The 144,179-nt window shown below is 43.0% G+C and overlaps 1 protein-coding gene across 1 annotated transcript; it reads right to left on the bottom strand.

Moving 5' to 3' along the window:
• Nucleotides 1-60,096: 60,096 nt before the first annotated feature.
• On the bottom strand, nucleotides 60,097-138,491 carry WNT9A (Wnt family member 9A). The gene is made up of 4 exons (XM_012543444.3): nucleotides 138,265-138,491; nucleotides 82,193-82,452; nucleotides 72,976-73,238; nucleotides 60,097-63,531 (listed from the first exon to the last, which is right to left on the bottom strand). The coding sequence occupies exons 1-4, from the start codon at nucleotides 138,360-138,362 to the stop codon at nucleotides 63,046-63,048; spliced, it is 1,107 nt and encodes a 368-aa protein (XP_012398898.1). The 5' UTR covers nucleotides 138,363-138,491; the 3' UTR covers nucleotides 60,097-63,045.
• Between the last annotated feature and the right edge of the window lie 5,688 nt (nucleotides 138,492-144,179).

The raw sequence follows: 144,179 nt of genomic DNA, 5'->3' as shown, positions 1-144,179 counted from the left end.
ATCACCTATGTTTTATTGTATTTTTATTCATTTTGTTAAATATTTCCCAATTACATTTTAATCTGGTTTGGCCCATCCTTGGGAGAATTGTGGGCTGCACATGTCCTATGGCCCATGTGTTTGTTCTCTCTGCTATACAGGAAAGCAGAAACAGGAGGAGGAGAACCCCAGAATCCCAGAATCTCAGTAATGATTTCAGAGGACTCATGATAAAACATTCTTCCCTCCTTTCGGAGAGAAGTGGTGGACCAGAGGTGTGAAGTGAGGCATGTAACTATACCTCTTTGCAACAAGATATCCAGGGATACATTGTTCCCACTATTAGAGATTTATGTATCTATGTATCCTGTCTCACTCACTAGCTGTGTGAGCTTAGACAAGACACTTCTCCTTGATCAGCTTCAATTTCCTCATCTATAAAATTGATATAATTGTGAGACGGGATTGAAACTTAGTCCTCCTGATTACAGGTACAACACTATCCACTGCTCTCCCCACTGCTTCCAATGTGGACCCAGAGAAAATAAATGACTTGCTTAGGGTCACCTAATATGGTTGCATACATTCAAATTTACACTATTTGAAGTGATAATGGTGTAAAATATGTTAACTGCTTCCAGTCCCAAAGAAAGGTGCTGTGCAAATTATGTGATCATTGTTCACACTAAGTGGGGACTATCTGTATGTATCATATAATGTTTTATATAAGTATGAATATATGTATATATGTGTATATATATGTATATTTATGTAATTACATACATAGATCTCAATTAGTGTGAACAATTTATTTCTGGAGTATGTGTATAAATATGTGTGTTTGTGTATATGTAAATATGTTTGTATACACATGTGTGTATTTATATATGTGTGTGCATGTTGTTTATAAATATATTTGCATGTATGCATGTGCATGCCTTTACCTGTATATTAATATGGATGTATTACTATGTGTGTACATGTATGCATGTTTATTGTGTGTTTGCAGGGGTGTGTATACATGTATATATGGTTTATGTATGTGTATATGTGTGTATAGATATATACTATATAATATTTATATATATATGTATATTATATATTTATGTATATATGTATTCATGATGCATATAAATATATATATATATGTGTGTGTGTGTATGTATATGTGTGTATATGGATTGTATACCTGTCTATGTGCATACACATGCATGTGTATATATGCATCCAGTCTCAATCTCACAATATCCAGAGATGGCAGGGAACTCACTACCTCCATGGATATCTGATTCCTCTAAGTGTTTAAAAAATAACCTAAAATCTGCCACTCTGCAACCTTGTGCCTTCTATTGCCAAGCAAAACAAGGCTAATCTCTTTTCCATGATACAGCCCTTCAAATATCTAATGAAAGCTATGATTTTCAATAGGCTAAATATCAGTAAAGGTTCCTTCCACTGATTTTCTGATGGCATGGTCTCCAGTCCCCTCACCAGCCTGATTCCCTTCCTCTGGATTATACTTGGCTTCTAAATCTGGTTCCACTACTGATTCCATGTGATTGTAATTATATCAATTTCTCCGGACTTAAGAATCTCTGTGTGTGGAATAGGATTGGAAATCCTGAGTCTCTGGGGCTTTAGGTCAGGGAGAAGGAGCTTTGAGAAAAGATCAAGATTGAAGAAAGACGCAGATGAGCCTGCTAATTAGATTTAAGGCAGCTTCGAGGGCTAACCCCATTGGGCATTTAATGTGCTCCAAGATGCCCTTTTGAGTATTCATTAGAGAGAGGAGGTAAAGTGGGGAAGGCTGTGAGTTATCCAGAGTAACTGAAATGGGTGAGTCTAAGGAACCTTAGAATGATAGCTGGGAGGGCCTCAGCTCATAAAATGTCAAGGTCCAATAACTGGGGGCCAATTGCCTCATATGATAAATCAGGAAACCCAGGATTACATCGAGGAAGGAGCTTCTCGAGGGTCCTAGGATGCGCCAGCCACTGGCCTGCTGATCAGAGCCCACGATCTCCTCGCTTCTCGTACACATCCTCCATGTTCAGGGAGAACGAGGCCATCCTGCCCATTCCTTTTGGTGAAATTCCTCTCTCTCGCCGACCCCATCTGGGCAGGATTTTGGACATCCAGTGCAACTGGAGGGAGATATCTGGGCGATTAGGTAACACCGATCGCTGGTGTTTAGGTAACGTCTCGGAAGGGCCAGAGGCTGGAACTCATTTCCTCCATGCTGCCCTTTCCAGAGTTGACTTCAGAACGTGAGCATGGGGGCTGGAGTGGGCCCATTTGAGGGGGAAAGGATGGAAAAAATGAGGGGAAAAAAGAGAGAAGAATGGAAAGGCACAAAGAAAACTTGAATTTGGTAGAAACCTGTGTTTAAACTGTGAATCTGTAAGCCAGGGATGACTGGGAGCCCGAGACAGAGGATGTTTATTCCAGATGAGGACTCTGGGGTCAACAACACTGGGAGGTCATTTCATGTTTCCCCATGCCTTGAGGCACCTCCAGCCTCAAGCTGTTCTTCTTCTCAGAAAAGTATGAGACTAGAAGACTTCAAAGGAGGACCATGGTGGCCACAATCCCTTTCCACTCTCCCTACCTTTACATTTTTAAATCCTTTTGTATGTTTTTCACCCTGGCCCTACCCTAGAATAATAGGATGTTCCAGATCATCTCTTCCCATCCTTTCATTTTATAGGTGAGGGAATTGAGGCCCTAAATAGGGGTAGAGTCAGGATTCAAGTCACACAGATAAGAATTGGTTGAATTTGTATTTGAACTTCTGATTCTCAAAATCAGTGCTCATTTGAGGGAGGCAGGACCAAGATTATGCTTTATCATTCTAGAGATGAGGCTTCTGAGATCCAAAGAAGGGACTAGAGCATCTCTAATGTCAGAGCATGTCTCTTCAGGCCAACTGAACAACTTCCTGACTGTCCTCAGAATCAAGACACCCCATACCCCCTTCTCCCCTCACTGAGTGAAGAAGTGGATTTAAAATCCCAGTTCCAGAGCTGACTTCAGCGTCCATCTAGTACGATCATGCATTTTATAGATTAGGAAGTTTAACTGAGCCCAGGGGAGACAGAGTGGTTTGCCAGTTATAGACTTTCCCTTTCTCTTCTCTATGTTATCTCCCAATAAGTGTATTTGAGCTCAGGCCCCCCAACTTTAGACCCAGTACTCTTTCCCTTGTACCTTGCAGCCTCCTTGAGAGATGCTTGGCAATCTTGCTTTATTCCTTCAGCTTTCACACAGTAATTTCAGGAGACAAGAAAACAGCTTGTCTAATTCTTGGGGGGCTGGGAAGGAAAAGGAGGTGGCTGAGCCTCAGACGTGTTGAAAGCCCAGAGAGTCACTTTCTCCTTGCCAGGGAGGTGCTGGATCCAGCTTCCCTGGGCAGGAGCCTCTTCCTTCTTGGATGGGTGACTCCCCCAGAGAGTTGTGAGCTCCAGCAAACAGGACAGGCTGGAGAAGGGCTGGTAGGAAGTGGTGGGTGGGGGGCACTGAACCTCTGAGCTCACCCCCCAGCTATGATGCTGCCCATCATCTTATCTGACCCTGTGCCTTATTTTTCCAAACTTATTTCAGAGGAAAAGTGATAGGAGGCAAGTGGAAAAGGAGCAGAGGAGAGAAGCCTGTGGACTTTGTCCTCCTTCCCTTTCCCTTTCTCTCCTGTTCTTCTTGCTCTGCCCCAGTCCTGAGCCTGGCCAATGAGGTTCTCCCTGACTCTTAGAGCCCTGTCAGGTGAGGATCAGGGTTGGGGCTGAGGGTGGGAGGGTGGCAATACAGCCAGGCCAGGGAGGGCCCTCAAGAATGTTGGGCCATAAGACTGGGAACACCCTCCCTGGAGAATCCTGTTCCTTTACAACCAGCTCCGGGCCTCTTATCTCTCTAGCTGAGATTAAATGGGCCTCCCCATTAATAGCTGCTTTCTGGGATAACCCTCTCTCTAAAGCTCTCATCTCCCAGGTGTTGAAGGATGTTTGCCAATATTATCTTGCCTTTCCCTTTGTAAACCTAAATGCAGATTATCGTTACCTTCCTCCTCCTCCTCCTCCTCCTCCTCCTCCTTCTCTTCAACATTTCCCACTTTAATCTTTCTGGGGAAAAAGTTTGACAGGTGGAGGAGGGATGAGGAGAAAGAAGAGGTGATAGAGTGAACAAAGGTCATAGGACAAAACAGAGAAGGGATGTTGACCCTCAGCCCAGACTTACAGGAGACTGAAGGTGTGTAGGTATATGAACCTCAGTGGCCATGTGTATTTAGGTCCCAGTTTTCACCTCCCCCTCAAATCCATCCTAAACATGACTTCCAGATAAGAACTCTTGGTGTCCTGCTGTGGACACATCTCACAGAAAGACAGACAGATAGACAGAGAGAGAGATAGAGAAACAGAGACAGAAAGAGAGACAAAGAGAGACAGAGAGACAGAAACAGAGAGAGAAAGACAGAGGGAGGGAGGGAGAAAGGAGAGGAAGAGAGAGAGATCTACTCAAATAGCCCTCAAAAATCCCCTAAGCCAACTGCTTTATTACTGAGAGATGGAAATTGACTTTCCCAAGATGGCACAGTAAGTGACTTGAACTATGTCCTTATGAATCTAAGTTCCACAATCATTCAGCAGTATCCAAGTTCTCTCCTTATTCTCCTCATTTAGTGTGACCTTCAAGTCTTCTCCAATCTTTCCATTCTTAGCTCCTGCTTGTATATTTTCTCCAGAAGTGTTTTCTTAAGGCCACAACTGAACCTGAACTAGACTTAAAAAGTAATTGGGAAATGTTTAATAAAATAAATAAAAATGCAACATAAATAATGTTAATTTGAGGTTTTTTAAGTCAATATGTATTCACAATGGTCCATTCCCTTTGCCTTTGACAATCTATATTTAAGCTGGGACAGCTAAGTGATATAATGCATGGAGTGCTGAACCTGAAATCAGATTCATCTTGGTGATCAAAGATCAAATCTGGCATTAGACACTAGTTGTATGAACCTGGACAATTCACTTGATTCCATTTGCCTCAGTTTCCTCTTCTGTAAAATGAGCTGGAGAATGTATCTTTGCCAAGAAAACCCCAAATAGGGTCACAAGAAGTCAGACACAACTGAATGACATCTCAAGTTAAATGGTCCATTCTCTACCATCCCCGCCAATCCAACTCTATCCTTCATTGGACCTTTGTTTTCTTGGTCTTCTCTACCCCAAATGCCAAAACTTATGACTGATTTCCAATTCTTTGAGGCCCGATTCAGCTGCTCTCAAAGGTTTTCTTGATGTCTTCCTCTCCATGATTGCCATTATTATCATTTTCAGTAAGATTGCCCTATATCTCCCAGAAAGACTGTATGACAAGATCAGAGGACTTAAGAATTGGGAGAACCTTCAATACTATTTTCTCCAGGCCTCTCATTTCACCGAAGAGAATTCTGGGGCCCAAAGAGAGGAAATGGCTTTCCCAGGGTCAGAAAGTTGCAGATCTGAGACCTGAAACCATGTCCTCAAATCCAGTGTTCTTCATCAGGCCAGATTTCCTCCCTTCATCATCCCCAATTCTATCCCCACTACAATCATACTTTTGTCTTCCCTAACACTAACACTGCCAAAACAAGAGATTCACCAAAGACAGGAGCCAAGTTTCCCCCTCAGACCATAGCCTTCCCTTCCCACTTCAAATTAGCACTCCCAAAAGTGCTCTATCCTCCGCTAGAACAGTTCCATCTTTCTCATGTCTCCTTGCTCTAAATCTCACCCAGCTGTAGTTGGGGAATCAGTCTGGGGTTTGGGATAATTCACTTTCCAAAAGAGTGCTCCTAAGCTTATTCCTCCTTGATATTCATAGTCCTTTTATCTGCAGTTCCAGGAAAGCTTAGCAAGATCTGTCATGGCCTTGCTTCTCCATCCTAATCTCTCTACCACACTTAGAATACCCTAGGTCTTTTCATAGAAAAGCAACTGGTACCCATGGCATGGGGTTCAAACTCCCAGTGAACCTTATGGCTCATGGATAGTGATGGCCTGTGCTCATAAATGATCTCATCAGTGTCCTTTCCCCTCCAATTCAAAGCAGGAATGACTGATGAAGAGCCCTGAATTTGGAGCAAATGACCAAAGTCAGAGAGGATCATCAATCTAAAGTTGGAAAGGCCAATATTAGAAGCTGCCTCATCCAACTCAGTCAATTTTACAAATGAGGAAATCGAGACCCAAAGAGAGTGGGTGACTTGGCTAAGATCACACAATAAGGAGGAGAACCCAGGTCCTCTGGCTCCAAATCCAAAATTGTTCCATTGCACACACATCCATGCATTTCACCAACTATGAATGAACCCTCAGGTTTTCTCATTGAAAAATGGAGATAATACTAGTCACTTCCATTCAGATTCATTCCTCAAATATTTAATAACTGTTTACTATATGCAAGATATTGGAGAGATGAAGATGGACATGAAGTGATCCCTGCCCTCAAAGAGCTTATGCTCTACTGAGCACTTACTTAGCATAGTTCCTGACACATAGTAGGTACTAAACACACTTTTCTTGACTGACTGACTCCCCAGGTGATAGCAGAGACAGAGTTCAAGAAGAGGAATGGCATATCATACACACATATGTACCTAAAGGCAAAGGGGAGACACAGACTAAGTGTTCTGAGAATACTTGGGGAGGGAAGAGAATACCTGGGATGGGAAAGAGGAAGGGAATCAGTGAAATCTTCAGAGAGATGGTAGCACTTGAGCAAAGTCTTGGGAAAAGATAATGATTCTAAGAGTAGGGAATAAACAGACATTCCAGATATCCGATATGACTTTCTGTAAATACGGGAGTTAGGAGATAGAATATTGCATTCAGGGAACTGCTAGCAGACCCAATTTGGCTGGAACATAAGGTGCATGAAATAAGAGTCTCGTGAAATAGTCTAGAGGGGTAGGTTGGAACCATATTGTTTTAAGCTTTAATTGCCAGATTGAGGAGAATGTTTTGTTTTATCCTAGAGGCAATAGGGAGACACTGGAGGCATATGAGCAAGAGAGTAACACAGACCTATGTCTGAGAGAGATTATTTTGTTAGCTGTTTGGAAAATGGATTTGGCAGGAAAGAGACTGAAGGCCAAGAAACTATTATAACAGTCCAGGTGGAAGATATTAAGAGCCAGAACTAGCTTGTGATCTTGTGAATACAAAGTGGGAGATAGACTCAAGAGATGCCATAGAGGCAGAATCAACAGAATTTGGCAATTGATTGGATTTGAGGGGTGAAGATCAAGAATGAAAAAGAAAGATTAATTAATTAATTAAGGTTTCAAATGTGGGTAATCGAGATGGTAGAAATGAGGAGGTTTAGAGGGAGAGTTACTTGGAGATGGTAGAAGGGACTCAAGCTCAGTTTGGGGCAAGAATAAATTTGAGATGCTGTCAGGCCTTTCAAGGAGAAATAAAAGAAAATAGTGTCTTTGTTGCTGTTTGGACCATGACATAAGGGAGGCGAGCCATGGCATGAAGGTGAATTGAAGTGAGGGAGGGCTGTGCATAGTCACCAGCCTCATTTTCTCTTCTGGGTTCAGTGGCAAGACATAGAACAGGATGACTAGAGATGACCTTGGATGCAGAGATTTTGGCTTTTGTAAGCTAAGGTCTTTACAAGATCTTAGTTTGACAGTCAAGAGGATTAGAACTTAGAAGATACCATAAGATTCATCAGTTCAGAGATTATTGATCTATTAGTCTAATGATTGGATTGGAAGCCAAGTTATAGTGGTGGTGATGGTGATGATGATGATGATGATGATGATGATGACGACGACTTCTATCTGAACTCCATTGAATAAGACAAAAATGAGATGATATTAACAGAGGCAGTTAGGTAATATAGTATTGGACCTGAACACAGAGAGACTTGAGGGTGAATCTTGCTTTACTTACTAGCTCTATGATTCAGAGCAAGTCACTTAGCCTCTGTTTCACTTGGTTTTCTTATTGAAAATGAAGATAATAGTACATACTTCTCAGGTTATGAGGAGCAAATGAGGTAATTTTTGTAAAGCCCTTTGCAAATTTCAAATCCCTATATAAATATAATAGTAATAACAATTTCCTCAATGTCCATTCTTATTATCTATGCTATAGGGGGATGAAGTGTATGGCAAAGGAAAAGAATGCTAGAAAAGTCAGTGTACAATGGGAACACTCTATTCCTGAGATCCTTACAGCAGCCATGAAGGCAGGAATCCTAAAGTGCCTGCCATTTGTGTTCTGAATGTACCCCACACTGAGTTAGCACCCTGACTGTGTAATGTAACAGCAATTGAAAACCTAAGAAATCACTGGAGTATCAGGCTGGTCCTCCTTAGAGCTGCATGATGGTCAATGTGAAATGAATTGAGAGGTGCTTTTTTGAATTCTGATGCCACAAGAAGGCAAAATGCACCAAAACCAGTCAGAAATACCAATTTCCCATGTGTTGGAAATGCTTCAATGTAGAGGGCTCTGTCTATGAAAGCTGGCAAACAACAAGCAAGCAGAAAATTGATAGAGGACATCCAAATCTTTGTTATGTACCAGGACCACCCACAGCAAGACTGGAAAAAGATCTTACTAACTGCAATCCAAGACTTCCAACTGCCTTTGGTCCACTATCTCCTCAGCTCCAAGACACACAACATATCCTAGATCAATGAAGGATAATTGTCATGAATAATGTTATTCGTAAAATCAGACTAAGTGAAATAAGAGCAGAACTTGAGGTAGAAAGAGCTGAAGGAAGAGCTGAAGAACCTGAAAACACTTGAAAATCTACATTTGATCCAAACTCCAGAAATACTATGTAATAATGGCAAAAATAATGTTGACATCTTGAATGATTTTTAAAAGGACATAGGCGTACTTAGAATGGAATTTTGAAAAACTCCTCTTGAGTTTGACAGCAAGAATCCAACTAATAGACCGACTATACCAAAACAAAATAATTTTTAAAAGCTGTAACCATCATGAATAAATGTCTACCTACAATATTTGACAGAAAGTGTAAAAATATTTCTGGACTCCACACAAATAGTACATACCACCAGTGGGAGGGGGGAAGGAATAAATATTTCATAAGTGTCTATTATGTATTAGAAGTATCTTAAGCGCTCTACAAATATTATTTCATTTGATCCTCATATCAGCTTTGAAAGGCAGGGCTATTATTATCATTCCCATTTTACAGATAAGGAAACTCAAGTCAAATGATTTGCTTAAGGTCACATAGCTAGGATACATCTGAGATGTTTTCTGATTTTCTGATTACAGGTCTTGCACTCTATTCACTGTGATATCAAATTGCTTGTTAAGAATTACAAGTAGTCCTATCCAGCAATATTCCTGAAGAGAAGCATCAAATCACACCAAGGGCAAAGCAGCTCGAGAAAATGATCAAAGATGTTCAGAAATGCATGTGAAGATTACATCAATCTCTAGCCAGCACACATGGCAGGAAACCTGGATACCATATTGCTTGATTAAAGGCAACAAAATGAGAAGCATAGAATGAAATCCCAAAAGCAAAATATATCAGAAATCCTTGATTCCCTTAATCAAGGATTGGAAGCTGAGGTGAGGTAAGAAATCAAGGCAATGCAAAAACCAAAAAGAAAAATAATTCCCTCTCAAAGACTAAGAGGTTTCAGAAGCAAAAAAATTAGAGAAGAAAGAAAACTTTTGAAGAAAAAAAGACATGGAAATATTCAAATGGTCAATATAGTTGGAAAAATTCCCATACAACAAAAACACTAGTTAAATTAAACAAGAAACGAAAAGCCTTTGTACCATTAATCTAATGAAAGACAGAACAATCATACCCAGGGAGATGATTGAAACTCTAGCTTCCCTACAAACGTGAAAAGCAGGAGATCCAGATAAATTCCATTATTTCTGGATCAAATACTTCATAGTAATACATAAATTATTGGCAAAGCATCTCTCATATAAACCTAATTCCATCTTCCTTTATAGAGGTGCCACATATTTATCCAAAAAAAGTTAAGAATACTTATGGCCCCTCCAAATATAGGCCAATTTCATCTTTGTATTTGGAACAAAGAAATCCCATTCCATGAAGCAAGGGGAAAGACTAACATGCACTCCATTAACTGTGTCAAATGTCAGAAATGAAAAACATGTAAAAATAGGACAAGGTATACATCATCCCTGTTGTCCTGTCTACTACTGGAGACAACCCAAAGAGACTTTCAGTGAGTCTATAAAAAATGAGTTTCCATCCCAACACTTTGATCCAATTAAAAAATAGACATTTTATCTATCTCCCTAACAGTCCAGGAACATTAAATATAAAAGAATTTTAGAAGGATGGCCACCTATTTCTGAATCATTTCCATCTTAAAGTCATCAAAAAAAGTTAAGAACAAGACAAGGGAATGGATAGTACTGCAAGGGCAGTGATGATAATGATGATGATAATGATTTTGATGATGATTATGATAAAGCATATGATAGGGCATAATGGGTGGAAAGCTGACTGTGGAATAAGGAAAACTGTAGTTCAAGTTCTACTCATGCCACAGTGACTATGAAAATCTAGGCAAGTGGCTTAACTTCCCAGGGAGCCAAAAATTCTCCACGCCTATAAGTTACAAAGAAGATTCTGACTTGTGTTGGTAGAGGAATTTCCTCACTAGAAACTCCCTCCAAAAATGAAATCATAAGTTCAGCCAAACACTAATTGATTGCCTGGGCAACATTAATCAATCAACTGATCAGTTGATTAATAAGGCAATAGGTAGTATTATGGATAGAGTACCAAGTCTAGAATCAAGAAGATTCATCTTTCTAAATTCTAAATTTCTAAATTCAAAACCAGTCTCAGACTCTTATGAGCTATATGGCCCTGGGCAAATCACTTAACCATGTTTGCCTCAGTTTCCTTATCTGTGAAATAAGCTGGAGAAGAAAATGGCAAACCACTCTAGTATCTGCCAAGAAAACTACAAATGAGATCACAAAGAGTCAAAAATGACTGAAAATAAATGAATATTAGTAAAGGTTATAATAAAAAGAGAATGAATGAGTTGATCAGAACCATTTCTTTTTCTTAATACCTTTTTTTTATTTTTTAAAGTACATGCAAAGATAGCTTTCAACATTCCCTTTTGTAAAATCTTGTGTTCTAAATTTTCCCCCTCCCTTCCCTAGGCAGCAGTTAATATAAAATAGGTTAAACATGTGCAATTCTTCTAAATATATTTCCACATTTATTGTGCTACATAAGAAAAATAAGATCAAAAAGGGAAAAAATAGAAAGAAAACAAAATGCAAGCAAACAATAAAAAAGTGAAAATACTATGTTATGATCCACATTCAATCCCCATAGTTCTTTCTCTGGAGGCTGATGGTTCTCACAAGTTTATTGGATTTGGCTGTCATTGTTGAAAAGAGCCAGGATGTGACTGAATCAACAAGGTGATTCAAACCAGTTCCAATAGTCTTGTGATGAAGACCTTTTTTGTTATTTGCTTGCTTTTTACTTTCTCATTTTTTCTCTTTTTGATCTCTTGTGTGTGTGTGTGTGTTTGTCTGCAGCATAATAAATGTGGAAATATATTTAGAAGAATTGGCACATGTTTAACATATTGGATTACTTGCCATTTACGGGAGGGAGTGAGGAGAAGGGAAAGAAAAAATTGGAAAACAATGTTTTGCAAAGATGAATGTTGAAAATTATCTATGAATATGTTTTGAAAATAAAAAGTTTTAGTCAAAAAAAAAAAAAGAAAAGAAAAGAGCCATGCCCATCACTGTTGATCATCACGATCTTCTTGTTGCTATGTACAATGTTCTCTTGGTTCCATTCACTTCATTTAGCATCAGTTCATGTAAGTCTCTCCAGGTCTCTCTGAAATCATCCTGCTGATCATTTCTTATAGAACAATACTATTCCATAACATTCATATACCCCAACTTATTCAGCCGTTCTCCACTGATGAGTATTCGCTTAGTTTCTAGTTTCTTGCCACTACAAAAAGGATTACTAAAAACATTTTTTCACTTGTAGGTAACCAGAACCATTTATATATGAACATCATCCAAAAAAGATGAGAAGAAAGAAATTATAATAAGTAACATGTTTATAGGCTGTTTTAAGTTTTTGAAGAGCCTCACATAGGTTCTCTTATTTGATTCTTATTTCCACAAGGTAATAATATTTATTTATTAGGAACATACTATGTGCCCAGCTCTATGCTAAGTACTTTACAAATAACATATTATTTGAACCTCCCAATAATCCTGGGAGGTAAGGGCAATTATTATTTCTGTTTGACAATTGAGAAAACAAAGGCAAACAGGCAAAGTGATCAGTCTGAGGTCATTCAGCTAAGAAGTGACAGAGGCTAGATTTAAACTCAGGTCCAGTGTCCTATCCATTGAGCTACTTAGCTATAGGGTTACAATGGGTTGAGAAATGAACAAGTGATAAAGTGGAGTCATTAAATGTATTACAAGCTCTTTTCTGATAATCTGATAATGAAAGAGAGACTAGCAATAACTTGAGAGTAAAATGAAAGTTGGAGCTGGCCCTAAAACCAGGCACTTCTGCCCCTCTCGGTCTCCTCTGCTCAAGGCTTGTCTTTTCCATCTTTCTTGAGGGCCCATGGATTTGTTCTCCCAGGGTCAACCTCTCTAAGTGCAGGGAACTTCCCTTACATAGTCATTAAGAGAGTCAATTAGATGCTATCTGCTTGCCTTCCCTCTATCCAAAGCAGGCTTCCTCCTGTCTCTCAGTCCAGCACAGAGCAGAAGGGAGAAGGGCTGGCTTGGTATGGAGAAGACCCAAGTTTGGATACTAACCCTGTTCCATAATGGTATGGCTTTGGGCAAGTAATGGAACAACTCCAAGGTTTCAATTTCCTTATGCATTAGATGAGGGAGTTAGACAGGATGACCCATAAGGGGTTTTCTAACTTTAAATTTATGATCCTATGATTGTCTAAATTTTCAAATGTCATATAAAGCAAACCAGTTGAGAGGTCTGCCCTTTAGAGCTTGTCTAGTCCAAAAGTCCTTAACCCTTTTTAGTCTAAACCTTAACAGACCCAGTCCCTTAAGGCCCCTTTAGAACATGCCAAAATAATAGGGACCACAAAGGAAATCAATTATATTGAAATGTAGTTCTCACATTATTTAAAAAGAACAAAGATTTTTAAACACAAAGTTAATAATCATTGGTGGACCATGGGAGTTTAACCTGTCCCTTATTTATATAAAAGGGAAACTGAGAATTGGAAGAGCGAATTTCAGGTAAGTTAATGAGCCTAGTAGCAAGATTTAAGAACCTGGAAAGTCTGATTTAAATCAAAGAGACAAATTAAGGGATTAAGGGAAAAAAGATGCCCCCTCACTCAAGAAGGGTAAACACTGAAGGATGAAGATTCAGGATAAAGTGAAGTGAAGGCTAAATGTTACAGAGGTTTAAGGAAGGATAGAAAGGAATGAGGGAAGGAGCAGAAGGGGAGAAGGACAGAGAAGTGGAGGAAGGAAAGAGGTATGGAAGGAGAAGGAAGGAAAGAAGGAAGGAAGGAAGGAAGAAGGAAGGAAGGAAGGAAGAGGAAGGAGGAAGAAGGGAGGAGGGAGGGAGGAAGGAAGGGAGGAAGGAAGCAGGAAGGAAGGAAGAAGAAAAGGAGGAAGGAAGGAGGAAGGGAGGAAGGAAGGAAGGAAGGAAGGAGGGAGGGAGGGAGAGGGAGAAGGAAGAAGGAAGGGAGGGAGGAAGAGGAGGGAGGGAAGGAGGAAGAAGAGAAAGAGAAGGAAGGAAGAAGGAAGGAAGGAAGCAGAAGAAGAAGGAAGGACAGGGAGGACAGGATTAGAGATAGGAGAAGGAGAAGAGGAAAGGAAGAGGGATGTAGAAGGTGAGGGAGTGAAAAGGAAGAGGATAGGAAGAGGAGAAGAGTGGATGAGAAGAAAGGAAAGAGAAGTGAGTGGAGGAAGAGGAGGGAGTGGAGGAGGAAGAAGCAGGAGGGAGGAAAGAAGGAGTGGATCAGGAAGGGAAGGTTAAGGAAGTAGGAGGAAGGATATGGAGAAGGAATGGAAGGAGGAAGGAAAGAAGAAGGACAGGTGAGTGACAGGAGGCTAGAGGGAGAAAGGAGAAGAAGGGAGGAAGGAGAGGGAGAGAAGAAGGAGTGAATATGTGAAGGAGGTAAGGAAGGAAGGAGAAGGAAGTGAGGAAGGAAGGGAGGAAGAGGGAGGGAGGGAGAAGGAGGAAGGGAGGGAAGTGAAAGGAAGGAAGGGAGGAGAGGAAGGAAGGAAAGAAGGAGGGAGGGAGAGGAGGAAAGGAAGAGAAGGAAGGGATGGAAGGAAGGGAAGGGAAGGAAGGAAGGGAGGGTAGAAGGAAGGAAGGAAGGAAGGAAGAAGGGAGTGAAGAAGGAAGGAAAGGAAGGAAGGAGGAGAGGGAGGAAGGGAGAGGAAGAAGGGAGAGGAGAGGAGGAGAGGAGGAAAGGAAGAGGAGGGAGGAAAGAAGGAGAGGAAGAGAAGAAGGAGGAAGGGAGGGAGGAAGGAGAGGGAGGTGAGGAGGAAGGGAAGGGAAGGAGGAAAGGAAGGGAGAGGAGGGAAGGAAGGAGGGAGGGAGGAGAGAAGAGGAAAGGAAGGGAAGGGAGGAGGAGGGAAGGAAGGAGGGAGGTGAGGAAGGGAGAGGAGGGAGGAAGAAGGAGGAAGGAAGAAGAAAGGAGAAAGGAAAGAGGAGGAAGGAAGGAAGGAAAGGAAGGGAAGAAAGAAGGGAGGAAGGAAGGGAGAGGAAGGAAGGAGGGGGAAAGGAAGGGAGGGAGGAAGAGAGAAGGAGGGAGGATGAAAAGTGGGAAGGAAGCGAAGGAAGGAAGGTGCAAGGAGAGCGGAGGAGGAAGAGGGAGGAAGGAAGGGAGTGAAGGAGAGGAAAAGGGAGGAAGGAAGGGGAGTGAAGGGCGAGTGAAAGGAAAGGGAAGAAGGAAGGAGGAAGTGGACGTGAAGGAGGTGAAACAGGCTGCAAAGGAAGGGAGGAGGGAGGAAGGAAGGGAGGGAGGGAGGAGTGGAGGGAGGATAGGGAAGGGAAGAAAGAAAAGAAGGAAGGATAGGAAGGAAGGAGGGGTGAGTGGAGGACGGAGTGAGTGGCAGGGCAGTGCAAAGGAGGCGTGGGAGGGAGGCGAGGCAAGAGAGGGAGGGGGCAAAGGCGAGGGGGGCGGCAGGGGGGCGGGAAAGGAAGGAGGTGAGGGAGGAAGGCGGAACGGAAAGTGAGGAGAGAGTGGATGGGAGGGGGAAGGATGTGAGTGGACGTGCAAGGGAAGGGTGAGGGAGGTGAGTGGATGGGGTGAGGGAGGGAGGAAGTGGCAAGGAAGTGAAGTGGGAGGGGAATGTGAAGGGGGAGAAGGGAGGAAGGAGGGGTGAGGAGGAAGTGAAGGGGAGGGAGGGAGGGAGGGAGGGAGGAAAGGAAAGAGGGAGGGAGGGAGGGAGGGAGGAAGGGAGGAGGGAGGAAGGAAGGAGGGAGGGGAAGGAAGGGAGGGAGGGAGGAAGGAAGGGAGGGAGGGAGGAAGGGAAGGAGAAGGAAGGAAGGAAGGAAGGGAGGGAGGGAGGGAGGGAGGAGGGAAGGGGAAGGGAGGGAGGGAGGGAGGAATGAAGGGAGGGAGGGAGGAAGGAAGGGAGGGAGGGAGGGAGGGAGGAGGAAGGAAGGAAGGAAGGAAGGAAGGAAGGGAGGAAGGAGAGAGGGAGGGGAGAGAAGGAATGGAGGGAGAGAAGGAGGGAGGAAGGAAGGAAGGAAATGGATGGTCCAAGAAAATTAACCAATGAAAGAAGGGGGGGAAGAGTTCATAGAGCTATATTCCACAGTGATCAATCTGTGTGGTAATAGACAATCAAGGAAGCTCCAAAAATGAGAACAATAGAGTCATGATTTTAAAGTTCAGCAGACAAAGAACAGGCCTGGAAGTTGGTCTGGACCCTTCACCATAAAGAGGCTCGCCAATGGAAAAGGAGGCCAGACCTTACAATTCACAAAGAACCCAGACTAATTCCTGAAACAAAGACCCATCCCTGAGTTCATCGAAGAAAATTCCTTTTTGAGCCCCCAAGTGCTGGAGGATGTCAGCTACCAGGACTATAGACTTTTGAGCTGCAAGGAGGCTTGGGGTCATTCAGTGTAAGCCCTCATTTTCCAGAGGAGAAAGCTGAGGCCCAGGGAGAAGCCATCCTTCTCAAGGAAGGAGTTAAGCTGGTTTTCCACTCCAAGTCCTTAGACTTCAGAGCATCCCCTGCTGCACCAGCTGCCTCCTCCTCTCACTGCCGCCTGGGCCAGATGTGACCGCAGGAAAGGTCATCCAATCGGTGGGATGCTTTGGAAGGTGCTGCTTAGTCCTGACATAAAGATCTCACTTATGCCCAAACAAAATCACAAAGGCAAAACTGAAGGCCAAGCAGTCACTCAGATTCTTCCTCCAAAATACAACCAAGATGGCCAACTTTCTGAGTCATCTTAGTCAACCATCCAAACCTCTCTGGGACTTAATTTCCTTTATTTTTCCTTTATTTTTAATTTCTTTTTTTTTTATTTTCTGGATCATCTCCACTAGGGAGAAGGTGAGGTGAGAGGAGACAAAAGGAAGAAAGAACAATCACAAATCCAAATTCTCCCTTTCTCTCTACAGGTAATTCTCTGTTGTCACACCAACTTAAGGAGGGGCAGAGAAAATCTTGGATACACAAAACCATCAATAATCCAATCATCATCTCTATTTTCTTTTCCTTTCTTCTTTCCTCCCTCCCTTACTTCTTTCCTTCCTTCCTTTCCTTTCTTTCTTCCTTTCTCCTTTCCTCCCTTCCTTCTTTTTTCTCTTCCTTCCTCCTCTTCCTCCCTTCCTTTCCCTTCCTTTCCTTTCCTTTCCTTTCCTTTTGTATCTTTTCCTTCCTTATCTTTTCCTTCCCTTCCTTTCTTTTCCTTTCCTTTCCATTCTCTTCCTTCCCTCCTTCCTTCCTTTTCTTTCCTTTCTTCCCTTCTCATTCCCTTCCTTTCTCCCTCTCCCTTCCTTCTTTCCTTCTTTCCTTCCTTCCTTCCTTCCCTCCCTCCCTCCTTTCCTTCCTTTTTCCTTTCTCCCTCCCTTCCTCCCTACCTCCCCTTCCTTCCTTCTTTCTCTTCCTTCCTCCTTCCCGCTCTACTTTCCTTCCTTTCTCCCTCCCTCCCTTTCTTCCTTCCTTCTTTTCTTTCCTTTCCTTCCTTTTTTTCCTTATAGTATTCTCTCTTTTCCACCCTTAGTACATTACTCCCCTCCTCACACTAACCAAACTATCTTCTTCCTGCCTTCCTGCCTGTACCTTAGACAGAACATTCCATCTCCTCTCTCCAGCCTTTGTCCTGGCCACCCTCATGCTTACTATACAGCTCCCTCCTCATCTCCACCTTTGAGAAACCCTAGCTTCTTTCCAGTCTGAGCCCAAACTCACCTTGGACATAAAGCCATTCCTGGGGCTCTCACTAAGCCTTCTCTCCCAGTAATTTGCATCTAGGTAAATATGGACATATAGTCTCCCCTCATTATACTGTAAACTCCTTACCCAGTTCCTGCTGGGTTACATAGAGCTTAATAAATGCTTGCTTTATAGATTGACATCAAAGACACATAGAGGCAGGCTCACAGAGACTGAAACTAAGAGACAGTCAAAGAGAAAGAGAGACAGAGGGAGAGAGGGGGAGAGAGGAGCGGAGGAGAGGAGATATGGGGTTCCTGTCCTGGCCAACAAGGTCCAGCAGATGGGGATAGTGGCCAGGGAAGGCCGGAGGCTCAGACACCAAATAATTCTATAGGAAGGAAACCAGGGTGGTCATCAATAAAGAAAATGCCTCTCCACTATAGGCTCACTCAACCATGTCAATTTTTTGGGTTCCTCTAGATCAATCAAGCAGACTTTTGTCCTGTGCGGCAGGTATTCCTCCAGTATTTGCTAAAAACTGTTTTCTAAGCCTTGCTTTGAGGTCTCAAACCCCTGACCTTTCTGGCTCCTAAGCCTTCTTGGCTTCCGGTTCCAGAAATTTATTGTACCTGTTCCCAAATTATTTCGGCCCCTGTTACGGTCATTATAACTGAAAGCCTGAATCCATCTCCTCTTTCCTGCCTTATGCCCCAGACTACAAAAAAAAAAAAAAAAAAAAAAAAAAAAAAAAAAAAAAAAAAGTATTTTCTGAGATTTATTCACAGGAAAAAAGAGAAAATGCAGAATCATAAATGATCTATTGCAGTAATGATAATATGTTAAAGATTCAGGGGGAAACTCCCTCTATCAAAGCAGATCAGTAATCCAGCTCTACCTTGGTAGGTCGTCCTAGAGAGAGGAAATAAAGTGAGTTAATGAGCAAGGAAAGCCTGGGGTCAAATCCTGGTGCTTCTGCCTCTGGCTGTGTAGTATAGTCACTTAATCTCTCAGTATCCCTAGATAATTCTCTAAATTACAGAGTAATTTAGAATAATTTGTTTTCACAAAGCAATCTGGAGTTAACTAACTTGCCCAAGGTCACACAGCTACCAAGTATCAAGTCACAGTTCAGATTTGAATTCAGGTCCTCCTGACCCCAAGGCTGGTTTTCTATCCTTTGTGCCACCTAGTTGCCGCCAGAACAATTGTTGATTGAAAAAATAAATTTCTGCAGGACAAGTTTTATACACAATTAAAATTACAGATCCAGATTAAAAACAAACAAATAAATAAACACATCTGTCAGAAATGAGGTTTAAACTAATATTTTACACCATGTATCTTAATAAACTCAAGTTGGATATGTGACAATTACTAAAAGTCATACTCCCTTTAAAAAAAATTAGAGAAGGGGCAGCTAAGTGGTGCAGTGGATAGAGCACCAGCCCTGAAGTCAGGAGGACCTGAGTTCAAATCTGATCTCAAACATTTAACATGTCCTAGCTCTGTGACCTTGGGCAAGTCACTTAATCCCAACTGCCTCAAGAAAAAAAAATTAGAGAAGAACTAAATGAGGTACCATCCACAGTGAATTTTTAAGCAAACAAGGGATAAAGGTGATCACAAAACATAAAAGAATTTCAATTTTGTGAATTTTTAAGGACTCTTGTATAAACAATATTAACAAAACCAGGATAATTAGGGAAGCAATGAAATGAGAAAAAAAAAAATTCTGATAGGGATCTGCTATCTAAGATATATAGATAAAAGAATATAAAATTGAAAGCCATTCCCCAGTATATGAATTGTCAGAGGACTTGAATAACCATCCATAGTACAACAAAGATCCCCTCTGGATTGACTACTACCTCAGGTTCTAGGGGGTAATCCTATGGCCAATACATCTATGGCTAGGGAGTACTCCCACTATGTTAGGTCACTTAATAGCACCATTATAGTTCATATTAATAATCAGCCAATACACTTAAATATTTTTAGCAAGGGCATTTACTAAAATTGGGCAGCTAAGTGGTGCAGTGGTTTGAGCACCAGGCCTGTTATCAAGAAGCCATGTCATCTTCCTGAGTTCAGATCTGACCCCACAGCACTTAACTAGCTATCTGACCTTGAATAAGTCACTTAACCTTGTTTGCCTCAGTTTCCTCACCTGTAAAATGAGCTTCACCATTTCCTTCTCCAGCTATATATCTTAGATATCAGATCCTTATCAGAAATTTTTTTTCTCATTTCATTGCTTCCCTAATTATCCTGGTTTTGTTAATATTGTTTATACAATATTGTATAATGACAAATTGAATAATGACAAATTCATTAAGATGGTATAGAAGGCTTGGTACAAAACATTCTTTTTTAAACATGGGGAATATTCTCCCACAAAAATATGCAGAGTCCATGAGAACCTGAAAGTCTATTCTCTCTTTGTATAGTTTTCACACAATTTCCCTTGGGTGTAGCATCTCTACTGGGTTGACAACTCCATTTGACTTCCAGGGTAAGTTCCTTTCTTGAGCCTGTACCTAATTTTTTTCCCTCCAATCTAAGGGTCTGCTCACTAAGCTGCATCTTCCCTGACTGTAATTTTGAATCTGTATCTGTCCCCAAGATTCAGCTCCAGGTGAGCCTCCTGGTCTGGTAGCTATAATGACATAGCTAATCTCTCTGGGTTTGGGGTGGGGGAAGAAGAGAAAGTCCCTCCCCCTTACTGCTCTGTAGTACAGGTGAGAGTATTGTTTGCCTAATTTTATAGTCTGGACTTGACAACTTTTGAATTATAGCTGCTGAAAATCATCCAGATGTATTTAAAGCCCCCAACGCTGTGACTAGATTGTTCAATCAACCAAACATATGGTTCCTTTCTTGATGCAAAGAACTTAGGCTCATTTTGTTTATACATTAAAACTGCATCATATGTGACTGCATCAGCTGTAGTGAAGGTAAATTTCCTCCTTTATACTAGTAATATGAGATTCACAGATCAAATAACCCAAGGTTTCACCACATAGCCACCAAATTGGCCCAGATGATAAAGAGTGAAGATAATTAATGTCGGAGGGATTAGGTGGAGTTGTAAATTAATTCAACAAACAATTCTCAAAAGAATTGCAAATTATTCATATCCCTGTGAATGATCGCCCTAAGTCACTATAAATAAGAGAAGTGCAAATGAAAATAACTCTGAGGTTTACATCATGTCCAGAAAAAGGCTAAAAATGATGAAAGATGAGAAAATGCAATGTGTGTATGGTTGTGGAAAGCAATGTGTCTTTGGTGAAGCTATAAAATGGTCCCCATTCTGAAAAAATAATTTAGAATTCTTCAATGAAAATGGCAAAATGACCATTCTCTTTTACCTAAAGATTCCACTGGTAAGAAGAAATCCCCATGGACATTATGGAGATTCATGATAAAAACAAAGCCATTATAAGCACCAAAATATTTGTACTAGAACTTTTTGAGGTAGAAAAGATATTGAAACAGAGTAGTTGCCCATTAACTGGACAACAGCTAAACAAGCTGTGGTACATAAATGTAATGAAATATTATGTACCATAAGAAATGTATGTGATGAATACAAAAAATCTTGGAAAGACCTACATGAACATCACCAAGTGAAATGAGCAGAACCAGAAAAACAACATATACGATGATGACAACATTGTAAATGGGAAGATTGATAAGCTCAAAATAACTGAACTTGAATGTTATGAAATTATAAAGAACAATCTTGGCCCCAGAGAAGAGGTATGAGAATGTACCTCCCCTACTGAGGGGGAGGTTTTATTGATTTATATAGGGAAGATTTATAGAAGTCAGGGACTATGGATGTGAAAGGCTACATCATATAATGCCAAACTTTTTTGATGTGTAAGTTAGTTTTGGTAAACCTTTTCTTCCCCCTTTTTTATTTCCTGCAACAGATGGCTCTCTAGGTGGGGTAAGAGAGAGAGAGAGGTACATTGAGAAATGTAAGTAATGTAAAAACAAAAGATGGCTATAAAATTATTTTTTTTAAATCAACACAATGGGTGGGTGACAGAAATCATTTGGAACAGTAAATAATATAAAATAGAAATTTTTAAAAAGTGAGTCTTAATAAATAAACAAACATGCTAGCTCCTAGGTGAAGTTTTCTAAGTATGTGCAAACTATAAATTTACTGAGTGTATATGCATGGGTTTAAATATAATATATAGTATACAGATATATTATAATTATAGAAACATATGTACAGATACATATATAACTAGCAAAAACACAAGACAATATGTGATGTGTCCAAAGTAGATATGATTTCATGGAAGAGAAATTTAAGTAGCACTATCAATAACACTCCAAAAAAGGAAAAACCCAATACTTGTAACAAATGAGCACTGTCCAGCTAAATAAACCCCCCAGATCGCTGCCTTGTCATGGCAGAGGGGATTGCATAGCTCAGTGAAACTATGAGTTATACCATAAAAAGTTACCCAAGACAAATGGGTCACAGTGGAGAGTTCTGACAAAACTGGAGAAGGAATAGCAAAATACTTCAGTATCTTTGCCAAGAAAACCCAAATCCTAAAGCTGAAGCTAACGTACTTTGGCCACATAATGAAAAGATGGACTTATTGGAAAATACCCTGATGTTGGGAAAGTTTGAAGGCAAAAGGAAATGGGGACCACAGAGAATTAGGTGGGTAGATAATGTCATGGAAACAATGCACATGAATTTGGACAGACTTTGAAGGTCCAAGGGTGTTACGGTTCATGGGATCACAAGTGAACAATAAATCTGAACAAATCCACATATTTTTCATGTTCAAAAATACATGCTTTATTCTATATATTGGGTCCATCATCCTGTTATCATTTCAGAATGATGAGGCAGGTAATTTCTAAGTCTTAAGGCAGAATGGGAATTATTATTATTAAAGAGACAGAGCCAGAGAATAGAAAAAGATTTTGAGGCAAAAAATATAGGAATAGGGTACTCGAGAAAGAGACACAGAAGAAGCACAGAAGGTTCAGAGCCTGGAAAAAAGAAATACTCAGAGAGAAAGGGGATGAGAGACGTGAAGACTAAGAGATAAAATGATAAAATAGAGACTAAGAGGCAGACATGGAGAGATAGATATTCTAAAGCAGAGACAGTGAGACTAAGATGCAGTGGGATCCTTCCCAGATCCCCATCACACACACACACACACACACACACACACACACACACACACACACACACACACACACACACAATGGCCCCTCCCTCCAATGTCCTTAGCCTTGTCCCCCAACCCCCATAAACCTTGGCCCAGCGTCTTCCCCTTGCCTTACAGAAGCACCCACGCCAGCCACTCACACAGGGATTGGTTTTCTTCCCCCTAGGTCTATGGTTTCAGCTCCTCACCTGAAAAGAATGGCTTCATTCAACTCCTGATGGGCAGCTGGGTCTGGCCCAGCACTGGGAGAATCAGACTTGCTTCTGGTTTCAAGGTGAGAGGGGGGCTTGGGGCCCAGAGAGCCTCTCTTCCACCTTTTTCCACCTACTTCCAACATGAGTAGGATTCCTGGGTCCCCATATCAAGGGAGACCATGGGAAAGTAGCCAGTGAGACTCAGCAGAAGCAGACTAGAAAAGAAATTAGGTCAAAGAGATTAGTATTTAAAAAAATACTTTAGGGGAAAAGAAGTCAAAAGAACTTAAAAGAAATTTGATGGCAGGACCAAGAAAAAGTATGTTGTCACTCTGGACCAGGAATCAGAGGTGGGCCTTTGCCCAAGTTCTGTCACCCATGGGATGTAGAGCCTTAGGTGAAGCACTTCAACTATCAGGGTCTCAGTTTCCCCAGATGTAAAATGAGAGGGCTGATCTAGAATATACCTTAGGCCATTTTCAGCTCTGACATTGTATGTTCCAAAAAAAATAAAATTGACTGCTACAAATACTCTTTCTCATCTCTCTTTCCATAGTTTCCCTTCTTGTGTTTCCATTCTTGGTCAGAAAATCATCTCAGATGGAAATACCATCCAGCTATATCTACTTCTCTGTTACAAAGAAGAGTGTGCTGGCAAAAGTTTAATAACCAACTTTTTTTAGAGGATGGTAGAGGGGTGCCTAGATGGTAGGTAATAAATAGATTGTAGGAAGGATACACTTTTAAATTTAATTTGCATTATTAATCTTTTCTCCATTACTTTTTAAAAAAGTACTTAAAAAAAAGACTTAAAGTCTAGACAGTCAACCAAGAATAATAAACCAAGCTCAATTGGTAGTGTGTAAATTTTCACACTGAAAATTCATTAATTGACTGAAATAGACCTTAAGAGTTGGCTTTTGTAAGCCACTAGCCCAAGACCTTTCCTCCCTTTTTTTTTCTTCCACTGAAACAAAAGTGGGTAAGTAAAGAATTGGTGGCTTGTCCCTTGAGTCTGGTATATCTTGACATACCAACCCCTAGTAGAAAGTAATCTTGAGGACGGATCTTGCTTAGTTCCTGGTAGGCAATTGGATTATTATTGTTCTATAAAAAAATGATAAAGTGATTTCAGAAAGGCCTGGAAAAATTTATACGAACTGATGCTGAGCGAAACAAACAGAACCAAGAATACATTGTACACAGGAACAGCAAGATTGTGAGATGATCAGCTATAAAAGACTTGGTTCTCAGTGATTCAATGATCCAAAGCAATTCCAGTAAACTTTAGATGGAAAACGCCATCTACATCCAGAAAAAGAACTATGGAGATTGAATGTAAATCAATATATGCTAAATTCACTTATTTTTTCTGTTTTTATTTTCTCTTGTGTTTTCCTTTTGTTCTGATTTTTTTCTCCTAACATGATTCATAAAGAAATGTGTACCTAAAAGTTACTATACATGTATAACAAAAAATTAATACAAAATAAATTACATAAAAGACTACATTGCCTCCCTTCATTACCAACTAGATACCCCAGTGGCATTAAGATTGACATCCCATTTCCTCATCTCACCTAATCCTCTTAGGGCTGAGAGGTTTTAACACAGAGTCTTTTGAGCTGAAAGGGACCTTTGAGTTCACTTAATCCAACAACCCTCCTGTTACAAAGTAAGCAATCAAGGATTTGATTTAGCTACTTATCACCTGTGGGACTGTGGACAAATTATTCTCTGTGGGACTCAGTTTACTCAAATGTTTTAAAAAATGCAATTCTTCCTTACTTTAAAGAAGTGTTGTGAGAGAAGTGCATTGTAAAATTTATAGTTTCTATAGAAATGGTGGCTATTATTTAACATATTTTACAACATTATTGCAATGGTCTGTTTCCACTCTTGCATGCTACCCAAATCAACTCCCTAAAGCACTTTTACTTACATAATTCCTCTGCTCAAGACCCTTCAGACACTTCCCTCTGAATCAAATGCAAACCCCCAAATCCTGGCAATTAATGCCTTCCATCATCTGGCACTGTTGATGAAACCTACTTGCCAGACCTTATTCCACTGTTGTTTGTCCTTCATTTTTCAAAGAAAATCAACGACCTCATGGATAATTCTGCCAGAAGTTTTCATGTGCTTGGGGCAGACATATCACTAACTCACCAACATAACCCTCGTTACTTTATCCCATCCCACTCCCTTGGAAGTATTCTAGGGTCCAGCCAAACTTGCCCTTTTCTAAGCGTAGCAATGGGTAGAACATGAGACCTGTGTCAGGTAGTCCCAAGTTCTCCCTCTCCTCCCCTCTCTCTCCTTCCCAAGATAGCAAGCAACCTAATATAGGTTCAACATGTGCAATTCTTCTAAACACATTTCCAGATTTGTCATGCTGCACCAGAAAAAAATCAGACAAAAGGGGAAAAAACACGAGAAAGTAAAATAAAATAAGCAAACAAACCAACCAAAAAAGTGAAAATATTATGTTGTGATCCACATTCAGTCTCCATAATCCTTTCTCTGGATGAGGATGGCTCTCTCCATCCCAAGTCCATTGCAACTTCCTTGAAGCACTTCATTGTTGAAAAGAGGCAAGTCCATCACAGATGATCATCACATAATCTTGTTACAATGTTCTCTTGGTTCTATGAACATATGTATTTATGTGTTATTTCCTATAAAAGAATATAAGATCAACAGAATGTGAATTCCCCCAGATTAGGGACTGTTTTTGCTTTTCTTTGCATCCTTAATACTTTAGCAAAATGCCTGATACATGGTAGGTACTTAAGCAGGAAAAACAAATGCTTCCTAACTGTTTTCAAAGGAACTTGAGAGCTCACCCATCCCAGCAGCTTCATTTTACAAGGAAGAAACTGAGAGCCAGAGTGAAGGAAGAGACTTGCTTAGGACCACTTAAATGAGAAGGGCAGAGGGAGATGAGAGCCCAGGGCTTCTCCAAATATGGTACTCTGAACTGGTTGGATTCAATTCAACAGAAGGGATAAAAGTTTGAACCAGAGGACAAAGACATTTCACTGAGGACGGCAAGGATTTGACTTCCTGGAAAAAAATTATTTTTCTTTCTCTTTTCGCCCCCTCCTAAACATTTTAGAAAGTTTTCCAAAAACCATTGCCTGCCACCAGAAATTTTCACCCAACAAAAATGTCTGAATTAGTTAATAAATAGCATGGTGCAATACAGTGGAGGGGGAAGAAAAATGCAGTTATTCATCCAAAGATTTAAGGTTAATAATGCTCTTTACATACATCAATCTCATTTAACCACCTCCCCCAACCACCCAGTAAAGTAGGTATGACAAAATCTGTTAGTCCCATTTTACAGATGAGGAGATGGAGGCTGAGAAAGATGATATCACTTAATGGGAGTCATATGAGTCAGGTTCAGTGGCAGAATCCACCCAAGGCTGTTCATGATTCCTTCCCGCTTTCTGCTACGCCAAATTGTTTCTCACCCAGCTGCCTCAAGATTGGAGGAGAGACATGAAAGACAAAGTGATGTTTGGAAGTCAGTTAAAGTCTTGGCTTGAACTAACTCTTTGTGCACGACCCTGAAGAAATCACTCCTCCTTGCTGAGCCTCTGTTTCCCTAGTTGTAAAATGAGGGAGTTGGATTAGATAATCTCTTAAAGTCTCTCTGCTAATTCTGACAGCCCATGTTTTATGTTCTAAGCTTCTTTCCAGCTCTAAAAATCCATATTCTAACAGCCCTTCTAATTTCTACATGTTATGGCTTTCAAGTCCATCACAGCTCTAACAATTGCTCATTTTCTATTTTTCCTGCATAGAGCTTGTTTGTGCAACCATGTCTTGTTTTATTGCACTTTGTAGATATCGCATTTTTACAGATTAAGGGTTTGTGGCAACCCTGCATGGAGCAGAGCCATTTTTCCAACAACATGTGCTCACATCATGTCTTTATGTCATATTTTTGTAATTCTCACATTATGTCAGACTTTCCATTATTCTTATTCTATCTGTTATGGTGATTCAATGATTATTCCTATTGTCATTGTTTAGTGCACCACAAACCACACCCCTATAAAATTGTGAACTTAATCAATAAGTGAGTGTGTGCTGATTGCTCCACTGGCGACTGGCCATTTCTGTCTCTCTGCCTTTCCTCTAGCTTCCCTCTTCGTTGACAACATTGAAATTAGGTCAATCTTTCAGTGGCCTCTGACTATTCAAATGGAAGAGTCAATCCATGGGACAAACTTCGTTGTAGTCTTATTTAAGTAATTTCCACAGTTACCCAGCCTTCAGCAGCCACCACATTGAGCAACAGCAGCTATCAATATGGAGGTAAGACTTTCCCGCAGCAAAAAGATACACTGTGAGCTCCTGGAGGGCAGGACTTAGCACAGTCCTGGGCACATTGCAGACACTGAAAAAATGCTGACTGACGAGGACGCTCCCAGACATGCTCTGGGCCCATCCCAACATGGAAAGTTGGTCCACCCTCCAAGGTCACACCATGGCTAGTGAGTGGTGGGTCCAGGATTCAAATCCCTCTCCCGGCATTAGATCATAAATGTAAAGTTGAAAGTCTGATTAAGTCTATGACTCACTTTGTAAAATTAGGATTTTAAGTGCATAAAATAAAATGAGAAATTAGAAGCAGGAGAAAAGTGAGGAAAAATAAAAGTATATTTTTGTCATTCAAGTTCCTGGACCCTCTGAATCTATTTGATGGACCCCAGTCTGTGGACTTCCTGACCTAATTCCACCCCTTCACCTTACAGATGAGGAACCTGAGGTTTGGCAGTTTGAAGTGACTTGCTCACTAATGGGTACAGAAGTGATCTAGGAACCAGTCTAGGCCGGGGCTTTTTTTGCTCTCCCCTAGCCGTCCCTAGGGCCGGGGGAAGCTGCATTCTGGCCTTGGAATGGGGAGATCATGGGAAGGGCAGTGAGAGGTGGGGTCTCTGGCAGCCAGACACTGGGCAGCTTGGAGGTGGGCGGCCTTGGATCTTTAGGGGCCAAATGGCCCAGCACCTGCTGAATTGGGACCTCAGGCTTTGCCCTGGACCATTTCTGAAAGCCTGGCCTTTGACAGACAAGCCAGACCCCCTTGTTTGGGTTTTCCTAACAGCTTAAGACAGCAGGGCCGGGCTTTATTATTGTAGCTGATCCGGCCCTCACAAACAAATTAAGTGCCTGGATTTGCTCCCTGAAAGGGAGAAAGGCCTGCCAGCCCTCTTACCTCCAGCCTCCCCCCCAGTCACAGCAGCTGTTGCAGGGTGCTGAGAATAGGGAAGGAGGACAAATGGCTAGCAGAGGACGCCCCAGACCATGAGCCCACGCTTTGGTGAGCTGGGGAAGGGGACTCTTCCCAGTTCTTTCCCAGGGATCCGAACATCTCTCCATTGGATCCCCTATGTGGGCTGACCCCGAGGCTCATAGCTGGCCACAGTGATTCAGCATGTCAACATTGCTGGGCATTTTCCCTGACTTTTCGAGCTAGTAAAAAAGAACATAGAACTAAGAGTCTGAAGAACTGAGTTCAAGTCTCTAAATCAACATCATAAAGAATAACAGCTAGCATTTAGATTGTTGTTTGGAGTTTTCTTGGCAAAGGCTCTGGAATGGTTTGCCATTTCCCTCTCTTTTCTTTACAGACGAGGAAACTGAGGCAAACAGTGCTAGGTGATTTGCCCAGGGTCACAGAGCTAGTTTTAAGGCTAGATTTGAATTCAGAGCTGGCCTGGCATTCTATCCACTGTACCACTTAGCTGCCCTAGCATTTAGATTGTTGTTGTTCAGTCCATTTCAGCCACATTATGATCCTTTTGGGGCTTTTGTTGGCAAAAATACTGGAGTGGTCTGCCATTTCCATTTCCAGATCATTTTACAGATGGGGAAACTGAGTCAAATGGGATTAGGTGATTTACCCAGGGTCATACAGCTAGTATGTGTCTGATCAAATCTGAACTCAGGAAGATGAGTCTTCTTGACTCCAGGCCTGGTGCTGTACCCCCTAGCTATCCCAACATTTGGATAGCATTTTGTAAATATTATTTCACTTTATTCTCACAGCCATCATGGGAGATAGATGCTATTATATTTCCACTTTACAGAGAAGATTGATGAACAGGGTCACACAGTTAATGAGTTCCTAAGGGTATATTTGATATATTGATATTCTTGTATCTTGTATATTGTATATTGATACTCTTGTATCAATTGTATATTGATACTCTTGTATCAATGCTCTGAATCTCAGTTTTACAATTTGCAAAATGAAAATATTAGCTCAGATGTTCTTTAAGGCTTCCCTCTTCCTTCTAGCTTGAAATTTTAAAGTTAGAAAGGACTTTGGTAGTCAGTGCAATCTGTTAGAGCTGAGAACACCTGATTTGGAGGGAAGATATTTGCCCCAAATGGTACAAATAATATGTAGTTAAGGCGACTACTCTGACCCCAAATCTAGTGCCCTTTCCCTCCACCTTATCCCTGACCTCTTAGACACTGGAGAAACAAAGAATAAGAACCAGACCCTCCCATGGAGTTCACTGACTAGCTAGAGAGACAGGGCACATTCCAGAAAATAGCTGACGGTTCAGGGCTGTTGTCATGAATACCAGTTATAGCTCCCATTGCCCCAAGACTTTAAGGTTAAAAACAGCTTTTCCTCTCCCCAGCTCTGGGAGGCAGGTAGTACAAGTAATATTATCTCCATTTCACAGATGAGAAAGATAAGACTAAAGCACTTGCCCAAGGGGGCACAAGCATAGCTCATCTCTTCCAGCAACAAATCTGGCATTCTTTCTACCCTGGGCCCCCAATCAGGAATACTAAAAAGTTTACTAAAAACTTTAGTTTCACAATAACCTGAGGAGATTAGTGTTATTATCCCTTTTTTACAGATTAGGAAACTGAGGCAGAAAGATGTTAAGTGATCTCCCCAGAATCACATAGCTAGTACATGTCAAAAGAGTACATTTAAACTCTGCTCCTTCTGATTCTGAGACCAGGCTGCCTCTGTATAATGATAATAATAACAATTTTTTTTTGTTTTAAAAAATGTATTTTATTTAAAAAACAGAATAGAAAAGGAATACCAAAACAAAATAAAACAAAATAGAAGAGAACATTGTCATGAGCCCAGAAGAACATCAGGAAGGATTCAAAATATATAACAACAAGTTGCCAATTCAAAAAAGTATATCTATTAATAGAAGAAATTATATTCATTAAATGTCCATCTTTTCTTTATTTATCCTTTGTTCTTTTCATTCTCTGCTGTACAACTTTTTTTTATACATGACCAAAACGTTATTTTGCTGTACAAAGAGAATCAGACTTTGAAATATTGTACAATTAGCTTGTGAAGGAAATCAGAAATGCAGGTGGGCATAAATATAGGGATTGGGAATTCAATGTAATGGTTCTTAGTCATCTCCCAGAGTTCTTTCTCTGGGCGTAGCTGGTTCAGTTCATTACTGCTCCATTGGAAATGATTTGGTTGATCTCGTTGCTGAGGATGGCCAGGTCCATCAGAACTGGTCATCATATAATATTGTTGTTGAAGTATATAATGATCTCCTGGTCCTGCTCATTTCACTTAGCATCAGTTCGTGTAAGTCTCTCCAGGCCTTTCTGAAATCATCCTGCTGGTCATTTCTTACAGAACAGTAATATTCCATAGTATTCATATACCACAATTTATTCAGCCATTCTCCAACTGATGGACATCCATTCAGTTTGCAGTTTCTAGCCACTACAAAAAGGGCTGCCACAAACATTCAGGCACATACAGGTCCCTTTCCCTTCTTTATAATCTCTTTGGGATATAAGCCCAATAGTAACACTGCTGGATCAAAGGGTATGCACAGTTTGATAACTTTTTGAGCATAGTTCCAAACTACTCTCCAAAATGGTTGGATTCGTTCACAACTCCACCAACAATGCATCAATGTCCTAGTTTTCCCACATCCCCTCCAACAATCATCATTATTTTTTCCTGTCATCTTAGCCAATCTGACAGGTGTGTAGTGGTATCTTAAGTTGTCTTAATTTGCATTTCTCTGATTAATAATGACTTGGAGCATCTTTTCATATGACTAGAAATAGTTTCAATTTCTTCATCTGAGAATTGTCTGTTCATATCCTTTGATCATTTTTCAATTGGAGAATGGCTTGATTTTTTATAAATTAGAGTTAATTCTCTATATATTTTGGAAATGAGGCCTTTATCAGAACCTTTGACTATAAAAATATTTTCCCAGTTTATTGCTTCCCTTCTAATCTTGTCTGCATTAGTTTTGTTTTATACAACTTTTTTAATGTATTCTTTTTTCCTTTTCATCTCCTCCACCACTCCCAAGCAAACTATAAATTTAAAAAGATATATTTATGTATACATACACATATATACAAATACATATCCTCACACATACACACAAATCTTTCTTATCCCTGCTGACTCTGCTTTAATTTTGCTCCTTAACTTGACTTGCTATTTCTTAGCCTTCCCTGACCCATGGATCCCTCCTTTGTTTTCTTCCCTCACCCTTTGCTTCTCCATCTCCCTACAATCCCCCCCTTATTTCTTTATGGATTTTGGAGGGTGCTATATCCTTCATGTTACATATGGAGTGTTGTCTATTTAGCCATTCCTGACGTGAGCAGGCTCTCCTCCCCCTTCTAATACCTTTGAGATTATTCTTCCCCTGCGCAATAATAATAATAAGCTTCTGCTGCATAGGACTCAGTGACTTACAAAGGGCTTTTACATTCATACTGTCATAGACTTGGGGTGCCAAAGCTGGGAAGGACCTCAGAGATCTCCTTTGAAGACAATAATCCCATGAGATAAATAGTTAAATCCCACGTCTTACTTGTGTGACACTGGCCAAGCTGTTTCCCCTTAGTTTCTTAACCTGAAGATCTCATTGATCTTAAAGGCCCTTCTAGCCTTCACTCCTATGATCCCATTCACCTTATTTTATGAGTAAACTCAGAATCAGAGAGAAGAAGTAACTTCTGTGTTCAGGAACCAAGGCAGTGAGCGGGTCTGAAGGAGAGAAATCGGTGTGAGTGAGTAGAACCTGGAACAACATCCCAGCAGACTTGGGAAAGGTCCAGTGATGCTGTTGACCTGCCTGGGTTGTGGATGGGGCTCGTAAGGAAAGAAAGGAAAGGGGGTTCTCATAAATTCCACAGCCAGGGCTTTAATTGAATAGGACCTAGCAGGGGCTGAGCTGAACCTGGAAGGACAGGTAGCCTTCAGCCAAAGGAAACAGGGAAGAAATTCCAGGGAGATAGAATCATGAGCTACGGTGAGGAGGCAGGAATGAGCCATCGGGGAATGTTGGCAGCTAAGACTGATGGTGCTGAGGAATGTCAGAGCTGGGAGGGGCTCTGAAGCCGAGAGCCCAGGTGGGAGAGCTCAGAGGGACTTCCTGTTTATTCTGGGTAATTAATCACTTTATTAATAAGCCCCAGCAGGTTATTAATAAAAGAATGGTCAGTTAGTTGTCTCTCTTGGCCCAAAGACCCGGGAGGGTCATCAGAACAAGGTCATTGCCGTACAGTGGAAAGACTCTGAAGTCGAGTTCCCTGTTTCGACTCCTGATTCTGATGAAGATCCATCCCTCAGTTTTCTCACATCAGAAGCCCTTTCCAGCTCATGATCTGTGCTCTTATGGCATGGAACAGCAGGGCTGGGAACTTTGCATTTCAAACAGGGAAAAACTCAGGTCCAGAGAAAGGGAGGGCCTGAGGTGGCTGCAGACTGGGAGTCAAGCCCCTGGCCCTGAGCAGCCCTCAGAAATGAGGTCTGGGAAGAGGAAGAGCATTCCAGGGACAGAATCCCTGAGCTGAGGTGTGATTCCCAAAGGTGGGGGCTCAGTCCTGGAGGCCCCGGGGAGCCCCTTCCCATTTTGTGAGCAGACATGCAATAAGGTCAGAGAAGGGCATTAGGAACCGCAGTGTGGCCAGCCTGGCTTATAGATAAGCCTCATGGGAGAGAAAACCCCAAGGAGGAGAGAGAGGTAGAATTCTTTAGTCCTTCCTAATCCTGTCCAGGGCTTTGTGACACACACCCTGACCTCTGACCTGAGCTTCGGGCAACCCAGTCAGCCATGAGGGAGTGGAACACCAAGTGGGGGCTCAGAGACCTGGAATCCAGTCCCAGCTGAGTACTCTCTCATCCTGCAGTCTTCGGAAGGTCTGCCAGAACTCTGGGTCTCAGGTCCACCAGTTATCACGGGGAGACAGTAATTCATGTCGTATCAACCCATCAGTTAGACAGCTGCATTTAGGAAGAACCTACTATGTGTCAGCATCAGAATGCTGGGAATATAAAGACAAATTGAAGTAGAACTTACCTGCAAGGTAGCTCATGCACACACACTTTCCCCTGGATTCTGTTTGTACCTGTGGGAGAATGTGCCATAGATGTGGCAAGGGATGTGCTCGATTTATTTGTTATTGTTCAGTTATTTCAGTTATACCTGACTTTCCGTGCCCCCATTTGGGGTTTCTTGGCCAAGTCACTGGAATGGTTTGCCATGTCCTGAAGACTTAGATTTGTGTCCAGACTTTCCTTTTACTTCTCATGTGACCATGAATAAGTCAGCCTTAGTTTCCTCTTCCATAAAATGAAAAAAAAATTCATCCACTTTCCTATCTCATAGTATTGCTGTGAGGAACTTATCAAATGCTGTGCTAAAGTCAGGCATTATTATGTGATCCTGTGACAATCAGCATGTTGGAGTAGAGAACTGCCTCAAAGCCCAGAAGATCTGTGTTCAAATCCCACTTCTGACACATACTGACTGTGTGACCTTGGACAATTAACTTAACAACTAACTCAGTGTTCTGAGCAAGGAACCATCTCTAAGATGGCAGCTGCAGATAAACCAATACTGATATAGGGAGTTTCCTCAACTGAGAATTCTCTATGCCATTTTTTCCTATGATTCTATAACTTTTAAGTCTCCCTACCCCATCACTAATAGGTACAACTTTATGAAGTGGAATCTCTTTCTATTGATTTAGATATACACATACTCTAGACTTAGAGACAGAAAAATCTGGCCTCAGTTTACTCATCTGTAAAATGAGGGAGAGAGCCTGGATAGTCTCTAAGGGCCCTTCTATGCTGGAATCCCACGATGCTCCAAATTCTATGATCCTAGGTGAGCCCAACTCTGCCATTCAGTAGCTGCTTGAAATCCCTTCTTCTCTGTGGGCCTCAGTTTTTTCCTCTGTAAAATGGCAGGCCAGACTCAGCACAGCTAGTATCCCGTCAGCCCTTTCCCACCTACAATCCCAGCTCACCCTCTCCCCTCTCCCCTGCATCCCACTCTCCAGATTCCCAACACATACACACACCAGGGTGAAATTCTCCAGCTCCACTTCCTGCCTGTCAACCTCAGGACCATCGACCTTGTCCGGTTCCATTCGCTGGGGTTCCTTGGCCGGCAGCTCCTCAGCCTTGGAGTTCTGTGCTGCTTCCCTTCCCCCATCTCCCCCAGTTCTTGGATAATTTGCCTGGGCTCAATGCTGCCTCCTCTCCCCCCCCCTTCACAGTTTGCTTCTCCAGTATTTCCAATCCCTCCTCATTCCCCCAATTTTTATCTCTATCTGCATTTAGGACCAAGAGATTATAATTCAGGTTTGGCCACTGGCTATTACCATGGTTCTCCATGTGTCTCAACCTCTCTGGATGTCATTTTTCTTCTCTGTGAAAAGAGAATGTACTAGATGATATCTAAGATGCCTTCGGATCATAGATTGAGAGATAAAAGGGACCTTGGAGGTCAACTAGTCCAACCCTCTTATTTTCCCAATGAGAAAACCAAGGTTCAAAGAATCTAACTCATTTGCCTGAGGGCACACAGTAAGTCGGGGAATTGGAATTTGCTCCCTGTTCCCCCACACTTTGGATAAGTCAGTTTCTTCCCCTCTTACTCTAATTCTTGGGATCCCTCCATTTAATTCCATCCTTCCTGGCACATTCCCTGTGCTCACCCTTCAGGGGTCCCTCCAGAACTAACTCCTTCTTCCCATCAGACCAAAGACCAGGCAAGTAGCTCCTCTGTCCCATCCCCTAAATCCCTCATCATAGAATTATAGCAGCTCAGAGCTCAAAGGGACCTCAAGTGCATCCAGTCCCACCTGCTCTTCTAAGGCAACGGAAACAGAGGCTCAGTGCCAGGGAGCTCCTTACCCATGTTGACACTTAAATATCATTAATAAAAAGAATTCTTGTCCAACTGGGACAATTCTCCAATGTCGTCTTCCCTGTGGGGCTGAGAGGACCCCATAAAATGTACTACATATCAGTACAGACTGCTGGTCTGGGACTCAGAATGTCTTCATAATATTCACTCTATGGGTTAATGGGAAGCTAGATAGTGTAATTGCTAAGAGACCTGAGTGCAAATCTAGTCTTGGACACTCACTAGCTATGTGAACCTGGTCAAGTCAATTAACTTCTTTCAGTCTCAGTTTCCTCATCTGTAAAAAAGAAATAATAATCCTTGCATTGTGATCTTGTTGAGTAAAGCATTTGAGGAATAATAAAAGTAGGACTCTTCTTTATGGAGATCTATAAATATAGATAAAAACATACACAAATACAGACGTAGGTAAAGATATTTTGGTCAAAATCTCATTTACCATTTAGAGATGGATCAGAGCCACTGTGCCCTCATCTTCTGGAGCTCTCCCTCTCCAATTATCACCCAGCATTTAAGCCCATACATATTTGCTTATATTTTTGTTGCATATGCTTATATACATATTTGTAGTCTACCTTATTAGATGTAAGGTCCTATAGGAATCATTTCATTCCTTACACTAGTATTCCCAGTGCAGTGTTTAGTATCTAACAAATATTTATGGATTATTGATTGACGGGACTTCGGAGATCATCAAGCGACGTTTTCTCATGACTCAAGGGTAAGTTAAGGCTCAGAGAAGGGATGGATGGAAAATTCTCTTTATATCTCCAGTATCCTTCACCTCATGACAGGAGTTGGTGAGAGTCAGAGAGAAGAGAGAACCTGGAATTCCGACTTCAGCCTTCAAGAAAGAAGGTCTCAGACACTCTTCACATCTTTGAAGGGAGAGAAGGAAGCCTCATGTCAGCTTCTGTGAGGAAAGTCAAGGGTTTTACGCACACAAAACAAAAGCACATTTTCCCTTGAACTCTGTATGTACTTGTAGGGGAACTCCAATGATTTCAGGGGGACATATTTTATACCAGCTATATACCACTGCCATAAATATTTATTTCTAAAAAGTTAATAAAGCTGACTAGTTGATAGCACTGATAATCAATGGAACTAAATACATCATTAAGGGCTTGTGAGCTATAGCATTAGAAAGCCACCTAAATGCCCTGCTAGACAGGCTGAAACCCAAGGGAAGATGTAGTGGCTGCCCTCTGGACATACAGCCTGACATTTCAATAGGGATTTGTAGTAACATGCACTACATGTTACTCCCCTATCCCCTAGCCCAGTAAACTGTAAGGTCCTTGAGAGGAGAGGTTCTCTCATTTTTTGTCTCTATTTCCATTGCACAGATAGCATAGTTCAAATGCTCTAAACTCAAGATGTGAGAGGTGGGTGGGTGGGGGGGGGGGTTCCTGGATCATTGCAGGCTAGATTTTTAATCGTAGTGAGTTATGACTCTGGCCATAGGGATGGATGGAGGAATCAAGGAACCCCAGACTTTAAACCATACCTCAAGAAGAATACCTAGGGTAATATGCCTGAGAATCGGTCATCCAATCCCATCTCTGCTTGAAGACCACCAATGAGGGGGAAACTCCTACCTCCCAAGGCAGGCCATTTCCTCTTTGGACAGCTCTCATTGTAGGAAAGGCTTTGCTTGTTTGTTCCAAGCCAGCCAGCTTTCGGACCCCATCTCCTTTATAATCCAGGCAGGGCTGTATTTCTGTCTCAGGAAAGCCAATCATTAAATTTTGGAGGTGAGCATTCACACATTGGAAATCCACATATAAAATCAGGGCTCGATGTGTTTTGTTTTGTTGGCAGTGTCGATTTAAGAAAGTGAAGGTGGGGAATGTCAATAATCAGATTAAAGTTAAATGTGTGTCATACATTTTTCCCCCTTGGGAGGAGAAGAAGCACCACTGGTTAAAGATTTACTAGCATAATGATGCCCAGAATTAAAGCTCAGTATATGGAGGGCTCAATGTGAGGCCATAATTGAAAGACAGTGTGGCTACGGTCCTATAATTTTTCTCTAGAGCAGTGGTCCATTATGTGACCCCAGTGGTATGTAGGGATGAAATAATATTTGATCCTAGAGTCAATTAATAAATCTCTAGAGCTCACTGGGCAGGGGAACGATGTGGTCAGATTTTGGCAGCCATGTGGAGACTGAAGGGGAGTGGAGAAAAATTTGAGGCAGGGAGGTCATTTAGGAGACTGGGTGACTCAAAGCATTCTCCATTCCTAGACCTTTTCCTCAGAAAGTAACAACCAGCCAGAACTATTATATTTCACTATAGCCAAGTCAACTGCTCCCCCCTGTCCCATTCCAAGCTAAGATGACTGATAAGACCTCAGGACCCCAGCTTTTTTACATCACTAGAATCCATGAAGAGAGGCAGACAGGCAGATAGACAGAGACAGTGACAATGAAAGAGACAAAGAAACAGAGACAATGACAGCAACAAAGACACACAGAGAGAAAAACAGAGAGATACTTGGATATTAAAATACTTCCCAGACTAGCTCCATGACCCAACAAGCCTTCTGTCAACTATAATCAGAAGCTTTGAACTAGCTTTGGGTAAACCCCCAAGCAGAGAGGCAAAAGACAAAGGTAGCATAGAGAAGCTTAGTTTATAAAATTCAGACCCTTTTCTGAGATGCAGAAGAGATGAGGTTCCCTTTCCCCACAAGAGGAAAATCAGAGTCTAGTATATAAACAACAGAGCCAGACTCAAATCCACAATTTTCCACTTCCCAACCACTCTAAAGAATTCTCTTCACATACCACTTTGTATAGATACATTAAACACAAGCGCTAGAAAGAACCTTAAAGCATAGAATGCTTGGGCTAAAAGGTTCCTTGGAATATTAAAGCATAGACTATCAAATCTGGAAGACACCTTAGAATGCACAATGTCAGATCTGGGAGGAAACATAGAATTCTCAATAGAGAAAAGGGAACCTTAGAATTTAGGGCATGGGATGTCAAAGGCAGAAAGATATTAAAAATAATCTAATCAAGAAGTTCTTAAACTTTGTTCTGTGTGTAACGGACCCTTTTGGCAGTCTGTTAAAACCAATGGACTCATCAGAACAATGGCTTATTTTTTTAATTTTTATAATTTTTAAATTACATGTTAGCATTTTTAACATTCAGTGTTTTACATTTAAAATTCTAAATTCTCTCTCTCTCTCCTCTCCCCCACCTCCCTGAGAAAGCAAGCAGTTTAATAAAGGTTATACCTATGCAATCACACAAAACATATCCCCGTATTAGCCATGCAAAAGAAAACACAAATCATAAAAACAAAATCTTAAGAAAAACAAAGTTTTAAAAAGTATGTTTGGGGACAGCTAGGTTGTGCAGTGGGACAGAGTACTAGCCATGAAGTCAGGAGGACCTGAGTTCAAGTTTGACCTCAGACATTTAACACTTCCCATCTGTGTGACCCTGGGCAAGTCACTTAACCGCAATTGCCTCAGCAAAAAAAAAAAAAAAAAAAAAAAAAAAAAAGTATGCTTAGATTTGCAGTCAGACTCCATCAGTTCTTTTTCTGGAAGTGTATAGCATTTTTCATCCCAAGTCCTTCAAAATCATATCGGATCATTTTGTCACTCACAGTTGATCATTATACAGTACTGCTGTCACTATATAGGGTGTTCTAATTCATTTCATTTTACATCAGTTCATATGTCTTCCCCAGGTTTTTCTAAAACCATCCTGCTCATCACTTCTTATAGCATAATGGTAGGTCCTCCATCACAGTACTATAAGTTGCTCAGCCATCCCCCCATTGATGGACATCCCTTTGATTTCCAATAGAATAACATTTTTAAATTATCAAATTAAATACAAAGGAAATAAATTGTGTTGAAATAAAGTTATCAAAAAAGCTTCAATTCACAGACCCTAGACACCTGATCAAGTCCTTCTCTCTCAATTTACAAATAAGATCCAGAGGGAAAAAAATGGTCTGACTTATAGTCATAAAATGAATTGGTAGCCAGGACTTGGAATACAAATTCATTTCTTCACAACAAAGCACAAAGTAAGTTTATTTTACTGATGAGGAAACAGAAAGGTGAAGGATCTAGATTGTGATCACTCAACAGTTAGCAAGTGTACAAATCAGGAGCTGAGATCTTAGGATAAGAGATTTAGGGCCAGAAGGAACTTTTGGTGTTATCTATATTCACTTTACAGATCAGGGACCTGATGACCAAAGGAATTAAGGTCCCAGGGGTTGTAAGTGGCCAGGCCGTGATCTGAGTCCACATCTTCTGGCTTTTCAAAATACTATGCTTCCTGTTCCGCAGATATTTTCTCCATATTGAAAGAGGCAATTTAGTGTAAAGAGAAGAAGCAGAACTCTAAGTAAGCTGGTAAAATCTCTTCTCTCCATACTCATTGGTTAAATGAGGATGTTAGACTAAATTACTTCCACTCTAAAATCATTTATGATGACTCAATTGGATAAAATCCTTCACTCCATGTATTGTTCAGACACGTGTGACTCTCTGGGACCCCATTTGGCTTTTCTTAGCAAAAATACAAAAATGACTTGCCCCTTGCTTCTCCAGCTCATTTTACAGATAAGGAAATTGAGGCAAGCTGGGTTAAGTGACTTAGCCAGGGTCACACAGCCAGTAAGTTTCTGAGGCTGGATTTGAATTTTGGAAGATGAGTCTCCCTGTCTCCATACCTGGCACTCTATGCACTGTACCACATGGCTGCCTTCCCTCCATGTACCTTAGCTGTACAAAGAGATGGACTACATCAATGGACCTTGAAGGTGCACTGGAATTCCAAACCTGATGATCCTTGATTCCTTGAGATCTCTCTCCCTTAGACCTGCATTCCTTGGAGGGTAGCACAAATTCTCTTCTGAAATTCAAACACCCCTGGGAGGGTGAAAGAGCCCTCTGCATTCATACCTGAGGCTTAACTATGGAGCCATCACACAGTCCAGTGGGATAAAGCCCAGGTCTGGAAGTCTTGAAATCAGGGACATCCAGAGGCAGCAGAATGAACTCTGTCATTTGAAATTCCAACTCTGTGACTTCAGGAAGGTCACTTAACCTGGACTGATTTCAGTTTCTTGATTTACCTCCAAAAAAATCTGCAATGAGCAGACAATCCCTAAAATTATGATTTTGCCATCTGCGTACCTGCTCCAATACTTGTGACCTGTACAAATATGAGCAAGTCACTTCTCATTAAGCCTCAATTTGTCCATCTCCAGAATGGGAGTAGATCATTCTTGTACCCTCTATTTCTCAGGATTATTGTTAAGAGAAAACTTTGCTGACTTTTAAGGGATAGAAAAATGAGAAACCTTTAGCTTCATTAAGTTAATGATGTTCTCCTCTAGTTATCTGCATGAGATGGGGAAGTAGAAATTGTGGTGGAGGAAGAGACGGCAAAGAAGGGGTCATTTTGCAGTACAGGCTCTTCAGAGAATAGATGAATGATCTGGGCTTCTGAAGTGGTGGGGCAGGGGCAGGGGGGAGTGGAAGGATTGCAGAGAGGACAAGATAGGATCTTCACACAGGGCAAGCAGAGAAGATAAAGGCAAATGTCATGTTTTTGCCATCTTCCCAGGGCTAAAACTGGTCCCTTTCCCCAGCTCTTCCTCCAGGAGGCCATGAATTTCCAAAGGCAGCAAAGAGAAGGATCTGATGGGAGGAGGGTAGCTGAGTTCTCCAATCTCTTCATTCCATGTACAAACACTGTGCACAAAAGGGGGAGTAGCTAGGGAGGCGATGTGTGTCTGCCCCCCTGCATTGGTCTCATGGATTAGCTCCCTGAATTACTCTGAAATTTCACCCCCCCCTCCCCAAACTCTCAGACATACCAGGGGTGGGATGGAAGGGAAGACCCAGGGGAAGGGGAAGCAATCTTCCCCAGCCCTCCCTCACTGAGCCCTAAATCCTCTTGCCTCTTTTCATTAGAGAATCAAATGTGCTGGGGAGGAGGAGGTGACTTTGGAATGGTGAGTGACCTTTCCAGCTATTTGGGTTCTATTACAATGGGCCCTCTTGCATTCCAAAGTCTCCCCTCTACTGGGTGAATTAGCTGGGAAAGGAGACCAGGATACAGTGAGAAACAGAGAGAAAAGCAGATGGAAAGGGATATGGAGAAAGGACCACAGAAAGTTTGAAAGAGAGAGAGAGAGAGAGAGAGAGAGAGAGAGAGAGAGAGAGAGAGAAGAGAAGAAGAAAGAGAGAGAAAGAAAGGAAAAAGAGATAGAGGAGAGAGAAAGAGAGAGAGAGAAAGAGAGAGAGAGAGAGAGGAGAGAAAGAAAGAGAGAAAGAGAGAAGAGAGAAAGAGAAAGAAGAGAAAAAGAGAGCAGAGAGAGAGGAGAGAGAAGAGAGAAAGAGAGAAAGAGGAGAAAAAGAGAGAGGAGAAAGAGAAGAGAAGAGAAGAGAGAGAGAAGAGAGAAAGAGAGAGAGAAAAGAGAAAAAGAGAGAGAGGAGAAAGAGAGAGAGAAGAGAGAAAGAGAAGAGAAGAGAGAGAAGAGAGAAGGAGAAGAGGAGAGAGAGAGAGAGAGAGAGAGAGAGAGAGAGAGAGAGAGAGAGAGATGGAGCCACAGGGAATTGGGGAATTGGGTATACACAGAGAAACATGAGAAGATAGGCAGTGGAATAGGCAGAGAAAGAACTAGAATAAAGAAGGGAGAAAGGAAGGAAGAAAAAGTAGGAGGGAAGGAGAAAGGAATGGAAGGAAGGAAGAAAAGAAGGAAGGAAAGAGTGAGGGAAGGAGAAAGAAATGAGTGGGAAAGAGAGAAGGGAAAGAGGAAAAGGAAAGGAAGGGAAGCAAAGGAAAGCAAAGGGAAGGGAAGGAAAAGAAAATGGCACTCATTTTAGTAAAAGTAGGAGGCTTACAAATTGCTCTTTTCCACAACCACCTTATGAGAATAGTTAGTACAAATATGATTATCCCCATTCTATAGAGGAGGAAACTGAGGTTCACCCAGTGATGAATCACATACCAGTAGAGCTGCTATTAGCAGATTCCTCCCCAGGTCTCCTGAATCCCAGTCTAACCGTAGCTCCTTCACCTGGCTTTCTTGCCGTGTCCAAAGCTCCCTGCCAACAATAACCTCGAGGGCTTAGTTGCGTCAGGGTTTCTACCCCGACTTTCCCAGAAGAGCTGCACACCTTGTGTCAGACCCCGACCAGAACCCAGTGCTTTCCCCCGGGGGCTGCCCCACTCTGGAGGCCAGAATGAGTGGCTTGAGCTGAGGTTAGATTTCCTGAGGTCCCCGCTACTCTGAGAAGGAAATCCGTCCCCGGCTCGCCCCGAAGGGCCCCCCCCCGCACCCCTCTCCGACGGCTGATGGCCTCCTTGAGTCAGAATGACTGGAATCCGATTGCTGCGTCTCCCCACCCCCACCCCCCGACTGGTCGGTACCCAAGCCCCGGCCCAGGGCATCAGTGGTCTCATTTATTTTCCCACCTGCGGTCCGGAGGCCCATCCCCGCTCAGCCCGACTCTTAGTCATGGGAAACTCCTAAAGAAAATAGGTTATTGGCAGAGGATGAAGCGCTCCGTGCATCCCCATCCCCCACGCCCCCAGATTCACGCTCTGATTTGAATGTACGGGGCAGACGTATAAAGTGGGTGTTCTGTGAAATACGGCAGGTGGGATTTTTAAAAGTACTGGCCGAGGGGGGTGGGATGAAATCAAGGAAAAGGTGAAGAGAGAACTGCCGTTTAGGAGGCTAAGACCCACTTCTTACTCAGCACTAAGCCCCGGCCGGGAAACGGCTTAGTTTATTGGATCATAAAATATCAAGCTGGAAATCACCTCGTGCCCCAATTCTCCATTTCACAGGTCTGAAAACTGAGACACAAAAAGAAAGCATTTGCTCAAATTCACAACACAGTAAATGGAAGAACTACAATTCCAATCCAGGTGCTAGGATGTGGTGGATTAAAATCCTCTGGCTTCCAAAGCTCTTCCTATCCTGCCTTTCTAGCCTTCTTACCTGCGGAGGTGGGGGCAGACCTAGGACACTGACTTCCTCACTGTTTCTCTTGTCTTCTGAATCCGGGCATTTTACTGACTCTCCTCTGCCTGAAATGTTCTATCTCCTCATCTCCACTTCCGGGCTTTCCCTGCCCCTCTTAATTCTAAAGTCTTCCCTCTGTTTCCCACTTTTTCGTGCTTGTTGCATCTTGCTTTAGACTGTAAGCTCCCTGAGGGAAGAGACTGCCTTATGCCTTTGTTTGAATCCTCAGCAGCTGAGAAGAACCAGACTTTCAGTCACTTTGTTTTACAACCTCAGATCCTTGATTCTTGTCCAATCCTTATCCTATCAACTGCCAAGTCTCAATCAGCCCCTCTACCCAACATCCACAGCCTTCCTTCCACTTGCAAGACCCTTTTTTAGACCCTTACCCAAACTATTGTTAACTCTTAACTGGCCCTCCTAGATTCATTCTCTCTCCAATGAAGCCTCCAAATAGCTGCTGATATAATCTTGTTAAGGTTCAAATGTGACCATGTGTCTCTCATTCTCAAAAACCATCAGTGAATCATTTTTGCCTATAGTGTAAAATATAGCTCTTCAGTCTGGAGTTTAATTTCTTCCACAATGTGGCTCCCTCTTCTTTCATAGCCCCCTACTCAGCTCGAGACACTTCTTACCTGGTATCATGCTTGCCTGTGTATGAGTCCTATCCCTCTAATAGAAGAATATAAGCTCCTTGAAGGCAGGCATCCTGCCAGTTATTTCTACATATAACTATCAGTTTATACTTAGTAGTACATATTATTTTTTATTGATGTTATTGAACTGAATTAGCCCCCTAGCCCTTGATTCCTTTGACTTCACTCCAATAATCTTAGAGCTCTATCTTCTTCATGGTCCCCAAATTGTCCCCAAAACTCTGTTCACTTGCGTAGGGCCCTCAATCTTTCCACCCACTACTCTCAAGGAAGTGTAATATGATTTTTAAAAAAAAGGTGTGTGTTTTAAGCCAGAAGAACTGGATTTAAAACCCTAACTCTACGACTCAAAGTTATTTGAATGAATCATGAGCTCTCTATTCTCAGTCTTTACAAAATTAGATCCTCGGATGCTAGTTGATCATGGTCAGTCTTGCTATGACTGTGTACAAGGTATTCTTAGTTCTGCTGGTTTCACTCAGCATCAGTTTATGATATCTTTCCAGGCCTTTCAAAAATCATTACCTTTATATAGCTGAATAACAACTTTTTCAGCCGTTCCTCAATTGATGGGTATCTACTCATTTTCCAATTCTTTGCTACCACAAAAAGAGCTGATACATTTTTGTACACGTGGGTCATTTTCTCTCCTTTATGATTTCCTTGAGTTAGAGACCCAGTATGGTAACTACCGAGTCAAAGTGTTTGCACAGTTTCATAGCCTTTTGGGCATACTTCCAAATTGTTCTCCAGAATGGTTGGATCGTTTCAAAAATCCACCAATGATGCATTAATGTCCCAGTTTTCCCACATCCCTTCCAGAATTTATCATTATCTTTTCCTATCATCTTAGCCAACCTGGGATGTGTGACATGGTACCTCAGAGTTTCATTTCTCTAATCAATAGTGATTTAGAACATTTTTTCATATGACTATAGATAGTTTTAATTTCATCATCTGAAAGTTGTCTGTTCATATCCTTTGACCATTTATCAGTTGGAGAATGGCTTGTAATCTTATAAATTTGATACCATTTTTTACATATTTTAGAAATGATTCCTTTATCAGAAACACTGTGTAAAATTTTTTCTCCCAGCTTTGTACTTCCCTTTTCTTGTTTTTATCAGAACACTGATTTTGCACAAAACCTTCTTAATTTAATGTAATCATAGCTATCCATTTTGTATTTCATAATGTCCTCTAGTTCTTTTTTGGTCATAAATTCCTCCCTTCTCCAAAGAGCTGATAAGTAAATTATCTCTGGCTCTCCTAATTTGCTTATGGTATCATCCTTTATACCCAAATCATGTACCCATTTCTACATTATTTTAATATGGAGTGTGAGATGTAGGTCTATGGTGAGTTTCCAATGTATTATTTTTCAATTTCTCCAGAAATTCTCGTAAAATAATGAGTTCTTATCCCAGAAGCTAGAGTTTGAGGGTGGCTCAGAGAATCATGGAGAGTTCTTAGACAGCATCTGGTCCAAGAGCAGGAATCCTCTCTACAACTTCCTCAGCGAGTGTTTGTCTAGCATTCCTTTTAAAGAAGATCTGGGGGACTCACCACCTCCCAAGATTATCCATTCCACTTTTAGGCAGCTCTAACTGTTGGCAAGTTTTTGTGTAAATCAAGTGTTTGCCTCCCTGCAACATTCTCCAGTAAGTTCCTGGAATAATGTGACACATTCTATAGTTCATCTCTTTGGGGCCATCGCCATTAGTGTTTTCCATCTCGGATTATTTTCTATTTAAACTGGATATATCTTGTAGGGACATGGTTTTTACCTACTGCCTCCCTCATTAGAAAGCAATCTCCTTGAGATCAGAGACTGTTTTTGCCTTTCTTTGTAATCCTCAGCACTTAAGCCTGGCACACAGCAAGTGCTTAATTGATTATTTGCTGGCTGTCTGGTCCTTCAGATTTGCAGTCATTCCATGAGTTGGCCCTGCCAAGGCATGTACTCTGAGAGCCCTAGTTTCAAGACTCCAAGGTTACCTCAACACCATGAAGAGGAAGCAGAAGAGATTGTTAGTGAAGGCACAGCAGCCCTGGGGATGATGGCTATAGCAAGTCCACTTTTCTAACCACCTTTTTTAAGTTGGTCGTTCCAATATTGTGGAAGTATAGAATTAGAGCTGAAGGGAATTTACAAATCATCAAATCTACTCCCCTATTTTACAGATGAGAAAAATTGAGACCCACAGTGGGTAAGTGATTTATCCAGTGTCAAACAGCCTAGGGCAGTATCTGGGGTAAGACTTGAATCCAGCTCTTCCTGCTTCCAAACCCACTCCTCTGTCTATTATACCACACTTTCTACCCCATACAGTTTTATATACTGGGAAAAAGAGAGTCAGGGAAATGGAGTTACAAAAATAATAGAGAACTGGTCCTTGGAAATCAGCAGGAATTTGAGCCAGAAGCGAAATTGCAGGTCCTGGATTTGAGTTTTGCTTTTGTCACTGGTTGCTTTTGTGTGATCTTGAGAAAAATCTTTTCCCCTGTGGGGTTTCAATTTCCTCACCTGTGAAAAAAAAAGAATTAAATTCTTAGGTCCGCTCAGGTCCTAGCTCTGTGATCTCCAGATTCCAAATCCTTCCGACCTCCACCGACTTTTCATGTCAAGCTTTGCACAGAAAGCATTGCCATTTCCCCCAGTCCGTCAAATCATGTAACAAATTTAAAAGGATTTTTTGGCTGGTCTTGAAGTCCCTGCAGGGTGGTAGGCAAGGAATACACCCATTGAGAAAGGGAAAAGTGACAAGGTCACAGTTCAAATTCTTATAAGCTGAATATGCTGAATCTTAAGGAAACTGGAGAGTCCTGGGCTGTCAGTTTAAAGATAAATTAGTTCTACCACAGACTCCCTGTGTCACTTGGACCAGTCTCATCCCTTGGATTTAGCTTCCTAATCTGCAAAGTGGAAATTCAATTCAAACTGACACATTTATTATGCTTCTCTTGTATGCAATGCACTTTGTTAGGCATTGGACACTCCAAAAGAAACATGAAAACAATCCCTGCCAAGTTGTGTCCTATATTTATGAAGGGCTAAAGGGGATGATGGGGAAAGAGCAGATGCTCCAGTCAAAAGGTCTGGATTTTAATTTGAAATTAGATACTTAGTTGTTGCATGACTAAAACTTCTCCTTTCTGATCCCCAATTTCCTTCTCTGGGAAATGGGGATAATAATTCTTGTCTCCATACTTTACAAAGCTGAACAAGAAGAGTGCCAAATGCTCTGAGATCAGACATAGGGGAAGATTATTTTTACTAAGGAGAGGGAGAAAGCTTCCTGGAAGACATGACATTTGAATTGAGTCTTAAAGGAACTGGTAATAGAAAGAAATGAAAAAAGTATTTTCAGGAAAGTTCATCCCTGACCTAGACCCAAGGCACAGCAAGTCTGAAAAGGTATTGTGATATGGAGCTCGGAGGCTATGGAACTTGAGTTCAAATACTGGTTCTGTCATTACTAATGGATGACTTTGGGCAAAGCTCCCTTGGGCCTGTAAAATAAAGGAGATGGACTAGATGAACTCTGTTGTAGATGGAGAGGAGCAGGATTGCAAAAATCCTTAAATTTCAGATTAAGTATAAAATTAATTCCAGAAGGCACCGGGGAGCCATAGAAGACATCCGTCATAATAGTGAGGCTTGAAAAATTCAAAGTCCAGAAGTCCACAGATCAGGTAAACCAAGATATTTGTTTTGGGGGAAGCAGGGTAGATGGCTCCTGATCTATACACTGGTGCCCATATCCAGGAATGAACACTCTGGTCTCCTTGAAATGCATATGGCTAGCTTAGGGAGAACTGTTCCTGCTTAGTACAAAACTATCTTTTCTCTGTACATGGAGTCCCCAAAATTGCTTCCAAGAAGCTAACCACGGGGAAAGGTTTGCACTTGAAGACAAGATTCTGAACTCATATCCCAGCTCCTTGAGAGCAGGGGTTATTTAATTTTTGTTTTCTATCTGAAGCCCCATAGCACAGTGCTGGCCAGAATAGATAGTTAATAAATGCTTATTAATTCACTAATGTCTGAGTTTAGGCAAGACATTTTTTTAATAACTTTTTATTAACAGAACCCATGCCGGGGTAATTTTTTACAACATTATCCCTTGCACTCCCTTCTGTTGCGACTTTTCTCCTCCCTCCCTCCACCCCCTCCCCCAGATGGCAAGCAGTCCTATACATGTTAAATAGGTTACAGTATATCTTAGATACAATGTATGTGTGTAGAACAGAACAGTTCTCTCGTTGCATGGGGAGAATTGGATTCAGAAGGTAGAAATAACTTAGGAAGAAAAACAAAAATGCAAACAGTTTACATTCATTTCCCAGTGTTGTTTCTTTGGGTGTAGCTGCTTTTGTCCATCATTGATCAATTGGAACTGAGTTAGATCTTCACTTTGTCGAAGAAATCCACTTCCATCAGAATACATCCTCATACAGTATCGTTGTTGAGATATATAATGATCTCCTGGTTCTGCTCATTTCACTTAGCATCAGTTCATGTAATTCTCTCCAAGCCTCTCTGTATTCATCCTGCTGGTCATTTCTTACAGAACAATAATATTCCATAACATTCATGTACCACAATTTACTCAACCATTCTCCAATTAATGGGCATCCATTCATTTTCCAGTTTCTAGCCACTACAAAAAGGGCTGCCACAAACATTCGTGCACATACAGGTCCCTTTCCCTTCTTTAGTATCTCTTTGGGGTATAAGCCCAGTAATAGCACTGCTGGATCAAAGGGTATGCGCAGTTTGTAACTTTTTGAGCATAGTTCCAATTGCTCTCCAGAATGGCTGGATTCATTCACAATTCCATCAACAATGTATCAGTGTCCCTGTTTCCCCACATCCCCTCCAACATTCCACATTATCTTTCCCTGTCATTCTGGCCAATCTGACAGGTGTGTAGTAGTATCTCAGAGTTGTCTTAATTTGCATTTCTCTGATTAATAATGATTTGGAGCATATTTTCATATGGCTAGAAATAGTTTTAATTTCTTTGTCTGAGAATTGTCTGTTCATATCCTTTGACCATTTATCAATTGGAGAATGGCTTGATTTCTTATAAATTAGAGTCAATTCTCTATATAATTTGGAAATGAGTAGGCAAGACTTTTTCTTTCTCTGTGACTCAGTTTCCTCATCTGTAAAATGAATAAGTTGTATTAGGTAACTTCCAATTGCCTTCCAGCACTAGGGCTTATGCTATCATGATGGTTTTCCCATCCACTATGGACTCTCTCCACTCACAATGCCTGTATTTGGACAAGAATTTTTCAGATTATCCTTTGAAGAAAAAAATCAGCAGATTTTTGCTTATTCATTTTTGTTTAATTATAATTTTTCTAACCCAAAGGCTTCGGTATTTTTCCAACTAAGGTATAGAGGATTCTTTCTCATGTACCATCCCCATCCAGGTAAGGACTTCCTTGAAATAAGCCCATCCCACCTGAAGGCTGCAAGGAAAGGTTGTGGATGTTATCCCTAGGGAATTCCCAGTCTGAAGTGGCTTCCCTTGGTCATAAGTAGCTTCTGATTTCACTGTCCCCCAACAATAGGATCCTGAGAGGGGAAGGTGGAGCAATGGAGGGGACTCTATCAGGGAAGGGTCTGCCCAGCTGCTCCCTACCATCTCTCAGTGTAAGTAATGAATCCTGGAGGTGGGGAGCAGAAAAACTCTGGGACGGGGAAGGGGACAGACAGAAGCATGTGGGCCGAGGCTGAGCCACGGATTCTCTTGGAAAAAGTGACTGTGTCCACACCTCCGGGGAACAGGAGGGAATGTGTGAATCATACACCCCCTAATCCCTGGGTTTAGCTACAAAGGACATGTAACCCTTCCAGTCTCTCTGTTCCCATCTCCACCTGCTGCCCATCGGCCCTGGGAGCTTTAGCAAGAGAAGATTGAGTATGAGGAGTCATGAAGGCCAGGAGTGGGCATTCCACCCTTGGGAATGAATCATAGACTCTTAGCACTAGGAGGGTCTGAGAACAGATGTCAGAGCTGGACGGGACCTTGGAACACACAACAAACATTAGAGCTGGGGGCTACCTTAGAATGCAGGCAAAAGTTGGGGGGTGGGGCTTAGGACAGAGAAGACAGGATTTAACTTGGAAGGGTATGAGAAAGCAGCTCATCCAAGCCCCTGATATTACAGCAAAAGTCACTGAGGCCCAAAGAAGGGAAGGGATTCGGTCTTGGCCATGCAGCCAGTTACTGGACTAAAGGTGGGGGCCGGACAGAAAGAAAGGAAATGTGTATTTTCGCTCCTTTCTTTCCAAGTTACTAAAGTGAAATTCCTCCTGCAGAGTAGTTATCTGAGCTAATTTTCCAAGGTTAGGAATAATTATTTGTATATTTGTCTTTGAGCTAAAACCTCTCCAAAGTAATCAATATCTAGTTTAATGTCCTGTTTGACGAACTTACATACAAAGAGAGGCCTGTGAGAATACAGGCAGAGTGGTGGGACCAATCTGCCCAGATGTGCTTATTGCCAAAAGCTAAGAGAGCCTCATTTCAGGAGATTCTGGGGAGACGCATAAGAGAAGCCTATTTCCCAGAAGGAGACTTGGGAATAGATGAGGGAGGGATTTCAGGCTGGATCGCTGGGCCCATCCCCATTTAAAGGAGAATACTGAGGCTCTGGAGGTGAAGCAGTTGGTCAAGATAAGTCAGTAAGTGACAAAGCTGAATCAAATCTGGGTTTGCAGACTCCAGGGTCCATACCTTTCTTACCATGCTCTGCTGTGTCTTCATGGGATGAGGAAGCAGATCTTTCTCTGACAAATAACCTGGCAGGTGACTTAAATGTTCACCTGTGAAAAGGCCCTATCAGTGCCCAGGAGGAGATCTCTGGAGCACTCCCACCCCCACCCCCCACCCCAGCTGACGGCAGAAACTACATTCAAACTGTGGATGGGCTACAGGTTAGTACCTGTGGTAGCTTTCCTTGGAGACAGACTCCTAGGTGCGGGTCCCTTGGGGTCTGATGTGCCCTCCCCAGATCCTGCCCTCTCTGCCCTCCTCCCCACCAGGGCTCTCTATGACTGTCCATGACCTTGACCTCGGCAGTCCTGTGTTTCCCAATCCCAAGCCCCACTGGCTGCTGGCTGGTCCCAAGGACTGCCTTGCTGAATTGAAGCTGGGTTCCCTTGGGACAGGTAAGGGAACTTCAGCCTTGCTCAAGCAGCCCTGGTTCTGGAAAAAAGAAAGTTGTAAAACCAGAAAGTTTGCTCTTAGAAAATGAGAGTGGGGTGACTTTGCTGACAAGAGCGTTTGTGTGCGTGTTGGGGAGAGGGGGATATTGGACAGGGTGGGAGGGTAAAAAAGGGAGACCAAGAGCCAGGCTGACCAGAGCCCCTCAGCTCATCCTTGCTCTTCTCATTCGGAGCAAATTAGCCAGCGGGCATAAAGGAAATCTGGTGAAGAAAAACCCTCCCCATCTCCCTTCTCTGCCCTGAAGGGAACAGGGGCTCTGTCACTGAGTCTGGGAGTGGGAGGAGAGGGACTGAGTGAGCAGCAGAAAGGAAGGAGGGAAGGGGGAAATGAGGGAAAAGGGAGCAGAGGGAGGGAAGGAAAGGTGGGAGAGGAGAAAGATCAGGTAGTCCTTAGGTTCTTAGAATCACAGGTTTAGAGCTGGAGAGTCACCCTTCAAATCGATAGATTTTATATTCTTATTTCATTTATAGATGAGGAAGCTGAGGCTTTTGCTCACTTAAGGGGAGAGGTCAGAAAAGGCTTCCTGAAAGAGGCTCTAAACGGGGAGGGGATAGGGGCAGCTAGGTGATGCAGGGCACAGAGGGCCAGGCCTGGAGTCAGGAAAACTCTTCCTGAGTTCAAATCCAGCCTCAGACACTTACGAGCTGTGTGACTGGACAAGTTACTTCATCTTATTTGCCTCAGTTTGTTCAACTGTAAAATGAGCTGCAGAAGGAAATGGCAAACATTCCAGCGTCTTTGCCAAGAAAATCCTAAATGGATCATGAACATGACTAAAAAAAATGATACGATATTCAATAGACAAAAAGGAGAGAAGGGGACCAGTTCAGGCACAGAAAATGTTTTGAGGAAAAACAGAGGGCTTATTCCGGGGACAGAGACCAGTGGCGGAGATGTGTCTCTCTCTATATATACACTTATATCTCTACACACATATATCTATTTGTGTGCATATTTATATGTGTGTGACTGTATGCATACATACATATTTAAATGTTCAGTTCTTATGCCAAGATTATATTGTTCTTTTCTTATCATGGCTTCCTAACCAGATGGCCTCGGGGACCCATGTCACCTCAGTTTCCTGGGATAGTTCCCCCCCCACCCCCCCCGACTCAAAGGCCACAGCATCATACACTTTGATCCAGAAAGCCCCAGGCCACGGAGTTCAAGCTCCTCATTTTACAAATCAGAAAACAGTTTCTGATTTGTTGGTTTCAGTGGTTGCTTAGCAAAGATGGCTGGTCCTGATGGATAGAGAACTGACCTCTGAGCCAGAAAGACCAGCCAAGCTCTGCTTCATGGCCCCAGACAGTTCACTCAACCCATCAGCAGCCCAAGGGGACTCTCAACGACTCACCTGCCAGTAGGTGAATTTCTGTTGGTCAGTGAGCATTTATTACATGTTCAATACACACCAGGCAAGGAGCAGATATTCGACTGGGGGAGACAACATGGAATAATTAGAAATGTAACACAATGGAAGGTTATCTGCATCAGTAGTTGGGGTCCTCATGCTGCTAGACCAGGAAGGCCTCCTACAGATGGAGAGTCTTGAAGGAAGTCAGGGAAAAGAACATCTAGGGTGATGGAATAGAGCATTTCAGGGGTGGGGACGGCCGATGCAAAGGCACAGAGAGGCAAGAAGAGAATGAGTTCCCTTTGGTAGGTTCCTGTTGAGATAAAGATACTTTCAGCATAAGCCATTCAAGACGTCCAAGAGTTGTGTTGATGTAGTTCGGACAAAAAGCATTTATCTGCATAGAAGCACTTTGATATGAAGCGAGAAAACAGAGAGTGAAAGGAGAAAGCCCAAAACAGAGCCTTGGAGGGTCCATGGTTAGTGGGTATGCTTTGAATGAAGACTCACAGGGGGAATCAAACAAGTTGGAAGAGAATGTCCAGGAATAGAGGGTGGGAAACAGTTCCCTATAATCATTAAAATCACAGGCCTGTTATATGAACTGATGCTGAGGGAAGTGAGCAGGACCAGAAGAACATTGTACATTGTACCAGCAACACTGTGTGATGATCAACTGTGAAGGACTTGGCTCTTCTCAGCAATACAATGATCCAAGACAATTCCAAAATGCCTTCCACATACAAAAAGCTGATGGTGTCTGAATACAGACTGGAGCACACTATTTTCACTTTTTTGTGTGTTTTCTTTCTCATATTTTCCCCCTCTTGTTCTGATTCTTCTTTTTCAACATGACTAATGTGGAAATGTTTAATACGATTCAACATGTATAATCTATATGAGATTGTTTGCTGTCTTGGGGAAGGTGAAGGGAAATGAGGGGGAAAAGTTGAACTCAAAATTTTATAAAAAATAAATGTCGAAAATTATCTTTACATGTAATTGGAAAAAATAAAGGACTTTTAGTGGAGAGGGCAGAGAATCACAGGTCCAGTTTAGAGAACACTGAATATTAAAGCTCAGAGGGACCTTAGAGAACATCTATTCTGCTGGACAATTGTAAATTTAACACATTTATTGACTTCCAGCTATGTGCCCTCTGCTTTGCTGGGTAGGGAGGCTAGGAGTCAAATAAAGAGTAGAACACCTCCCCTCAAGGAGGTTACAATCCAGTTGGAAGACAAGAAAGAAAAATCTCTTTTTAGTACTCTGTGGTGCTAAATGTTGATGTTTGCATCAAGACCATTTTGTTCTCGGTTACTATCCTATTAGGAGAGACAGCAAATAGAAAAGAGTTTGTCTTAGTGGACAGACCAATTGCCCTTGGGGTTCAGCAGCAGAGTGGATGAAAAGTTAATTAAAAGTACAAGAATTAGTTTAACTTCACTCTATGTCAGCCAAAAGAGAAGGCAATTTTCAGCTGCTTTGGGAAAGGCAGAGCGTCTAGAGGGACGGGGGCAATCATCTCATTGTTTTCCACAGCTTGATGGAACTCCATCAACAGGATAGTGTTCAGTTCTGAACACCAGCCTTTCAGAAGTATATGAATAAGCTGGAGGGCATCCAAAGGAGAGCAAACAGGAGAGCAAAGGCACAGGAAACCAAGGTGTAAGCAGACCAGTGAAGTTACTGGGCATATTTATTCTAGCGTGTGGAAAGGATTTATGGGGGACATTGGAAAAGTATCATGGAACCATATGATCTCCTGCTACTTGGCTTTTGTAAGGCATTCCCCTCTCCCTGGAAGGCTATCCCCTCTTCACTCTGGCCCATCTCTCTCCAGTCATCAATCAAACTGATTCTTCCTAAAACAGGGGTCTAACCATATCACACCTCCCCCCAAACAAACAACTCAGAGAAGTTGGTTCCCTATTGCTCATAGGACCAAACTGGAATCTGCTATTGATAATTTAAAGTCTTCCATAACCTGGCTCTTTCCTATCTTTGCAGACTTCCAGCACCTCCCTGCCACCACATGCCCCTCTACCTTACTCTGGTACCAGTGGTACCGGTCTCCTTGCTCTTCCTGGCCCAATACGCTCTGTCACCCAATTCCAAGCATTTTCACTGGCTATCTCCTATGGTTGGCTCACTCCCCTTCTTCCTCTCTGCCTCCTGAATTCTGTCAAGTTTTAGCCAACGGCCTACCTTTTGCAAGAAGCCTTGCCCAGTCCTGCTTAATCTGAAATTCCTTCCTTCTGAGATTATTTCCATTTTATTCTGTTATTTGTTTTATTTGTACAGTAGTTGGTGCAGTAGATCGTTTCTTGGCTATTGATTGATTCGTTTTGGTTTCTCATTTTATCTCTAGTGCCTAGTATATAGTAAGCACTTAATGTTTTATTAACTTTACAACTTCTATTGAGAAGAGTCAACAGAATTTTTGGAGAAAATGAAAAACTTTAAAAATTATTTTATAAGCATTCAGTTTGAAGCCATGTTTCCATTTTCAGAATCTGGATTTATCTTACCAAACCCAAAGGCTTCAGCACACTATGTGGGGGATTCTGGGAGATGACAAGAAAGATTTGACAAATAACTATATTGTCCTATTGAAGTATCAGAAAATCTTATCCTTTCTTTTTTTTTTTTTTTTTTTTTTTTTTTTTTTTTTTTTTTTTTTTTTTTTTTTTTTTTTTTTGCTAACACAGTTGGGATTAAGTGAATTGTTCAGGGTTACACAGCTAAGAAGTGTTAAGTGTCTGAGATCAGATTTGAACTGAGGTCTTCCTGACTTCAGGGCTGGTGCTCTATCCATTGAACCACCCAGCTACCCCAGTATCAAAAATTTTTAATTGATTTAAATTTATTAAAATGTGAGTATATCTATCCTTGGAGAAATAAAATCAATTTATATTATTTCTTATGTGCATATATGCATGCTAAAAACTAGAATTCATTTTCTTTCATGTTGAATACAAGGCTAATCAAGTTTTACCAAAGGGGACAGGCACAAGAAAAAATTAAATATTCCTAATTGGCTGGAAAGAGAAGATGAGTTCCAAACTTAACTTTGCTATTTAACATCTGTGTGATCTTGGGTGGGTCCTTTCCTTTCTCTGGACATTCATTTCTTCATTAGCTTATAGAGGGGGCTGAACCTGATGGCCCCCGAGGTTCTATCCTCCTATAAAATCGCAAGCATCCTGCGCTTCTCTGTTCTGTCCTTCTCCAATACATTTGGGACTCAAGAACCACACGTAGCTGGCAAAGATCTGGCCACTGTGAGTTTCTCACACAGTATAGATGAGACAAATATAAACTATCTGCTGAACTCATCACAAAATCCAGGAACAATGTGTGATGGATTGTTTTATATTTTTAGTATTTGTTCATTCACCTTTGTGTTTTGTGTTCTAGGTATTTATATTATGGTGGAGAAAACAAGTATCTGCCCTATACTTCCTATCTACTTTGTTCACCAAGTACCTTTTCTAGAAGGGTCCTTTTAAGTGGAGACTTTAGACATGAACTATATCTAAACCTTTGTTACAGAGATATTTCTCTTATGGGTGGAAGGGAGAAAATGAAGAAAAGTAAGGTCACCCACTCTAGAGGGTTTAATTCCTCAAGGAATGAACTTAGTTTTAAGTGTCTCTAGAAATAAGACAATAGGATGGTGTCCCTTGGGTGGAGGATGTGAGCAGTTTATTCACGTTTGGGTCTTCTCCTTTCATCTAGATTGTGAGAAAAATGATTAATAACCGATGATCTGGGAAGATCCAGGAACCCTCTTTTTTATTGTCCTCATTGTAAAAACCCAGTCTCCTTCTCCTCTATCCACCCCCACTCAATCTTACAAGAAATTTCCAATCTTAGCTTAGGTGGAGATAGATTCTTTGCCTAGATTGCCCAAGATTGGGGCTAGTCTAGGTACAGGGTACACAAGAGCAACCCGATACAAATGTCATTCTCAGCTCCTCGCCGTCATTCTCCTTCTCTCATCAATTATTATCCATAGTTGATTGTCACCCTCAGGAACATCCCTTTTCCAAGTCAGAAATATATATAAGTCAGAAATCAGATGCCAGATTGTCTTTGGCAATTAAAAGTGTGCTGGTCTTCTATTTAAAATGCTGGCATTATTAATAAAGTGATTAATTATCAAAAAATTATGCCTCAAACTTTTTTTAACCATCACAACTGTAAGCTTCATGTGGGCCAGGATGGACTCCTAGCTGACCTTTTTTATATTTCCTCTACAGCTCAGCTCAGAATCTGTACATGGGAGATAGCTAATGTCTATTGAATTAAATGTTATGTGTAGCTCTCCCCAGTATCTTTTTCTTTATGTCCCTCCTCCTCCTCCCCTAAGCAATTAAAGACAGGCACCAAGTATAATTTAAAATACATTTATTTATTGTTTTCATTTTGTTCTCAGGTTTTTGTTATACAAAGGTGTTAAATAACTTAAATACATTCTCCACAGTCACTCAGAATCAGATTTATACCTACAAGCTGTACACATGAGGTAGAGAAAAATAATTTAGGCTCTCATAAGACACAAAAAAGAATACACAAATTCTTCATAGGTTAGTGTTCACCTTTCCCAAGCCCTTATCCCTTCAACACTTCCCAGCAGGCCCTCCGCTTGCCTCCCTCCCTCCCTCTCCAACTAGGTTGCTCTCATCCAAAGCAAATGCTAACGTTCATACTCTGAGCAGGCCAGGCTGGGCTTGGGAGGGGGACAGGGACAAAGGGACTGGGCCGGGTCGGGGGATTGGTTGATTCTAAGGAACTCCCTTAATAAAAACTAGCTTCAGTTCCTTCCACTGAACTACAGGGTTTCCAGACCCTTCAACGTCTTGGCCACCCTTCTCAGGTCTAGCTCCAGTTTTGAGAGAAAGAGACACAAAGAAATGAGGGCAATGGGAAGGAAGGGAAAGAATTGTAGTAAAATCAGATAAACTCTATGTTAGACGTGCCCCTTTTAGAACGGGCTTGGGAGACCATCTAGTCTAACCCTAACATTTTACAGGTGAGGAAACTGAGGTCCAAAGCAGCTACCCAAGGTCACACTCAGTGCTGAAAGTCAAACTAAGGCCCTCTGACAACAAAGCCAGCACTCCTTCCACTTGGATGACGCTATGGACTCTTCCAGATCTAAAATCTGTGATCTGAGCGTGAAATCAGGACAGAATACAGAAGCAGGAGAAAAGGAGGGAGAGGGACCCCATCCCCACCTCCCAGCTCTGGACATCTTCCCCAGAGGGGCCTGTCTGTGGTAGGAAGAGGCAGAGAATGCAGGGGAAAGAAAAGGAGACTCCCAAGTCAAAGCTGGAGGCTGGGGAGGGTCCCTCTGAGGACCCCCTGTTTGCCCACTATTCCTGGCTTTGGGAATGGGTAGGAGAGAGAACACACACACAACACACAGAGTCACGGAGAGCAGACATACCCATAGAATCCTACAGATTAGACACAGACCCACACAAATGCACAGAGTCACAGACCAGACACACACACACACACACACACACACACACACACACACACACACACACACATCCTTGAACTAATCCCTTCTGGAGCTTTGGGCCCATTCCACTTGGCCAGAGGTGGAGAAGACCACATGTTCTTAGTTCTTGGCAGGGCTGCTAGGGTTTCCGGAGAGAAGACTGAAGTTTCAGGCTTCTTTTGGATTCCTTCTCCATACATACGTGTGCAGAACCCTGACCAGGATTTTTTCATCCAGGGCAAGGAACACAAACACTGACAAGTGGTAGAAAAGGCATCATCAGTAAAAAGGGAAAGGGAGGAGTGCCGGCTTGGACGCTGCCCCCTGTGTGCTCTGGGGGGTGGTAAAGGGTATCAGAGGGACACAGCTTGCCATCTGGTAGTTTCTGGTTTAGATTAATTATTTTTGCTAAGTGCTAAGCTCATTTTTATCCCCACTACTAAAAAACTGCAAATGCTGTCAATGCCTCTAAATTTCACACCCTTGGGCAACGCCCTAGTCACCCTGTCTTAGGTAGGGCTTTATACATCAGAGACACTAAAATGTAGTGGGCAGAGAGCTGGGCTTAGAGTCTAGAAAACCTGGATTCAAGTCCCTCTCTTTTTTTACTATATCACCCAGGCCAAATCATTTAACTTTTGTGTACTTTAAGCACTAAGACTTATTTCTTAAATCCCAATATCTGCATTGTTTAAAAAAAAAAAAAAAGGACCACACTGACAAAATATTCATGTATGTGAGTATATATACACATACACACATTGCATGTATGTATGTGTGTATATAAATATAGAAATTTTGTGTGTATATATGTATATATACACATATATTATACATATACACACACACATATTTTTGGGGGGGTTTTTTCTCCTAGAAATCTCGGTCACATGAGTCCAATAAATAAGAACATGTGGATATTTCAGGTACAGGCAGAGAACCACCTCACTTAAACCTGAACATACATACACAACACAATATACACATACACAACACACAATATACACATAACACAATACACTCATACATAAAATAAACAAAACAGCAAACATTTTTGATTTGCCTTGTTTAAAAAAATATTACATTTTCTTAATATTCTTGAAATAAAGCTAAATGTGATAATTGATTTTTTAAAAAATCCTCTTCCTTTATCTTGGGACTTTCCCCTAAAGATATATAAATAAATGGGTGCCCTGTGCCTCTGACCGGGCAGTCTTGTCACCGAGGGTATGAATAGTTTCATCCCTCTGCCTCGGCGGAGCCCAGCCATTTAGAAGGGAATGGGGAAATGGAAAGATGAAAGAAAGAACCCCTCTTCCCCAGCTCCAACTCTGTCCATAACTGTGGGAGAGTGTTGGGCAGGGGAGGGGAGGAGGATTGTTTTCTTTAAAAATAAAAAATTTTAAAGCCTTTAAACTTGGCTTCCCTTGTCAGAACAGTGAGACTGCACTCTCTCCCTCTCCCCCAAAATACCCATTAGCATTTATCTGGAGATTAAGAGGGCAAGTCAAGCAAAATTAAAAACTAAATCACGAACAAACCCTCCTGTCCCCACTCCGGGCTCACGGTGTGGTAGAAAGAACACTGACTACTCGGAACCAGGTAACCTGCCAGCACTGCCCACGTGATTTGGTCCATTAGGCGTGGGTCTCAGTGTTTCCTCCTCTGTGAAATGGGTGAAGTGGGATGGGAGTGGAAATAGACCTCAAAAGTCCTTTCTGGCCCTAAAACCGTGATCTTTATTCTGTCTTTAGGTCCTGACTGCCATTTCCTCTACCTTGGAGAGCTCAGAATTCATATGCCACCTGATCATATATGAGGTGAGTCTGTACTATTTATTCCAATATATTTATTTTTTGCTTTTTTTCTTCTGGACCACAGGAGAATAAACCTTATTATTTACAATATATAACAGGAAAGTGAGATATCTACATTAATATAAATATGTTTAATTTGGTTTTTTTGTTTTGTTTTTATCTTAAATACAGTGACTCTCCCAGGCTTCAGTGTGTGAATTAGGACACCAGGAGTTTTCCTTCAGTAGTTCTTCATGCCTGCTCCTGACTGTACTTCTCTAATAATTTCCTAGCTCTTCTCTCTCGCTTGTCAAACACGTGGCTTGGAAAAAGAAAAACTATACACACACACATTTTATATTTATATATATATATATATATATATATATACACACATACATACACACATTGCTCATATATACACATATATACACACACATACATATACACACAAAGAAAAATATACATATATTTATATATATATATGTATATATATATATATATATAAACACTGTCACAAGCTATTGTATTACCCATTCAGCTCCTTTACCTCTAAAACACACAATAGGCATAGCAGAATAACTCTAAATTCTATGACCTAAGAATGATCTCCAGACAAAAGCCATCAGGCTCCATCCAAGTATCATCTGCCTTCCTTACCCCCAAGAGAAAGGGCTTCACTTCAGCTGAAGGATCTTCGAGAGCAGGGGCTGTATTCTGCCTTTATTTGTACCCCCCCTGCACTTAGCACAGTACCTGGCACCTAACAAATGCTTGTTGACTGACTTCTGCATGGGAGAGATTGAGAGAGGGAAAGGCACACACAGGCAGAGCTTTGATACCACATTCAAACCAGAAGTTTCTTTGGGAAAGTTTGTGACAATAAATATATGTTGCCTTGAGAACAGAGGAGGGCAGGGAGGGTGACCTCCAGTATGGCAGCCCTTCCTACGCCATCCTGTTCCAGTTGCACCAATAAGATCGTATTTTACAAATGGCTTCATTGATTATACCTTCTCCTCTATCGACCAAAAGCCATCCCCCATGCTCATTTGCCACCAAAAAACCACCACAAAAACTCAGGGCATTCCAAGTCCTTTGTCTCCCCGACCCCACCCTTCTGCTTCCCAAACACCCCCCAAAATAGTATGCACTTCATATGATCCAAACCTAAGAGAATGTCTTCTCTCTCCAATTCCCCACCAATCTTAGATAACTTCACCCCAATTTCTTTTCCCACCCCCCAACCCTGCAGTGGAAACACAACAGGGAGTAGGGGCCACGTGTGAATTAACCCCTTTTCTCCAAGCCCTCGTCCCCTCATCCCTTCAAGGCCAAGTTCAGGAGAATCCAGTCAAAGGAAACTCAGCCAAATCTTCCAGTCTTAGGGAAAGATAAAACAGAACAAATCCAAAGGATCGACCTGGTTATCACTGCTTCACTACACTGGGAACCTCGGGCCATGGGCCAACAGCTCATGATATCCCCGGGGGAAGGAACAAAGTTAAAGCACTATGTGTCTCTTTGAATCCCAGTGCACTCAAGGGTTTCTAGGAGGACATGGTGGGTGTTGGATTCTACTTCACAGCTTTAGAAGCATGGATTTTTTTTAGGGGGGAGGGCCAGTCCTCATGATGTCACCCTCTCAACTCAGGCAGAGAGGGCACTGGGCTTCAGCATCCCAGTTATTCAACGGACAGGGACAGTTGTGTGTGTGTTTGTGTATGTGTATATGTTTATATCTTTTTGTTTTGTTTGAAAAAAATTCTTCAATTTAGTGGTTTCTAGAAAGAAAAAAAAAACACAATACAAAGCAGAGTCAAGGGAAGAAGAAGGGAGCAGGGCAAACCAAGAGGCAGGGGGTGGGCCAGCTACACCACTTGGCTGGATGGTCAATGGATAAAGGCCAGACGGGTACAATCCCCTCATCCAAATTCGAGGCTCTTACTGCTTCTCCTCCGGCTCTGCCCGCCCCTTCAGAAGTAGGAAATGTGCGCAAATATGAGACAAGATGCGCAAGGGATAGGGAATAATAATAATTAATAATAATATTAATAACAAGTGACAACAAAAAATAATCACTGACATTTGTTCTAACTAGAAGAGAAGTGCCTGGTGTCCTTCTAGAAAAGAAGGGAAGGGAAAAATCCAATTAACTCAACCCCTTGGTAGAACAGGAACTGGGAAGGAACAGGGGCCAAGCGTCCAATTCCCTGATTCAGACAAAGACTCCAAAGACAGCTTTCTAGTGGTCTTGCTTTCCAAAGTCAGTGATAGTGCTGGAAGGAGGGGGGGAGGGCTTAGGGAACCAGATGGGCGAGTCATGAGCCTTCCTTCTCTAGACTCCTGTCTCTTGGGGGTTTCTGAAGTCTTCCCCTGTTCTATCACCCCTGTTGGTGAGGAACTGAGGGGAGAACCCTAAAACAGAAAGCCATAAGACAGGATCACAAAACCTTTAAGCTGGATAGGAACTCAGCCAGCGAGATTAACCTGTACAGAAAGCATGAATCCTGGAAACAGGATCCTCCAAAAAATGGCCACAGATGAGCTCCATCAAAGGAGAACTCTTCCTGCTCAAAAAGCCCATTCCACATTAGGGTATCTCTCATCATTAGAAAGTGTTTCCTATCCATTGGGTGAGAAATCTCCATCTCCAATAATGAGCCCATCGTCCAGGTTGTATTTCCCTCACTGCTACTACTGAGACTGTGAGGAAAATCCAGTTACTCAAGTCCTGAGGCAATAGGAGGCTGGGCTCTACAGTCCCTTCCAGCTTAAAAATTCTGTTTCCTTGTCCTTGGGCAGCACTGGCTTTAATAAGACCTGTAGCTGCCCTCCTCCACTCTGGTCTCCAAAAAAAGGAGACATTATCAGATTCTCTCCTCTTCCTCTCGGTTCCCTCAGTCCTAATCAAAGAGGGACTGGAGAAGAGAGCGCAGGAATGGAGAGGGGAATCCCACACACATCCTGGATTTCTTGCCTCGGGTTTGGGAAATAGCAAGTTAAGAGATGGGAGAAAACGCCTGAAACCGGGGAGGGGAGGGACGGAGATCTGTTGGAATACTTCAGAATGGCTGGCAGCTGGGGTCCCAGAGTCAAACGTTGGTGTGGAGGGGAAGGGAGGGAGATGGGGAAGGGTTTGAAGGTCAAACAGCTAGGTCGCCCCACCAGCATCCTGCGCGCACACACGCACGAACACACAACCGCGCACACGAACACACAACCACACATGCGCACACACACATACTCACACACACAAAAGTGCTTACATCGTCAACATTGCCTTCTGAATCCAAGAGCCGCCCCTGTCAAACCCTGTGTGTCGGTCTCGAGGGCAGAGCTGGAGCGGAGTGTGTCCCCCCCTCCCCACCCCAGCCCCAGAGGGGGAGGAGAAGGCGGCCGCGAGGGCGGTCAGTCTTTGCAGGTGTAGACCTCCTCCCTTTGGGTGCACTGCTTGCACTCCACATAGCAGCACCAGCGCACCTGGCACTGGCAGGGCCGAGTCACCACCCGGCTCTGCGTGTTGTGCCCACGGCCGCAGCACATGCTCTCACAATTCTTGTCCTTGTAACACTTCCGGCCAGCTGTGCCCGGAGAGAACCGGCTCGCCAGGCAGAAGCTGGGGGAGTCATCCAAGTGCACGAGGTCGGGGGTGCGCGGGAGAGGGTCGGTGCCGGGCCCGGAAGAGCCCAGCGCCCTGCGCGGAGGCGGGATGTCTCCGGCCTCGCCCGTTGCCTCGTTGGTGGTGCTCCCCACCTTGAGGGAGGACTCGTATTTCTGCTTCAGCTGTTTGCCCACCTCGTGGAATGGGGAGAGCTGGCGCCAGCAGGTGCGGACGGTGCAGGAGCCCGAGACCCCATGGCATTTGCAGGTGGTCTCCACACCAGCCTTGATCACCTGGGGAAGAAAGGAAGCAGGTGGGGAGAGTCATGAGGAGGAAGAGAAGGAACCAAGCACCCCTGCCCCCTCCTGAGCCACCCCGAGAGCAAAGGGGCGAGGCAATCCTCGGTTTCTTGGAGAAACAATTTCGTTCAACAAATGTGGACTGCGCTGTGCTTACTTACGGTCCCCGCAGGGATGACCCTCGGGAAACTACCGGTCCCGGGAAGGGGAGGACGATCAGTCAGCAGTACAAAGAAACCATGAAATAAATAAAGGCTGTGAAACTGTTAAGAAGGAAGAAGGAGGCTGTTGATCACTGTCACCTGAGAGAAGGGGAGCTTTACACAGAAAGCTTGATGGGGAAGAACTTACATGAATTGTGCCCTGAAACAAAGACTTCAACAGGCCAACAATTAGTGCCGGACAAGAAAGAATCAGGCAGGGAGAGGAAATGGATAAACAAGGTGTCCAGCGAGAGCTCTTTCTGCATTTTGAATATAAGAGAAAAATGGGAAGATAACTTGCCAGGATTGTACCTGTAATGGAGAGCCCCGAATGCCAGGATCAGGCATTTCTATTTTGTTCAATAGGTCATGAGGAACCTCTGTGATCTATGTACTTGGAGGATCACTCTGGCAGTACATGCAGGAAAGAGGGGCAAGTTCTGTTTAAGAGGCTTTATTAAGACTGGGCAGGGGCAGCTAATTGGTGCAGAGGATAGAGCACCAGTCCTGAAGTCAGGAAGCCCCCAGTTCAAATGTGACCTCAGACATTTAACACTGTGATCCTGGGCAAGTCACTTAACCCCAAATACCTCAGAGGAAAAAAACTGGGCAGGTTTTGCCTGCTAAAGGTAAAGAAGGCTGAACTGAGGTGACAAGCAGCAGTAGTGTCCAGTCACTTGTTGACACATGGGATGGGGGAGAGGGAAGTCAAAGATGATGCTGAGATTTGAAGGCTTCGTGACTGTGAGGGAGTGGGGGAGTGGAGGAGTGGGAGAGTGGGGCTCTATCATAGAGACTTTCTTTCTGCTTCACCCACCACCACCAGATGTACCTTCCTGACATGTCACTGCCTTGCTCAAAAGTCATTGCCTCCAGGATAAAGTCTAAACTCCTAAGTCTGACATTCAAGACCCTCCACCCTCCTCGTCTTGACCTTCTCTTCTAACATCCACTTTAGCAATGCCAGTCTCCCTCCTTACAGCTCCACAGGCTCACTTATCAAAATCCACCAAAAAAACCAGGATCCCTTTGACTCTGGTGCCTGGAACTCCACCTACCACTTAGTCTGGGGGCTTTGGAAATGCCAAGCAGTGGTGTTATGAAGACCCTTCAGAGTCTCCTGTGTAACACTAGACAAGCCTCTTGGAGATTGTATTCTCCCTTTCTTTGTGAAAATTAAGACATTTCCTGGGTTATCTCTGAAGTTCCTTTTGGATATAAATCTTTCAGTTCTATTATTTTTAAAAAATCATCATTAACAGCCCAGAGGGCTATCAAACTGAGCATACCCTTTGATCCAGCAGTGTTTCTACTTGTCTTCCTACTTCTACTATATCCCAAAGAAATCTTTAAGGACGGAAAGGGACCCACAGGTACAAAAATGTTTGTGGCAGCCCTTTTTGTAGTGGCAAGAAACTGGAAACTGAGTGGATTCTCATCAGTTGGAGAATGGCTGAATAAACTGTGGCATATGAATGTTATGGAATATTATTGTTCTGTAAGAAATGACCAGCAGGATGATTTCAGAAAGGCCTGTTTCATGAACTGATGCTGAGTGAAATGAGCAGAACCAGGAGATCACTGTACACAGTAACAGCAAGAGTATATAATGATCAATTCTGATGGAAGTGGATCTTTTCAACAATGAGATGATTCAGGCCAGTTCCAATAATCTTGTGATAAAAAGAGCCATCTATACCCAGAGAGAGGACTGTGGGGGCTATGGATCACAACATAGCATTCTCACTCTTTTTGTTGTTGTTTGCTTGCATTTTATTTTCTCTCATAGTTATTAATGAGGAAAATATGGCATGTTCCACGTGAGCCTGCTCTCTGCTTGCTGAGGGCAGGCCCCAGAGTGATGAGTTCTGGATGCCACTGTACCCAAGGGCCAAAGACAATGGACAGGGAACAGGAGAAAAGGGGGACCTACGTTGTTTGTAATTATCAGGGTCCATGACAAGAAGAGATTAAGCTGGTAGTTTATGTGCACCCAGAAGGAATAGGGAAGAAGAGAAAGAGAAGCAAGGATGGGAGGGAGAATACTTTGTCATTTTGATCCGGGAGCTAAGAGAAATTTAGCTGAGCCTGGAGAAAAATTGCCCAGGGACTTTGGAATCCCAGCATCATCCAATCCCTTCTACCAACAATAGCTTCGAACTTGGATGTGGGGGAGGGGCACGTTAAAAGTCAGTAAAAGTCATCAGCTGAGAAATCCCAGACTTGCTTTCACACACCAAGATTCCACTGACTCCTCCAGAGGCAGAGGCCTTGAGACAGGGGAATAAACAATGGATTTAGGGGTCAGCAGGCTTGGATTTGAGGTCCCTCTTCTATTATTTGTAGACTCTTTTTCCTGGATTTTAGTTTTCCCAGGCTGTAAACTGTGAAGGTTTGAACCAGATAATCTCTAAGGCCCCTCCTAGCTTACAACCTGGGATTCCTTCTCTGACTAGGATACACGGGGATCCAAGTGGATCTGTGGACAAATTTCAGAATTTGGACTGTCAAAAAAAATTTACATCTTTACTTTCACTGTCTTTTGGTGGCTTTTGAGATCCTACAAATTTTATTTCTGCACTTAAAAAACATTCTGCTTAAAAAAGCCCTTCAAGGGATGTCAAAGAGCCTCTACTTAAATTCTGTGACTATGGGGCTGGCCTGTTTCATGCCACACACATAACTCAAGGCCATGAGATGGCACGATTGAAGAAACTAAAAAGAGAAGGCTGTGGAGGATACAACAGCTGACTTTAAGTATCTGAGGAGCTGCCATGTAAAAAGGGGATTCCATTTAGTCTGCCCAATGTCAGAGGGCAGAATTAAGTACCAAGGATGGAAGTGGTCAAGAGACAGATTTAGGTTTACACATAGATGCAGTCTGGTGCTTTGAAAATGGAGTATAAAGACTTGGATCCAAGTCCCAGCTCTTCAATTTGCTCTCTCTGTGACTTCCAACAAGTCCCCTTCTCTTTGGGATGTACCTTCCTGCTCTGTGACTGACAGGAGGAAGATCATGGGGGAAACTACTTGGATGCTTCAAGCTGTCCCATATTTTTAAAAATCACCTTCTCAGTCCTGGTATTCTTCTGGTTGCAAAGCTTGAAACGCCACACCAGAATCATGGGCAGTTCAAATAACAATTGGGCAGGTATGTGGTGAATCCAAGGAGACCACAGCCCATGCTCAACTATGACTTGAATACGAATGTGACACAAAAGGTGCCGTCCAGGATATGAGATGAGAAAGAAATATGCTATCAGGTCTCAGAGCAAGAGTGAGGTACTGTTAAAGGGAAGGCCATCAGTATGCACAGTAGCCCATGCATAACTGGATCCTTTATGGGAGACTGAGGAATAAGAGTCATCCAGGATGAGAGGGTATAGATGGGCTGTGATCTGCCCCACAGGGGCACTGCCCACCATGATGAAATCACAAATCCCCCTCTGGGGGATAGTACATATTCCTTATTCCCACGTTCTTACAAGGCAAGCTAACCCTACATAAATTTCAGCTGTCCAATTCAGTTATTTTAGAACACATTTTTTTAAAAATGCTGAGATTAAAGGCAGCTAGGTAGTACAGTGGATAAAGCACCAGCCCTAGAATCAAGAGGACTTGAATCCAAATGTGACTTCAGACACTTGACACTAGCTGGATGACCCTGTGCAAGTTTTTTAACCCATTCCCTCGATATAAATGAATGAATGCTGAGATTATAGAGATTCCACTTGAATTTGCTTAAGAGTCAGTCTCCTAAAAGCCATCTATCTAGACTAATCATTCATTTTAAGATAAGAAAACTGAGACCCAGAGAGTGATGTGTGTATCTAGTCAGCTGGAAGAGGTAGGACTCAAATTCTCCAAAGCTAGCCTTCTTCCCATGGGGCCAATCTGCCTATCCAGATATTTATGGGTACAAGTCCTAAACTTCCTGTGATATTTAAGTTCTGCAGCCAGAGACTAACATTTCACGTTGATGTCCCAAGGATTTTGTAATGCATGGAAGATGCTTAGACTTGGGAGCTGGAAGGTACAATAAAGGCCCCTTGGTTCAAATTTCTAGGCAAGAAAACCAAGGCCCACAAAGGCAAATAATTTAATGTTCAAGCTGACCCAGTTCCCAAGTGGCAGACACCAAATCAAGGATACCTTCCATTGTCTTTTTTTATTGAAACTGACCCCAATTCTCTAAGACTTCTCTCAGCAAGTATGTGTCTTTGCCAAAGACCTTGCTATATTTACTTTAAAGATGGAGAAACTGAGGGTCACAGGGCCTCACGAAGAGTGACTTTCCCCAAACCATAAGGTTTGGTCCAAGCCAAGACTCCAACCCGATATCCCAGGCTGCCAGTTCAACATCCCTCCCACCCTTCCACCACTGTATCTCCAGAGCTGGGGAGGATCCAGGAACCTTGAAACTCAACTAATTCAGTCTCATGCTTTTATAAAAGGAGAAACAGTAGGGGAGAGGTTCTCCAAGGACCACCGGACAACTCAAGTGTTAGGATTTGAAAGCAGGTCTCCCGATTCTCAAAACTTGGGCTCTTTCAATTAAAGCACACAATCTGAATGCAAAGATTAATTCTTCCCCCAAAGCTTGTATCTGGAGGTCTGAAGAGGCAGGAAGTTAAACAGATACACACACACACACACACACACACACACACACACACACACACAATCTGAATATCAGAAGTAGAAGGAACTTGGAGGCTGTCTAGAGTACCTCCCTTTAAAAAAAAAAAAAAGGGGGGGGGTGTGGGGGTGGGAATTGAGGTCTGGAAATGCTAAATGAGTCTCCCAGCTAGCTAGTTAATAGTGGGCCTCCAACTCTGGTCTCCTGCTAACTCAAAGTCTGTAGCCCAGTATCAAGCAGCAAAATAGAATAACAGTTTGAGAAAGGGAACCTCCCTGAAGGGTAGCAAGCACCTCCCCCGGTACAGCTCCTTGTCCTTGTCCCAGACCAGCCATGCTTGGGGGGACAGAGCTAGCTCAGGAGAGGGCAGGCTTCCTAGGCGGATTAGGGGGCTTGGGAATGCCCTCTGAGAAGGGAGCGGGGAGAGGAGTCACGTTTGATGATACTTTGCTGAGAAACCTGGACGAATTTAATTAAAACATCACTTATCCTGGCTCGGTGGAACTAATTGAGTGCTTTTAATATTCTGACTTTTCATTAATAGGTTACAAAAGAGTCCTAGTGTAGAGAGTCCTGGGGTGGGGTAAGGGGTGAGAGAGACAAAAAGGAAACTAGCTTTTTCTGATTAAATCTGCACTCGAGACCACCCTCCCCAGCAACGGGGGGCCGAGACCCAGCCACCTCCCCCTAAACAGCTGAAGGAGGGAGAGGGGCTTTGGCAGAGAAAGGGGGGAAATTGGTTTTTTAATAAGTGGGCAATTCAGAACTTCTGCTTCCCAATAAAAGGGAGCTCACAGAAGTCCTTGCTCTAATTACCTCATCTTCACACCAGACAAGCTGGGTCTTTCATTAGCTATTGAGGTCATATGGCAAGCACTTAGTACGACATGACAGGTCTGATGGACTCCTGGGCTGGGGGCACTACTGGGGGATAGATTAGGAGGGAGAAAGTATGTGAAGGGGAAAGAAAGTGCTTGGAAAAGCCCGGCCTCTCCCCACCCAGAGACACACTGCCCCCCCCCCCCCACCGTCTGGGGCCGGGGGCGAGAAGGGAGGAGGGCTGCGTTGTCCTGGGGATTACTGGCTCAGCTAGGAAGCCCCCCACCCCCAAGCCCCTGGGCTCAGAACCACGGGGCCGATTTCAGAGACAAGCCAGCCGGCAGGCGGGAAACGGGGAAGGCGTGCTGTCAGGGAGACGGGGAGAGACCACCGGCGTGGCCGGGCTCTTCTCCTCACAGGGCCAGCGCCAGAAGCCCAGGAGCTCCCTGCGGAGCCCTGGCAGATTGGCTAACGACAACCTGGCCGCATAATCGCGGCGGGCAGCCTCAGGGAGGAAGAGTCCTCGTCATCGCAGCAGAGCTCCTATTTCTTTAAGGCTTGCAAAACGTTCTCCTACCATGACCCTGTGGAGTCCAGAGCACAAAGCTCTCTTCCCGTTTGGAGGGGGTGGGCGAAGGAGAGAAACCGACTCAAGAAGGCAGCCCAGTATAGTGGGAAACATTGACTTCTGGAAGCAAAAGGCTTGGGTTTGAGTCCCAACTCAGCTGGCTGCCTCCGGGACTCTGAGGTCATTTATCTCCCTTATCTGTAAAATTTGGGGGTGTGAGCAGGCAATGAGCATTTATTAAGCACTTGCTGTGTGCCAGGGCCTGTGCTAAACACTGGGAAGACCAAGAAAGGGAGATTAGATAATTTCCAGTGACTCCCTTGGATCTACACACCATGACCCGCTGAGTTACCCAGGGGTCACACAACCAGTAAATATCCATGCCAGGATTCCTGGCGCGAATGATCGCTTCTCTTACAACACACTGCTTCTATATTACACCAATAAATCACAGAATTCAACTCAATAAATCTCCAATCCCACCCCCCCCACTCCGTTCCCCAAACCCTACCCAGCAGCACAGAGTCCAAGGGGACTATCTCCTTCCTTTTTATGGACATCGTGCTGACCTAGGATGGTGAGGGACTTTTTTAAAAAGCAACTGCTGTCAGTGAACCCCACCACCACCATACACCCCTGTCTTTTTCCATATTTGCAGCTGTTAGGTCAAGCTCCATCCCCCCTTCCCTCTTGTTCCTGTACAGTGGATTGCTTTTTCACCTAATGTTAAACTTCTTATTTATCTGTGTCTGATTCTATCTGCCTCTCTCGACTCCTCCCGGGACCCACAACACGAGATCTGGCAGCTCCCACCAAGCTAGCAGGTCTTTGAGTAGGGGCCAAAGACAGCTCAGTTGCTCCATCCTGAGACAACAGACACACAGTCTAAGTGTGAGGAGGTTCATCGCTAGGGGAGTAGCCACAGGGTGGTAACATGCTTGGCCATGGCAGACCATGGCACTGCCTGCTTATGGGTAGAGGGACTCTGGTTCGGGTTAGTCAAACAAGCCTGGGGATTGATTCAGATGAAATCCTACATAGATCTTTGCAAAACTTTCATCTGGACAGCTTCAGTCCCTCATTTACACCTCCTGAGAAATATTTTAGACTGGCCATGTCTAAATGGGATAAGTCTTCTAAGTCTTCAGCCAAGTCATAGACAAAACTGTTGAACAAAATAAGGTCCAAAAAGATTCCTAGACCACTGTCATGGAGGCTCTTTCTCAATGGATAGCAATCACTTTAGCAATATTTTTTGTGAATTATTTTTCAATGAACTATGAAATTACATATATCATATACCATATTATATATATGCACATATATATATATCACTCTATCCAAGCCACATCCCACCACAGACAGATGTCTTCTAAAATCTGTAACTGTACCTGCAGCATTTCCCTGATCTACAATCCAGTTAAAAAAGCAAATCGTTTGCTTTGGCTTGACATGTTTACAGTGAACTCATGCTTGTTCCCAGTGACCACAGAATCCACAGTCTTACAAAACACTTTCTGCTATTCCAGGCTAGAATCAATTTTAACCTCCAAGGTCAGAGGCCACCACTAATACTTAAATGTCAAAAAGACCAATTCAATTAGAGATATATTAGGCTTTGTATAAGACTACCTCCTAGACAGATGAGGAAATTTGGGAAAGTAAAGTGATTTGTCAATAGTTAATCCAGCTGAGAAGTATCAGAAAAAAAGGATTCTAACCCAGATCTCTAACTTCAGGTCAAATACATCATGTTAGCCACAGATCACATATTGTGGCCTTATTAACATCCTATATTTTATGCCTTTAGAGACATAAGGAAAATGTCAGTGAATATGCAGTCATAAGACCTGAATAAATATGACCAGGTATGCCAAAGACAAAGGCTGAAGAAGCTCCAGTTTTAAATCCTATAAACCCTATGGATGGTCCTAGGATCCCTGCTGTGACACACCTCCTGAAGGCTGTCCCATGGGGGATGCTGCTCTGTTATTTAAGGAAGCTACCCAGAAACACAAGAAAAAATTCAGACACAGTTACACCCTGGAGATAACATTGTATTTAAAATCAGAGAGTTTCAAATCCCAGCAATACGAGGCAACTATGTATGACTTTGAATATATCTATCATCACAAAAGCCTTCCGGCTTCCCCATGTGTGGAATGAAGAGTTTGACTAGGCTATCACTTTGCCGTCTAAATCCAGTCATCATTAGGCAAGTGTGACCAGAGAATTGAATGATCAATTCACATTTCTGGGAAAACTGATCACTGAAGGTAAATGAAACAGAAATAGCACAGGTATAGCTACAAGAACCAGGAATGATGGCTAGAAGTTACAAATTGGTAAATTTGGGCTTGATGTCAGAAAAAAAACTTCCCAGTCACTAGAACCTTTCCAAAGTGAAATGGGCCACCTTGGGAGGTGCTGGAAGGTACCCACTCATTGGGGGGTCTTTGAACAAAGACTCAGTGATTGCTCCCTGATGAGAATGTTATAGTGGATCTTTGATTAAGCTACATGACCATTGCCTCACAACTATTAAATCACAAGATTCTTAAATTCCAAGGATGATGCAAGCCATCTGTATCCCAAGAAAATCATAAAGGAGGGAAAGGATGCACATGTGCAAAAATGCTTGTAGCAGCTATTTTTGTGGTGGCAAAGAATTGGAGAATGAGTAGATACTCATCAATTGGGGAATGGCTAAACAAGTTGTGGTACATGAAGGTAATGGAATATTGTTGTTCTATAAAAAATGGTGAGCAGGCTGATTATAGAAAGGTCTGTTAAGATTTACATGAATTGATGCTGAGTGAAATAAACAGAACCAGGAATACATTGTACAAAGTAACAGCAAGAATGTGTGATGATCAATGAGGAAAGGCGTGGTTCTTCTCAGTGGTTCAGTGATCCAAAGGAATCCTAATAGCCTTTGCACAGAAAATACCATCTGCTTCCAGAAAAAGAACTAAGGAGACTAAATGTAAATCAACACACGCTATGTTTACTTCTCTCTCTTTTTAAAAATCTCTTCCATGGCTTTTCCCTTTTGCTCCAATTTTTCTCTCCCAACATGATTCATAAAGCAATGTGTACTGAAAATAAATAAGTTTACTAGAAAAAAAAAAAAAAAGGATGACCCAAGCCAAGAGGAAAGATAAGGACTGATCCCCTCCTTCTCCCTCTCTTCAGGGGCCCCTGCTCACCTTCATCCCCACCAGATTGTTGTGGAAGTCCACCCGGGCGCGTAGGTCTTTGCTGGACTTCTTCCCCAGGAACTCTTTGACAAACTTGTTGCTGTACTTGAGGTTGTCCCCGCAGCCGCCCCACTGCCAGGCTTCCCGGTTCTCCAGGTCTGGCGCCTCGTCACAGGTGCAGCGCTCCAGGCGCCCAGCGCTGCACGCTTTAGCCAGGGCGTGGGTCAGGCCAGCTGAAGAGATGGCATATAGGAAGGCGGTCTCCTTGAAGCCTACCCAGCAGGGGGACAGAAGGGCAGAAGCCTGGGTTAGCAATATTCTAACGCCCAAATCTCCATCGTTAAGCCCTGAGTTTCTCCGTTTGTAAAATCAGCAGGTTACACTAGATGGACGGCCCCTAAGAGATCCCTTCCAATTTTGATATTCGGGGCTTCTGATTTATAGGGGTCAAGTAGGATAAGAATTGGGGGAATTATTTCAATATAAAGGGTTGAAGGGACAATACCCACCCTGGACCAGAGCTTTAGTTCTAAGCAGTGTTTAGTGGAAGTATTATGTATAAGTATTGTTTTTACAATGCGCAACTTGGGGTAGGGCAAAGAATAGCTAAAAGTCCTCTCAGAAAGCAAAGTCAGGGAATCAGCAGGCCTATCCTCAGTGCATTCCCACCTCTCCTATCAGCAGTTCCACTATAACATTTCTTTTTTCCCCTGCTCCCAAAAGTCAGTCTCAGAGGAGGAAAAAAGTTGATAACTTATACTAAAAATGTCTGGATGCATCTCACCCAGCCTAAACTCCACACATATAGGATTATAAAATACTAAAGCTGGAAGAGACTTTAGAAGAAAGAAGATGAGAACTGAAGGAGGGTAGGTGATTTTGGCCAAAAACACACAGGTAATAAGTAGCAGAGTCAGAATTCAAATCCAGGACTTTTTGCTATACAAGGCTGGTAGGTAAGGTACATTAAGGAGAGGTGAGAGGAAGAGGTGTTCTTATCAAGCCATATCAAGCTGGCAGCCCAATTATTCACCCATTTACTTCTTGTGGCCTTGGTTGGTCCAGTCATAAAGAGGGACCATAACTTCTTTGTTGATAGCCTCCCAAGAGCTTAAGAAAAAAAAGAAGAGAAACCTTGTGGGGAGGAGAAGGGGACATACCACAGGGCAGAGAGAAAGGAAAGGGGGGAAAAGAATGGGGAAAAGGCAAAAAGAGGGGAATTTTGCTTTGTAGGAGACAGTGAGCATTAGCTCCATTCCCAGGGCCGGGACACCACAACTAGCTCCCACCTTCCCCCTGTCCCTCTCAGAAGGGGCTGGGTAACACATACTCAGCATGTGTCCAGAGTCATCAGAAACCTAGGCCGGCCAGCCTGGAGCCCTCCCTACCAAGGAAACCCGAGATGTTCCACTGCCTTGAGTTCTCGCTGGGGCACCTCACAACAAGCCAGCAACTGCTCTTGCCAACCAGCTTGCCCTGCCCCCTCCTCCCCACCCCCACTCCCCATCCCCAGGCCAGGACTGCCAGGGGGAGGCAGCATTGTCTAACTGCAGGGACAGGGGACTGACAGCAGGCTGCAAGACCCTCGGCTAGGCCAGCCAGAATGCCTCTGCAGGCGGGCAGCGCCAGACCACGTCTGCCAGCTGCCCGGGAACAGTAAGTGTGTCCTCCTGCCCAGATCGGTCCCTGAAGAACAGAGTACTTTAAAAAGCTGACAAAGCATTGCCTCCTACAACATTCCCCATTTTACAGAGTGGGAAACTGAGGCCCTGGGATGTGAAATAAGCACTAGTAAAGCAGGGAAAAAGAGAATATGACCCAGATTTTCTAAAGATCTCGGCCTTTTCCATAAAAACACGCAGTTCTCACATTCAGCAGCTTCCCGTCTATTTCCTCTGCCATCACTGTTTATATAGGATCTTGTTATAACCCCCCTGGAAACATCCTACCCTAGGAGAAAGAGCAGTGAAAGTGCAGACAGGGTCCAAGCTCAACACGTGCTTTCACTCCCCCCTGCTGCTGTGCCTTTGGCCAAGACTCTCTTTAATGTCCCCTTCCAGTTCTGACTAATCTGCCCCAGATTAAGAATTATCCTATTATTAGTATTAGAGGAAGAGCAGCAGCAGGAGCAGCAATAGTAGTAGTATTTTTTTGTTGTTATTTTTTGTTTGTTTGTTTTTTGCTTAGGGTTAAGTGACTTGCCCAGGGTCACACAGCCAGGAAGTGTTTAGTGTCTGAGATTAAATTTGAACTTGAGTCCTCCTGACTTCAGGGCTGGGGCTCTATCAACGAGCTGCCCCTGTAGTAGTATTTTAGCTCAGAGATCTGATCTTGTCAGTCATGATCACAAAGGCTGGAAAACCCTTCCAAAACTCCCCGTGGCCTCCCCACATACATTTTAAGCTCCAGTGCCTAAGAATCAAGGCTTCCTACAAGCTACAGGACCCTCCTTTTCCAAACATCTCACATTACTCCCTACATTAAACTCTACACTCCAGCCAAAGTAGACAGCTCTTTGTCCTCCCTACGTCCTCACAATGGATCCCCCTACTTCCTTACCTCTGCACCAATGCTGAGGCAGTTTCCAAGGCTTCCCGTATCTCCTTCTGTTTAATACATCCCTTAACACCTCCCCTCAAATACTCCCTCCTCCAAGACACTTTCCTGGATCTATGGGTCCAGTTATCCTCTGACCCAGTGACAGCATCCTCCCTCAGACCTCACAGCCCAAATTTACTACTATAACATATTTTGTAATTATCTGCATAAAGGGGCTGTATTTTATGTTCCACTTTTACATTGTCCCTACAGCCATCCCAGCCTCTGCACATAGAAGGCGCTTCCTAGGGAGCATGGAATCAACCCCCTTATATTACCAATAAGAACATAATCCAAGCCCTGAGTAGAGGAAGAGACTGCTCCAAAAGGGGAACAAGAAACCCAGTTCTCTTGGTGATCAGTGGAGGAAATGCTTCAGATTTGGGGGAAGTACCAATAGAAGAAGCAGTCCCTGCCCTCACAACATAGCTTCCCAACCACCAAGAAAAATTCTCCAAACAAAGCTTCATCCTGCTAGCTGAAGTTTTTGATCCTTAACCCTACAAGATTTCAGAAAGAGAAGTAGACTTGGAATAAGGAAAATCTAGGTCTGAAGCCATCCCAGAGCCTCACTATCTGTGTGATCTTGGGCAAGTCACTAAATCTTTGAGAATCAGTTTCACCATCTGTAAAATGAGATCAGACTTTTTAGCTCTAAATCTAAAGACCTTTGAGGAATAATTAGAATCTGTGACTCAGTCATCCAGAATGTCTCTGGCAAATGAAGGGGTGTCCTCTAATATCTATGATCAATATCCCCGAGGTTCAGATTCAATTTCCTAGATATTTCTTAAACCCTTGAAGGGGATAAAATCCTGTGTTACTTGGGGAGATGCACAGTTTAGCTGAGATGTGGTTGATCCTTACCCTTATGGAACTCTCATTCCAGGTGAAGACCAAGACACAAACAGCTACTATTGCATAATATTATAAATGATTATAGTTAAATATATCTTAGAGAACCAAAAAAAAAGTACAGCCTAAAGTTGAGAGAATTTCCTAGAGAAGCTGACTTAAAGGATGAGTCAGAATTCAGATAGGAAGGGAGGCCCAATACCCCTGGTGCAACAGGTCTGGGTAGCAGAAACAACATGGCCCTAGGGTTTGGATATCTGTTGAAATCCCAACTGCTGCTTTGTGGCTATGGGATTTCACTTGTCACATGAAGGAGCCAGACTAAAAGGGGACCATCTCTAGGGTTCCTCCCAACTCTAGTCTCCCATCCTTTTTCCTAGAGTAGATTGTAATGGGGGACAGCTAGAGAGAACAAAATGATCAGGAAGGGGAGGATTGTCTACCTTTTTCCCCCAGCACAAATAAGCAAAAGCTAGAATGTTAGAGATGGGTAGCAGGTACCCACCTATTTGTCACCCTCAGTAACTTAAGGCCTAGGTTTACTAGACCAGGCTCTAATCCTAAGTGGGTGACTCTGCTTCCCTGGGGACTCCCCCAACATCTCCCTTCTGTACTCCTCTTGTGCCCCATTTAATTCCCATCCAGCTTTTAAAGTCCAGCTCCAAAGGCACCACCCCTTAGAAGAATTTTTTATATTTTGCCCACTGGGTAAGCTTTACCATCCAAGCACTACACTTGCACCTCTCCAATGAACTCACCTGGAAATATTGCATGGCTACCTGCATGTCACATCCCCCTTACAGAACTCCTAGAGGGTCAGGGAAGCAAGTCTGTGTCTATCTAAACTTGGAGTGTCCCCCCTGCCCAAAACACAAAGAGGCTTTTGTTAAAGTGAAGCAGACAAGGAGAAAATCTTTTGCCAAAGGCAAGGTATCTCAGCTGAAGAGAGAAGTTCCAGGTAAGCAGGAGGACTTTCAGCAAAGCCCTCCTTTTAGCTTTAACCACTCTCCTCACTCCCTTTCCTTGGGTGCCAGAAGCCCTCAGGGGCCAATGTCTATGAAAGCAGGAGAACCACTTCCTTCTAATCTATTCTCATCCATAATCCTTTGGGGAACATATTTCAGATTGTCCTTTCTATCTCAGGTTTCCTTAGGCTCAGCTTGGTGAAGTGTGATTATGGACAATGGAGAAAGGCCCCTTTCCCCTAAATGTCTCCTAACAGAATCATAAATTCACAGAGCATCAGAGCTGGAAGAGACTTTAGGGTTTTTAACTGGATTTTTAACTGAAGGGAACCTTAGAGGTCTTTGAGACTAACTCTCTCATTTTACTAAGGAGGAAACTGAGGCTCAATGACCTGACCAGACTGAACCATAGCTAGTAAGTTCCTGAGGCAGATTATAACCTCAGGCTAAATGATTCCAAATGCAGCACTCTATCCCTGACACCATTCATTTTACTGAGCAGAAACCGAAGAGAATAAAGGGGACTTCTAAGTTCTTACAGCTAGTAATATATTGGGAGTAGCACTTGGGTCAAGGGCTTCCATCACTCTGCCATCATACCATTCATTTTTACAGCACGGGAAACTGAGGCTCAGAGAATAAAAGAGACTTCCCAGGAATATGCAACTAGTCCAGAGTATGAGGCGAACTCATATCTATTTCATTTCAAATGGAAGGCTTTTCTCATTATGCCCTGTTAGCTTAGGAAAGAAATCTCAAAGTCTCTCTTTCCAGCGCCAAGGGAAGCCTGAATTCTAGCTTCAGGACCCAATTGGGCCTCCATCTCCAATTCTGATGTCTAGATTTCCATCAGAGTTTGTGATCTAGATGTACGATGGATGGATGGATGGATGAGGAGACATGGAGCTTCCTGTTAGAACAAAAGACTCAGTCATCAGTATTCACTTGATTTTTGTTTTCTTTGTGAGATATAGGAGGATGTATATATGTACATGTGTGTGTCTAGTTGTGTGCATGTGTATATACACTTGTGCTTATTAATTTACTCAATTCTCACCATTAAAGATAAAAAGGACCTAAGAGTTCTTCTTTAAAAAATACATAAATATTTAAATTTTGTATTTAAATTTTATTTAAATATTTATAATAAATATTTTTCAGGTTGGTTTTAAAACTTTTTTTCAGTCCATAAAAAGTAACAAAAAGAAAAAAAATCATTTGATAACTACACTTTGATATAGGAGCTTTTTCTGTAATCTTATGTGTTTTGTCTTATGTACTTAAAAACATGATTCAGAGAAAGGGCTCATAGACTTCATGAGACACTGTTCAAAGGGCATCATTTTAAAGAATAAAATGAGGTTTAGAGAATGGAGCAGCTAGATGACACAGTAAAGTCAGGAAGACACATCTTCCTGAGTTCAAATATGGCCCTAAACATTTAGCAGTAGTCACTAAAACTTGCTTGCCTCAGTTTCCTCATCTGTAAAATAAGCTGGAGAAGGAAATAGAAGACCACTCTAGTATCTCTGCCAAAAAAAAAAAACCCAAAATGAGATCAGGAAAAGTCTGAAATGACTGGACAACAACAGGGAATGGAAACGATTTGGCCAAAAAATCCCAGATTGTCAATAGCAAAGCCAAGAGTCCTGTTCTATTGAGGGCACCATCCCCTGTCACCAAGCTATATAAAGAGGAGGAAGATCAGGTTAATGAACCTGGAGACCCTGCCCTACACAAATCAGTAAAAGGAATTGAAAAGGCTTATTTAGCCTGGAGGATACTTGAGTGGGGTAGGGGAGGGGGGATGTATGATGATTGTTATCTTCAAGTATCTGAAAAGCTGCCATATGGAAGATCCCAGTGCTTGAAAAGTACTGAATCTGGAGTCATAGGGTCTGAGTTCAAATTCTGACTCTGACTCTGCCTCTTGGTATTTGTGTGACTTTAGTCAAGTCATTTAATCTCTTTAGGCCTCAGTTTCCTTATCTGTCAAGTGATGGGTAGGGGGAAGTAAGTGGTTTCTAAGGTCCTTTTGGCTCCAGATCTCTGATTCCATGATTTAAGTTTGTTCTTGAGCCCAGAGGGTCTCAGGTGGCGGTCATGGGCCAGCACAACAGCTCCCAATTTCTTTGAGGTCCCCAGAATTCACCTGTCACAATGACCCTTTGCAAGGTCTGCTGTTTTACCTCAGAGATGCATTGTGGGGCTGAGAAAGGCCAAGGAAAGGGGTTTTATTATCAGACAAACATGAGGGGCTGTGCTCTCGAGGTAAGAGAACTATCTGTAGCCAGAGAAGACCAGGATAAAGTCCAGCAAAAGGAAAGAACATGGAAGATGGGGACCCATGTAAAGAGCCGGGACTTAGGGAGCGATGGTGGTCAAATCAGTCAGTCTCTGTGGGCCCACCCTGCCTACCCCCACAGGCTGTTGTGAGGATCAGATAAAGGATAAAAGGAAATCTGGAACCCATAAAGAGCTCCAGAAATCACAGCCACTTGTTCTGAAGGACTTCTGGGTATGAGGACCAGGAGGAGCAGCCACTTGGGGTTCTTAAGGGCTACCTATGAAAGGATCTTTCTTGAACCTGAAGGCAGTGTCTGGAGAAACAATTCAGAGGGCCACAGATTCATCAAAGGGGCTAAGCCACCCAGAACACCAAAAAAAAATTAAGGTAAAATTGGGCAATACGGGCTACAGGCCTATGCTATCTATCTATATGCTGGTGCTTAGGTTTTTAGTCATTATGTAATTATACACTCAGGCTGGAATAAGAGAACACAGATTTATCAGTCTATAGGGGCTTTACAAATATTACCTCATTTTTATGCTGACAACTACCCTATGAGGTAAATGCTGCAAGTATCCCCAATTTTATAGATTGATAAACTGAGGCAGAGCTCAGAGGACTGGCCCAGGATCACACAGGCTAGATTTGAACCCGATTCAAGTGTTCTTGACTTTGGGCCCAGTGCTTTTATCTCCTGCACCACATAATTAACTCATGCCTGAAAAGATCTAAAAATCCAACTCTAATCTGGTCCTAACCCTTGTGTTTCAGAAGGTAAGCTCCTTGGGGGCAGATTCCTTTCTTACATTTGTATCCTTAGCACCTCCCATAGTTCCTGGCACCTCGGAGGCACATAATAAACATTTTTTGGTGGATGGGGAGAGAGCCACAATTATACCCGGAGTGAGTGATAAGGTCAGGAATCTTCATCCTCTTACAGTACTGGCCCAGAAATGACTTCATAAAGAGAGAAGGAAGACCCAGGCTTTAGGCTCGGAGACGAAAGCTCCCTCCTTTGAGGCCCTTGGGTGGGACCAGCTGCAGACATGACCAGCAGCAAGTAGTTATTTCATCACTCGTAGCCATGCCAGCTTCACGCTAAGCAGCCATCTGCCCAGTCCATGTGTGGTCCAGCTCAGGCGGATGGTGATGAAGTCCTGGACCAGGGAATCCTAGCCCAGCAGCTCACCAGCTAGGGGACACTTTGAGCAAGTCCCTTCTTTTATGGGGCCAGCCATCTCATTTATAAAATGGGGGATAGGGTAGATATCCTCCAAAGTCCTTTCCAGCTCTAAATTCTGTGCTCCTTCAGTATCTAATCACTAACCTATTAAGGCAAATGGCTGTGACCATTCTGTCCTGGAGGATACCAACAGGTGGCTGGTGGTAGGGGAGGATCCTGGGGTACCATCCCCAGAGGGGGAGAACAGCACAGCCTATGCCCTTGATGCCCATTCCCCTGATAGTTAAACAGAAGCTCATATACCACTGCTCTCTGACTTCCCTCCCCCACCCCTACCTCCAGGCTGCAGCTTTCCCTCTTCTGGTCTTGCATTGAGTTTGGGGCTGGAGAAAGGGGAAAATGGGGGTACAGGAGGGGAGGTGGATCTCCTTTCAACTGCCCTCCCTTTTCCAATCCTATTTGTCTCCCTCCTCCTTCTTCCTGCCCCAGGGAGACTGAGAAACTGTTCTTGGTCAGATAGAAGGAAGTTTGAGCTCCAAGTTTTTTCCCAAGGGCCCCTCTCCAGACCCCGCCCTGTCTCCTCCCTCACCCACCCCCCAACACACACACACTCAGCCCTGGGCCCTCGCCAGTGCCCAAACTGTCTCCACTGGGCGCTATTTGATTGCACGAGATATTCTGTAACAAGATAATAAGCTCCCAATCAATGCAGCCATTCTAACCCCGGGTGCCTCCCCCAGCCTGCCAGCCGCAAGGCACCAGCCCTGTGGCCGGGATCAATTCCCAAGTCTCCCTAACAAGCCCCACACCACATGCCCTCCCCCTCAAAAAAAAATCTTCTTATGAAATAACTTCTGCTTACTCTACCAAGGCTCAACTCTAAGTCCGGGTGCCAGGGGAAACTGAAAAAAATATGGAAGGATGGATGGAGAGGGCCAGACCGGGGCAGTAAAGTGGTGGAGAGAGCCAAGCAGGCCTTCCCTGTCCCTAGGCCCCTGGAGATGCACACTGCCCCCTTCCCATCCCTATCTCCCTAGCTCAGGTGCCCATCTGAGAAAAGTGCTGTTAGCAGTCCTTCAGACAGCCTCCTTTCCCCTACTGAACCACAGGAAATAAGGACTGAAAGGGACCTCATAACGGGAATCTCAGAGCCCTCAGGGATCTTGGAAATCTACTCTGTCCCTCAGCTCCCCCTCCAACATCTGATTTTATAGGGGGAGAAGCTGGGAACTGGAGTTAAGAAGCTTGCCCAAAGCATCCACCCCCAGAGCATCCTGCCTCCACATCCTCCTTCAGCTTCCCCCTCCTCCTCCAGCCCCTGTCCCAAGGACTGACCTCTCTTCAGCAGGCTGGCCCGATAGCGACCCTCCAGAGTGCAGTTCCAGCGCTCAAAGCGGAACTGGTACTGGCACTCGAGGGCGCTCATGCTGATGGCCTCCATGAGGGTCTCAGCCACACCCGGATCCCGCCGGCACATGCGTCTCTGCTTCTTTTCCAGCTTGAGCCGGTCACACACCTTGTAGTGGGCCTTTGTGGCAGCCTCCTCCATTTCTGTGGTCAGCGGGAGGATGGTCAGGGGCTCACTGCCTGTCAGCCTGGGGACAGAGGAGACAGAGACACATCAGCCAGGCATCCTGACCACCCAAAAGTTCTGCATTGGGTCATCACCCAACACAGCGTATGAGGCAACGGGCTTAGAAGGATGAGAAGGACTGAGAGGGATAGAGAGGACACTGGAGCGGGGAACAGGGAATGGAAGAGAAGGCATGGAACAAATAACATGGAACTTCATCACCATCCGCCTGAGCTGGACCACACATGGACTGGGCAGATGGCTGCTGGATTTGACTAGAATAGGGATTTTTAGTAGTTTGGTAACTGTATTTCAACAAAGTTTCCTTTGTAATCTTGTAGTTTTTATTTTATTCATTTAAAAATATTATTCTGAGAAGCAGTCTATAGGCTTCTCCCTAGTGAAGAACCCTAGACCTAGAAGCAAGATTAACTCCTGGATCTGCCATTATCTCTCTATAGCATACTGAATCCCTGGGTCTATTTTCAGATACCAACTTGACCTTATGCATTTCCCATCCCATTTTCTGAGCCTTAGTTTCCTCCTCTGGAAAACAAGAGCTTTAGACTAGATTATCTTGGCCCCCTGCTAACTTTAAATTCCAGCCTGAGACCCCCACAGATTCCAAAAACCCAATTTCCTGGGAGCAAACTCAGTAATTATCAACTGAACCCTTTTCAGCTCAGAGAGGATACACTGTCAGAATCACTGATCTGTCTAAATGGCTAGTGTCTGCCAACTAGTCTGCATAGGGGACAGAAAGACCCAAGTTCAAGTTTGACTTCAAATATTTATTGGTTCTTGATCTTGTGTGATCTTGAATAATTCTGCCTCAGTTCCTTATCTATAAAATATGGATTAATGATAGCAATTATTTCCCAAGATTGTCTTAAAGATAAAATGAGATATTTATAGAGTTCTTTGGAAAATGAGAGGACTCTCTTCTCCTTTTTCTCTTTCTTGTCCTTTAAGATCAAGAGGATTAGCTCAAGAAATCTCCTACCTCTTCCTGGCAGCCCTATTCTTCTCATCCAAAAAACCAAAATCCTCTTCATAGAATCATCCAATCTCATTCTTCAAAGACACTTCAGAAACCAGCTAGTTTAGCCCACAACAGAGCAAGAAGCTCATCTTCATTCTCCCCAATAAGTGATCCTGCCTCTATTCAAAAAATACAAATCAATTCAGATGAGTACTTTCTCTGCCCCACCTCTGAAAGCAACTTGGTAGCATAATCTCTAGTGGTTAAGCTGTAGGATAAACAATTATCAGTCACTTGCTGTGTGCCAGGTTATGTATTCAGAGCTAAGAGCACAAACCAGATTGTGTGTCAGAAGAGGTAATAATTTAAAGTATCTGCTATGACATGTATTCATATTTAAAACACATACACACACACACACACACACACACACACACACACACACCAGAATGTGATGGGGCAAAGGAAAGCAAGGGCTATTGGGAAATGAGAGAAAAAAATATATTCATAGTGTCATGGAAAGAGCATCAGATTTGAAGTCAGAGGATTTGGTTTCAAATTCAGACTTTGTAACATTCTACTTTTAGGACCGACAAGTCACACGCCTGGGAAGTTACATTTCCCCACCTGTAAAATTAAGGGGTTACACTAAATGTCTTCTAGACTCAAATGCTTATTAAGTACTTCCTGTATGTACCAAGGACTGGGGATACAGAGAAAATAGGGGGAAAAAGAAGAAAAAGAAAAAAAGGGAGAAAAGAAAAAAGAAATTTGCTCTCAAGGACTTTACATTCTAATGGGGGAAAACAGTAGTTTCATAGAACCACAAATTTAGAGATAGAAGAACTTAGGAGATCATGGAGATCATTTGACAGACAACTGACAAAACAGGGGAACAGAAAAATAAAGTGAATTGCTAAGAGTTATACAGTTAATGAGTCTTAAATGCCATTTGAACCCAGGTTGTCCAGACTATTAATTCAATGCTTGCTCTACTATAATATACTGCTTCAATAATATACCTAAAAAGTTACATGCAAAATACATACACCTGGGGTAGTGGGAGAATTTGCGATCTTCATAAAAGTGGTAGATTCTTAAAAGCAAAGAACTCAAGGTATATCTATGGGGAAGGGGCATTCTAAAAAAGGAAAGCAAAATATACAGAAGATGAGATGGAAATGAGAATGACAAGATTAGGGGCCAGAGAATAATTCAATTTGGCTTAATATAGAATGCATGAAGCAGGGTAGGATGAGATCGGGATAGAAAGATAGGATGAGGCTTTCTCTGGAATTCCCTTTTCCACAAAGAAAATGTCTTTTGTATATTCCTAGCATCAGGGGGGAAACAACAGCACCCCCATCTCAATTCATTGCTGAGTAGGAAGATGCCCCAGGCAGGCAAATCATTATCTGGGAGTCCAAGAAGGAATTGAACAATGATACCATAAAGGGGGCCATGGGTTAGTGAGAACAGTTCAAAATTAAGTAATAATGAGCTCCCTACCACTCAAGATATACGAGGAGAGGCAACAGACCTTATGGAAAGTGGTTGTGCGGAGGGGATTCCTGTATCAGGCAGAGAGCTGGATCTCCAAGAGCCTTTCAAGCACTGAGAATCTAGAATTTGATGAACAGCAGCCAACATCTCCACTTGCCAGGCACAGGGAAGGGATGCTGCAAGCATTTGGCATGATTTTAATTGATAGGAATGGGAACTGGTTGGACAGGAATGAGAATCTGCTCCTCAACCCCCAGGACAGCTCAACCGCACAATTCCCTCCAGGGCTGGAGGTATGGCAAGCCTCCCTGTGGTATCTGACTCCTGAGGGAGGCACATAGGAGGAGAGAAAAGAACAGGTAAGTCCGAAGGATCCTTGCTGCATTAGGGGCAGGAGTGGGGAATGTGGCCACGTGCTTCATTCCCAAATGATGCTTCCTGAGGAACCAGATCTATCTTCAACAAGGACAGTTAGCCACTTAAGGGTGCCATCTGTAGGGTATAATACTCTACCAAACCATTCGTGAACATCTGCTTATCTTCTCTGTCCCCTGCCTCCATCCCCAACTCCAGATAGGGTGCACTTTGAGGCAGCAAAATGGTGCACATAGCACTGGACTGGGAGTCAGGAAAATTCATCTTCTTGAGTTCAAATCTGGCCTCAGATACTTAAAAGCTGTGTGACCCTGGCCAAATCACTTAACCCTGTTTGCCTCAGTTTCCTCATCTGTAAAATGAGTCAGAGAAGAAAATGATGAACTACTCCAGCATCTTTACTAAGAAGATCTCAGATGGAATTCTGCAAACACTTGTAAGCATTTCATCATGAAGAGGTGAATATAATGGAATGAGTGAAGAATAATATATATTGCATTAAGGTTTGCAAATCACTTTATATATATTAACTCATCCTGTTCTCCCAACAACTCTGTGAGATAGATGATATTATTATAAATCCCATTTTTACAAATGATGAAAATAAGGCTAAGAGATTATATCCCCAGGGTCACCCAGTGAGTTCAAATTCAGGTCTTGCTGACTCCAAGTCCTATGCTCTATTCATTGAGTTACCTGGCTGGCTTGAAAGCTCCAAATCTCTAATATTTGTCTCTCTGAGTATCAAAGCTGGAAGAGTACTTAGAAAAGAAACTCCTATTTTCAAAAGGATCTTAGCTTTAGATATGGCAGAGTTCTCTGATGTTAGTTTCCTTAGCTCATATACAATAAAACCATGATCTCCAGAAAGAGGGGATGGGTCCAATATCACACAGCTAAGAGATACCAGAGTCATACAGAAAACCCAGATCTCTCCCTATGATGCACCCCCTTCTTTCTCCTTTCAAGCTATTTCTGCAAAGGCAACATTTCTAGGATCAGGTTGCTCTCTTCTTTAAAATCCATCTGTGGCTCCCCATTGTCTTAAGTAGGATACACCAAGCCCTGATAAGAAAAATCTCAGTTCTGATGCTATTCAATGCCCCCAAATATGAAGAATGAGGTCATGTAACATTCCTTCAATGAATGCCAATAATTGGATCCCCAAAAAATAATATTTCAGGGCAGGTAAGTGGTACAGTAGATAAAGTGCCAAGACTGAAATCAGAAAAACTCATCTTCCTGAGTTCAAATCTGGCTTCAGACATTTAATAGTTGTGTGACCCTGGAAAAGTCATTTAGTTCCATTTACCTCAGCAAATCTGTATCTGTAAAATGGGCAAACCATTGCAGAATCTTTGCCTGGAAAACCCCAAATGGATTGTGAAGAGTTGGACACAATTGAAACAAATGAATAGCAACAACAAAACAATACTAGACAAAAAATTGCAAGGGCCAGGGAAGGTTAATTCAATTAGGCATTTATTAGGCACCCCTATGTACAAAGTTTAATAAAATATAGTACTTGTTCTCTTGGAAATCATTGTTTATTAGGGGCATAAGATCCAAACACGAATAGCTATGATGTACTGTTCTATAAACATAGGTGGGAAGCACAAATGGAATGTTCTATGAGGTCCAAAAGGAGAGTCCCTTATTGACTAGAGGTTGGGAAGGAGGAGGAGGTAGAAATCCAAGAAGGTTTCTTGGAGTTGGGCTCTAAAGGATAGATAATCAGTTGAATATGGAGAGGGAACTCCTTCTAGCTATAAGCAAAGAGACAGGGATGGCTTGAGACTAAATGATAACACAGTGAGGTTTCCAAGCTTTACAGTTAGATTTGGTGATTATCTATTAATGCTCTTATTGAGAAGGAACTTTGTCCACACATGAAGCCATTTTAGATGTTTTTCACGTATACATTGGACTAGATGTCCACTGCAGACTTCTTTAATCCTCACAGTCTATGAATACAATTATGACATGTATGATTTTTTTTCATTTATAGAAAAGAAAATAAATTTTGTCTCCACATTTTATTGCTGGAACATTCTGTGGCCATTATATGGAACATTCTCCCTCCCTGCAATGGTCCTATTGGTTCCATCTTGACATTGAGGAAAGAGAACTGAACAGTTAGAAAGGACAGCTGGCTCTTCTGCTAACTTCCTGTATGCCATTGGACAAATGAGCTCTCCTCTCTGAGCTTCAGGTTTCTAGTAAATAACATGGAGTGGGACTAGGTAATCGCTGAGGACCTTTCCTACTCTCATTCTGTATTTTCTGCATAAATACCTATAATAGGAGGTAGATTGGGAAAGTCTGGGCAGGATATAATCCAGAATAATAACAATAATAGTGGCTAACATTCAACTCAATTTTGTTTAAAATATTTATCAATATTATTTTGCAAGGCTCTGTGTTTTATGGGGGGAAAGCAAAGGTAAAAAGGGACATGCTCTCTGCTCCCTGACCTGTTGCAGGGAGGATGCATTTACATTTCATTTGATTATTCCATTTGATCTTTACAATCACCTCAAAGATGAGAAGAATAAAATATTGTCATCCCCACTGTATAGACAGAAAAACTGAGGAGAGGGGAAATAGTTTGTCCGATGTGATACATTAAATATCAGAGTCAGGACTGGATTCTAAGCCCTCTGACCGCTGATTGAGAGCCCTTTCTCCATTTACTAGGCTCTCAGGCAAAGTTCTGTAGAATGTCACCACAAAAGGGTCCCCCCCTTTCCCCTGTCCTAAGACCCCAGACAGGCAGAGAGCTTCCCAGAGGATATTTTATGAAGTCAGGGACAGGGCCCAAAGCTGATCCTTCAGCTCTCCCTGAGAGGGGGAACAGCAAGGCAGTCTACTCCATTTCTGTCCCCTGGTGTTATGTCCTACCTCCCAGTCATTCTACCCTCGGGCATGTCTGGCTTCCTGCCAGTCATACTCTACTCTCTTCTCCACCCCCTCCCTTAACCCACCATGTGTTGGCATCCATCCGTCTCCTCTCTTCTCTGCCCAGACAGTGCCAAAGGACACATTGGAGTGGGTCATGAATCACCCAGTTGGTCTGTGGGATGCCTCTAGCTGTCAATCATTCAGTCAGTCAATAAGCATTTATGAGTAGAATCACTGCGGATGGGGCCCATAGCTGGGGGACAGGAGAAGGGAGTGGAAGAGAAGAAAAAGTCAGGGAAGTGAATACAAAAGCAATAAAAAATACAACTCTGGCCCTGAAGAAATCCCACATGGTTCATCTGGGGCAGGCAGATCCAGGGGCAGGAATCCAGTAGAGAAGAAGTCATTGAAATCAAGTCATTATTATAGAACCTTAGCATCAGAACCAGAAGAGACCTCCAAACATCACCTTTTAGAGCTGGAAAAGCCCTTAAAGTCCATTTAGTTCAATCCTGCACTTTACAGATGGGGAAACTGAGACTCAGAAGGCAGTGAGTTGCCCAGATCCACTGGCCCACATGGGAAACAAGGAAGCAGAGCAAGGATTCCAAGTCAGATCTTCTGCTCACAGGCCCCTTTCCCTGGAGGCATGGGAAGGCTGTCATGGAGAGCAGAAGACGACCTGATTTATTTCAAACATTTGTTTAAAGCCGATTGTGTGGGTACAAGACACTGGTTTTGTTTTTTGTTTTTTGTTTTTTTTTTTTTACTACACTGGGTCAAAAGTTCTATAATCTTCTCAGTCTCCATAGTCGCTTCCTGAACCCTCCAAGATCTTGGTGAGTTATGGCCCGTGATGGGGCGGCATAAAAAGCCTGGCCTTGGGGCCAACCTGGTGAAAAGCTTCTCTAAACTGAGTTATCCTGGTCCTCAGGGACTCAATCCATCTCTCAGCAGCCCTGCAACTCAAACCTTTTTCAGTCAGGCAGGACCTGCCGGGGCCTGGGCTCACCTGATTTTTCTTGAAGAACTCAGGGTTACCTCCTAGCCAGATTAAACCATCAAGAGAGGCCTCTGGAACTACAGAGATTTAAAAAAAGACACTCTATCCCTGTCCTCAAGAAACTTCCAATCTAACAGGGGCATGGTATGAGAGGCTGCCCTAAAGGCTGGACAATAGCAGAGGCTGAACCCAGGGAAGAAGCCCAGGCCCAGCCTCCGTCCCAAGGTTGTACCAGTTGAAGTAACTTTCCCCTGCGGGCCCTTTCCCTATGGGGCCCCCAGAAGAGACACTGGGAAGCATTTGGCCGGAGCCCCCGCCTGTCACATCATCAGCTCTATTCTGGGAGCAGCTCAGTAGCCTGACCATCCCTCTCAGCACACAGCAATGCCAGCTAAGCTTCTCTGACCCCGACTTTAATGTCTGTCACATTATCTTTGAGGCAACTGAATCTCTCTCAATTTCTGTTTCTCAGAATCATGGAGTCTCAGAGCTGGAAGAGATTCTACCAAACAACAAATTCAACCTGATATGGAATTATTTCTTAAGAATTAGAGCTTTTTATATCTTTAATGAAACCTCTACCAGAACAGGTGTCCATTTCCAACAAGTGGTCATCCAGCCTCCACTTGTGGTCTCTCTCTCCTTCTCCTTTTCTCTTCCCCCCTCCCATCTCCCTCTGTCTCCCTTATACACAGAGAGAGAGAGAGAGAGAGAGAGAGAGAGAGAGAGAGAGAGAGAGAGAAACAGAGAGACAGAGACAGACAGATAGAGACACTAATCCCAAAAGAACAGGATGAAAGATAAGTACCTGAAGTAAATATACTTTACATCAACCTCAGGCCAAGGAAGCTGGTCCAAAGGGAAGAGATTTTTTTTAATCAGCATGAAAACAAAAATACATGCACTTTCTGCCACTGGGGATAGTTGATTCCATCTCAGAGTTTCTTTCCATTCCATTGACATCTTGTCCCCATTCCTACCTTCCATCTGGGTTCCCATCATGGATCGGTTAAGCTTACCCACACCCCCACAGGGAAAAGTGTCATTGTGACTATCTATAGCTATCTATATATCATATATATATATATATATATATATATATATATATATATCTCCCTGTATGACCTCTGGGTCTTATTCCTCATCTGTAAAATGAGGCAGTAAGATCAAATAGTGTCCAAGATCCTTTCCAACTCTAGATCTACAAACTTTGAAAGAAGGAAATGTTTTATTTTCATCTTTCTATTCCCAACACCCAGCACAGTGTGTAGCACATAGTAGCTACTTTATACATGATTGCTGATTAATTGACCTGTATAAGTCACCACCTTCTCCTTCCTCTAATTCATCCAACACAAGAATACTATGCTTGAGAGTAAAGGGACCTGGATTTGAAAACTAGCTCCAAGAACTTGCTAAGTGATCCTGGGTAAATCACTTCCCTTTCCCAAGTCTCATTTTCCTCATCTGAAAATGGAATCCTCAAACTACTTACTTCATAGGGATATTTGTGGGAGGTATTTTGTAAAACAATTCTCTAGAAATGTTCCCAAGTCAAAGGCTCCTTTGCTAGTGATGGCCTGAAGGAGATCCTGGATTGGATCCTTTCGGTGTTTCTGCCCCCACTATACCAACAGGCTATAGAATAGAGCTTTGGGCCTTAGCTAGGCCTCAGATGGCGTCTACATAGCATTTAAACTACTCTAAGAATGGTTGGACAATCTGACCTGACAGATCTGCCTTCTAAAAAAATCCACACATTTTGTTAAGCCTACAATGCAATTCATGGTTGTGAAGGATTTTCTTGTCCATTCCCACCATCTTGGGAACCTCTTAAATCCCTGTTATTGAGACAGGGCAGTAGAAGAATGATTTCTTGGGATAACTTTGCAAATTGACACACAGTAAAATGAACAGGAACAGGAGAATAATTTAAATTCCAACCTCTGACACTGTAGGTCACAACCCCACATAAGGTCATGGAATTGAATGTGGAGGTTGTGAAATTATGACTTATTATCAGTAAATGTTTGATTTGTAGACCTATTTTTGTATACCTATATACACCTGATGTCACATAAAATTTCTTATTGAAAAGGGGTCATAGTACAAAAAGTTTAAGAAGCCTTGATTTATACAATAACAACATTGTAAAAAACAATTTTAAAAGACATAAGAATGCTGATCAATTCAGTGAGGAAGACTCAGTGATATGTCATGCTATCCAACTTCTGAGAGAGGAATGATGGATTCAGGATATAGAATAAAACAAACATATAATGCACATATATGTCTACACACATATATATTATATAGATAGATGGTAGCTAGAGAAAGAGGGTAGGAGGGAGAGAGGAAGGAAGAGACAGAAGGGAGAAAGAGAATGGGGAGAGAAGAAGAGAAGAGAGAGGGAGGAAGGACATGACTTAAGTGGGAATTTCTTTTGCTGACTGCATATTTGTTACAAGGCATTTTTTGTTTGTTTTCAGTGAGGAGGGGATGGAGAGGAAAAGAAAATAAATGCTTTTTAATCTAAAAAATACAATTTAACTGAAAAGTATTGGATACGAGAGGAAAAAAAATAATAATAACAGCTGTCATTTATATTCTGAATTAGCATTTACAAATTACTTCTCTTATGGCTGCCTCATGGGGATGGGTGGCAATAGACATAACCATTCCAGAGCTACACTGATGCAGTGTGGAGGCCAAAAGATGCAAAGATGACAGGACCCAAAGACAGATTAGGAAGTCAGAAGATACAAGTCTGGAGAAAGAGAAACACACCCAGTCATAGGTATGGAAAGCAGTACATGAGAGAAACCGAAGCATGACCAGGCATCTTGAAGCATAAAATTTAAAGCTGACATGATACCTAGGAAGTCAACTAGTCCATCTCCCCTCTCCCTTTTTACAGATGAGAAAACTGAGGGCTAGAGAAAATGAGAAATTTAATGAGGGTCACACAGGTCATGAAGAACAGAGAAGAGATTTAAAGCCAGAACTTCTGAACTGAAGATGTAGAGGGAGAGATGGAGGGAGATAAAGACAGGCAGAGGCAGGTTAGAAAAAGATGAAATTGTGGAACAATAGTAGGTCAAAAGGAGAGAGATGTGGCAGTGAGAGGTCAGAAAGGGTTCCCCTGTCCCCTGAGGGAAAAAGAGAAGGGGGTTATCCTATCTAATAACAAGAATTAAGTCCACAAAGCTTTCATGGTCACAAAATACTTTCACAACAACCCTGTGAAATAAGGAGGAAACTGAAAGTTTCTCAAGAGGCTAAGCAGTCTCTTCATAGTCACACAGCTAGTTTTAAGGGACAGAACAAACTTAGAATTTTAACCCAGATCTCCTGAACCTCAACCCAAGATTTGTTCAGGCAGAGCACATGGCCAGTATGAAATTGCTGGCTGGAAGCTGTGGATTCCACTGTTTCGGCCAACCCAGACATACAGACCCTATGATCCCTGCCTTCCCCAGCCCATGCCCCTCGTCAAAGAAGGCCAGCAGACAGGAATGTGGAAGGGACCGCCAGCAGCTGCCTCATGCCCCTGCAGTGGGCCTGCCCTCCAGGTCAGCCCAGCCCTTCCAGGATTCAAGAGGGTCACCAGCACAATCCCATTCATTAAGAGGAAGAATCACCAGTTGCTTTAGGGAATTTACACTTCCAGACAGAGAGAGAGGGGAGACCCAGAGGGCAATTTGCTGTGGGGCAAGGAGCTCTGGACTAGGAAGCTCCGACTTCCCATCTAGCTCTTCTCTGTTTTCCTTTAGACAAATCATTCCCTCTCTGATCAGATCCCCCTCCTGTAACATAGGGAGAATCATACTGTACTGCCCACCTTATGGGATTGTGATGAAGAAAATACTTTATAAATTACAAGCTGCTTTAGAAATGGAAACTCTGAATTCAAGCAACAAATATTTATTGTGCAAGTTGTATACAATGTACAATGCAACATGCTAGTGATACAAAGAAACAATAGCACTGAAGGAGATTAAGAGATACATGATAACTTGAGGGATAAAGAATGCAGACTAGACTAGGGTTTAAGAGAAGGAAATGATGTATAAGTAAAGCCCTGGTACAAGATAGAAATCATAAGAAATGGAGGTGAGGAGAGACTGCATTCTAGGCAAAGGCAGAGAGGAAGGAGACGGAATCTTAAATCCAAGTAATAGGTGAAGGGGGAATAAGAGCATTCAACTGGAAAGGTAGCTGGAGCCAGTTTGGCTGGAAAGGCCAAGCTTGAGAGTTTGGATTTTACATTAGCAGCAATAAGGAGACACTGAAGCATCCTGATCAAGGAAGTGGAAGACTATTTTAGCAACTGGGTGGAAGATGGATTGGAGAAGAGAGAGATGTAGGAAAAGCCAACTAAGGTTGCACCATTCAACTATGAAGCCCCTATGTCCAGGCACATCAATTTTGACCCTGAAAGCAGGAATTAGGCTGTTCTTACCAGAAAGAACTTTAGGGGAGATCTGGTCTAGTCCCATCAATTTATGCTAAGGAAATTATCACCTCGAGAGGAGAAAGGGACTTGCCAAAAAGTCCCACAGCTAACAAATAGAGCCCAGATTCAAACAGCTCATCTGATTCGTAATCTGATTCATGTATCATTCTCTACATCACCAGTAGACCAAAATACACCAAAATACCTGGTCACTTGTAGGTCCTGAAAAGCAACTGCAGTCCCAAACCTGCCACTGACTGCTCAATATCTGGACAACTCACTAGAATTATCTCAGAAAACAAGGACAATAAAGATCCTTTCTATCTCATTGACGTGGCAACCATAAGAAAATGCTTTTTTGTGTGATACACTATGGTATTACTGAGCTTGCAGTATGCAATTTCCATTGTGTTTGATCTAAACACTTATTAAGTACCTACTGTATGCTGAGATAAATAATATTTCCATTAGCCCCAGTACCTATAGGGAACTCATAGGCTAGTACGATAAGACACATGTACAGGTATGCTAAAAGAGTTTAGCTTTTGAATTTGGCAATAAAAGAGGAGTTGTTTTTCAAAGGGCAGAGAAGGTAAGGGGGAAGGAGGAAGAGAAGAGCCTCTATACAAGGAAGAGAGCTCCAGATAAAGAGGACAAGCTTATTTGGGGAGTTATAAGCAGTCCAGTATGGTTAGATATGGTATTATACCAAGAGTAGGTTAAGAAATTGTGGTGGGCCTTGAATTACAAGTGGAAGATATGGCAGTGGGGAATCATTGAAGAATTTTGAGTAGGAAAATGTGATTTAAAAAAAAGACAGAGCTAACTTTATAGTTAAGTGCTTTGCTCAGAGTCTCATTTGATCACTGACCCTTCTAACACATTATTAAACCTGTGCAGTAGGAAGATTATTCAGGCATTATGTGCAGGATGGGACAGCTGAGTTGTATAGTGGGATTGAGTGCTAGACCAGGAGTCAGGCAGATTCATCTTCCTGAGTTCAAATCTGGCCTCAGACCCTTACTAGCTGTCTAATGTAAGATAAGTCATTTAGCTCTTTCTGCCTCAGCTTCCTCATCTGTAAAATAAGCCAGAAAAGGAAATAGCAAACTTTTTAAAAATAGAGCTGGGAGAAGCAAAACTACTCCAGTATCTTTGCTAAGAAAATCTTAAATGGGGTCATGAAGAGTTGGACATGACTAAAACAATTGAACACCAACAAAAATATGCAGGATGGATTTGATGAAGAGAATATGAGAGAAGGAAAACTAGTTAAGAGGCATCCTCATCATCCAGAAGGGAAACAACTTAGATCTGACCTAGAGTGAGACTCTCTCGAGTCCTCGAGTCCTCAGAGGAAAGGAAGGCTTGGATACAATTCAAGAAATACTGCAGAGGTAAAATCAGTAGAGCTTTGCCAAATGATTAGATGTGATCAAGCAAAAGTAGAAATGGGAGTCTAATTTGATTGTCTAACCAAATATGTGATGTCAGTTAGTTGGACACTACCCCCATTTTAGACATGAAAAAACCAAAGCTCAAAGAGATGAAATCACTTTTTTTGTAACCACAAGCAAGTCCCTTCCCCTTTATGCACCTCAGTTTCCTCTTCTGAAGAGTGAGAGAGTTTTAGTAGCTGGCAGTTCTATATTACTTTGCCAATACCAGAGGCAAGATCCCATTCAGAAGTAAGACAAAAGAAAATAATGAATCTTAATAGAGTTTGGGGGGTGGAAGAGAGGGAAGCAAGAATGGTCATATGACTGAGCAGGCTAGTTATAACTAATTATAATTATTAGCTAAGGTAATTCATTTTCCTCTCTGGGCCTGGGTTACCCCATCCCTAAAATGGAAAATAACTGGGGGACTCTGTGTGTGTGTGAATATATATAAATATATGTGTGTATATATATATATAGTATATATGTATTTGTATATTATATATATATACATATAAAAGAAATATACTAGTATATTAATATGCTATTATATATTTATATATTATATGTTGAATATATATATTATATATTCATCGTCTGCCTCACAAGGCTCTTTGGAAGCAAGTCCATAGAAGTGTTAAATGCTAAAAGAATGGAAGCTATAATTATTACCCTCATTTCCCAAGAACTGTTTCTAGAATCAAATGATATGGAGGTGGAAAAAGCCCTTTGGGAAGTACCTAGTACCAGGACAAAGGGAAAAGAAGGCACTGGCTTTGTTTTGTTTTGTTGCACTAGGATGGCATGGAGGCCACCCCTTTTGCTCTGTTGGTTGTTAGGGGCTTTTCAGAGGACAACACGCTCACTCATCCATCTTGGCTCTGGGGCTGGTTTCTTTCACAGCTGCTGTCTAGCCACAGGAACGACCTAAGTGTGCTTTCGTCTACAAAAAGGAAGAGTCGTGCTTAGTAAGCATGGTCCGGCCCTCTAGATAATCCAACGTGTGACTTGCTCCCAGTCTCACTTTGCTCATCTATAAAAATAAGGCATTTTAGGCCCCTCCAAGCACTGACATCCTGTATTCTATGTTCCAAAGTCTCTCCAAGATCTGAAGTCCTATGGAACCATGATCTCCCCCCACAGACCAAGGACACATTCACAAATATCCATTGTTCATAACATGGTACAAAACATTAAAGTTGGAGGCCTAGGAGCTGACTTGAAATAGAAAGGGAAAGGCAAGATGGTTCTTCTAGGAAATATTAATCTTCCCTGACCATCCTGACTCTTTCTATCCTGAGACCATGTCATCCAGCTGCTCCCCTTGGGAGAAGCTGACCTTCCTAGCTAGACTGGAAGCTCCCTGCAAGCAACAAGTTCCTATGACCTGTCTCACTCAGGAAATCAAGCCCATAGGAGCTGCTCAGGTCTGCCTGGATTGAGGGAGATCCAGAAATTACCTTTGGAGATATTCCAGAGTGGGTTGGTGAAAGGACTTCAGGTATAAAGAGTTACATGTCCCAGTTTGGGACCCCAGAGAAGAAATTCCATCCCTAAGTCTCAGATGCCTCATCTATAAAATAGAAATAATACTTGCTCTCTTTCCCTCACTATGTTGGTGTTCAAAGTTTTTTCCTCACTTTAAAGGATTAAAGAAATGGGTATTTAAAATAACACTTACCCTATGAGTATAACTGGTCCTTAAAACAGCCCTCCATGTCTCTGGTGCAATAATGGCAACTATTTAGAAAGAATTATTTGAGTGGACACAGGAAGGTGCAATTGAACAAATATCTCTCCTTCCCCTCTATCCTTCTAAAATCCCACCATCAGCTTCATTCCTTGTACACACACACACACACACACACACACACACACAGTCTCCAAATACTCAATAGAATGGGATTTTGCCCTGGGTTTCTTGGTTGGAATGATCAGGTCTGAGGAAGCAGAAAGCCCTTGGATACTTATTAGAAAGCCAAGTTCACAAGGCTGAAAGAGAACTTGAGGGAGAGTGCATGTAGTAAACCAACTGCTCTAACATAGGAATTCTCATTTTGGCGTCTTTGACAAGTGAACATCCAATCCGCTTAAAGCCCTCCAAGGGCCAGGAACTTCCATGGCAGTCCATCAAATAGTGGCTTCCAACAATCAGAACTAGGTTGGATCCTATCAGTCTCGGTAACTTTCTTTCCCCCCTTGAAAATGGGAGCCCTTGGAAAAGTGATCCAATAAAAGGCAGGCAGGGGACCTTCCCTCTACCCACATCTCCATGACCAGTTCTGTCTTCTCTACTAGGTCTGATGGGAATATGATGGCTGTTTGGGGCACTCTGGGGGAGAAGAGATCATACTTGGTCTAGTTGGCTTAGAACATCTTCAGGGAAAGAACATTTGATGAAGTTTTAAGAAAGCAGAGGTGCCCCCTTCCTTTCCATTTTGTCTTTGCCTATGGAAATCCTTTTCTTCTTCCTAGGGTAGCTCAGGTGAAATTTCCATCAGATGAGAGGAGGAAAAAAAATGAGCTAAGATCGGGAATCAATAAATGAACGAATAAACAGATAAATAAACATTAAATACCTCCTATGTGCTAAGCATTAGAGATGCAATTTTTTTTTAAAGTTAGATAGGATTGAGGATGGAAGGTAGGGATGGTTAGTGGGGAACAAAGGTTGGATAGAAAGGAAAGTATAGACAAACATAAATATACTTTCCCCTGTTACATAGGTTTTAATCCAGGCTGCACTGCCCTAGAGGGAGATCAAAGGTCACAGGCTGTCTGTACCGTCACAGAGAAGAGAGAGGGAATAAGGAAGTAGAGAGATAATCAAGCACCAGAAATGCAAGTATGGGAATGAAGGGGAGGGAGTGGAATAAAGAGTGGGAAGAGATTGGCTCCTTTAGCTCCTAACCCCAAGCCAATAAAGGTAAAGAATTACACAAGCAGGCTTGGATACAAGGCCTATTGTTTGCACCCTGGAGGAAGTCATGGATGGAGGAGGCTGATAGATGGCACCTTATTGATGGATGGGGGGCCAAGCCCAATGCCCCTGGGCCTAGCTTCCTGGAGGGGGCAGGGAGGGAGAGAGCAGAAAAAGGGGAGGGGACCACTACATAGGATTTGAGAGTTGCCAGGGAGGCGATCTGAGATTGCCTAATCTGACCTTCTCCTCATTTTGAAGAGAAAACTGGGTCAAAGAGGGAAAAGGATTTTACTCAGAGTACCAGAACCAAGACTTGGGCCAGGGTCTGTAAACTTCAAGTTCAAGGTGGGTTTGGGCCTAACCCATGGGAGTTTACTCCCAGTTTTCCCTAACTAACTTTCCCTAACTAACCCCTAACTTGGGCTTCCCATGGAATTCTACCTGCCAAAAGGAGACTCATGGGCAAAGTCTCAGGTTTAACCTGTGAGTGTAAAGTGACCTGTATTGAGCTGGTCCCTCACATCACTACCTGCCTGCCATGTTTAGAAGCCCCAGCATTCTGTCAGCACTTTCCCTTAAGAGATTATCTCCAGTTTACTCTAGTTTGCCCATAATTGCTTCCATGTTGTCTCTCCATTGGATAGTAAGCTCCTCAAGGGTAGGAACTTGGCATTTAGAGAATGTTTAACAAATGACAGACCATTTTCACCTACAAAAATTATTCCTGACTTGGGCTAATATCTGATATCAAACTGAGTTGTATTTCTTTAAAGTGTCGATACAAATTAGATGTAACCAGTTACTGGTACCTTAGAATGCAAGGGTTAACACACAGTAGAAGGGAATATCAATAAAGCACTTTACAAGTTTACAAAGTATAAACAGTTATTATTTTGATCCTTATAATACCAGGTAGTTAGTGGAAGAGTTATGCCCATTTTAAAGATGAGGAAACTGAGGCTAAGAAAGAGAAAGTGACTTTCCTGAATCCACTTTTTAGCTAGTAGTTTACAAAGTTGAGTCATGGGAGATAAGCAAGACATAATGTCATTCCCATTTTGCAGACAGGGAAAGCAGAGGTTATACCAAGTGAAGAGACTCATCACATCTTCCTAAAACACAAGTTCCATCATTCCATTCTCCTACTTTTTCAGGAACCTTCAGTAAACTGGCATTTTCTATAAAAACGAACCTTTCCCTCACCTACCCACCCATACATGTGCAATCCTTATCCTGGCATTCAAAGCCCTGACTTACCTTGACAGATTCCCCTACATTACCCATTGTGTCCCTGGCTTGCGTCCTATACTCTCTCCTGCCTCAGAATTCATTGACTAGATCATCCCTCATGCTTTAGCCCCTTCCAATGCTGAAATCCTCCTTTCAAGACCAGCTCAGGTGACATCTCCATCAAGTCTTACTTCATCTCCATCTCCCTCCAGCTAAAAGCGTTCTCTGCCGGCCCAGCTTTTCTTTTAACAATTGTAGCTCCCCTTTCCCCTTATATTTCCTTCCCCCTTTTCACCTATGTTTAACAGTCCCACACCCCACACCCACACATTTAAGATTTCAGTTTTTCTCTTTCTTAGTCTGGCCCACAGAAAGCTATTAACAAGTGTTGAATGATCCATCACTTTACAAAGGGATTCACACTCATGGTATCTGCTCTTCACAATAACCCAGAAGGGGTTCACATCCAGATGATTAAGATCACACCTTTCTCCCCATTTTACAGATAAAAAGATAAGCTCAGAAAACAGCAAGAACCTGCCCAAGGTAAAACTCCAAGGAAATGAAATCGGGTAGTCTTGCTGCTACACTAAAATGCCTCAATTCCACATCCATAAAATGGGAGTAGTAAATCTTGACCTTTATTCATCAAGTTGGGGGGGGGGCGGGGAGAAGGAAAGACCTATAATGTTCTATAGAGCAGGGAACTTATTATCATCATCATCATTATTACTTTTCTCACTTCTGTGGATCAGCCAGCCTGACAGACAGGGCCCGCTCAGGATAGGGGGAGCAGGACTCAGGGCGACAGGGATGGGGCCAAGGAGGGAGGACCCATGACAGCCCCAGCAGGTGTTGGGAGACCTGCCAGGCACCCCACCCCAGAGGAGATGGCCAGGAGTAGCCAAGCCAGGCAATGCTCAGCCTCTGGGACTGGGGGTGGGTGTGGGTATGGGGTAGGACCTCGGGGGGTGAGGGAGGAACAACTGACACTTTGGAGCCAGCCCAGCGTGGGCGACAGCCCCCCGGAACCTGGAAGCAGGAGGCACGACCCAGCTCCCCCAAGCCAAACCAAACCACAGCCCCCCAGACAGGAATCCCGACAGCTGTGCTGGGAACAGCGCCCGTCAGGAAACGAGCACGTCTCCAAACCTGCCCAGGCCCCCCGCCCGGATTCCTCAGGATTATCAGAGTTCCAAGGCAGTTGCCAGGACATTCCGGGAGTCCTGCTCGAGAGCTCCCTTTGCCCCCCAGCCCAAGGGTGACCAGAAGTCACAGATCATATGTTAGACATCATGGATAAAAGAATGTCCAAGCTGGGAGGGCCCTGAGAGACCATCTAGGCCAATGAGAAGACTGGGGCTCCCCAAAGCAAGATAAGTATTCAAGGGTCACCCACCCGGCTAATTACTGACAGAGTCGTGACTGGGTCCCAGTCCGCCTGGCTCCAAGGTTCAATGCCCTTTCCACTAGTCTCTGTTGACTCCAAACACAACTGACTTCAATTCAACAAACTTATTAAACACTATGCATGAGACCCTATGCCAAAACACAGCACTCATTTAGGAGTCTCACGTCCATATGCTGCTCCTTTGCTGCGGGCAGCCTACAGTCACACATTATCATTGCCCTCTCTGGGATTCAGCAAATCCCAGAACCAGCCCAGGACAAATGGGTTCTCATCCCAGGGCACCAATAAGCAGGGGGAGAATGAGCCTAAAATACATGTCAAACTATTATGCATTCCCCAGGACAACATCCCATCTTCCTACTAGGTTGTAAGCTCCTTATGGGCAGAAACTGTCTTTTGCTCTTTTTGTATCTCTAGTGCTCAGCAGGGTGCCTAATAATTTATAGGTACTTAATACATGTGTAGTGATTGATTAATTGCCTGATCCATTGCACTCTGGTGGTAGGAGAGGGGTCAGATTGCTCCTCTCTTATACCCTCAATTGGATTATTCTGTGGCATCTCACACCCCATCCAACTGTTTTTGGCCCAAGTGTTCCCCCATCCACAATGAGAGAGGTTGGGTAGAACACTGGTCCTTTTAGCTAGCAGGGAAAGGATGCCAACGAGACCCCCACGACCTTCCAACCATCTTGGATTGTTTAGATAGGGAACAGAACTTTGGCTATGGAATCAGAAATCTGGAGTTAAGCATTTTAACTCCAATATTTCTTAACTGTGGGATTTCCTTCTCCTGAGTCTTTTCCTTCTCTACAAAATAAGAGATAATCTTTTATCAGAATTGCTATGAGAAAAATGTTTCACACAACTTAAAAGTCTATAGAAATGAGAACTATTATCTTAACAACCCACTGGGGGGGGGGGGGAGGAGATGATGAGAGAAGAAAAAAAGAAGTAAAAAAGGTGTGCACCAGAGAACAAAAGAACAATTTATAAGAAAGATAAAGAAAAGATAGACACACACGAATATAATTTCTGATACTGATGTATATACTTTCTTGAACTGGTAATTTGTTGCTGAATATTTTGAATCCTCCCTGATGTTTTGTGGATACATGATGATGTTCTCTTTTGTTTTGTTTTATTTTGTATTGTATTCCTTTTCTTTTTTCTTATTCTGATTTTTTAATAAAAATTTTTTTAAAGATTACACTCTCTCCAAGTCATAGTCAGTTATCAGTTCCTACCTATTTTTCACTCCCAATTCTCATACATCCCTTCTTCTCTTCTAGGAAGTTATAATGCATTAAGTACCAGACCTAAATTCAAATCAGAATTCAGATACTTACTATGTTTCTTGTACAAGTCACAAACTCCAACTGCCTCAGTTTCTTCAACTGTAAAGGGGAAGTAGATGATAATAAGAGCATCTACTTCAGAGTTATTGTGAAGGTGAAAGGAAATAACATCTGTAAAATATTTATAATCATTGGCACTTAATAGGTGTTAATAAATGCTTTATCTCTTCCCTTCCTCTCCCTTTCTTCTACCCCACTCATCTCTGAGCTTGATATTATACTTTTCTCCCATTATCTCCCTTGCAGCAGGGCTCTTCCTCCCTTTCCTCTACTTACTTATTCCGATCTTTACATTTCTGTCTCTCTCCCCCAGAGCAGAAATGTCCTCCTCCTTCCAATTTCCATCTCTCCAAACTGTGTCTAATTCTTTAAGATTGAGCAAATGCTACCTCTTCTAGGAAACCTTCACTGACTAGCCCAGTGGAAAAGGCTCCTTCCCCTTTGCTGAGCTCCTTCCTGCAGCGTCACTATCTATCATAGGACTGTCCGCCTGGTTCAGCTCTCCAGCTCCACCCCACCCAGGGTCAATGGGATTTCTTGGTAAGGGGGTAAGGGGACATCTGCCTACACAATGTGAGCCATTCCTCTCAGTCGCCACTTAGCACAGAGCCATGTCTTCAAGCTTCTGGAGGCTTGTCTCCTTTCCTTGATCGGAAGGTTCTAGAGACAATATTTCACCTCTGTGGCCACTCAAGCCATATACACATTAAATCACAGGACTGGGGCTAGAAAAAGACCTTCAAGGATGTCCTATACACCTTTGTTTTTCTGGTGAGGAAACTCACCAAGACACTTATAAAGTGACTTCTTCCAAGTCTCACAGATAGGCAGGAGACCTACTCAGCATGTCTGACTTCAAGGTTCACACTTTCCCCACTGAGCCACATATCCCTATTTCTAGGTGCTTGAGACATAAGAAAAGGAGGCAAGAGACCTGGTGTAGAGATTTGGTTCCATGACTTCCTATGTAATTTTGGATGTGGCTTCCCTCAGACCTCAGGATCTTCTTTGAAATGAGGGCCCTGGACTTCATGATCTCTAAGGTCTTCCTACCCCTGAAGACCATGGTCATAGACCAGGCCTTCTCTTCCAAGTCCACACCACCTCCTTATCTGGAGAATTGCATCCTGAGAGGGCTCACCCACCCGTGGGTTTGGGCCAAGGAACAAGAAGGGCACTCGGCTCCAGTTGGCAGAGCCTCTGACACCAGCTGCTGGTACCATGCTGTGCCCTTCCACCCCCTAGTCAGAATGCACCTGGTGCCCAGAGATCAATGCAGCTGCTTCCCCAGGTTCTCTGGACCCCAGACAAGGGAGAGGGGAGGGGAAGGAGGGGAAGGAGGAAGACAAAGCCTTCAGTCAGCAGAGGGGAATGGAGGGGGATTGGGATGGGAAAACATAATTCAACCATTGCTCATCCCACAGTCAAGCTCTGCTGAGTCCTCTCCTTAGAGAGGTCCACATGAGCCAAGAGTAAATAATATAACCAGAGAGTCAGTCAATCAAGGGAGTTCAGAGAATGCAAAACTGGAAGTCCTATGCTTCCGTCTTATTGATGGGGGAAACTGAGGCCCAGGATATCAAATGGCTTGTCCAGTGTCATGGACATAGTATGTCTTGGAGTCAGGATTTGAACACAGGACTGTCTTTCCAGCACACATAAACACCTCTCCTGTATTTGGTTATAGAGTGATTCCAGGAGCCAGTCTAGCCAGCCAACTAGAATTTTATTGAGTGGCTACTCTGTGCTACACTAGAACCCTGTGCATAGGACTCAAAAGTCAGGAGGGCCAAGTCTTGTCTCAGATTTCGACCCTGGGTCTATCCTATTCACCCCGTGGCTCAGTTTCCTCACCTGTAAAATTAGGGGACTGGACTCAGAAGCCTGTAATGTTCCTTCCCATTCTAAAAACTCATAATAAAATAAAGTACTTGCTGCCAGAAGCAGAGAGAAAACCCAAGCACACAAGGATCACTCAAGGCCAAATGTAAATGACTTCTACCTGAGGATCAAAGGAAGGAAGGAGAAAGGAAGGGAAGGGAATAAGCATTTATTAAGTGCCTATTATGTGCTCGGAAGCTCTTTATAAATATTATCTCATTTAATCCTTACACCAAGTGTGAAGTAATTATTATTATTCCCATTCTATAGTTGAAAAAACTGAGGCAAAGAGAAGTTAAGTGACTTATTCAGGGATCATATTTCCAAATGGAAGTATCTTAAAGTTAAATTTGAACTCAGAACTTGGTGATTTGGGTTCCCCACTCTCTTGTCTATTAATAAAGAGATAACTCTGTGGGCTGGAAACAAAATGAGGGAGTTGTTCATTTGTGTCCCATTTTCTTCATGACCTTTTTTGGCCTCTTCTTGGCAAAGATACTAACGTGGTTTTGCCATTTCCTTCTCCAGCTCATTTTACAGATGAGGAAACTGAGGCAACATGGGTAAGTGACTGATTCAGGATCACATAGCTAGTAAGGGTTTGAAGTCACATTTGAAATCAGGGCTGACTCCAAGCCCAACACTCTATCCACTGTGTCAGCTAAGCAGTGAGTGGCCCTGGAAAAAAGGGGACAGACTTGAATTGATAAGAGTTTTGCTGGCAGAGGAACAAGGTTATTGCAAAAAAGAGGGTAGAAATTTGAGCAAAGGCTTCCCTCCTCTTACCACCCTCTAGCACCATTTATTTGTCCATGTCAACTTTAATAAGCCTTTGTTCAACACCTACTGTGTGCCCAATACCAGCCATGAGCTTTAATGGTAGGAAGAGATGGCACAATTGGATAAGCTCCCAATCAATTCTGACCCCATCCAGGAGGCTACTTTCCCCACTGGAGCAGAATGGAAACCCATCCCTCCCTTCTCATATCCAAGCAAGACTAGTGATTCCTTCTTCTAGGAAGGTCTTTTTGCCATTTGGGGACCACATCTTCAGCCCTTGGGCCATCCCTGGGTTATTCCTGAACCTCACAATGTGATTGGTCCATCTCACTGTCAGCTCATACACTCCTTCCATGAAATCCCTCACTTTTTCTTGCATGTGAGTCATTGACAAATATAACCCAAGTTTTACCAAGGGAGAAATCGAGTATCGGGGAGATAAATGATATGGCCAAAATCACACAGTGATCACGATACAGAGCTGGAATTTGAACCCTTATCTTCTGACACAGATAGGATTTAGTCCTGGTAGAATAATAGGATACAGTGGAATGATGCTGATATTACTAAGACATGCAAGGCTTATTAGAGAGACAGACAAACCAGGTGCTAAGTGAATTTTGGAGGGAAAGTCATTATTGCCTTGGGGGTTAGGGTAGGAAAAGGAGAATCCGAACGGGCATCGCCTGATGTTACAGGCGACCTTGGTTTGTCCCCAAGTCTTCTTTCCAAAAAGATGGAGTGCCTCTCAAGGACCAAGAACAGTGTTTTCTCCCTCACAAGTCTCCTCTAAGCCACCATGTCTTAGTATATAAAAAGGTACTCAATAAATACTTGGAAAGAAGTTGCAAGGATCAGAAAGGGCATTTACAGCCATGTCAGAAGACCAGGGTATAGGTTCCACTCTGTTACACATTTTCTAGGTGACCAAAATAAGTTTTTTACTTCTCTGAGCCTCACTTTTTAACTCTATAAAATGGGAATAATCCTCATACCACCTCCTTCAGTAGATTGTTTTGAGACTTTGTAAAACTTTGAGAAATGGACTCAACAGTAAATGAATAAATGCTTTAGGAGTCCACATGTGAGGGATCTAAGGACATTCTGTCTCCCTACAAAGGAGATAGCAGGAGAAAATACAGAGAGGAATTCACCTCCACTCAGAAAGTGTTTACTGGGTACCTATCACTTACCCAATCCTAAAGCAGACTGTAATGTTAATGGAGAAAAGCTGTAAAAATGGGGTAAGGATGCCAGAACAAGCCATTCAAGGTTTGCTATTTCCTTCTCCAGCTCATTTTACAGATAGGGAAATTGAGGCAAATAGAGTGAAATGACTTGCTCAGAGTCACACAGCTAGATTTGAACTCAGGAAGATGAGTCTTCCTGACTCCAAGTCTGGTACTCTAACCACTGTGCCACCTTGCTGCCCACAAGCTAGCTAGTTTCAAGTATCTGAGGGGCTCTCAAGGAAAAAAAGAGAGAGAGAAATATGATCATTTTGACCAGTCACCAAAGTCACCCAGACTGGAGATTTGGGCTGTTCTAAACATAAGAGGCCCAGACAATCTCATACAGCAGTTGTTTTTTTATATTTAAATGCTTCTCCTAATGCTTTCTTCCTAATGATTAGAATTCCCTAGGAGGAAGCTAGATGGTGTGATAGCTAGAACACCAGCCTTGAAGTCAGGAGAAACTTAACTCTGTACAAGCTGTGTGACCCTGGGCAAGTCACTTAACCCCAATTGCCTCAGAAAAAAAAAAGGATTAGAGTTGCCCCAAACTGGAAAGGATTAGAAAGGGAAGATATTCCATTTCCCAGTCCTGGGGGACTACTGGACAGCCTCTTGTCTGGCAGCCTCACAATATATGGCAGCATTGAGAGACCAACTTTTGTCTTCATCACAACTCATGTTTTTGTTTTAAAGGAGTTAATGTTCTCGAAGCATTTGGTTTACAATAACTCTGTGAAGTAGATACGTAAGCATTATTGCTCTTCTTGGTTGACAAATGCTTGTCTTTTTCAGCCTCCTCCTTCTCGGGCTCCCTTGCTGAACCCTTCTCCAGATGTCTTCCAGGGCCTTTTCTTTTCCTTCTTTATTATTTCACTTGGTGATCTCATCTTCTCCCATGGATTCCATTAGCAGCTCTATGTGAATGACTCAAATCTATTTACCCAGCGCTACCCTCTCTTTTTACGACCTCCAGTCTCAAATCTCCCTAATGAATACCTTGAACTGGTAAACCATTGACATATGGCCCTGGTCCCAACCCTCCTAACTTTCCTACTAGTGTGGAGGTCATCGCCATCTTCCCAAATACTGATGAACAAAACCGGTGTCATCCTTGACATCTCACTGTCTCACTCCCCATATCTATTTTACCTTCATATCCCTGCCACTACCTCATTTCTAGACCACAGCAATATCCCGTCTCCCTGCCTCAACTGTATCCTCACATCAAGCAGTCCATTCATCTGTAAAACTAAACACATCCACAACATCATCTCAATCAAATCCACCCATTCTGTGATTCGGAAATGCCGGCTACCTTGCTGTTTCTCACACAAGACATTCAATCTCCTTCCTTTGGAAATTTACACCAGTCATCCTCTGTGCCATCCTTCCTCATCCTCCTGGCTTCCCTGAAGTGTACTTGTAAGTCCCATCTTCTGCAAGAAACCTTTGAAGATTCCCCTTAATGCTAGCACATTCCCTCTGTTGATTATCTCCAATTTATTTGCATGCTTTTCTCCCCATAGACTGTGAGCTCCTTGAATGTAAGGACCATCTTTCCCTTTCTTTTTATCCCCTGCACTTAGCATGCACAGTACATAAATGCTAGTTGACTGAAAGACCATAGTAGTCCTAGACATGGAAGGGACTCTCTATTTTAGAGAGAGAAAACTGACGCCCTGTATTTTATTCAAGGTTACAAGTTTCAGAGCCAGAGTTTGTACATAGATCTTCCTAAATCTAAGGCACTACTTAGCTCATTACATCATATTTACCCAAGGTCACAGCATCAGGCTGGGTCTCCAACCCAGGTCTTCTTATTCTAAAATCCATTATTCTTCCCAGTTTACCAGACAGCTACTCAGTGCTGCAAGTTTAAGCCTCTCTAATGCCCACATCCTCCCCACCAAACCCAAACAATCTGTGATATGTCAACCAAGGCTCAAAGGCCCTGGAAACCAAAGGATATGGAAACACCCATTTGTAAAAGGAACTTCCCATAATGCCCTCCCACAAGATCCCGGCTATCCTAACCTGTCTGTTTCATAAGCGCCTGGGGGCTTCTCCCCAGAGGGGTAGCCTCCACCTCCTTCCATTCAGTGTCCAAAGCATGCATTTCTTGGTACTATATCCTGGTGTCTCAGTAATCCCAATTGCCAGAAATTGTTTTCTTCTCACAATCTAGCCCGAGTCCTTCCTGTTATAACTCAAGCCTACTTTGGGGGGTATTTTCCTGGTAGAAACAGACAGCTGATGGATCACCTACACTTACGCATGGCACAGTAGACTGGGGCCAGACACTTGGGAGAAGAAAACTTGGATTCTGGTCTGGTTCTGATACTTGCCAGGCAACACGGGGCAAGTCCCCTCTTTTTGCAGGCTCTCAATTTCATTTTCTTTTCTGCAAAACGACTAAAAACCCCAGACAGGAGAAGCAGAAAGAAAACAAGATTCCGCTTCGGAAAACTTGGGTCCAATTACTAGCTTTTCTCCTTGATATCTAGATGTGACCTTGGCCAAGTCACCATTGCCCTGCCTGATTATTAATTTTGTCATCAGTAAAACAAGAAGATCCAGATCATAAAAGCTTCATCCATCCTTTCAGCTCCAAAATTCTACATGTTCTTTCTTTTCTCCTTCCTCTTTTTCTTCTTTCCTTTCCTTTCCCTTCTCTTCCTTTCTTTTCCTTTTCTCTCTCTCTCTTCCATCCTTCCTTCCTTTCTTTTTAACTCAAGGGCTATGAAATTACGTCACCCAACACAAGAACTAGAAGATGGAAAGAGAGAATGATAATCTAGGTGGAAAATATGCTTCTTAATGAAAGTTGATCAGGGAAAAATAAATCACAAAACTCTCCATGTGACCTTTCTCTTGAACAGCAACAGTGCCGTTGATAAAGACTTGAACCCTCGTCCTGATCAGCGATTGAATTACTATATGACTAGACAAGTTGAAACCTCTCCAGAGCTCAGTTTCAGCTATCAAATGGAGGAGGAAGGGATAATATCAGCCCAGTCTACTATATGTCTATATTTTAATAATATTTTGAGATTCACAATTCTTTGATTTTAGGGGGAAAGGGAATAAGGGTACCTACCATCCAGGGGTTCTCCCCCAGAAATCCAAACCCCTCTTTGCCTTAGTAAGCAAGGTGGGGTGGGTTGTTGGGACAAGGCTGGCCCTCAAAATGGCACACATAGACAGGAATCATACAGAAAGCCCTTACAGTTTGGTAACACTTTGTGCATCCTTTTAAAGTTCAGGGTATACCTTAGTGAGATATCAGTTTTAAGGGACCAAGGGACAAGAGTGAGGATCAAGTGAGAATGGATGGGATGGGTTTGAGAGAGTTAAAATAAAAAAGCACTGTGCACATGTAAAGGATTAACAAAAGGAGACATGGCTCCTCTCTGATCCTGAGGTCTGGCTGGACCCCACCCAAACTTCCACAGTCCCTTGTTCCCCACCCATGCCTCTCCCACCCAGACCTCAGGAATCCAAACACAGCCACCTTCCTAGGGCTGGTGAGCCTGGAGGGGCCAGCTGTGGGGAAGATACTCCTCTAAGCACTTGGAGGATTTGGGGTGTTAGGGGAGAGAAAGAGACAGGATATTAGGATTTGCTGAAGAAAAAAAAAACCAATCTGAAACAACTTTAAAGTATAATATATAATAGAGTGACAGAGACTTACTGGCATCAGTGGCCTGAGTTTGAATCCCAGTCCAGCCATTTCATGTGATTGTGGGCAAGCTTATTCTTTCTCTGAGCCTCAGTTTCCTCATTTGTAAAATATCCCCCCCCCAAAAAAAAAAACCCAGATTATCATTCAGGTCCACTCATTAAATGGAAGGGATGTTGAGAGCACCTCAGAATGTCACTGATACCCAGTGGTCCTGAGCCACAGCTAGCATTTTTTCCAGGAATCAACAAAAAAATACAAAACAAAATAAACTTTAAGATAAATCCAATGAAGGGCTCCAATAGAAGGTGGTAGAGAGAGGGAAAGGAGAGACCCAGAGAGCCCTAGATCAGCCAAACCAGGCAAAGGAAGCAATAGGTGACTTCCATTTTAACTCATTATTCTTGCTAACTAGGTGTTAAGCCAAGTGGTTTCTGTGCTGCTGAAAGAGTATTAAGTGTTAGCACCCCCTAAATTTCTTCAGCCTGGAGCAAAGCTCTAGTCTTCCCATCCTAGTTGTAGCTTGAGCCAAGCCCATGAGTACAACTATTCCTCTAGAAATTTTCATCTGGTAGTTTTTGCTGACAAGCATACAGGTGCATGAGCCCAAAGACAGGAAAACACACCCCTGACCAAAGGTTCCTCATTACCTATCAGATGAATTATGCCCTACTCAGCCTGGCATTCGAAGCCCTCCACAATCTGATAATGAATATCCCTTGCAGGCTTCTCAAACTTGTCCCTTTCACACACTCTCAGATTCCAGCTCCTCGGGGTTACTTCTCTTGCCTCCTCCTGCCTCTGGGAACATTCCACCTCTTTCCTGTTGAAATCTTTCTCTTCAAGATCTCAGGTGATCTCCCCCAGATAAAACAGTTCTCTTCCTGCTCAGATTTTCCTGGAACTCCTTGTGTCCTTTGCTCCTGGCACAGGCTTCCTGTATCATGCCTTATGTGGGTGGCCCAGTAACCTTCCCCCATTCAGTTTTAAATTCCTTGAAAGCAGGATCTGTCCTTTCTCATCTTACAGATCCAGGGCCTGTGCAGAGGGCTTTATCCTTAAAGAGAAGGTCTACTCAAAGGGCCTCTTACCTGGATTTGCATATGTTTTATATTCACATGAAGTTAGGAGTTCAGAAACTGAGTGGATGCCCATCATCTGGGGAATGGCTGAAAAAGTTATGGTAAATGAATGTTGTGGATTATTACTATTCTATAAGAAATGATCAACAGGATGAATACAGAGAGACCTGGCGAGACTTAAATGAACTGATGCTAAGTGAACTGAGTAGAACCAAGAGAACATTGTACAAGGCAACAAGATTATGTGATGATCAACTGTGATGGAAGTGACTCATTTCAACAATGAGGTGATTCAGGGAAATTCCAACAGATTTGTGATGGAGAGAGCCATCTGCACACAGAAAGAGACCTATGGGGACTGAATGTACATCACAACATAGGATTTTCACCCTTTTTGTTGTTTGTTTGCTTTTTATCTCCTTTCTCATTTTTTTTCTTTTTGATCTGATTTTTCTTGTGCAGCACAATATTTGTGGAAATATGTGTAGAAAACACATGTTTAAACATATATTTGATTACTTGCTTTTAAGGGAGGATATGTGGAGAAGGGAGGGAGAAAAATTTGGAACAAAGGTTTTGTAAGGGTGAATGATGAAAACTATCTTTGCATGTATTTTGAAAATAAAAAGCTATTATCAAATAAAAAATGAAGCTAGGAGTTCCTTAAAAAGAAATGTGTCATTTTTCATCTTTGCTTCTTTCCAGTTCAAAGCATCAGGCATCTGTAGAAGACTGTATAATATATTTGTCATGTGGAATTACTACATTGAAAAGAAGCCCTCTCAGCAATATACTGACCCAAGACAATTCCAGTAAACTTGGGATGGAAAAGGCCATCTGCATCCAGAGAGAGAACTATAGACTGAATGGGAATCGAAGCATACTATTGTCACCTTTTTAAAAATTTGTTTGCTTTTTTCTTTCTCATGGTTTTCCCCTTTTGTTCTGTTTTTTTTTTCCTTTTACAACATGACTATTACAGAAATATGTTTAAAATAATTATACACGTGTAACATATCAGATTGCTTGCTGTCTTGGGGAGGGGGGAGATAAAAGAGAGAGGAAGAAAAGAAAATTTGGAACTCAAAAGCTTACAAAAATGAATGCTTGAAAGTTATCTTTACATGTAATTGGAAAAATAAAAACTATTGAAAAGAAAAGAAACCTTTTCCCTCTCAGAGATATAGGAGAGCTCCTACTCCCATCCAATTTAAAAATATACACATGCCAAATTGATCTTTCCTGAAACACAGGTCTGACCGCATCACCCAACTACTCAAAAATCTTCAATGGCTCCCGATTGGCTCTAGGATAAATACAAAAACCTCAGCCTGTCATTTAGAGCCTTCTGCAAACCAAAGCCTCACCTCCCTTTCCAGTCTCATTTGGGGTGTACTCTTATTCCAGTAAAACTAGCCCATCAGCTATTCCCTACACAAAATATTTCAAGTCCAATTTCCAGACACTCACCCAAGTGGTCTCCCATGTTTAGAAGATAGTTCTTCCTCCCCTCTTTCTCACAGAATTAATTCCCTTCCTACTCTTTTTCAAAAAGCAGCTCAGTCTGATCCTCCTCTAGAGAAGCTCTCAGTTATTATTTCTCCTTAAGATTACTTGGTAATTATATTTGCTCATTTTTACACTAGCTACATTTTCCCCAGACTTTCAATTCCTTGAGAGAAGAGACTTACTTTTGATTATCTTCAGAGGCAAGGCACAGTACCTGGCATACTGTAGGCACATAATAGTTAATGATAATGCTTCTGCTAGTAGCTAACATTTAGAGAGCTCCTTAAATTTCCACATTTTATCTCTTGTTGGATAATGTTTGTTGATAATAGTTTGTTGAATGGAGCACTGACCCATAGCCAAGGTTAGGGTGGGAAGGGCTGAGGGAGAGGAAAAATGTTTTGGGGAGGAGAGTTAAGAATTTGCAAGGTTCCTGGCTGCCTAAAAGCCTCATCAGCACTGACCTTGGAAAGAAGTCTTCCTTGCAGTATTATCTCCAGTTTATAAATGAGGAAATGGACTCAAGAGTAAGGATGTCACAAACCTATTAAGTGAAGGAGCTGGGAGTGGACTTTGGACAAGTAGTAGCTCTGGGTCCCCTGCCCTCCTACACCTCTCCAAACAAACCAAAACAAACTCAGAACATTCCAGTGTCTAAAATTCCACCATTCAAGCTTGTCCCCTGGGGGTTAAGAAGAGCTGATAAATTACAAATTCTCTGGAACTGAAGAAGAGGGAAAGTTTCGAATCTCAGACACTTCTGAAGGAATGAGCTAATGAAATCAACTATTAGATGATTTACAAGAGGAGAGGACTGGAGCACAATGTCAGGATTCTAAAAGGCTGGCCTACCCCTGTGACATCCAGGGATAGTTCTACAGCCTGGAAATCTCACTGACCCATCAGCAGAGAGGGCAAGCCAAGAAACATAAATGCAACTGCTTGACAAGGGAGGAAAACTCATTTCCAACAAGAAACCTTTACCTTCCTGATTTCTGTTTTTTTAGGACCAATAGCATGTTTGCTATGTAAGAATGCCCAAGCTAAATCGCCTTCTAATGATTCTCTCGGTTATTAGAACTGTCTCTTTGAGAATTTGGAATAGATTGTGTTTGCTCATCTCTATGCTAGCTACATCCCTCCACTAAACCGTGGTCTTATTTGTGTGATGGTCATTTTTGACAGAGAACAAAACTGGACCTGAAGAAACCACCAACTAACAAATCAGATCTGCCCATTTTGATCCCAAGATCCAGAACTTTCTCCAATTGATATGAGAGTGACGAAATCAAAAGTGGGCCAATTTGAGCGGGGGCCAGAGGTATGACAGGACTACATTTGAGAGAAAAAGTAGAGGCAGAGATCCAAGAAATTTTAGGACCTGAAGTCAGGATCTAGTCTAACTGACCAGCCTAGCTAACTGACAGACTTTGAGTGTGACCTTGTCCTTTTCCCTCTTTGGGACTTGAAATAAGGATGAAAAAAATGAGAAGGAAAGCTTAGGCAATCTGTGAAGTCCCTCCCAAAGGCTGAGAGGGTCAGAACTCTCAAAGATTCCTCCCTTCCAGCTGTACGGGACATCTTGAGGGAGTCGTGAAAGCCTTGGTTTCCACCTCAACCTCCAGCTTTCCATAGGCCACAAATAGTCTTTCCTATTAGTCATTCAGGTCCTTCTTCCATCCCACATGTATGTGCCTCAATAGTCAGTGTCTCACAGACACACACTCCTGACCACCCTTGCAAGCTCTCTACCTTTCTGGCAGTTTTGGAGGCTGCCAGTCTGACAAGGACCAGGAAAAATAAAACAACAACTGAAGTTTGAGATGCCATAGCTCCCAGTCAGAGAAAACTCCCAACCAGCCAAGGACTGCATTTTTGAGTATGTGTCAGAAGAAGAAAAGAATTTCTAATAGGGAGAAATCAGTCGACTTATTAACTCTTTCTGTGAGAGTGGGCCCAGAATGAAGGAACCAGCATCCTGCCTTACCCCTGTGTTCTGTGGGATGGGTTTGGGGAGGAGGAGGGGGCCTACTCTGGCCAGAAAAGCAAACCCGAATCTCAGAGACAACAGGCTCCAGTGCCCAGGAATCTTCCCTTTGGGCTGCGACATCATCACATGTCAGAGCTGGAACACGGGTGGAGAACCAGTCATTATTTCCAAGGAAGGTCAAGGTTAAATAAGGCCAACCTGTTCTTTGCTTGTGAGTGCCAACAGTTATTCTAGAATGATAGAATGTCAGGGCGAGGAGGGACCTAAGAACTGAAGACTGTGAGAGATGGAGGGAACCTCCAAGATGAAGTTCACTCCCCTCTTTTTACAGGAATGAAAACCAGGACCTAGCAATACCAGGCCTATCCTCCCCTTGGGCCAAGGACCCAAGAAAAAGGAAAAAGACCCCTGTGTACAGAAATACTTATAGCAGCTCTTTTGTATGACCAATGTGATGGAATGCTATTGTGCAGGTTTTAGGAAAACCTGAGATTTGTATGACTGATGCAAAGTGAAATGAACAGAACCAGGAGAACAAATTAAATAATAAAAACATTGTAAAAGCAAACCCCTTTGAAGGACTCTACAACTCTTTTCCACAAAAAGATTGTTCAAGAGGATTGGTGATGAAGAGCATTAGTTCCTCAAGTCAGAGAAGTATAGGTGGGTTTGGGGTCAAGATTAAAATGTATATATTTTTGGACATAGCCAATATAGGAACATGTCTTGCTTGAATAACTATTTATTGCAAGGGTTTTATTTTTCCTTTCTCCCAGTGTTTTCCTTCTCTCTCAGAGATAATGAAAGCTCTGGAGAGAAGGATTTTTTGTTCATTGAAAAAAAAATTAATTAAATATAAAAACTGAAACTGAGGTCTAGCGAAATGAAATGACTTGCCCAAGCTAATTTTTTTTTCTTTTGGAATTTGGGGTTTGTTTAGGCAGGAGCTCAGAGGGGATAATCTTCATGATTTTTCAAAGTATCTTCAAGAAGCAACCAGAGAGGACTTATGTTCCTTGATTCCTAATGGAGGTGATGGCAGCACCCAGATGCTCTTCCTTCACCTTTCCAGGGACTAGATGAGACTCCATTGAGAGTTGACCCATTTCCTGATGGTATTCAGTAAAGTATCTCCCATAAAATAGGGTTTGCATCAATATTTGCCCAATTAGGCAGAGGAGAGGAAGAGAATATAAAATTCAATTTTGCAAGACCTCAGAAGATGAACATCACCAGGGGACCTTGAAAATCACAATTGAGCAGGGCAAATTAGAAGCTTGGGGTTTGAGGGTGGAAAGGACATGGAGGCAGAGCAACAGAGCAGGCAATGGTAGGTGGTTTCCACAAAGTCTGGCTGGTAAAAAAAATACACCCAAGGGTTCAAATGTTTGTAAAGTAACTTCTCCATTATAGTCCTTCTAAGGGGTATACTTTAAAATTGAAAGAGGTGCAACCTGAAATCCAGACCAAAATGTTTTTAAGAGGATGTGCTCCAATATCCATTAAAGTAGTCTTATTTAAATTAAAAGAGCATGTACACACACACACACACACACACATACACACTTAGGGAGGCAACAAATAGTAATGAACAGTCATTAGATTTAGCATCAAAAAGGCCAGGGTTCAAATCCTACCATTGACACTTTCTAGCAAGTCATTTAATATCTTTCTCAAGAGCTTCAAGCAACTCCCTGGAACCATAAATTACAGATGGGTTCCAAATGTGCCCAAATGGGAACTCCCACACCATGAAGTGGTCAATCGGGAAATGGAAATATATTGGATTTGGAATCCATAAGATTCTGCCGTTCACTGCCAATCTTGGGCAGGGCATATCACCTCTCTAATCTCAGCATCCTTATCTATTAAAAAAAAACAGGCTCTAAGATCCTTCTGGCTCTAAATCTACCTAACTTCCACAATTTGAATGGCTTGAGCATTATCTCCACTGGCAGATTAAAAACCTTCTAGAAATGAATAGACTATATTCGAGAGGTACTGTGGTTAAGGAGTCAAAAAGTAACCAAGTTGGTATGGATTCTGTTATCCACTTCCCCTGTGACTTAGCTTGACCCACTGCCCATGTAGTCAAGAGGACTTTGAAAATCTCCATGCTCCCAATGAGGTAGAATTTTATCAGAGCTATCACATATGGAGCTCTCTACAAATGGAGCTCATCCCCTTAGCTGGACTGGATTTCCATCTTCTCTAAATAGTTCATTATTTCCCAGTACATAACTTGTTCTGAACTTGAACAAGCAGAGATGAGTGGGAAATACAAAGGGACAGATTTAGATTTAGAGAAACAATGTCTTAACCCTTAGAGCTTGGGCTGCCTCCATTGGAGGTCCCCAAGGAGAGGCAAAATAATCACTTGTTGAGATAGTATAGAAGGGATTCTTGTTCAGCTCAAGTGACCCAAATACAGTACAACTTCAGTGTTTCTGCTATTTGGCTAGTGTGATTTAACTAATGATGTGATCATAGCCAATCTCATCTCTTGTTCTTCTATAAAATCAGGATACCATCAGTATTGAGATTAGCCTTAGAAGAAGGAAAGAGAAAAACCCTAAAAGGGGAACATGGAAGGAAAAAACGAATTACCCTCCTTTGCCCTGATGCCAGAGTTTGTCACAGGCTGATGAGAGATGGCTTCATCAGCACCAGTTGGGAAGTCATCTCTTCTCCCCACCTTATTGCCTCCCTACAGTGCTGCCCAGCCCTACCCAAATTTAAACAAACATAGTGAGATGGGTTGATGAGAAAGAGTTAATTACTCTCATTTTCCTAATAGCTCCATACTAACCAGAAGACTTGATAATTTGATAATTTGATAATTGATCTTGATAATTTCTAATGTTCCTTCAAAAAGTACTAGGAAAGGGGGGATAGAAATATATAACATAACATTTAGAGTTAGAAAAGACCTTAGAGAACATAAAATCAGTTTTTAAAAATCAATAAAATCTCTTTTAAAAAACAAATGAGGAAACTGAGGCATAGTGAAGGAAAAGTCCCATATCTAATAAGAAATAGAGATGGATTTTTGAGCCCAAGTCTTCTAACTCCAAATTCAGTGCTCTTGCCAGAAACCACAAGGCCTAACATTAGGCAGCTTCCTTTTCAGATGATTGCATCAGCAACAGCTATATTATATCCCTGTAGCATATTATAGTTCCTCCAAGCATTTCCACAAATTCAGAGCTGAAGGGACCTTGGAGATTCATCATATTTTATAAACATGCTAACTGTGGTTCAGTAAAGAGAAGGGATTTATTCAGTTGACAGGACTTAAAAGTGATAGTACCCTTTAGCTCCTTCTGTTTGGCTTTTAAAACCCTTCACAAGCTGGCTCCTTCTTACCTTTTCAGGCTTATAAGTCTCCTGCTAAGGGTCCTAACATGGACAAGTTGCCCCCTTATAGACCCCAGTTTTCTCATGTGAAAAATGAAAAGGTTGTACTAGAGGACTTCTGGTCGATTCGAGCTAGATTGGAGGAGGAGGGAGGAAGGGAAGAGGATGAATCAGGGAGGTGCTCAATGTCGGGACCAGAAATGTTTACCTTATCTTATAAGCAATAGGGAGCCATTGGAAGTTTGTGAGCCAGGGAGTGACATGATAAAAAATGATGTTTTATGACACAGCTGAGCAGGGAAGGTTTCTGAAGGCACAGGCAATTAAAACATCTGACTCTTGCCAAAGCATATACAACACCCAGTTACATTAATTAGTTTGTTTTAAGTCCAAGGGTCAACATTCTGGTCCCCTGAGGTCCATGTTTCCTGCTCTTTAGCTTTAGGGAGTTTCAGACAAGAAGTTATCAGTCCGACCACAATTGTTCCAAGGCTCAGGCCTTCCTCAGCTACTTCAGATGAAACATAATCAAGAAGAACAAGGATTTGTTTCCTTAAATCTATCCTGAAATGTACTTCACTTCTGGGATTTTAAGCTCCCATAAGTCCTTGTGTCCAGAATGAGGAGAAGTACCTTCTTCCCTCCTGCCCACCCTTCCCCATTTCACTCTGTTCTCTCTTCTGGCCCACAGAAGAGGAAAACCAAAAGGATTCAGACAATGAGTTAGTAGCAAGGCTTGGGTGATCCGGTCTTTCCAAGATTCAGAGCCCATTGAGTCCTTATAGAAAATGGCAACCATCTCTCCCATTCCTACTGCCCCAGCTCTGAAAACCAAAGAGAAGCAATGTGTCCAAAGGCACCCAGTTTAAATGCCCAGGTCAGGTCTCTTTCTAGGTCTCACCGATCATACCACCGAATTAACACTGATGAAGCACCTAAGTGCCAGGTACTCAGCTAAGACTAGGGAGACAAAGGAGGCCCAAGTCGGGGTCTGCCCTCCAGGAGCTCACAATGTAAGGGGGGAGACAAAGAGCAGACAAATCAATACTAAGAAGCTATTTATGGGATAAATAGCAAACAAATAGAGGGAAGGCACCAGAATTAATTGAAGCTAGAAAATCTTCTAGTAGAAGATGAGATTTTGTTGAGATTTAAAAGATGCCAGGGAAGATGAAGAAGGAAAGTATTTCAGGCATGGGAGTCACCAGAGAAAATGTCCAAAGCAGAGAGAAGGGTCTTGTTGGTAGGTTGGAATAGAACCTTCCATAAGACAAGGATTATCTTATCCAACTTTTCTAACTCTTTAGAACATAGTATTTTATATAGTCAGTTCTCAATAAAGGGTATTCTCAAGTGAACCCAGTTCTATAGCTATCATGACGACTGATTGCTTCTAAGCCCTGTAGGTCAAGAGAAGAGCCATGTGGACCAGAGCCATCTGAACAGGTCCATCAGAAACAGAGAGGCTGTTGGGGGAGAGGGAGTTGAGTAGAGAGATGAATCAGTGGGCATAAACCCTTACAGGAGCTGGAGAAAAAAACGTGATCTCTTCGAGTCCCAACTCCTGGATGCCATGACATGGCAAGGAAAATGACCAGGATGGGGGAAGGGCCTGGCGCTGAGACTATATGATTGATTAAAAGAATATTAAGGGAACTGGGGGTACTCAGCCTAAATACGAAAAAATGTAGGAAGATGCCTCTACCCTGAATATCTGAAAGGTAGATTTGGAATAACAGATTAGACCAGTTCTGTCAGACCCTTGAGAGTCAATCCGAGACCAACTAGAGGCAACGTGGAAAGAACGTTGGCTTTAGAGCATCAGAACCTGGATTCCCAGTCTTGTCTCAGCTACTTATTATCGCTATGACTTTGGGCTAATTATAACATCTGAGCCTCAGTTTCCTCTGACGTAAAAGGGAACAAATAGATTCTGAAGTCCCTTTGGGCTCTGACATTGAATGTTTTTATTGGATCCCACACAACACTCAGTGGAATGTTTGGTGCAAACACCAAACCCTGAGCTTTAGGCCAGTTTGGGTTTGGGGCATCTAATGGAGCCCTGGCTGTCTGCTTCCTTAACTAGTAGCTGTGGCAATAATCCAGAATGAGGCAGCACGTGGCCATTAGGAGCCTCTCCCCCTCACAACTCTCTCCTGCTGGAGTGGGGAAAGCTACAGCTGCTTTTGTGAATGGCCAAGGGGCTGGGGAGAGACAAAAAAAAATGTGTTTTCTTGCTCCTCTTACACAGATCTCGTTTCAGCCTGGAATTCTTCAATGCCCCTCCCAGAGCATCCCGGGGCCCAGGCACACACCAGCCCAACTTGGCAAACCTGGGAAGGAGGGGGTGGGAGCAGGGACTCCATTAACCCATGCTTGCTTCCCCGGGTAGGTCAGAGAATTTTCAAGTTGGAGGGGACCTTTGAGATGATCTAGGCCAGCTCCTTGTTTTTATTTTTTGTTGTTCCGTTTTGTTTTGTTTTGTTTTGTTTTTGGAGATGAAGAAACTGGAGACCAAAAACATGATCTGACTTCTTGCCCAAGGTCACACAGCTCATAAAGAATAGAGCCAGCATTCCTGGAATTTACTGCAAGGAGGAATTTTTAAAGGTCATCTAGTCAAACACTCTCATTTTACAGAGGGGGAGACTGAGGCCCAGAGAACTTAAATAATTTGCCCTAAATCACAAAGCTGTTAAGGAACAGAACTGGGATGCAAACCCAGATCTTATTAACCCAGAAGCAGTATTCTAGTTGCCAAATCACACAACACCCCCTCCTTCTCCGATGAAACCCTGGGCAAGGGAATTAAATTGGGTGGAGGACAAACAAGATTTAAGTTTTTTAAAATGTCTTAAATCAAATACCAAAGGCTTGATTCCCCCTCTCTCCACCCTGATGCCAAGCAAGGACACTCTTTTCTCCCTCCCCTCCCAACTAACTTCCACACTCCTTCTTCTGTATCCCACCTCTCCCCCATCCCAAACCCACCCAAATAAATTACAATCTGAGATCTGGACTCAATTTAAAAAACACTGGGCCTGTCCTTCATCTCTTGACTTTTGCAAATATTTGGCACTCGCCTGCCTCTGCACAGCTGTTGTTAGTTGTGGTCGAGTAAAAAGAATGGGATGGGGAGTCAGGAGACCTGGATTCTAGTCCTGGCCCAGCCTCCTTCCTCCCCACTCCCATTCTCCCAGGAGAGGCCAAACTGCTCTGACCACAAGTCCTATGCCCTCTCACCTCTTCACCTTGGCTCAATTAAACATCAATGAAGCACCTGCTTGGGCAGAATCCTAGCTGGGTACTGGGAGAAGCTAGAGTTGGGGTGAGATACAACAACTCTGCCTTCATGGGGTTCCCAGTCTAATAGCTTTTCAATGTCTTCCCATTGTGCTCTAAGGTTTACAGAGTCCGCAGAGGAAGTTAGGCCTCCAAATCTTACTATTAGAAAGACATCCTTTGAGAAGTGGGTGACCCATGCATGATTAAATGGGAAAAGAACTGGGATTTAGATGTCCAGATTCAAATCCCAGCTCCATTTTCAACTACTCAAGTGACTCTGGACCATGTCAAACTCTGGCCTTAGTTTCTCCCTCTGTAAAATGAGGAATTTAGGTAGGTCTTTCCTAGGTCTAAATTTCATTATCCTCTGAGAAGCTGTTTGAGACTAGGCTGTCTTTCAGGTGACAGGGATGCAAAGCAGATGAAGGTTTTCTGAAGACAATTGTCTGTGGGAGCCCAGGGCCAAAGGCAGAGTCTTGAAGACCGCTCCTCCTTAGAGCTCTGGAAGAAGAAAAGGAATGTGCAATGGACCCCAAAGAAGAACCTTTTGAGGAGGTAGAAGTAAAACCTGGAAAGAAACAGGGAAAAAATACAAGATGTTTCTAGAGGACAGTAAGAGGAATAGTTACCTGGAACAAAGAAAGGGTCTGGAAAAGTAATAGAGCAACCATAGCACTACAAGGTTTACAAAGCACTTGACAAATCTTATCTCTTCAACCTCACAATGACCCAATTTACAAATGGGGACCTGAGACAGAGGGTTAAGTGACTTGCTCAGGCTCACACAGATTTGAATGCTGGGTCCAGCACTCTGTCCGAAGAACACCTTTGGCATTGCCATTTTGCATAGCAATGACTAGAAGCTCAACAGAGAAGACATTGAAGACTTATTATATTATACCTCTCTCACGTTTGGCTCTAAAGCTCCCCAGAGGATAGGAACCGTGTAAATCATTTGTTGAAATGAAACTATGGCTCCTATTTCTTTAGGTTTTAAGGCTCATGACTCATTTCCCCTAATAACAACCCAGAAAGGTTAGGAACAGAAAAGACAGGAATCAGAACCAATTCTCAGCTCAATCACTCTGGTGCCCCTTCCAGACAGCTGGAACACCTCCGCCCCCACCTCGGTGTTGGATGACAGTGACCTAGATTGGGCCGGGGTGGGGGTGGAGGGTGCCGTTAGCTGATCCAAGACAGAAGCATTGAGATACTTGTCAATGCCCAAGCTCGGCCCGGTCCAGGCTGCTCTCCTTAACTGAGCAGGGAGACTAGGATAATGAGCCACCAGGGGCGGGTTTCTTGGCTGGAGTTTCTTGGAAAGTTGCCTTTATCTTCTACTTTGCTAGTGGCTCCAGGCCTAAAAGTAGGCATGAATCTTAGGGCAAGTCCCTATCCTGTTGGTAAACTATTAGTTAATGAGAAGGCTCAACTAGAAGAAAGATACACATGGGAGGCCCTTGGTCTGGGTTGGAAGGGACCCCAGAAGTCTTACACCGTAGCCAGGATTCTCTGCTGCATCCCTGGGAAGCAGACATGAACCTCTGCTTTAGCACCTCCAATGATGAGGAACATCCCACCTTCTGGGGCAGCCCGTTCCATTCTTGGATGGAAGGCACCTGACTCCCTTTCCAGTATTGTTTCTATGCTCACTCATTCCAATTGCTCACAGACAGATGGAACCAGAAACATCATAAAATGGGAAAAGCTCTTTATCTGGAATCAGAAGACCCTGAGCCTTCCCTTTTTGGGTTTCAGTTTCTTATTTTGTCAAATGGAGGGAATAACCCTCCGTGCAGGCACGGTTTCCTTCAAATATCTACCATGAAGAGACAAATGAAACATGGATTTCTTTTGAAAGCTCTTTGGAAAACCTTGTTGCAAAGGTACTGTCATCTGTGATCAAACTGCAAAGCAAAGCCAACACAGAATACTGAATGGTAGGCCTGTCTGTGTTCAAATGTGTTCAAATGACTTTAGGTAAGTCAACATCTTCCCAAGCCTGTTTCTTCATTTGTTAAGTGAGCATAAGAATATCTGTATTCTCATGTATTCCCACAGAGTTAAGGGGAAAACATACGTAAAGAACTTTGCAGATTTTACAGTGTTAATAGTGTGTTATTGGGAGCAGAGAGGAAAGCATGGATAGAAGACTGAAATAAGGGCAGTGATCACATCAGATTTCAGAGGAAAGAAGAAGGACTCTGGGTATAGAATGGAACGTACATTTTTTGGGGGGGTGACCAATATAGAAATTTGTTTTACTTGATTCTGCAGAGTTGTTAATGATTGAGTTTTTTTTTTAACATGGTTTTGTTTTTCTTTTTTACTCTCTCAGTGTCTGGAAGGGACAGATAGGAGGTAGAAAAAACTGAATTCTTGCTATTAAAAGAAGAATTTTTGTATTAAATATATGAATATATTTTATATATTATTGCTCTTGAGTCTTTTCAGCTGTCTACTTCTGTGACTCTATTTGGAGTTTTCTTGGCAAAGATGGAGTGGTTTACTATTTCTTTATTCGGTTCATTTTCCAGGTGAGGAAACTGAGGCAAACAGTGTTAAATGACTTGCCCAGGATCATATAACTGGTAAATGTCTGAGTAGATCTGAATTCAGGTCTTCCTGAGTCAAGGACTGACACTCTATCCATTGTATCACCTATCTGCCCATTTTTTCTCTCGAAGGTATTTTTTTGTTTGTTTATTTAATATATTTGAAAAGCATGCATATACAAAGAATTGAAACCTGAGAAAAAGCATTGATTCAACACTAATGACAGGTAACAAGTTTGAGCAAAGGCATAGAAACAGGAAAGTACAAGGCATATTCCAGGGCCAAGGGAACTGTCCAGAGGCTAAAGAACCTAGCATTAATCTAGAAAGTTAGGGTGGCAACAACTCTTAGCTTGTGAAAATGCTCAAATGTAAGGCAAAGGAATTAGAATATTTAGGAAGCAATAAAGGTGTTTTCTATTTGTTATTAGCAGAGGGGTGACTTACCAAGATCTATGTATAGATAAGGGTGGTTTATGAAGGCTAAATTGAAAGGGATAGAGGCAGAAGGGCTGATAGGAAGCTATTATAATAATCTAGAGAATTGCTACTAAGGTCCTGGAAGACTGATTAGCTACCATGAGGTTAAAACTTATAGGTCTAGGGGCAGAAAGGTGGCTCAGTGGATAGAGCACCACAGCCCTGAACTCACTCTAGTCTCATTATCCTAGCTGTGTGTCCCTGGGCAAGTCACATAACCCCAATTGCAGAAGGAAGGAAGGAAGGAAGGAAGGAAGGAAGGAAGGAAGGAAGGAAGGAAGGAAGGAAGGAAGGAAGGAAGGAAGGAAGGAAGGAAGGAAGGAAGGAAGGAAGGAAGGAAGAAAGGAAGGAAGGAAGGAAGGAAGAAATTGATAGGTCTTCTACATTTAAAAGATATTTAGTAAAATGTATATTTAATTACCAGATTCTTCAAAGGTTTTTGTGTGATTTCAACATTTATTAAAGGTCTACTTCATACAAGACCCTGACCTTAAAATATAGACGAACCATAGATTCTATTTTTAAGAAGTGTACAGTCCAATGGGAAGGGAAGAGCACAGGGAATTTGGTATAGATAAGTAAATAAAATGCGTGTATATGAAAACAAATGAATAGGATGCCAGAGAAAGGGCTGATCCGAAATGGAAGGGGCCATAGAGACAGAATTTAAATCCTTTCACTCAACGAGTAAGATAACAGGACTAAAAAGAAAAAAAAAATGACTTTTCTAAAATCTTACAAGGAAGAGTCTAAAACAAAGTAGGGTACTGACTGAAGTCTCCTGATTATGATTTACTAACGAAATCAAGATCCAAGTAGCCGCTTACAGCTGATAGCCAAAAAAGGCCACTAAAAAGAACAATTTAATAGGCAACATTATAACTGTTGTTAGGCAGCATGGTGTAATGCTTAGGGCAATGAACTGGGAACCAGGAGGTCCCTAGCTTCCAATCTCACCTCCAACACTTATTAGTTGTATGTCTATGGGCAACTAGTCAACAATGTACCTAATCTAGCCACCATCACTCCAAACCAACTGGACTCTTCACTATTCTCTGAACACGTTGGCATTTTTGCTGACCCTGCCAAGGATGTCTCTCCCCTACTTCAGAGCCCAACTCAAAGGCCATCCTTTAGGCAGTCTTCCCTAACTGTCGAGGTTGAACCCCTCCCACTGGTATTCACTACCCACTGCCCTGTGCCCATATCCCCCAACCCAAGATAGAGAGATAGGTCATCTCTCTTAATATAGTACAAGCTCCCCCAGGACAGGGCCATAATCTTCTCCTCTACTCCTTAGAGTTTCCCTTAATCTTGTTTGAGAGCAGGCAGGGGAGTTTATTTACAAGGAGGAGGGCAGGAATTATTTCACTTTGTAGCCCCAGCAATCAGCATGATGCCCAGTACATAGCAGGCATCTAATAAATGCCCACTGGATTAATGAACAGAAATAGACATTTATGGGAAGAGGAAAAATATAGTGTAGAAGCAAAGGGTTTGGAGACAAAGACCCAATCCAAGAGAGAACTTTACAACTAACCAGTTGGATGACCTAAGGGAAAACATTTTCTTCTGGGTAGTTTCCCTACCTGTAAAATAAATGGGATAAAGTAAGCTCTATCACCCTCCTCCCACACAGAATCCCACATGCCACGATCCTTATCCTAAGGGCCCTTCCACCTTTGGCATTCTATGAGCCTATTACTATCTCCAACCCCCCTCCCCAAAGAGCAGCCATCCAAAGTAAAATCCTAAAGCCCCGGGTTAGGGATTAACCATAACCTAAGAGCCTGAAAAAAGCTGTCCCCACCCCAAGTATCAGTTTCCTGAACTGAGGATCTGAGGCTACCTTATTCTTTGCCCCTTATCAGCTCATCTCACTGTCCCCCCAGGATCCTGGCCCCTGCCACTGAGCCCAAGGCATTTCCCCCAGAAAGAATGTGTATTAGGGGGATGGGGAGGATAATCCCTCCGCACACTTCCACCATTGTGTTCACACTTGGTAAATCAAACCCCCCCCCCCCCCGGAGCCGGTGATGGAGCTTCAATTTCCATCCCTTATAAGGCCACCCGGGTTAGGGGGTTTACCGGGCTCCAAGACCAGTTGCATTATGCCCATCAGTGCCCTCTCATCACAAAGGAACTCTCAGCCTCTTGGCTCCAGGAAGCTGCCTCTGGACACCAGCGAAAGCACGCTGGATTTAGTCCTAGATGGGCACAGGTCTTAGATTGTCACAAACTAGCGGTATGGCATCTAGCAAAGTGGGTGACATGGTGGTGGGAGGAGCAGGAAACAGAAAGGTTGTAGAGGAGGCAAAAAATGAGATTCAGAAAAGTAGAAGATTTGGGCCGAGGGCAAACACACCTAGCTGAGTGAATGTCTATAATTGGACTTGACTACATGACTTTGCTTTACATCCTCCATGATCCAGATGCTACATCACTGACTCAGTTTCCTTGACTGTCTTCCTATATCATCTCCAACTCCCGACTTCCTTCAAGCTCAGCTCAATCATACCTTCTTCACACCCCCTGCCCCCTCCCTCCCTGCCTTTCCATTAGAAATTGTCTTTATTTACATTTTATATATATAGTATATCTGCATACATTTTGTATATATTTTATAGACATATATATACATGATATACAACAGACATATCATATATGTATATGTGTGTAGATATTTTATATATATTATATATGTGTATATATCTATGTCTATCTCTATCTCTATAAATTGTGTGTATCCATAGTAATTTATAGTACATTTATAGCCACATAGTAAATGCTTAATAAATACTGTTGACTAAATATTGACTATATACTTGGACTCAGAATTCATGTTCATTTCCAATACGCCACATCTGACCCTAATTTCTCCACCTATACCCATCCCTGAGTAGGATGAAAAGGGAAGACAAAAGACTAAGGCAGAGAAAAAATGAGATAATGAAGCAACAGAACTTGGGGAGTAGGGGGAGGGTGGGAGGGACAACACTGGAGTTAAAGTCAGAGGGCCACAGTTTAAAAACAGGATCTGCTACTAACCAGCTCTGTGGCCTTGGACAAGTCAAGCGCATCCTGTGGGCCACAGTTTCCACATCTGTCAAAAGCAGGGGTGGGACAGAATCCTCTCTTAGGGGCCCTCTGGCTCCAAATTTATGAGATGAGGTGGGAATGAGGGAGGAGATCTGTGCTGCCTCCTCCATGGGGTAGATCTGATAAAAGGGCTTTGTAAACCTCAGAGTACTCTGGAAATATCAGTTGCTACTGTTACCTAAGAGGACCACCTCCAGAAGCCTCAAAGCTATCTCACCCTGAATTCGAGGGACTTGGGAGTGGGGTGGGTGGGGTGGGAGAAGGAGAAGGAGGAGGTGAAAGAGAAGAAGAAGAGAGAAGAAGAAAATAAGCTATGTAGAGAGGGGCAGGACGCTGGAAGGCAAGATTAGTCCCAGCTGTCTCTGTGTCCCACACACCGGCAGCAGGAAGGCTGAGGGGGATGTGGGCAGGACATCTGTTCACACAGCTGAGAGAAGTTGGGCTACTACTTCACACCCTTTCCCCTACCCCCAAACCCATCCCAACCTGGGCAGACCAAAGGGCATGTCTTTACTGAGCAGCTCCCAGAGGAGAAGCCACACTTCTTTCCTCCAGTGCTTTGGGGATTGGGCTCCATAAGAGAGGTGTTCAGAATAAATTAGATTTAAAAAAAGAAGAGCCCTGACAAGTCACATCCAACTCCCTCATTTGACAAAGGGGGAAACTGAGGTCCAGAGAGACTTGCCCAACAACATACAATTAAGTAACAGAGCTGGGATTTAAATCCCATACCCAGAACTCATGAAAACTCAGAAATTCAAGCCATCTTTCTCCTTAGATTATCATAGATTTGCTGCTGGGAAGAACCTTTGAAGCCATCAATCCAGAAGACTGATCCCTTATTTTTACCAAAGATGCCACTGGGGCCCAGGGAAATGATTTGTACACAGTCATACTATTAGCAACATGGAGCAAGACCAGAATGGAAGCGGGATTCAGTGAGGAGAATAACAGGGAAAATAGCTCTGTTGGGTTGCAATTTGTTGGAAGCAATTCATTGCATTTATTATCCATTTAGAAAGAAATGTTGTACATCTAAACAATCTACAATTTTATGCAGATTTTTTCTGTTCCTCTGTGTATGTACAAGGACTCATTTCAGTTGCTGCTTCAGTTCAGAATTTTTTTAAAAAATTAAAGATTCTACTTGGAATTGAGAATGCAGAATAAAATAATGTGTATGTATATAGATCAACAGATGCTTATAGTTAGGGCAGCTGAGTAGTACAATGGATAGAACACTGGGATTGGAATCAGGAAGACTAATTTTCATGAGTTTAAAGCTGTCCTCAGACTCTTATTAGCTGTGTGACTGAGCAAGTCACTAAACCCTTTTGCCTCAGTTTCCCCATCTGTAAAAATGAGGTGGAGAAGGAAATGACACTTCAATATCTTTGACAAAGAAACCCCAAATGGAGTCACAGAGAGTCAGACATGACTGGACATATACACCCTATGAAATTTTTATGTGCATTATTAATCTCAACTTTATGTTCACAATAATCTTGTGATTATTGTGGGGGGGAGGGGAACCAAAGGGTGTCTCGTTTATTGCAACCCCTCACTCTCTCACAACACCATCTTTCATAGGTAGTTATACACCTTCTGCATGCATAATTCCCTAAGGAGTATGGGTTATATAAAAAAACGAATCTTTGCTCTCAGTGATGTCAGTGTTCCTTTAATGATACAGATGGAAACCATCAATGGCTGCCTACCCTACATGACTCTTGCTCTTGTACAACATGGGTATCCAACCCAATTAGATACTGCTCAAGCCTAAATCTGCCCCATTCTGCAACTTCCCACCACTGTGTCATGTTTGCCTTTGACACTGGACACACCAAAATCAATCTCTTTTTCAGGGGACCATTTAAAGACAGATTTCACTCATCCCCCATAAGTTTTCTCTTCTAAATATCCCATGTTCCTTAAATCAATCCATGTATAGCATGGTCTCTAGTTCCCTTACCATCTTGGTCACACTCCTCAGCTTGTCAAAGTCCTTCCTAAAATGGGATGTCCAGAAGTGAACTCCAGATTTGGTCTGGCCAAAGCAGATTACGACAGGATTATCATCATCTCAATTTTTAATTCATTCGGTTTACAGTCTGCTAAAAAATCTCCAAATCATTTTTATACAAACTGTTCCTTAGTCATGCTTTTTCCATGATTTTTCTGAACTTAAGAGAACTTTATATATATCTTGATTACATTCAATATGATGTAATTCCAGTTCATCTTGGAAGCCGCCATACAGAATGCTATCAATCTCTTCCACCTCCACATTGTGGCTGTAATTAGCATCTATGCTTTCATTCAAAATCACTGAAAAATATATTGAAGAGCACAGAGCCAAAAACAAATCCCTGGGATCAGAAATTTCTCTTCATGATAGAATTGGATCTGGTTATTCAACCAGTTCTGGAAACACCTAAATCTATTGCCATCGAGTCTCAGATCCTCTACTCAGTCTGGTGCTTTTTCCACTATACCAAGCTCCAATAAAGAGTCACTGTGAATTCTCCATTAAGAGAATGGCCAAATCTGATTTTTAAAGCATTTTGAGGCCTCCTGGAGGCCTACTCCCTACCTGATGCAGAAATAAGTCCTGACAGGTTTCATTAATTATTGCCTTATTAGGTAGTAAGCTCCAAGTTAGATTCCATTCAAGTACCTCTGGTGTCTGGGAACTCACTACCCAATAAGTCAATATGTTAATTTCTTACAGTTTTCTCATTATTAGGGGATTCTGCTCCCTGTAACTTTTGAGAACTTTGTTTTATGAAGGAACTTGGGAATAGGAAAATAAGAATGCAAATGCTCCCATTCTCAAGGAGCTTCTATTAGAATAGTGTTAGACAAAGTATGAAGTATAAAGGAAAAGCAACAGCAACAAGGGAGGGAAAGGTGGAATCAGGGGAAAAACTAGTGGCTTCAATTATAACTTCTTGACTCTAGCTCTGAGCCCGTGAACATGAAATATATACAGCTAGGCCTTCAGAGTCTTCTCCATCATTCCTTTAAGTCATTCCATCTTCATCTTATTCCTGTTCCAATCTATCTTGTACACACTACCAGATTAAGCTTACTTTTGCCAATATTTGTTCACACCCCTCCTCTACTCAAAAATTTTCTTCTATTATCTCCTAACCTTCTTAGTCTGGCTTTCAAGAGCTTTTACAAATATGGCACCCATCTCCCACCTAGCATAATCCTTTCCCTTCTGTTCTCACCTGGGACTTTGTATTTCTCTCTAATGCATTTATCAAGTAACACTGTCTATTTTGCTTATCTAAGTAATCTCGCATCTTCCCATATGACCAAACTCTTAAAGGTCGGGGACTGAGGAATCCAAACTTTGTGTCTCCCCATTGGTACAGGAAGATACTTGCTGAATTCAACTCACTTCAGTTTCCCTGACTCTAGTTTTTTCTCAAGACCTCCAGAGCAATGAGCCTCAGGAGCCCTCTTGTCCCAGTATAAAACAAAGACTACTTCCTGAATGGGTACTCGTAGCATCCATCATTTGTGGCGTTTGTGGATCTCTGAAATATCAGGTTTTAGATTCTGAGAAGGTTATCTGCTCCAAGACTCTAAATTGCAAAGGCAGGATTAACCTGAAAAGGTAGAGGGATTTCCTGAATCAGTGAAATCACAGGTCCACTCCCTTTCCTTATCTCACCAACAAAGTGTTAGTCAAACAAGCCTCAGGGCCTTTTCTTTTCTCTGAAATCTCCTTCCTCAGCCCTGGCAATACACAGTCCCAGAAAATTAGGGTTTGGAGGAACCACGGGAGTTAGAACTGGAAGGGACTTCAGAGATAACCTAGGCCAATGGTATCTAAGTCAAATAGAAACCATACCGAAGGATCCCTGTGGGCCACATAGTCACATCTTTGTTTTGTTGTTCAGTCCTGCCAGCCTCTCTTTGACCCCGTTTGGGAATTTCTTGGCAGAGATACTAAAGTGGTTTGCCATTTCCTTCTCCAGTTCATTTTACAGAGGCGGAAACTGAGGCAAAGAGAGTTAAGAGACTTGACTGAGCCACATGGCTAGGAAGGGTCTGGGGTCGCATTTGAACTCAGGTCCTCCTGACTCCAGAGCCAGTGCTCTACCCACTGCCCCTAACTGCCTTGTTCCACTTAGAAATCCACATGTTAATATTATCTTTATTCTACTGTATTTTAATCATTTTGTTAAATATTCTGGTTTGGGGGCATATTTCATGAAGGTTGCAGACAGTATCTCTTGTTTGTATCATTGACCCCTTTGATAATCTGAAGAAACCTAAAGACCCCTTCTCAAAACAATGTTTTTAATTACATATAATAAAATATACATGGTTGCAAAGGAAACAAAATATATTAAAATACATTTATCAATTAAAAAACAACTTCACAGACCCCAGGATGAGAACCCCTGTATTAAGGCATTACAAAGCTTCTTCCAGTTTATTGGTGGAGGAAACAGTCACAATAAACAAGCAACAAGCATTTATTAAGCACCTACTGTATGCCAGTAATATGAAGAGAAAAAAAAAAATAAGTCTCTCCCTTCCAAAGAAATTATGGCTCTCTAAAATATCATAAACTAGCTAAGATTTAATAATTTCTTCCAGTTCTAATAGTCCTTGATTATAGGCAATAAACATCTCTGAGATTATACTAAAAGCTCTTTGAGGAGCTTTTATATCAACTTTGTATCTCCAGCATAGAGCTGGTAGTCCCCTAAGGAGTATCTGCCTAATTGGCTGCTGCCCTTCTTAACTGCTTCTTCACAACTAGCTAGAGATCTCTCCAAAGAAATCATCCCAAGTTCCAAATAGCAGCAGGTCCATTCCCACAACCCTTCTTGCTGAAGCTTCTTGCCCACATAGAAACACAAAGGTGGGTACCACCAAGGTCTCTGTTTTCTCACAGTCCCTCCTATAGGGCTCACCTTCCAGCTGTTGGACATAAAATTAGAAGGGGCCTTTGATGTCATTTACTCTAACCCTTCTCATTTTAAGGATTGAGAAACTGAGGCTCAGGAAAGGGGAAAAGTCACCCAGGCGAACTAGAATTCAAATCTAGAGTCATTTGACTACAGACCAAGTGTTCTTTCATTACAAATAGCAAGCCGGCTTTCCCAGGTTTGGGTGCCAGCAGATAAAGCCCTACCTGGTAATCAAACCAAGATGGGTCAGGCAGCCTAGCAGGATCCTGGTTGGAGCCAGAAAGGAGGGGTTGGGAAGGGAGAAGGAAAAAGGCAAAAACAAAACAAAAAAATTAAAAAGCTCAGCAACTTTTTCTTCTGTTGACCATGAATAGAGCAGGATGGAACAGCAAAGCCCCCCCACCCCAAGGGCTGCCCTGCTTAGCAGACCAAGGTCACAGTCAGGGAAGGGGTTGTTGAAGCCTTTGGGAGTGTAGGGGGGAGTCAAAAATACCCGACTTACTTTAGATCACATAATATTTCCTTCCTATCGTTATCACCCCTAACCCAGCCTGAACTGTTACTGAGCTGGACTTGGAAGAGAGGATTAGGAGCTCTGGAGCTGGAGGGCCAGGGTTCAGATCGTACTTCCCAGTAACTATTGATTACGTGACCTTGTGTAGTTTATTTGGCTTCCTTGTGCCTCGGTTTCTCTGTTTAAGAAATAAGAGCATTTTATTAGAAGCTCAAGGATGAAGACCTAAAAAATATCCAGGAGAGACCTCAGAAGCCATTTTCTAACCCCCTCATTTTACAAAGAAGGAAACTGAGGTCCAGGGATGTTTTCACGTGTCAGAGGACTTAGAAGTAGGTCTCTGAGGTCATTTCCAGCTCTACATCTTATATCCCTATGGACACATAAAACAATCTATGAACAATAAGTAGGTAGAAAATGTCATAGGAAATGCAGCTAGATGTAATTATCTATAGCTACTGAAGATAGAGTGCTGATCTGGGCATCAGGAAGAGCAGAATTCAAATTGGGACTTCAGACACTAATAATATGATTCCAGAAAGTTATTTAGCCTCCCCCTCAGTCAGTTTCCTCAACCATAAAATGCAGATAACAGCATTTACCTTGAAGGTACAAGTAGCATATAGTGAAGTAAAGCATTTCACCACCTAGTTATTTATGTAGTATTAGAGCCAGAAGTGGTCCATGGGATCAGACATTTGAGAGCTAGAAGGGATCTCAGGGACCTTGTAATTGAAAACTCTCCCCCCATTTTACAGACAAGAAAACTGAGGCCAGTGGAGTATAAGGGACTTGCTCAAGATCATCCAGCTAACAAATGGCAAACTCACGACTCCTGATTCTAAGTCCAACCAAGGCTTTTCCACTATAGCACAAACACAAGCTATTTTCATAATCAGTGTTTAAGATGATGTATTCCAATTATTTTCCCACTTATTTCCAATTATTTGATGGATTTTAATTTATTGCTTTAAGGGGGAAAAAGGTTAGGAACATAGAAACATTTTTTAAGTTAATCCTAAACAAATAATCAATCAAAGGCTAAGGAAAACTCTCTGTTCTTAGAGATCCTAACTGATGTCCTAAGGGAAGGCAAAAAGAAGACAGGAATAGCAGAGGGAGATGTGATTCAAATCTACTTTTGAAACTTCCTTTGTTACCAAGACCAAATCACCCTTTCTTCTGCCTCAGTTTCTCCTGCTATAAAATGGAAATGTTTCCTTTTATTACTTATCTTTTTGAAAAAACTTAAGATTTTAGAAACAAGTTATTTTCACCTTCCTACTACTGTCATTGTACTGCCCATGCTCAGCCCCTCTGTTTATGCTGTTTCTATTGTTATGTACAATTCTTCAGGATGCCATTGGGGATTTTCTCGGCAAAGATACTGGAGAGGTTTACCCCTTCCTTCTCTGCCTCATTTTACAGATGTGGAAATTGAGGCAAGCAGGATTAAGTGACTCGTACAAGGTCACACAGCTAGTATCTGAAGCCAGATTTGAACTTGGGATGGTGAATCTTCCTGACTCCAGACCCCGAATGTTTTTTCTACCACCAAAGAAATTCCCAACTCCTCATTATTTCCATCCTTTCAGGACTACTCCAAATGCCACTTTTTATGCAAAGCCCTCCCTAACTACTCTATGCTATCTGGCCCTCTTTCTTGTCATGGGAGGAATTCATGAAACATTTGGATTAGGTGCCTTTTGAGACCCCCCATTTCTGTACAAATAACATTTATGTTACCCAACCATCCCCATCCCCACCCCTTTTACCAGCTCATCTTAGATCCCTAATAAAACTGGGAGCTAATGAAGGGCAAATCTACCTCCCCACTTCCAAGAACAAAACAAGTCTAGGCTCAAGGGGAGATGTGAATATCTGGACTCCTAGAATATTAAGGAAGAATGGGACACCAGAAAGCAATTCACCTAAATTCCTCATATTACATGTAGAAAAAACTGAGATTTGGAATGTGGAAATACCTTTCCTAAAATCACATGGTTAGTGTGTGGCTGAGACTCAAACCCAAGACTGCACTACCAAGCCAGACTCCATCTTCCACCCTTCAGTGGAGTCTTTGGACATACACTGAATGCTTCTCTGAAAAAGCCAGACCTCCAGATCAACTCACCTAAGTCAACAAGCTATGAAAAGATTGGGGCACCTTAAAAGATGCTAAATATTAGACTTTTGACAGCATCTGAAACATCCTCCTAGAAAGGAGATTGGCAAAAATCCTGAATTTGGAGACAGGAGGCCTCTGTTGAATTATATATTTGATGCTGAGATGGAATCTCTGAGGTCAGTTAGTCCAAACCTCAGTTTCCCCTTCTGCAAAAAGTGGTACTTGAAGTAGCTGGCCTCTGGCTAGTTCTTCTCCCCTCCCATTCTGACATCCTGAAGTCCTTTTCTCATCCCAGATGCTAGAAGTACTTCCCAAAAATCTTTTTTTAATTGAGTCTGGCCACTATTGAATTGAGAAATGAGTAGGGGGGAGGGGTGGGATAAGGAATGGATCTTGCCCCAAAGAAAAAAGGGGAGGGGGAAGGAATAGAAAAAGGAGGGAGAAAGAAAAACACAAAAGAGAAGGAGAAAAAAAAAGTTTCCCATGAAAATATTTTATTTTCTTTGAGAACAGGATACACCTGCAGGCCTCCTCAGCGGGGCCTCCCAAGGCCCAGCCCCAGGATTAGCTGGGAAACAGAGCCCTCTGGCGGCAGCCTCGGCAATAGCCGCCTCCCTCTTTGGAACAGAGCTGGAAGGGAACTTAAAACCGTGTATTCTAGCCCAATTACCCAGGAAAATGAGGCCTAGAGGGGGGTAGATGACCGGTCCAAAGTCACACGGCTATTGGACAGTACTAGAATCCTAATCCACGCGTCCTCATTCCAAAATCCTTCCACCTTTACACTTTCCCTGATGCCTTTCCCCTCCCCCAACCTCACCTTGGGAAAAGCTAAATCTAGAGAGCTAACAGGTGAAGAGAAGGTCCGATTCCTCTCCCCATGGGACTTTCCCATACCTGCGGTGATGCCCCCAAATCTGAGGCGGGAGCCTGTTTCCCATATGCGGATTTGGTGAGGTTCCCCCCTCCCCCCGCTGAGAACTAAGGGAGCGCAAGGCAGTTATTTGGGGAGTCAGGGGAGCCAAGAAAGATGGGGAGAGGAAGAAGGAGCGAGAGGAGGAAAAAAAGACAGACACTTTGAAACCACACGCTGGCCGCAAACTGCAGTTGAAGGGGAAATCGGGCCGCTGTAACAGACGCTGCTTTTTTTTTTTCTCCTCTTTTCCTTTTTTTTTTTCTCCTTTTCCTTTCTTTCTTTCTTTCCTTTCTTTTCTTTCTTTCTTTCTTTTTTTTTTTTTGTTGGAAATCCTTAAACGAATTCATCTGGGATCCAGGATGCGGAAAGAGCGGTAAACACCCCACAGGAAGCTCAGGGCTGGCAGAACTGCCCTGCCCAGCCCTGAAGCGTAAAGACTGCCTGGTGTAGGGTAACAAGTCTTGGATTGGGAGTCAGGAGACCTGGGTTTGAGTTCCCTTCTCAGCTATTCACTTCCCTTCCCAACGCCAGCTCTCCGAGTCAGGAACTAAAACGAGATATTTAGGAGCAGTGACCTTGGGCATGTCACTTAATCCAGATGGGTCTCAGTTTCTTCATTTGGAAAAAGGATAGAAGAATACCTGGTTCGGGTGTGGGGGAAGGTTAGTTCAATTCTGACATTCTAAGGTTCGCTGGCGTTGGGAAAAGCATCCTGATGACGAAGTTCTAGTCTTGATTCTACCATAACCAAGAGCTAGAACTTTCCCTTTCTGAATCTTAGTTTCCCCGTCAGTCATTAAGGTTTTTTCCGGTTGACAGTCTGGGAATTTCGAGGAAGAATATTGGCTTTGGTAAAGGGTAGCGGGTCCTGGAGACCCCATTCAGCGCAAAAAAGAGCAGAACAGAACACCATCCCCAGGGCGTGGTTGAGGGGAGGGGGAAGCGGGGAGGGAGGTGATCCGCGGCGGAGGACACCCAATATCACCAGAACTATCTCCAGTTTCTCCAGCCCTTTGCTCCCCAAAACCCCATAAGATAGGTATGTGCAAAGATTATCTTGTCCCCACTTTACAGATTGGGAAACTGAGGCTGGAGGGAGGTGACTTACCATGGAACACAACTAAGTGGAGGAATTAAGCCAAAACATTTTCATCCAGGTGTGTGTGTGTGGGTGTGTGTTTTAAATCTAGGTGGGAAACGAAATCTATTGGAAATGGAATGGCAGAGCTATTTGATTATGAAGTGTGTAACATCAATGATAAATCTGACAGACACCCTCCCTAGGGGTTAAAGGGTGGGGGGGGGGAAGGCAAGAAAAAACAAATTCTTCGAGCTTGGAGTTATTTTTTTTCCTTTGGGGCACAGTACAAAGAACATCTGGATTTTGTACGTCTTTTTTTTTTTTTTATTAACTTGGGGGGGGGGGGGGGGGAGTCTGCGGCTGCTTGGAAAAAGTCAAACAGAAGAGAGTTCCCGTCCATCCCCTGAGCTTTCTCCGAGGAGTGTCTATAGCAAACGCAGAACAAAACCACACCTACTAGAAAGGGGAGAGGGAGCAAGCGAGCTCGGGTCCGACAGGGTCCAGATCGCTCCGGGAAAATGTGGAGCGCGCCGGACTGGTCACGTCCCCTGCCCGCCCGAACCAGTGCGCCCCAAGAGGCCGGGTCGGACTCTGGGTCCCCAGAGGCTCTGGGGCCAAGGACCACAGGGAGGCTAGGGCCAGGGAGAGCAAGTTGGCATCTCAGAGCCTTGCAAAAGGCTGAGCAGGGTGGTGCACTGCCCCCTCCTCATTAGCCCATTACTGTCCTGGAGAAAACACGTTCCAGTCCCCAAGAAAACACACACGTAATGAAATCCATCCTCTGTCAAGTAAGAGGCATAGACACAAGGACACACAAACACACGCACTGTGACAAAAGCGCTCAACAAACAAACCGCTCCAGGCAACACAACCTGCTGCCGGTGATTAACTATTATATTAATATAGCTCTGGGAAAGAGAGTTTGCATCCAGGTCTGAAAGCCAGACACACTCATATGCACACACGACAGTTTCCAAGTCACCAGAAAGAAAGCGTAAACTAAATAATAACAAAAACTTATGGTTTCCAGATCTGCACAGTATATCCCGTTTCACTGCCTCCTTCGCACTTTCCAAGTTCTCAGCGTTAGCCCGGTTTATCTCCACAAGCCGCCTTTCCCACGTTTTGGGGGTATCGGGATTGGGGGGAGGAGGTTGTCCCACCTTCTCAGGCTGGCTGTCCCACCGCGGCTTGGAAGCCCATCGCTCTCTCCTCGCCCAGGGAAGCGAGCGAGATCAGTGCAAGTGGGGCGGACGCCGATTTGCCTGCAGAGAAGTTACAGGACCAGCGCCCAGCCAGAGGACACTTAGCTCTCCTGTCCCCCCTCCCTCCCCTGTCCGCTGCCGGTGCACCCCGCTTTCACCGAGACGTGGAGAGGAACCGGAGCAGGAAAGACCACCAGCCCCAGCGTCTCCGGGGACAAGCGGAGCCGCCAGGCGAGCGAGCCTCCTCCGCCACAATTCCGTCCCTCGAACCGGGGACCACGGGCAAGGAGAGTCGAGGGTGGAGAGGGGGCGCAAAAAGACGCCGATGACAAGTCCCAGCGGCGAAGGGGAGGCGGCGGGAGCCGGCGGAGGAGAAGGCGAAGGAGAGAGGAAGACAGAAGGAGAGGAAAGGGGTCTGGGGCCGGCCCGAGGCTCCCTCGGGCGGTCTCTCCCTCGCTCGCTCGCTCGCAGGCGGGCGCGCTGGGGGCGGGGAGCTGGGGGCCGGTTTGGAGAAGGGGCCGGAGCCCCGAGCGGCACCTACCCGAAGTAGGCGGCCGAGGGGCGGAGGGAGCCGAAAAGCACCATCAGCGCGAAGGAGGAGGAAGAGAGCCAGCCCACCACGACTTGTCCAGCCAGCATCTTGCGGCTGCGGCTCGGGGGCTGACCATCTCGCTCCCCCCGCAGGTCTCGGTAAGAGCTCGCCCGGCTCGGGGCCGCCTTCTTATAGCGCCCGCGAGCGCCGGGGGAGCGAGGGAGCGGAGCCGCCGGGAGGGGCTGAGGACGGGAGAGAGGCGGGGCCCTGATTCGCCCGGCCCAGGGGCTGAGCCCAGCCCGGAGACTCCAGACCAGCTGGGAGGGGGCGCGGCCTGGCGCTCCAAGCTCCGCCCACCCTCCTCAGCCCCCGCCCCCGCCTACCACCAAACCCCCATGGCAGAGCCCTAGCGGGACGTCGCTCCAGGAGAAGACTCCTCCCGCTTCTCCCCCACCACGGAGTGGAGAAAAGAGAAAGAATAGAAGCCTGAGCAGCTGGGGAAAGCAGAGAGGCGGGCTCCCAGCTCGGCCGAGCCCAGGGCCCTTCCCCAGCCTAGGACTCCCGACCAGCTGGGAGAGGGCGTAGCCTGAGACGGCGCTGGCCAGCCAGCCCCTCCTCTTTGGACCGGTGGGAGGGAGGGATGGAATGCGGCCCTGAGGGGGTGTGGCTGGGATCAAGCCCCGCCCTCCGCAGGCCCCAGGCTCTCAGGCTGGCGTCGGATTGGGGGGAGGTCAGCTTCGAAACTCCGCCTACCCCCGGGGAGGAACCCGGGAGAGCCCTGAGAGGAGGGGCCGAGGGTGTGAAATCAGAACCCCTGGCTGGCGTCACTAAGGCAAGGGCACGGCCTGGGGAGAGCCCAGCTGGGCAGCCGAGGAGGAGGAGGAAGCAGTCGGGGCTCCCCCTGCCCCCAGGACTGGGCCTGGGCGGAAAGGGGAGGGGTAATGAGGAGACCCCCAAGCAGAGCCAAGGGAGTGGTGCTGCAAGAGGCTGCTGGAGTCTTCGGTGACCCTGGGCTCCCGGACCGCTGACTTGGACCGAGAAGAGAGGCAGGGCTGAAAGAGCTGGTCCGGGGGCCAGGATTCGAGGGACGCTGCGGCGTGTCCTAGCGGTGGAACCTCGGGGTAGACACTGCCCACCTCCCCCTTCCCTCACCCCCAACCCGTTTCCTCTTTTGCAAAATGAAGGGATTGGACCATCGCTGATTAATAATCGCTGCTCCTTCTAGCTCCAACATTCTCTGGTGATTGCTTTCCGGACTCATCCTCCTCCAGTTGTTTCTTGCAAGAGACTGTAAAATCTAAAAACGGTGTTTGTGTCCCGTTCCCCCCCCCCATTCGGATAATTATTATGTATTAAAGTAGAAAAAGATCGACTTGAACCCCCTCAAGTTACAGATTAAGAGACTGAGGTCTTAAAATAAAAGTGATGAAAAGCGTCAATGAACAGAAATCTGGCACTAGTGTCCAGATCCTCTGACTCCAGCCCTCCCCCACTTTCTTCTACACCAAAGTATGATCTTTTAGCCATTTACCTCATTTGGATTTTATAATATAATCATGAAATAGGAAGTACAAAGTCTCAATATGCCCACTTTACAGATGAGAAGGCTGAGACTCACTGAATAGTAAAATGACTTATATACAAAGTTACACAGTAAATTAGTTTCAGTGCTTAGAGCAGTGGATTAAGATAAAAATACAAGATCTAGAGACTTCCACTGTCTCTTTTTTTTCTATTTATTTCCTCATCTTCTAAAATAGAGATAGAAATATTTGTATTATCTATTTTATAGACTTGAGAAAAGTTCTTTGTAAACTTTTCCTGTTCATTCCTTTTCGGTTCATTCTTCTTGATGACCCCATTTGGGTTTTCTTGTTAGAGATACTGTAGTGGTTTGCTCTTTCCTTCTCCAGACCATTTTACAGGTAAGGAAACTGAGGCAGATGGGTTTAAAGGACACAATAAGCGTCTGAGGTGGGATTTGAACTTAAGAAGATGAGTCTTCCTAATTCCAAGCCCAGCACTCTGTGCCCTATAGTGCCACCTAGCTGCCTCTTTGCAAACCTTAGAATTGGGAGTTAATCATTGATGTTCTGGTACTCACACCTGTTGGTTACACTGATATCTCCACATCTGTTGGATTCATGGAGCAGTAGAACTATAATGTCTACTACTTTCACATAGGCACCAGACACACTCCTTTCTGGATCTCCTCTTCCTAACCTTCTCCTAGAACTGTACCTAACGTATGTCGATGGGAGATTTTTCCTGGGTCACTGAAATTTAGACAGTGCTGATAGCTCGTGTCCTTCAGCAGTGTAGAAAGAAAGAAGCTTAAGCCATTGTTGACAAAAATACTTAGTTAAAATGGGAACAACTAGCTACATGCCCAAGTATTATAAAAACTTCAAGTTATAGTCCTGCAGAATTACCTAATGGTTTTATGATGTCCCCTTTATTCTGAGGGCTTTCTCCTCAACCCCAGAAAAACCCTCCTTCCTTTTAGACAACATCCTAGAGGATTTAAAAGAGCTTTGGGCTAGCAATTAGAACACTCCTATTCCTGGGGATTCTATTTCCCCCAAAGACTAGGAGTTTCCCGAGAGTCAGGGGTTGTATTCTTCAAATGGGTGACTCCTTGGAGGCAGGTGCCATGTTCTTCTCCTTGGATGATTCCGCAAGGTCAATATGTCTGAAACCCTTTCTTCTTCCCATGGACAAGTTAGGGTCAGGGGTCCAGAATCCTGACTGTCAGCAATCAAGAAACCTGAAAAATGCCATAGCCAACATTATAATACTTTAACTCTAGCTTGCCTACAGTCCCATTCCCCTCTGGCCAATCTCCATTTCCACTTCAAACCCAAGGAGTGCCCTCTGTTATGGTCCAGTGGAAAAAATGGATCTTACTGAATTCAAATTCTGACTCTACTACTTATTACTTGTGTGACGTTAGGCAGGTCACTTTATCTTTTTGGGTCTCAATTTCTGAGACTCAGTTTTGTTATCTGCAAAATGATACTGGCCTAAATGGCCTCTGACGTCTTTAAACTATGACTTCCATATTCAGTCTACCACTGGTGGAACAGTAGATATCTTACCCTCTCCCACCTTTCACTGCTATCCCCCAGCTCAGCTCAATTAAATTTGCTTAAAAAGATGGAATTCTTAGAAATGGTTTCTGCCCTATGTGGCTTATGAAGATTGGTTTGGTGGAAAGTCTAAGTACAGTATAGAGAAAAAAATAGCTGTGATAGTAGAGCAGAAGAATGCAAGCAGAGTCTTAGGTTAGATTAACACTGAATTGCTCAGAAAATCTCTGTCCTCTCTGAATCTGTCTTTTCTTCATTTTTAAAATTTTTCTTTTGCTGTTTCCTTCCTGTTAGTGTTGTGGGTAAAAAAAAAAAAAAAAAAAAAATTTAAATCTTGAAGAGCAATAAAATTGGGAAATGTCATTAATAAAGGGAAACAAAGTGCTATTTTAAAAGATTTTTAATCAGAGTTCCTAGCCCTCAAGCTTGGCCCCCTGAAGAAGAGTTGAGAAAAATTATCCTCTTTTTATCCCCAACAGCAGCTAGGTGGAGAAGTGGATAGAGCTCCAGGCCTGAAGTTAGGAAAATTCATCTTTGTCAGTTCAAATCAGGCCTCTGACACTTAATAGCTGTGTGATCCTGAGAAAGTCACTTAACTTTGTCTTATCTGCAAAATGAGCTAGAGAAGGAAATGGCAAAATATCCCAGTATATTGCCAAGAAAAACCTCAAATGGGGTCACAAAGCATTGGACACATCTGAAACAACTGAACAGCAAATTACATAGCAATCAACATTTATTAAACACCTACTATGTCCAGGCACCATACTAAGTAAGAGCTGAGGATACAAAAAGAGGGAAAAGACAGTTCTGCTCTTAAGAAGCTTACAGTGTAGTGGGGGAGACAAAATGTAAGCAAATATAAACAAAGGATGCTTTAGGCAATACAAATAGGAATGATACGCATTCAAGCACAGCTTCATTATTTTCTAGCTAGGTGACTTTGAACAAGTAATTGCACCATGAATTTCAGTTTTAACTCATGTTTGCAATGAAAGGGTTGGACTGTTTCTTTCTATGGCCTCATTGAAAAATCCCATAAGCTCCCACGTAAAGGGAACAGAATCTACTATAATCAGCAGCGGGGCTGGATACCTAGGTGACCCCATGGATAAAGTACCAATCCTGGAGTCAGGAGAACCTGAGTTCAAATCCAGACTCAGACATTTAATACTAAGTAGCTGTGTGATCCTGAGCAAGTCACTTAAGCCCAATTCCCTCACACATGAAAATAGAATAGGAGAAAGTCTTTTGAAGAATCAAAGAGTTTAAAGTGAGAAAGAAGCTTAGGACTAGTTTGTCTTCCTCTTTTTACAGATGAGGTAACTGAGGTTCAAAGGGAGAAAGTGATTTGAACAAAGTTACACAAGTACAATACCATTCTTTTTTTCCACTTCTGTTAGCTCCAGCTTCATTAGCTCCCTTATTCTGAAAGTCTGCACCTCCTGGGTGTACAGGGAATGGATTACAGCAGGCATCTTGACTTATTCCTCCATTTCTACCTGGATCTGTGTTCTTACTCATTTTGGAGCAGTCCAGATGTCCCTTGCTTTACAGAATCTGTGTATTTCTGAAAAAGTTGCCTGTCCTTCAAGATCTATGATTTCATCTGTGTGGGTGGGCCCTCCACCAACATAGATCACACTCCCCTCTGGACTGTAGTGGATGTTCTTTAAGAGTTGCTGTGGCCAAAAAAAATTCATTCCCTGGCAGCCAGTTCTTCTGGGGGTGAGCCTCTCTGCACTTAGCTAGACTAGTCCTTGGGTGTCTGTTGACACCCAATCCACCTCCAGGTCTATACTTGAAGTCTTTCCAAATTGTGCTCTGCTGGCAGTCTTGCAAAATCCCAGGGTCACCTCTGAGCCACAGAGGAGGACTGTGTGCCGTAAATCAAATTCTGTTTTGCATTCCTATGAGAAGTTCAGTCCTAGAAGGAATATCACTCTGAATGCTCTTTAACACAAAGAATCCTTTTGTCAAGTGAATAATTACCCATAATTTATCTTTTAGGCAGGCATTAACAGGGTAAGGGAAACCCTGGTTTTGAGGACAAAGTCACTTCCTCTCTGAATTTTGGTTTCCTCGTTTGGAAAAGAGAAGTAATGATATTCACAAGGTTGTTGGGAGGAAAGTGGTTTGCAAATCTTAAAGTCCTGTGAGATGTGAGTTAGTATTATTGCTATTGTCTTCTGTGTAAATTTAGACTTTTGCACATCAAATTTACTTAAAATGAAACCTACCTAGATTAAACAGCTGTACATTGGCTTCCAACACAAATCTCTAGAAAGTTTTCTTTCTTCATTATAGGGAAACAAAGTGCTATTTTAAGTGATTTTTAATCAGAAGACCTAGGCTCTCAAGCTTTACCCCTTGAAAAAGAGTTGAGAAAGTTAAGTCCTTCTCTTTATCAATGGGCTTAACTGAAGTGAGCATAGGACAGTGAGTTCAAAATCAAAAGACCTGGGTTGGAATCCTAGCTCTTCCATTTTCTCCCAAAATAACTCTAAGTTTATGATTGGTGATCCAGTCAAACTAGCTTTCTGTCTGTTCCCCACTTATAACAGTTTATTCCCCACCTCCATGGCTTTGTAAATGCACTCACTCATTATTTCATTATTCTATATATCATAGAAGCCCTCTGTTTAAGATGCAGTTTAGATACCATCCTCAGCATGAAGTTTTTTCTCTATCTCCATCCCAAATACTAGTGCACTTCTATTGAACTTCCATATATTTGTATTTTTCAGATTATATATTTAGATAGAAGGAAGGGAGGGAGGGAGGGAGGAAAGAATAAAAGAAAAAAGAAAGAAAGAAAGAGAAAGAAAGAAGATG

This window comes from Sarcophilus harrisii, chromosome 1 (assembly GCF_902635505.1).
Source record: "Sarcophilus harrisii chromosome 1, mSarHar1.11, whole genome shotgun sequence".
Lineage (NCBI taxonomy): Eukaryota > Metazoa > Chordata > Mammalia > Dasyuromorphia > Dasyuridae > Sarcophilus > Sarcophilus harrisii.
The sequence above is the reverse complement of the archived record's forward strand: the minus strand, read 5'-3'. Positions and strand labels throughout refer to the sequence as shown.

Coding starts and splice junctions, on each gene's coding strand:
- WNT9A (XM_012543444.3), bottom strand. CDS start 138,362: ATGCTGGCTGGACAAGTCGTGGTGGGCTGGCTCTCTTCCTCCTCCTTC. Junction 82,453..138,264: donor CCCTCGGCCGCCTACTTCGG/GTAGGTGCCGCT, acceptor CTCTGTCCCCAG/GCTGACAGGCAGTGAGCCCC. Junction 73,239..82,192: donor GGCCAGCCTGCTGAAGAGAG/GTCAGTCCTTGG, acceptor CCTGCTGGGTAG/GCTTCAAGGAGACCGCCTTC.